At 46.5% G+C, this 144,179-nt stretch overlaps 1 long non-coding RNA gene across 2 annotated transcripts; it reads left to right on the top strand.

The window, feature by feature from the left end:
• Positions 1-30,258: 30,258 nt before the first annotated feature.
• Positions 30,259-117,093, top strand: LOC138249207 (uncharacterized). 2 transcript variants are annotated; one of them, XR_011194784.1, is made up of 7 exons: positions 30,259-30,349; positions 30,480-30,538; positions 30,654-30,711; positions 41,902-41,962; positions 67,578-67,653; positions 70,503-70,586; positions 116,922-117,093. It is a non-coding gene; the product is annotated as an uncharacterized lncRNA (long non-coding RNA). The 2 variants fall into 2 exon arrangements; XR_011194783.1 differs by lacking the exon at positions 30,654-30,711.
• Positions 117,094-144,179: the final 27,086 nt, after the last annotated feature.

Genomic DNA, 144,179 nt, shown 5'->3' with positions numbered 1-144,179 from the left:
TTAAACATTAACGTTTAAAAAAAAAACTAGAAATTCACTGAAAAAACAAAGGTTACAGGGATGTTATAGTTAGGAAATAGAATTTTAAAAATATCTTAGAAATTCACTAAAAAAACAAAGGTTACAAGAACATTAAAGTTAGGTTCAGATTTTACACACCCAAAACCATAGAATTCAGCAGTTATATTAATACTTATCTCAAAGTAATTATAACTTGTGCCCTCGCCATGCACTGCTAATTACCCCACATATTACATCACTGATGACATCTCCTATAAAATACTCAATAATATCACTGCAACTTTTGCTGTACAATTATTGATGAGAAAATGGTGCATGGTGGGGGCACAAGTTCTTTTGTGAATTTCTAAGGCTTTTTTAAAATTCTCTTTCCCAACTCTAGCATCTCTGTAATCTTTGTTTTTTTTTGTGAAGAAAACAAAGGTTACACGAATATTATTGTTAGGTTCTGAATTCACTGGTACAAAACCATAGAAATTTAGCAGTTATAGTTAGAGTTATTTCAAGTAACTATAACTTCCCCTAAGGTAACTATAACTCAGCCATTGCCATGCACAGTTTTCTTATCAATAATGTTATTGCAAACGTTGCAGTGATAGCAAAGATTTCATACAAGATCTCATCAATAGGATAATATGTGGAGTAATTGGCTGTGTATGGCAAAGGCGCAAGTTATAGTTACCTTAGGGAGAGAGTTATAGTCACTTGAAAGAACTCTAACTATAACTGCTGAATTTCTGTGGTTTCGTACAAGTAAATTCAGAACCTAACTATAACGTCCCTGTAGCCTTTGGTACTTTAAGTGAATTTCTATGGTTTTTAATGTAAAATAATTGTAATTACTATACATTATTCCAACCCCCACCACAGGGGTTGGTCACAAGGCCTGGCCTTGGAGCCAGGCCTTACAGTCAAGCCCTTATAACCACCTAACACTACGCCACGCATGGCCTTTCGCAGTGCACAGAGCAGATTGGCCTCAGGGCCTGTCTCTGTCAGTGGATGTGAGAGTGGGTGCGTGAGTAGCTGAAAGTGAGTGTGTAAGTCTGAGTGGATCTGAGTGGCTGCATGAGTGTCTGAGTGGGTGTGTGAGTGGGCACCTGAGCTTCTGAGAGCATGTATGAGTGAATGAATTAGTGTATGAATGAGTGTAGTTTTTCTTTCGAATTTTTCCATAATCGCGAAAACTGCGAAAAATCAGACTTTTCGTGAATATCACACGCTGCGACACAAAATTATATTAAACCTATAATTTGCCCCTAAAACACACCTATATCACACTCCTGGGGTCAGGGAACTTTCACCCTAACCCCTTATGCACTTTCAATTTGAATCTTCACCCTCGGGAACCGTGTCCTGTGAAATAAAATGGCTGTCACAATTTTCTAGACAAGTTGCGAGCAGCCATTTGCAATGATTCTTTTCGCATGCATATTTGTGAAAATTTGTGAATTTCGCAAAATATTTGTAGCCAGAGATATGCACATTTATTTGCCATTAAATATCTCGTAAACTACCGAACAGATTTACACCAAATAACAAAAAGCACACTCTGCTTACCATCAGCTAGCTTTCTGCCAAATTTGGTGTAATTCTTTCCAGTGGTTTGGGCTGTATGGGAATTAACATGGGAAACACAATGTTTTTGAGCCCCCTTCTTCTCAGCCTTCGCTTGACGGATCACCCCGAAACTTCCTGTGCATGACAAAAATCACTGGGCCACTTTTTTTGGAAAATTTCGTGAAGATTCGTCAAACTGTCCAAAAGATATAGGGAAGTCAAAAAAAGGCTTTTTCTATGGAAACAAGGGCCTAATTATATCTGCATACTGGCAACCGCCGGTCAGCTTTACAGTTAGGAAAACGTATTTTCCCTTTATTTTCCATAAACAAATCAAGCTGAAACTAAAAATGTTATAGTTACAACTTGTATTTACGATTTATTCACCACCTTCAAATTATTAAAAGTAGCAGACTTTGTTACTCACTCTTTTCAGCTTGCTAACCAGTAAGTGATGTAGTATGCAAGGGTATAAACAGTGCATGGAAAAGGCATGAGTTATAGTTAATGTAGTGTGGCGAGTGAGATGACAAGCCTATGTTCGGAGGTGCTCAATTTGTAGTAATATGTGAGTGATGCGTAAATTATAAATTGAATTTATAATCATAACTTTACAATGGTTAATGTTTGTGTATTTTAAGTTGGGTTAGTATAGAAAATATACATAGGGAGTTTATAACTATAAATCTGATAGAGACTTCTAGCTGCAGATTCCTTACCTTAGCATTTCCCCCAGGTGTCAGACTGGATCTGGAGATTTTTCTTCGAGCAATAGCCTTGCGCGTCGGTAGGTGGCGTCGGTTGACTCCGCAAACGTAGTTGCTGTCGTAGTCACCGTGATGATGTCAGAAGTAGCATATAGACGCCACCTTCCCGCAGTGATGTCAGTTCTTTTCTTTCCGCACCATGTGCTGATCCGGAGAAGAGCTACTCTGGTCTCTTTTTGACCGATTTCGACTGTTTTGTCGAGTTTTTGTGAGAATCTTTGGTGTTTCGAAGATGTCCCCGAAGACCGGTTTCAAGCCGTGCGAGGACTGTCACCGCACGAAGTAGGTGACGGATCCTCATCGGGTTTGTCTGTGGTGTCTTGAGCGCGACCACGACCCAAAGTCGTGCTCTGAGTGCCGGGCCATGCACCCGAAGGCTTTAAGGGAGCGGTCCCTAAAGCTAATGGCAGCCTGGCACTCAACTCCGCATAAGTCCTGTTCTCGATCGAGAGGAACGTCTCAAGACTGTTCGTGGAGCCATCACCACTCGTCTTACTCTAAATCTTCGGGTGCAAGTAAGAAGTCGTTGTCGAATAGGTCCCATCGCTCTCCGACTTCGCCCCATCGCTCAGCCGATGCAACGCGGGAAGAGCATCAATGCTCAAGGCCTCTGTCCTCGGAGCCTACGTCTGGGTCTGCACCGTACTTCCCTGAGTTTCCCAGAGCCATGGCGACCCCCGCCCAGCTTAAAGAGTTCTATGGGGCCATGTGCCTCATCTTTGGGCAGACCGACCCCGTTACGGGCTGCACCGGTGGCTTCGGCTCTGGACACCGAGGTCACCTCTGGATCCGCTTGTGGATCCCCTCTGGTGCCGGTCGCACCCTTGAGACCTTCCCCGGCTCTGGGTGATTGTCGACGCTCCCAACATCGGTAGTGCCCACTATCGACATCTACCTGATCCTTATCCCCGACGACTCGGACTTGTAGCGGCATCGGCTGCCACCGCCTTTGTCTTTGATGGGGCCTATTTGCCCCAGGCCGGATTCGGACCCTTTTTCCTATAGGCACAAATTCGGGGAGGGATTGGAGGGGTCCCTAGACCCTTATGAATACCAGGATGACCCATCTTTGGACTGGGCTCAGGAATTGGGCGACGCCAGTCATCTGGATACTTCTCCTGATGCTGGCATGCGGTCTCCTCCTACCATGGCTACAGCGGAGGGAGCAACTTATGTTATGGTGGTCAGTAGGGCAGCTGAGGACCTTGGCCTTGAGCGTTCTACTGTATAGGTCAGGTCTAATCTGAAGGAGGTGCTTCAGCCTGGGGCTTCCACTTCAGAACCCCTTTTGCCATTCAATGAAGCCCTCACCAATGTCCTTTTGGGTGCTTGGTCCAAACCCAACATAGGGGCTCCAGTGACTAGGACTATTGCACGCCACCATCCGCCCGCTCCGAACGACCCTAAACGAGTCTTGTCATCCAGGCTTCCTCGTCTTCAGGCGCATTCACTTCCGCACCCCCGGACAGGGAATCAAAAAGGCTGGAACAGTTTAGTAAGAAGTTGTTTTCTTCCTCCAGTCTTGGGCTGCGGTCTGTGAACACTGCATGCCTTTTGGGCTGCTAGACCCACTCGTGAGATATGGTTGCCCAAGTCCTGCCGCAGATACCGGAGGAGGCCTGTGCTGTTGTGTCCCAAGGTGTGAATGATGGGAGAGATGCGGCAAAGTTCACAATCCGTGTGGACTGGACATGACCGACCCTCTGGGCAGATCGGTTGCTACGACGGTGGCCTTGAGACGCCATGCCTGGTTGCGTACTTGTGGTTTTTCTGGGGATGTTCAACAGTCACTCATGGACATGCCTTTTGATGGCTCCCGTCTCTTTGGAGACAAAGCGGACTCGGCCTTGGAGAGATTCAAGGATTCCCAGGCTATGGCTCGGTCACTTGGTCTTTCTTCTGCCCCTCGCAGTCTGCTTTTTGCCCCTTTCGTGGCCACAGATGGGGCTCCCCATCGCGTCCTCCACCCAGCCACCGTGCCACCCATGCTGTCCAGCCTCTGCGTGGCTGGGGAAGTGGAATCCCACGTGGGCCTGAGACAGGGAACCAGAGGTCTGCCCAGTCCACCTCTGCCCCCACTGCAGCCTCCAAACCCTCCTAGTCCGTCCCCTCACTCCCATCCAGTTGGTGGCAGGATTCGCCATCACCAGCCCCACTGGGAATCCATCACTACGGACAGGTGGGTTTTGCAGCTCATTCAAAAGGGCTGCTTCCTCCCTTTTGAATCTGCTCCATCAGCCATGAGTCCATCCTTCAGTCACCTTCCAGAGGATCATTTGGCACTTCGCCAGGAAGTCGCAGCTCTCTTGGTCAAGGGAGCTATAGAAAAGGTCCTTGTGCCCGAAGTAGGTCGTGGTTGTTATTACCGCTATTTTCTGGTGCTGAAAAAGGACAAAGGCTTACGTCCTATCCTAGACCTTCGGGACCTGAACTACTGCCTCAAGAAGTTCAGAATGCTCCCCCTGGCTCAGGTTCTGTCTGCCTTGGACCCAGGAGGCTGGATGGTAGCGTTGGACTTGCAGGATGCTTATTTCCAAATCCCCAGCCTGCCTGTCCACAGACATTACCTACGATTTGTGGTAGGTCACGAGCACTTTCAGTTTACCATGCTCCACTTCAGCCTTACCAGCGCCCCTTGGGTGGTCACGAAAGTGATGGCGATGGTTGCAGCTCATCTGCGCAGGTTAGGGTGTCAGTTTTCCCCTACCTCGACGACTAGCTGTTGAAGGCGGACTCGCCCCAGGAAGTCATCTCCTACCTTCAGACTACGGCAATCCTCCTGCACACACTGGGGTTCACTATAAACGTGTCGAAGTCACACCTGACTCCCTCTCATGCGCTCCCCTTCATCGGAGCTGTTCTGGACACAGTGCAGTTTCGGGGTTATCCTAACGAAAAGCGAGTTCAAGACATTGAGGCTTTGATTCCGATCTTTCGACCTCTGTCTTGAGTTTCGGTGAGACTGACTCTGAGGCTGCTGGGCCTCATGGCCTCCTGCATCCTGCTAGTAAAAACATGACAGATGGCATATGCGGGCTCAGCAGTGGAACTTGAAGTTCCAGTGGGCGCAGCATCAGGGTAATCAATCCTACATGGTCCAGATCTCAGAGGGGACTGCCAAAGACCTGCCGTGGTGGCTTTCGAATCCACATTGGGTACACAGCAGATCCCTCTCCCTTCCCCAACCAGATTTATCTATAGTGACAGATGCGTCACTTGTGGTTCGGGCAGCCACATGGGAGAGGCAAAGATTAGAGGCCTCTGGTCTCTGGCGGACTCTTGACTCCACATCAGTCTTCTGGAGCTCCGGGCGATCAGGCTTGCGTTGAAAGCATTTCTTCCCTCTCTCAAAGGGAAAGTAGTGCAGGTGTTCACAGACAATACTACCACCATGTGGTACTGCAACAAACAGGAAGGAGTAGGGTCCTGGACCCTTTGTCAGGAGGCACTATGCCTCTGGACATGGCTGGAACATCAGGGTATTACTCTGGTGGTTCAACATCTGGCGGGTTCTCTCAACGCCAGAGCGGACAAACTCAGCCGATCATGCATTGTGTCACTATCCAGAGGTGGTGCGAGGTCTCTTTCAACAGTGGGGAGAGCCTTGGTTAGATCTGTTCGCCTCCGCCGAGAATGCACACTGTCAGTTGTTTTGCGCGTTGGAGTTTCCAATGCGGCACTCGCTCGCAGACGCTTTTCGTCTTGAGTGGAACTCTGGCCTCCTTTACGCCTGTCTGCTTATACCACTTCTGCCCAGAGATCTGAAGAAGATCAGGAACAACCAGGCCCAATTCATCTTGGTGGCTCCGGACTGGGCATGGAGAGTCTGGTATCAAGAGCCATTGTGCATGTCCATCGATTCTTCACTCAGACTGCCTCTTTGGGTGTATCTTCTGTCACAGCAACAGGGGACGATTCTTCACCCGAACCTGTCCAACCTCCACCTTCATGCGTGAAGATTGAGTGGCGACAGTTGACGACTTTTGATTTTTCACCCCAAGTCTATGATGTTATCTTGGCAGCCAGGCGTCCCTCAACCAAAACAGTATAAGCCTGTTGTTCCCTTGCGGCTCCTCACCTTCAAAACTGTTTTTCTTTTTTTTGTTGCCATTATTTCTGCTCGCAGGGTGAGTGAGCTTCAAGCCCTTTTGTCTAAACCTCAATACTTGTCTGTGCACCCTGACAAAGTGGTGTTGCAAGGTAAGGCTTCCTTCCTTCCAAAGGTGGTTATGCCTTTTCATGTAGGCCAGTCCATCACCCTGCCTACTTTCTACTCACCCCCACATCCTTCTCATGAGAGCGTTGGTGTTCTATCTTAATCGTAGTAAAGATTTATGGGTGGATGATCAACTCCTTATCGGGTATGTGGGTGCAAAAAAAGGGAAGGCGGTGCAAAGCGTGACATCTCTCGATTGATGCTTCTTTGCATCAAAATGTGCTACGCTTTGGCCAAGAAGCAACCCCCTAAGGGCTTGCGTGCTCATTCCACCAGAGCAACTGTTGCTTCCACTGTGTTAGCACGCGGAGTTCCTGTCCTGGATATCTGCCAGGCAGCTAAACGGGCATCCTTGCACACGTTTGCTAAACACTACTGCCTGGACAGTCAGGTTCGTCAGGATGGCTACTTTGGTTGTTCGGTCCTGCAGGACTTCCTAGTATGATCTTGGTTCGCAGCCCAGCTCTGAGGATGGCATTGCTTGGGTATCTATTCTAAGGTATGGAATCTGCAACTAGAAGTCTCTATCAGATGTACAAGTTACTTACCTTTGGTAACAAAATATCTGGTAGAGGCATATTCTAGTTGCAGATTCCTTTCTGCCCACCCATCCTCCCCACTTGTGAACTGATTTCTGGGGACAGGGATTCCCCTTTCAGGTCCTTAGCTCTAGCGCACCAATCTCAGTGTTCTTAGCGGCTCTGCTCTTTGGCATGGAAAGTCGTTAAAAGAAACTGATGTCACTGCATGAAGACGGCGTCTATATACTACTCCCGACGTCATCACGGCGACTACGATGCCAACAACTCTTGCGGCATCGACAACGCCACCTATCGACGCGCAAGGGTATTGCTTGAAGAAAAATCTCCAGATCCATTCTGACGCCTGGGGGAAATTCTAAGGTAAGGAATCTGACACTAGAATATGTCTCTACCAGATATTTTGTTACCGATGGTAAGTAACTTGTACTTTATCCTTATTTTTCATTGTATGTTAAATGGTTTTTATTTTTTAATAAAGATGTGTTTCAAATCGCAGTGTGGAGTGTCATTGATTGGAGTGGAGTAAAGTGGAGTGTAGTACAGTATACTGAAGGAGAGTTTCATAGAGTCTAGTGTCGTAGAGGGGACTATTGTAGAATGGAATAGAGTGGAGTTGAGTGGGATGACATAGCTTACAGTGGAGTAAAGTGTTGTACAAGGGGGTGGCATGATGTGTCGTATCGTGGAGCTATCATAGAGTGGATCGGCGTGCTATACAGTGTAGTGATGTGTCAAACAGTAGAGCTGAGTGTTGTACATTGGAGTGTCATTGACTGGAGTGTCATGAAATGGAGGGTGGAGTGGAGTGGAGTGTCATTGTGTAGAGTGGCATGAAATGTAGCAGAGTGGAGTTCAGTGAAGTAGAGTGTTGTATAGCTCAGTGTTGTTGAGGGTAGTGTCATGCAGTAGAGTGTAACGTTGTACAGTGAAGTATCATTATTTGTGAGTGCATGATAGAGTGATGAGTTACAGTTAGTGTTGTGTGGTTAGCAAGCTGAAAAGAGTGTGTAAAAATGTCCGCTACTTAGAATAATTTGTAGGTGGTAGATACATTGTAAATAAAAGTTATAACTCTAACTTTAGAGTTTTGAATGTTTGTGTAGTTTATGCTTGATTTGTAGAGGGAAATATGTTCTCCTAGCTATAACTAAGCTTTAACTTGTGCTTCTTTCATTGAATTTCAATGTTCTTAAAAATGTTTAATAAAAATGTGTTTCAAATCCAAGAGTCCAGTGTTGCAAGTGGAGACTTCTATGTGGAGTTGCATGCAGTACAGTGGAGGAGAGTGCTATACAGTCCATTGTCATAGACTGGAGTATTGTAGATAGGAATTGAGTGGAGTACAGTGTAGTAGCGAATCGTACAGTGTAATGAAGTATTATATAGTGTAGTGGCTTGGTGTCTCATATAGTGGAGTCCAGTATCGTAGTCTGGAGTAGCGAGTGTGGCATGCCGAGTGTCATACAATTTAGTACAGGGGCATAGAGTGGATTGGCATGGAATGGAGTAGAGTGTCATGGAGTGGTATAGAATATAGTACAGTGTTCTAGAGTGGAACTGCATAGACTGGAGTAGAGTGTCGGACAGCAAAGCGGCATAGAGCAGAGTATAGTACAGTGTAGTAGAGTGGAGTATAGTACAGTGGAGTACACTGGAGTTGGGTGGTGTATAGTGCATACGAAAGTTGTGTACAGTGTCATATAGTGCACTGGAATCAAGTGTCGGAGTTGCGTGGCATATCATAGACTATATTGCCATACAGAAGTTTGCGTACAGTGTCATATTGCACTAGAGTATTGTGGAGTAGAGTGTTGTACAGTGGCATACAGTGTAGTAAATTGTCTTACAGTGGAGTGAAGTTCTATAGACAGGAGTAAAGTGTTGGAGAGTGGCATACAGTGTTGGCGGAGTGTTATTGAGTGAAGTTCTGTAGAATACAGTAATGTGTGAAACAGTGGAGCTGCGTAGAGTGGGTTGTATAGTAGCATAGATTGAGGTAAAGTATACTGTGGAGCAGAGTCGAGTGGAGAGGTGTAATGTACTGTGGAGTAATGTACAATAGGGTGTATTGTCGAATCGTAGTTGGACAGTGGAGTATACAGGGATAGAGTGGAGCAGAATGTCGTAGAGTGCTATGAAGTGTGGTAGACTTTTATAGAGTGGAGGAAAGTGCCATACAATGGAGTGACGTAGAGTGGAGTAGCACACACTACAGTGGCGTGTAGTGGATTATTGTAAAGTGAAGCAGCATCCACTGGAACACTGTACAGTGGAGTGTAGAAGAGTTGAGTGGCACAGAGAGGAATAGCGTAGACTGTAGTGGTGTACAGTGGAGTGAGATAGAGTGAAGTACAGTGAATTAGTATAGAGTTTGGTGGCATACATTAAAGTGGTTTATCACAGAGTTGAAGAAACATAAATTGGAGTGGTATCGCATACAGTGAATGCAGTGCTGTGTCGAACAGTATTGGACACTGTCAAAAGTGGAGTAGAATGTTGTACAATAGAGTGTACAAGCATAGAGTTGAGTCCAAATTTGGAAAGTGGAGTGTACGGGATAGAGCAGAGTCGAGTCTAGTAGAGTAGCATAGGGTGTAGTAGAGTTTTGCAAAGTGGATTTAGATAGAGTGAAGGAGAGTACATGGGAGCTGCATAGAGTGGACTAGCGTACAGTGGAGTGGCATAAAATGGATTAGCATAGAGTGGAGTGGTGTAGATTGTAATAGCGTAGAGTATAATGCCGTACAATTTAGTAGCATAAAGTGTATGGTGAAGTAGTAAACACTGGAGTGGTGTACCGTGAAGTGGTTTAGACTGCAGTGGTGAATTGTGGGGTGGGGTAAAGTGTAATAACATACAGTGGAGTTGTTTACAGTGTACTAGCGTATAATGGAGTGGCATACAGTGGAAAAGAGTACAGTGAACTGGTGTAGAGTGGTGTAGACTGGAGTAGCGTACAGTGGAGTGCGGTATAGTGAAATAGCATATAGTGGAGTGGTGTCCAATGGACTAGCGTAGAATGGCATAGAGTTGAGTGGTGTACACTGGAGTGGCTTAGAGTTGACTAGTGTTTAATGGAGTGGCATAGCATACAGAGGAGTGGTGTACAGTAGAGTGGCGCAGACTGGAATAGCGTACAGTGCAGTGGCATACAGTGAAGTGTGGACTGGAGTGGCATATACTGGACTGTGTTAGAGTGTAATAGCATACAGTGGAGGGGCGTATATTGGAGTGTGGCGTCCAATGGAATAGCGAAGAATGGCGAGGGGTATAGTGGAGTAGCATACGTGGAGTGGCGTACAGTGGGATAGCCTAGAGTGGAGAGGCATAGAGTGGAATGTCCTAGAGTGGAATAGCACATACCGGAGTAGCAAAGAGCGGAATGGCATACAGTGAAGTGGCATACACAGAGGAGACCTAGAGGGGAGCTGTATACAGTATAATAGCTTAGAGTGGACTGGCATAGGGTGGAGTCATGTACAGTCTAATAGCGTAGAGTGGAGTGGCTTAGAGCGGAGTGTCAGACAGTGGAGTGGTAATAGTGTATAGTGTAGAGCGTACTGTGGAGCGGCATATAATGGAGTGGTGTAAACTGGAATGGCATGCAGTGGCTTGGGGTAGAGTGTAACAGCATACAGTGGAGTGGTGTTCATTGCAGTGGGGTCCAATGGAATAGCGCAGATTGAAGTGTGGTAGAGTGGAGTAGCGTACAGTGGACTAGTGTACAGTAGATTGTTGTAGAGTGGTGGGATACAGTGGAATAGAGTAGAGTGGAGTGGTTTGCGGCAGAATTGTGTAGAATGGAATGGCATATAGTGGAGTAGCGTCCAGTGGAGTGGTTATAGTGGAGTGGCATAGACTGGAGTGGCGCACAGTGTTATAGCATAGAGTGGAGTCTCATACAGCAGAGATGCTTAGAGTGGAGTGGCATAGAGTGGAATAGCGTACAGTGAAGTGGCTACAGTGGTGTGGCATAAGGATGTATGTGAAATTTAGCTGCAATGTAGATTATGGTGTTCAGAGTAACACAAAATGGCGAATTGTGGTGCCTTGCGTTTCTCCAGATTTATCAATCAATGCAGGGCCACTCATGGTGGCCTTGTGTTCATTTGTAAATCTGACTTAATTATTGCATTGCCCATGCTTTACCATGAGTAATGCAAAGGTACCACAATCCAATTATACCTGTATAGCTAAGTGGTAGTTATATTTTGAGCCATAGTATACTGTGATAACTTTGCAGTATACTGGGGTACATCGTGATGACAAGACAGTATTTAATTGAGCAATGACTGCTTTTTGAGCATAAGGCAGCTATATTGTTTTACTATACTTTGGCTGTGTTCAGTGTTAGACCTTTAGATATAAGTAAGTACTAGGCCCCTACCTATTACTATTTTAGTAAAGTGGGATTAAGTAGAGAAATGTATTTATATTTTCATATATATTTTTAAATACGTTTACAGCCAAGTACTGCAATAGTGTCACACAAGTTTGTGAAATTCCATGAAAGTACTGCAGTGACAGATGTCACTAAATTTAAATGCCTAATAACTTAAAAAATACTACTTAACCACAGCACCCAAAAAGCATATCTGCACCATAATGTTTGATCCTGCCAAATTTCATTCAAATCCATTTAGCTGTTTTGCGCCACGTCAAGTATAATAGTATATGGAAAATACACTGGTGGAAAAACACATTTTGGGACCCCTTTTTATCTTTGCACCCCCTTAACGATTCACCACAAAAATGTATATTGTCTTAAAATGTAGAAAAGGCTTTAAGTCTGGAAGGTTTTGTGGTGATTTGTCAAATATGTGCAGAGTGATTACGAAGGTAATATCCAAGGAATTTGTAGATTTTGGGGTGCTAACTATACCTACAGAATGGCAATCAGATTTATGTGATTTCTTTCTTCTTAACTATTGTATTTGTTATGTATTTGTTTATTGGTTTACATAATCATGTGCCCATAAATGTGTCTTTTAATCTTCATGTAGTAATTCTAAAATGTTATATATGCATTCTAGTTTTTTTGAGGGGCGTCCTTGTTTCTTTAAGTAGGATTGTGCTACTTATTAAGGCCAATGTGAATGAAAGACAATCTTTGTTGTTATAAATATTAAGATAATTGTTTTTAGCTGATTATCATGTCCTCCGTATAGTAGTTTGTGTAGCTCTCTGATAGGTCACTCTTCATTTTGTTGCATAAGAGTGCAAATAAAAGATGTTTTTTGTTTGGCTTGCTGGGCCAATTTTATTTTATGAGCCAAAGAGCTTGCAAAGAAAACTTACATAGATTAAGATTTATTTTATTTGTTGTGTATTTGTTTATAGGTTTAACATGTGACCATAAATGAGTCGTCTATTTGTTCATGTAGTAACTCTGAAACTTTACAAATGCAGTCTAATTTATTTTTTGGGCTTCCTTCATACTTGCATTAATATTATGCTACAAGATATCACTATGTTGAAAAACCTTACAATTTAACATTTACTTGCATTACTTACCTGCACTACCCCCACAGAATCCTCTGCGCCCTCTAATATGTAATACTGGCAAAAGTCATAAAAATACAGATGATGTTACTTGCGCTATGCTGTAGTGAATCCTATCGTGTTTTAATGGGAAAGAGGAGTAAGCTTAGCCTTCTGGCTTGCGGACCTTTGCCCCATCACCTAGTGACTTTTACCCTACTTAGCTTGCTCTGTTTTAGCGCAATTATTTAATTGTATGTTTCCAAGATGGCTGCATTGTTTCTAGTTAGGCCAATGTTTTAGTTTCATGTTCAGTGCCACCGCTCGAAGGCTTCAATATCAAGTGACTAAAATAAACAAACTGTAAGTATTCACATTAGGTACTTTCCCTCTTCATGCCCTCGAGGGACTTGTTTACATAAATTGCCGTCCCAAGCCTGTCTTGTTATCTATTGTTTGGGAACAGACCTACGTCAGGGGTCCGAGCAGATCTGTATAAATGCACTTAACTTAGACAGATAGAGGGATTCCGACTAGATGCCATCACTGCTATTGATGCTGCACGTCGCCTTGACGCTGACCCAGTTTTCTTGTCCCCACGGAGTCTGAGCTAGAGACCTCATTCCAAGGTAATGAGAGTCGGGGGCTCTTCTTATGGACATGGCGTTGGCAGATTAGGTTTAACAGAACTAGCTCTCTTTTAGTTTAGAGATTAGGTACATCATATTAGGGTATTAGGACATATTTCACATCTCATGTCATTCTATGTCATTGCAAAATGGTGGGGGTCTTTGTATTAATGACTCTCGTGTTCACTATTCTGTTTCTTGCATTATTCATTATCATTGCAGCCCATGCAACTTATCGCAGATTGCAGTATTATTAATAAAACCTATTGAAAACTTTACTGCATCGCCTTTATCGCTTGCATGTGATTGAGACATGTAGGTCATGTGAGAAAGGGGTAATCTCCGTTTAACCACAACACTCCCTGAGATGTCACACTCTTGAGTCCATGCGTAAAGGCTGCCATTAATCACCTTTTACTGTTTGGGTTTTTGGTGAGGTTCTGCTTGTGAGCCAGAAGGGTTGGGACGACAGTTGCTACTTGTTGTAGGACTGGCATAGTCACCTACAAACATAAGTACTGTCATCCTTAAACCAGCAGTCTTGCCTAGAGCAAGAGTCAAACTACAACGCCAAATACAGAATTCTATAGAATATGCATTATTTTTGAAGCCCGTTTGGGCCCACCCTTTTTTCTTTGCACCCCCTTGACCAAACACCACAAAACATTCAGTCCTCCCAAAATGAAGGAGAGGCAGCAGGTCTGCAAAGTTTCATATGCATTTGTTAAACAGGTGTCAATTTCTGAAAAACTAATTTCTCTGGTCTCCTCAACTATAACTACAGAGTGGCTACAGCCACTCTGAAATAATAAATGTATTTATATATATATATATACATATGTATATATAGTCGAAGGTGTCTTGCTGAAACACATCAGTCGTCATTATTGCCTTTTGACCCTTGTTTTACTTTACTTGAATTTAGCAATGAAGAATTCTCTGGCACTACACATCGATTGTCTTCTTGCTACGCTGTCTGTGCCATGTAGCCATTGAGGAGGACAGCTTGCAGCATATATATATATATATATATATATATATATATATATATATATATGTATTCTTCCAATGAAAGCGTTCTCCTTCACAGGAAGAGGGCTCATTTTGCAAAGTGCTCCATATTTTATTTCGGCAACCACTGCCACCCAATGCGTTTCGGGATACTTCCCCTTGTACGTGGGTCAAGTATCTCAAACATACAATTCTTAGTGATTATAAAGTGACGTGCAATATGTAAACATGGAAAACGAACATTCAATCACAAGTGCTGGCCAGCATGTTGTTATAGAATCGCCATCTTGGACTGGTATTCAGCATATCAAGTGGGCCAATTAGTTCATTGAGGTCAATATAACATAAAATCAATACCCGGAGTGTCTAAATTGTAATTGCTGTTAGTGGATCAATAATCATTTCTAAACAGTGACCCCAAGTGGGCTGACATTTAAGGCATTATTGCACATATTACATAATGGACCCAATCCATACTATAGAAAATCTTTGTTTAATAGTACAGTTCCTTCATGAATATAATCTGTAATTAAATACAGATGAACTTGTTTGGGAGAATGACTCAAACTGGTTTCTTCCCATGTAATGGGCCACAAAGCTTGGCTGAAACCCTCATGTTATTCCAAGTATAATTATTCATGTACCAATAACATAATAAAAAAGAGATTCAAATAATCAGTATTATAACAAATCAAATATGCATGATTTTGCCCCAGTGGGCTGGCATTACCAATTCAGTGTTATTCAGGGTATATTTTGTGCCTCAAATCATACATATTTCACCCCAAATCTGTTTATGTAACAAATCATGCTTGAAAACAACTTAGCTTATTCTATATCCAGACCCCTGCATTCTCAGCACCTGTGAGAAAGAGATTAAAATCACTGTTAATAAAAAGCATTCAACCAAAACCAAGCTCTATATTATTACTTTGCATGCAGCCTAGAATTATTCCAGCCGAAAGCATTATAAAATACCTAACCCAGGTGTACTGCCAGTTCCTCCTCATAATTTAAGCCAACCGGTGTCTTAGTATTACATTTAATTATATATCTCTACTCCAATGGTCTCAAGTTCAGGACCCTCTCACCTTCATATTTGGCGCTATCCTATCCACTGCCATCATTTGTAACTTGGAGACATCACTCGCATGAAACATTTAAAATGTCTAGTCACAGGGTATTGCATGTCATTATTTATGAGTGTGCTCATGTGTTATTTTCCCTGACTGAAGACGCGGACACGACCAAAAGGAACTCAGGAATGGAAGCCGTCACCACCTGGATGAGAGAAAGCTGCCTCAAACTCAACTCTGATAAGACTGAGCTCATCATCTTCGGAAACGCCACCTCAGCTTGGGATGACTCCTGGTGGCCCACATCCCTCAGTGCCCCCCTGCAGTGAATGAGCACAGCCACAACCTAGGCATCATCCTCGACCCCTCCCTATCCATGACCCGCCAGGTAAACTCAGTCGCCTCCTCCTGCTGGCATACACTTCGGAAGATCTTCATATGGATCCCAGCAGACTGTCACAGGACAGTCACCTACACCTAAGTCATAAGCAAGCTCGACTATGGCAACACTCAACGCTGGCACCTCAACTAGAAACATCAAAAACTACATCTCATTCAGAACACCGCCGCCAGACTCATCTTGGACCTCCCACACCAAGAACACATCTCCCAACATCTGAGGACCCTCCACTGGCTTCTGGTCGAGAAATGAATCACCTTCAAGCTACTCACTCACATGTACAAGGCCATACACAACACAGGACCAGCCTACCTGAACCACTGCATCTCCTTCCACACCCCCGCCAGATCCCTCCGCTCTGCCCAGATAGCCCTGGCCACCATCCCTGCCATTTGTAAAACCACTGCCGGAGGACAATCCTTCACCTACATTGCAGCAAAGAGCTGGAACAACATCACACTGCACCTCCGACAAAGCCCATCGCTCACCATCTTTAGGAAGAACCTCAAGACGTGGCTCTTCGGATAAGGCCCCTCACCTCCCCCGCGCCTTGAGACCCTCACAGGTGAGTATCTGCGTTTTACAAAAACTGATTGATTGATTGATTCTAGTAACCTCTTTTTAGACTTATGGATTGTGCTTGCTATGTAGAGCTTATTGAAATCCTTGGTTAAAGTGGAATCTCTAACATAAGTGAGATCAGGTTAAACAGTGAGTAGGGCTCCAGATAAAAGCATTACTTTTCTGAAATATTTATTAGATCATAGAGGGGCATTGTAGCTTGTTAGGCACCCTATCTGCCAGTCGTTTTGTAATTAGTCTGCCTATCTTAAATCATTCATATGATGAAATATAAGCATCAGTTGACTGGCTCATGTCCTCTTGCACGTCATACAAGTTTGGCCAGTTTTCGTATGCTAAGGATATGAACACTGGCATTGTTATGTCCTTTAGTCAAGGTGGGTTGCTAGGGTCCAATGAATGGGTTGACTCCCTATCCCACCTTTGCAAACATTATATCAGCCATGGTTTGTTATTTTTAATCTTAGATAGGATTTTATGCTACTATTTATTGCTTAATTTGCATTTTTGCACATCACACTGGTAGGCGACTCTCTTGTATATTAGATATGAAGACACCTGCACTTTAGCGCAATTAATTGCACGTTGTATAGATCTGGCGACTGTTTTGTTTTTCAGATGATTATTTTTATATGATTGTGTTTTTAGCAATGGGTATGGTTTTAATTGACTAATAAACAATACTTTATTCTATATAGAACGTATTGCAACTGCACTTAAGAGTATAGATGCAAATATCGGAGTTAAAGGAAAGATGTTTCTGTATGACGAATGACTTGTCAGTTTCAGGAAATCATATTTCCTTTATGTTACCACTGTATTTACATGGTTTGTGTCATGGCTTTAAATAAAACCTCTAGGCAAGGTAATTTTTCCCTGTTCTTTAGTTGTAATCATGTTTGCGCACAGCATATCTTTCAAAGAATTGCATTTTCTGAATGTTAATCGTGGTTGTGCAGTCAAGTGTTTGGACAGAACATATTCTGTCCGTAAAGGGTGCCAGTGCCTTTTGAACACCTGTCTTATTTTCGGGGCTCTCCTGTTTTAGGTTGTTGTGAATCTGATAATATTAGGATCATCACTCCTCTTTTTATTCTGAGTACCTTTTCTCTTTATGCCTTCCACCCCTTTCACTGCTTTCTGAATTGTACTCCGGGCATAGCTCCTCTGCAAGAACCTCTTAATCATGGTATTTTTTCCATGCTGAAATGCAGCTTCAGTGCTGCAATTGCATTTCGCATCCAATAGTTCCCCAAAGGGGATACTTTCTATCTATGATGACTGTGCATGAAGGAGGCTATTGCCTGCTGTTCATTTCTAAATAGCTTCATAGTGAGGGTGTTGCTTACTGTCTCAATTTCTATATCCAGGAAAGTTAAAGATTGGTTACTGATGTGACTGGTAAGGGCTAAGTTCAATTCAGTGTCATTGAGCGTATTCTCAAAGTCATCTGCCTCCTCCTTTGTGCCCTTGCATATGACAGTGTTTTTGTCAATGTACCTCACCCAGAGAACTGTGTGGTCATTAAACTGATGGATGTTGTGTATTACTTGTTCCTCCCACCAGCCCATATATAAACAAGTGTTGCTGGGGGCGAAACCTTATTTGGTGTGGTTTTTACGATATTAAAGGGAAAACAAGTTTGTATATCTCTGGCCGCAATGACTTTGCAAAGATTAAGAGCTTGTTCACAGCAAATGCACAGCTCTGAATGGCTTCCAACACTTCAAACCAGGAAGTGTTGGCAGCTATCTTGGGACTGGGCTTGAGCGAAGATTCCAATAGAAAAAAGTAAAAAAAAAAAAACATGGGGCCAGTCACCCTGACCCCGCCAGAGCAAAAAAGCATTTTTTTAAATATATTTCCAGCAAATTCGCAACAACGTCACAAATTAACAGAAAAACATTATAAAAAAAACAAGGAAGGTCTTGCGCACTTGTTTTTTAATAAGTCCCCGGGTGGGCCATGTCCAGGGGCATTTTATTTTTTTTAGATGGGAGGTATCCTTCAACCTCAGGGACCACCACCTCCCTGGAGCTATTGTTAAAACTATGGAGGGCCCACAGCACCCCCGCAGCCCTGGTGATCCCCACCTCTTTGGAACTATCATTTAAATCTATGCAGGTGGCAGTGCGCTCCCCCGCCGTAGCCCTGTGGACCACCATCTCCCCGGGGCAAACATAAATACTATGCTGTGGGCCACATGGCCCGCCTGCAGCACCAGGGACCACCACCTCCCCAGGGCACAGCATAAATACTATGCGGGGGCTGCGTGGCCCCCCTTCCATCCCGGGGACCACCACCTCCCCGGGGCAAACATAAATACTATGCGGGGGCTACATGACACCACCCCCCCGCAGCTCAAGGGACCACCACCTCCCTGGGGCATTTCTTTAATGATAAGCCGGGGGCCATCCCACCTCCCTGGGGCAAAGTGTAAAAAGTAGAAAGGTGGTCCGTTTTGGACCCCTTCCAGCCCCGGGGCTATGCACGTTGGAGGGAGCCACGCGGCCCTTCTCGAGGTGCCACTTATGGCCCTGGGGACCGCCACTGCCTAAGGCCGGCTCCTGCTATGTCCCAAGGTACCCACCCCTGGGACATAGCTATTTGCCGTGGCTTGGAGTGAGCCTTGACAGCTGGTGGCAAGTCACAGCAAACACTCCGATCCAATGAAGGGAGAGCTGTCAACAGTGGATGTTTCCTCTGTCTCTTTGCCTGCAAAGATGCAAGCAAGGAGAAAAAGGAAACAATTGCTCCCATAGAGAAGGAGCTGCCTTAGTAGCTCCCTCTCTGTGACTCCAATGCTGGCTCACACAGGAGGTAGGGAGCCAGCTGGGACCATGGGGGCCTTCAGGCGCCCGCCACGGTCTTCAGCATTGTGACTTTGTGCCACATGGCCAGGCCCCAGGGAATGGGGTCCCCTGGGCAGTGATCAGCCCTTGGGAGGGGGGCCTTACAGCCCCCTCCACCCAAAAAATGTATAGGCCAGGGTTTGGGGTCCCGGGGGCTGAGATCAGCTTGGGGAAGGGGCATGTGTGGCCCCCCTCACCAGAAAAAAAAAATATGAGGCAGAGATTGAGCTAGGGGGCCGTGCAGCCCAGCCTCACAAAAAAAATTGATATTTAGGTTGGGCCCTGACCAAAGGGGTCCCTGGGTCGTGATCAGTCTGGGTAGAGGGGGCATGCGGTGTTGGGTTGTTATAGGGGTTGGCTGCAGTGACTGGGCGCAGGCCAGACCCCCTGCACAACCCCTACTGCGCATGGTCGGGTGGTTATAGGGGTTGGCTGCAGGGCCTGACCACAGGCCAGGCGCCTTGGCCAGCTGCTGCCGTGTGGTAGTTGGGTTAACGTATAGTAATAAAAACTACTTTACATCAAACCGTAGAAATTCACCAAAAAAAACAGAGGTTACTTTATAGTTAGGAAATACAATTTAAAAAATCTTAGAAATTCACTGACAAAACCAAAGGTTACAGGGAATTTACTCGTACAAAACCATAGAAATTCAGCAGCTATAGTTAGAGTTCTTTCAAGTGACTATATCTCTCACCCTAAAGTAATTATAACTCGCGTCTTTGCCTTACACAGCTAATTACTCCACATATTATGTCATTGATGAGATCTTGTTTGGAATCTTTGATATCATAGTTTTCATGCACTGCTAATTACCTCCTATATTACAGAACTCATGACAACTGCTATAACGTCATTAAAAATATAAATGAAACATTATCACTCAAATTATTGATGAAAAAACTGTGCATGGCGTGGGCGCAGAAGAGAAGGTAGCATGCCTTTGGCCCTCATGCTCAGTGTGTGGTGAGGACTTTGCTCCTGCTTAACCCACTGATTGCATCAGTATGGGGAGTTGTCCTCTGGCACAAATTCTCCAGTGAGCAGTGCCTAGCACCATAGTGGGAATTGGCCGGTAGAGTGCAAGAGCATGAAAGACAGGCAGGACGTTAAATTGAAGGTTACTCTTATGCCTGCTGTGTAACAACTTCTCCTGAAGGAGGTGTGGCTAGTTTTAAATCTGTTCTCCAAAACTGTCACATTTCCATTGTTTGTTTTCTGAGTTTCCCAATCTATTATGGTGTCAGCCTTTCTTCCTGTAATGTCCTTTTACACTATTTATAGAGAAGGTTACTGTAAGGAAATGCCTCCTTGGCATGGTTGCCCCCTGACTTTTTGCCTTTGCTGATGCTATGTTTACAATTGAAAGTGTGCTGAGGCCTGCTAACCAGGCCCCAGCACCAGTGTTCTTTCCCTAACCTGTACTTTTGTATCCACAATTGGCAGACCCTGGCATCCAGATAAGTCCCTTGTAACTGGTACTTCTAGTACCAAGGGCCCTGATGCCAAGGAAGGTCTCTAAGGGCTGCAGCATGTCTTATGCCACCCTGGAGACCTCTCACTCAGCACAGACACCCTGCTTGCCAGCTTGTGTGTGCTAGTGAAGACAAAACGAGTAAGTCGACATGGCACTCCCCTCAGGGTGCCATGCCAGCCTCTCACTGCCTATGCAGTATAGGTAAGACACCCCTCTAGCAGGCCTTACAGCCCTAAGGCAGGGTGCACTATACCATAGGTGAGGGTACCAGTGCATGAGCCTGGTACCCCTACAGTGTCTAAGCAAAACCTTAGACATTGTAAGTGCAGGGTAGCCATAAGAGTATATGGTCTGGGAGTCTGTCAAACACGAACTCCACAGCACCATAATGGCTACACTGAAAACTGGGAAGTTTGGTATCAAACTTCTCAGCACAATAAATGCACACTGATGCCAGTGTACATTTTATTGTAAAATACACCACAGAGGGCACCTTAGAGGTGCCCCCTGAAACTTAACCGACTATCTGTGTAGGCTGACTAGTTTTAGCAGCCTGCCACAAACCGAGACATGTTGCTGGCCCCATGGGGAGAGTGCCTTTGTCACTCTGAGGCCAGTAACAAAGCCTGCACTGGGTGGAGATGCTAACACCTCTCCCAGGCAGGAATTGTCACACCTGGCGGTGAGCCTCAAAGGCTCACCTCCTTTGTGCCAACCCAGCAGGACACTCCAGCTAGTGGAGTTGCCCGCCCCCTCCGGCCAGGCCCCACTTTTGGCGGCAAGGCCGGAGAAAATAATGAGAATAACAAGGAGGAGTCACTGGCCAGTCAGGACAGCCCCTAAGGTGTCCTGAGCTGAGGTGACTCTAACTTTTAGAAATCCTCCATCTTGCAGATGGAGGATTCCCCCAATAGGGTTAGGATTGTGACCCCCTCCCCTTGGGAGGAGGCACAAAGAGGGTGTACCCACCCTCAGGGCTAGTAGCCATTGGCTACTAACCCCCCAGACCTAAACACGCCCTTGAATTTAGTATTTAAGGGCTACCCTGAACCCTAGAAAATTAGATTCCTGCAACTACAAGAAGAAGGACTGCCCAGCTGAAAACCCCTGCAGCGGAAGACCAGAAGACGACAACTGCCTTGGCTCCAGAAACTCACCGGCCTGTCTCCTGCCTTCCAAAGATCCTGCTCCAGCGACGCCTTCCAAAGGGACCAGCGACCTCGACATCCTCTGAGGACTGCCCCTGCTTCGAAAAGACAAGAAACTCCCGAGGACAGCGGACCTGCTCCAAGAAAAGCTGCAACTTTGTTTCCAGCAACTTTAAAGAACCCTGCAAGCTCCCCGCAAGAAGCGTGAGACTTGCAACACTGCACCCGGCGACCCCGACTCGGCTGGTGGCGATCCAACACCTCAGGAGGGACCCCAGGACTACTCTGATACTGTGAGTACCAAAACCTGTCCCCCCTGAACCCCCACAGCGCCGCCTGCAGAGGGAATCCCGAGGCTTCCCCTGACCGCGACTCTTTGAACCTAAAGTCCCGACGCCTGGGAGAGACCCTGCACCCGCAGCCCCCAGGACCTGAAGGACCGGACTTTCACTGGAGAAGTGACCCCCAGGAGTCCCTCTCCCTTGCCCAAGTGGAGGTTTCCCCGAGGAATCCCCCCCTTGCCTGCCTGCAGCGCTGAAGAGATCCCGAGATCTCTCATAGACTAACATTGAAAACCCGACGCTTGTTTCTACACTGCACCCGGCCGCCCCCGCGCTGCTGAGGGTGAAATTTCTGTGTGGACTTGTGTCCCCCCCGGTGCCCTACAAAACCCCTCTGGTCTGCCCTCCGAAGACGCGGGTACTTACCTGCACGCAGACCGGAACCGGGGCACCCCCTTCTCTCCATTCTAGCCTATGTGTTTTGGGCACCACTTTGAACTCTGCACCTGACCGGCCCTGAGCTGCTGGTGTGGTGACTTTGGGGTTGCTCTGAACCCCCAACGGTGGGCTACCTTGGACCAAGAACTAAGCCCTGTAAGTGTCTTACTTACCTGGTAAAACTAACAAAAACTTACCTCCCCCAGGAACTGTGAAAATTGCACTAAGTGTCCACTTTTAAAACAGCTATTTGCCAATAACTTGTAAAGTATACATGCAATTTTTATGATTTGAAGTTCCTAAAGTACTTACCTGCAATACCTTTCGAATGAGATATTACATGTAGAATTTGAACCTGTGGTTCTTAAAATAAACTAAGAAAAGATATTTTTCTATAACAAAACCTATTGGCTGGATTTGTCTCTGAGTGTGTGTACCTCATTTATTGTCTATGTGTATGTACAACAAATGCTTAACACTACTCCTTGGATAAGCCTACTGCTCGACCACACTACCACAAAATAGAGCATTAGTATTATCTATTTTTACCACTATTTTACCTCTAAGGGGAACCCCTGGACTCTGTGCATGCTATTCCTTACTTTGAAATAGCACATACAGAGCCAACTTCCTACAGTTACATTGCGATGTTTTCATACCTCTATTTGCATAGCATTCATTGCCCGCTTAGATACGTTTCAGTTTGGCCCCTGATTTGCGGGCCTCTCTTCTGCTGCTGTTTTCCTACCTGGATTTCTTCATTTGGAAAACCTATATGCTGAGTTCTTCCTTTCTTTAAATATATTTTATTGATTTTAAAGAAACCAAAGTGAAAGCTGACACTATACAATAAACTTGAATATAGACATGATTACAATGGGTTTTATGCCCCCTTCAAATATCCCTTTGCTGAGCTCTTTTTAACGTGCCTCAAGGTAGTTTTGGTGCCTTAACTTTTGTAAGTCATTTTTAATCTTTAATCAAGTATTGGTGAGGAGGTTGTTTCTATCCTTTTTGGCCTTTTCCTCCTTAATGGGACCCTCGTAAATAGACTCTTGAACCCTTTTATGTGTTAAAGTGCATAATTGCACTGTCTGGGAAGAGCTACCCTTTCCTTGGGTAATCAATAACTTTACTAACTAATGCCTGACTTTTAGGGCAATCTAACAGTATGCCATACCCACCCTGTTCCGTTTTCACCACCTGAGGCACATACTCGGTTGTAGTAAGTTTTGAAGACTTCACAATATAAAAGAATACACTTTGTTCAAGGTCATTGAATTAAAGTCAATCAAGTGTGGGAATTAATTTTATCTACATATATGTTTTTTGGACATAATGGCCCTCATTATGACATAGGCGGTAAATCCCGCTTACCGCCATGCTGACTGCCGCCAACATAACTCCGCGGCGGCAGATAACCACCAAGCATATTATGACACACACATACCAATCCGTCACTATACAGCCACACACACGAGTCCACAGCCCAAAGGTCAGTGATAAACTGGCGGTAGCAAAACCCACACCGTTATGCCAACAGAAATACTCCCAGAGCATTATGACCCACGAATCACCCCATTCAATGGCGGTAAACCATTAGGGGTACATACCGCCGCGCTCGAAATACACACAAACAAAACTACACTACATTGGACAATTCAAACTACACACACCTGACACCCATACACATACCACACCCACACCACAATAAAACACACACCCACATTACCCCCAACCCTTTACCATTACAAACAATTGCCAACAGAGAGAGACAGCATGAGCACTCACACAACCAGAGCCACATACCACCATTACCTATACACCACACACGCACCTTACAGCACACACCCCAACACATCACCCTACACACCCTTACCCACACCACTCACACTACACCCATGGCATCACAATGACACCCCAGATTCTCTGAGGAGGAGCTAAGCGTCATGGTGGAGGAAATCATCCGGGTAGAGCCACAGCTATTTGGATCACAGGTGCAGCAGACATCCATTGCTAGGAAGATGGAGCTATGGCGGAGAATCGTGGACAGGGTCAACACCGTGGGACAGCACCAAAGAACAAGGGATGACATCAGGAAGCAGTGAAATGACCTACGGGGGAGGTGCGTTCCACAGCAGCAAGACACCAACAAGCTGTACAGAGGACTGGTGGTGGACACCCACCTCCTCCCCCACAACTAACAACATGGGAGGAGCAAGTCTTGGCAATCATGCATCCTGAGGGCCTGGCCAGAGTAGGAGGAGGACTGGACTCTGGTAAGTCAATTCTCTATTACTATCACCCCCCCACCTGCAAGCCATCACAAACCCCCACCCGACCCTCACTCCCATCACTTCACCACCTCCCACATACCCCACCATCACAACCCACTCATCCCAATACCAAGCCCTGCATGTAACACCAATGCATGGACACCCCTCACAGACCTGCATGGACACCTATCACCACCGCATGCACACTGGAGAGAATCACCTAGCCCACCAAATAACTCATACAAAGGCAAATCTGCCAGGGCAACAACAACCATAGAGGGCAACACACCCATGCACATGATGTCACACGCAGAAATAATAACACTGCATTTACATCCCCACAGGTCCCCCAGCCAATGTCACTGGTGAAAAGGTGCCAGCAACATCCAGTCTCCCCCGAGAAGAGGCCCACAGTGATGACAGCAGCTCTGCTCACATGGATCTGGATGACCAACCTGGCCCATCAGTGATTTCCGGACAGTCGGTTACCCAGGCACACTCTCACACCACCACAGAGCCTCTCCCCTCAGGAAACACCACCACAGCACCCACCCAGCGGGCCCATACCTCTGTCCCCAGGATGTGTCAATCAGCAGTGTGTCCACCACTTCAGGGACCCCAGGCCACCCTACATACACAGGACGATCAGGGACCTGAGGTCAGTGGCAGTGGGCACACGGTTCAGGGGACAGAGGCAAAGGACAACAGGGAAGCTGGGAGGACCGCTGTGCAATAGCGGGAGGACAGGCCCAGGGAACTGACTCTCCAGGAGGCACTCACCGCGATCCTGGGAGCATACCAACATTCCCAGGATACGCTGGGTCCAGATACTGGAGAAGTTGCAGGAAAACATATGGCTTCAGGAGGGACAGTACCTGGGGATCAGCGAGGACTTAAAGGACATCAACACCAGCCTGTCCTCCATTGCAGGGGTGCTGGCAGACATGGCCAACACTATGAGGGAGGCAGTGGCACCCCACCGGGCCTCTGCCACCAACCAAACTGATGAACAGCCATCCACCTCCGCTGCCGCTAGTGGACAGGAGGCCCCGCCGTAAGACCAACAGGCCACCAGCACCCCTTCCCCTGCAGAGGGAGAACCACCCCGCAAAGGTTCCCTGCGATCCACGCAGAAGCCAGAGACTATTGCCAAGACCCCCTCAAGGGAATAAGACTCTCCTGATTGTCACCCTTGTGTCCCACTCTGTCACCCTGTCCACCTTGAAATGCCATTGCTCCCCTTCCTATGCCCCCTTGGACAATGCACCTGTGATACAAATAGACTGGACTCTAACCTGGACTTTCCTGCACCATCACCCCAGCTCATTGCACATCCCACTCTACTTCTTAGCACTTAAATAAACACCCTCTGTAAAAATTCAAGTAAGGAGTATGTCAAATGATTTAAGTATGTATTTGTTTAACAAGGTTTAAACATTAAAAATCAACTGTACAGGAATGTATTCATAGGAATGACCTGTAGTTGGTTGCAGTCAACACACCAGAGGCGATAGTGGGGCACAAATATCTGCAAATAGAGATGCCAAAGGGTACAGTGAGTGGCCATAGAAGTGGGAAACCAGCCTGCCAGTGACAATGTCAAACACAAAACTGTCAATTAAATGTTAAGTTACACTGTCTTACCTGTGTGTCATTGGAAGTATTGACGAATTATTGCACTTCTGTTGTCCTCATCCTCATCCTCTGCCTCCTCACCTTCACTGTCCAGAGGGTCCACTGCGGCCACAGGGCCATCTCCAGCCTCATCCTCTTGCAGAAAAGGCACCTGGTGACGTAAGGCAAGGCTGTGCAACATACAGCATGCCACGATGATCTGGCAGACCTTATTGGGTGAGTAGTACAGGGATCCACCTGTTAGATGGAGGCAACAAAACCTGGCCGTTAGGAGGCCAAAGTTCCTCTCTATAACTCTTCTTGTTCACCCATGTGCCTCATTGTAACATTCCTTTGCCATTGTCCTGGGATTCCTCACAGGGTCAGTAGCCATGAGAGGTTGGGGTAACCAGAGTCACCTGCAAATATCGAGGGACAACTGTTAGCCCCACACCAACCCCATACACCAACATATACTGGGTGGGAACCAGGGCTCACCTATTAGCCACACCCTGTGCCTCTGGAGTTGAGCCATCACATATGGGATGCTGCTATTCCTTAGGATAAAGGCATCATGCACAGACCCAGGATATTGTGCATTGACGTGGGAGTTGTACTGGTCCGCCAGGCACACCATCTGCACATTCATGGAGTGAAAGCTCTTTCGATTTCTGAACACCTGTTCATTTTGCCGGGGGTGGACAAATGCAATATGTCTACCATCAATTGCCCCAATGATGTTGGGGATATGTCCCATTGCATAGAAATCAGCTTTCACTGTGGCCAAATCCTTCACCTCTGGGAAAACGATGTAGCTGTGCATGTGTTTAATCAGGGCAGACAACACTCTGGTCAGAACTATTGAGAATATTGGCTGAGACGTTCCTGCTGCCAAGCCCACTGTCACTTGGAAGGAGCCAGTTGCCAGGAAATGGGGCACTGATAGCTCTTGCACAAGGGGGGGATCCCGGTGGGGTGACGGATAGCAGAGATTATGTCAGGCTCCAATTGGGCACACAGCTCTGTAATTGTGGCCCTGTCCAGTCTATGGGTGAGGATAATGTGACTGTCCTCCATTGTTGCCAAGTCCACCAGGGTTCTGTACACGGAGGGATGTCTCCATCTCCTATTCATCCGCAGTGGTTGCAATCTATGGGGCAAAATGGTGAGCAGCGGGTCAGTATCTCTTATTTCCAACCACTACACTTCAATGCATGTTGTGATTGTAACAGTATTTTGTTAGAGAGGTCCAAATGGTGCATATGTGTACTGTGACGCAGTTAGGAGCCATGGCCTGCAACCCCCGGTAATTCCGCTGACATGCGCCGTTGCGGGAGGCAGTCGAAAACCGCAGTGCAACTCCTCTTTGGTTAACATTGGGCACTATAGGGTACAGTGGCCAATGGTGATGTGTGCCGGCGGTGACGGTATGCACCACTGCGGACGTCACCGCCATTTTCTGTCTGTTAACTCACTTGCTACGTGACCTTCAACAGGAGGGGATCTACACTGCATGTGCTTCTGTGACCTGTGTCTAGAACTGACCATGGCTCGTGTCACTGGGGAAAGGGCCCCTGCCTTCACCTCAGCAGAGTTGGAGAGACTGGTGGATGGGGTCCTACCCCAGTACCGAATGCTGTATTGGCCTCCAGACCAACAGGTGAGTACACCGTGAGTACGATGCATGGGGCGTGAATGCATGCAGTGCTGTGTGTGAAGGCCTCATGTTGGGGGTGTGTGGTGGATGGGCCCTGGGCAGGGTGCAGCATGTATGGTGGGCCATGTCTGTGCTAATGGGGATGGGGAGGGGCATGGTGGGCCATGAGTGTAACAGTCAGGACAGTCGGACTAATACCTTTCCCTGTGTCCATTTCCCTGCAGGTCAGCGCCCATCAGAAAAAGGGTATATGGCGTGCCATCACCAAGGACGTGAGGACCCTGGGGGTCTACAGCAGGTGGAGCACCCACTGTTGCAAACGATGGGAGGACCTGAGACGCGGGGCACAGAAGACGGCGGAGGCCCAGCTGGGGATGGCCTCCCAACAAGGAAGGGGTGCCCGTCGAAACCTGACCTCCCCTGATGGCCCGCATACTGGGGGTGGCCTATCCGGAGCTGGATGAGTGCTTGGGGGCATCACAGTGCCCCAATAAACAACTTGTGTCTAGTGGGGTGGTATTCAGGTATGCGATGTGGGCCTGTGGGTGCCCCTAGGCCAGGCCTGACATTGCAGAGTAGGTCCAATGTTGGGCAGGGTTCTGATGTAAAATACCTCCAACCAAGCTAGTAGGCATCCATTACTTGGCAGGGGTCTGTGGGTCTCAGTTAGTCTACAATTGGCGTTAGGTGTCCCTATCCTATCCTAATAAACATATGTTATTCAGCGCCAAGAGGCCGACGGGTGAACGTGCGCTTTACAAATACACATGTTATGTTATGTTATCCATGGCCTGGTGACTAGCATTGTGACTGTTAGTGCATTGCCTAGTGCGTAGGGCTGTTCCCTATGTGTGTGTGTCATGTATACCAACAGTGGTGTTGTTGGTGCCATTGGCCAAGTGTATCCTTTGTCTCTTCCCCCCACCCCTTTTTTGTTTTGTCATCCTGCATAAGCATCATCTGGCGGAGGAGCAGAGGCACCGGCGACGGAGGGAGCTGCATCCCACAGGACCCAGGAGGCCGAATCCACCGACGGTGAGGGCACCACTGGGACGGAGGGCGAGGGGAGCACGACGGCGGAGACAGGAGGGGACAGTTCGGACACGGATTCCTCCTCTGATGGAAGCTCCCTGGTGGTGGCAGACACCTCTGTGCCGACCCCAGCTAGAGGTACAGCCGCCACCCCGTACCAGCACCACCCTCCCAGCAGCTACTCAGCTTGTTTCCCGTCCCCGCTCAACCAGGAGGGTGGGCATCTCCTTCGCCCCAGGCACTTCAGGCCCTGCCCCAGTTAGATTATATGATTACTTGCAAATGTGATCTTTACTATGTAGGCAGTACCATTAGGTCACTTAGGGTAAGGGCGGGTGAACACTTTAGGGCCTTAAGACAAGATGATGAACGATACCCTATAGTGAGTCACATGAGACAATGCTCTAAACAGGGTCACATACGTGGTTTTGAATTCTTCGGATTTGATCACATTGTTAAGGATCCCAGAGGGGGCAATAGAGAGCTAGCCCTCAGGAAAAAGGAATGCTACTGGATCCTAAAACTTAGAGCGGTTGAGGAGGGTCTCAATACTAATTTTGAAATGGAATATTATTTACGGGACTAATGTGACATTTGTGTCATTCTTTTAACATGAGACGTTATAGATGTATGGAGTCAATCAATTTGTGCTTCATAGGGTGCTTATATAAGTATCTGTTCAAATATGAGAATATGTGTTACAATATACCAATTTGGTTTTACGTATTTTGATATATGGGTTTTGCCTACAGACTTTGACCTTAGATGTATGTGTTATTATGCCTTGATGTTTCACATTTGTATAATTTTCGTTTCGCTGTATGTAAATTTTGTCTTTGTACATTACATCGAATTTGAGATTTATGCCCATGTAGGTCGGGAGATGATCATGGCATGAGTGTAGCGTGTCCTCTTTTTTTTAACTATAGTTTTAATGTAGAATTCGGTTTGTTTTTGTTTCTATGTTTATGTTTTTTCGGTTCACTATTCTATTGTCATTCTTATCTAGTTTTAAATTTCACATGATTAGGACTGGCAAGCATGACTGTTTGTAGCCCGTGAATGGGCATAGTTTATAGTTTCCTTATAGCTTGTTAATGTACAGTTTAAAGATGGCTCCCGGGTGGGTGCGTTAGTCCTTTTTCACTTTCATTTTGAGTAGCGTCCGAGAGGACGCTATAAGTAGAGTTCCCCCCGGGTTGCCGGTTTCGCTTTGACAAACTTGATACAGAAGCGCTGCGTGATGATTTGAACGCGGTCCACTGAGGATGTTATTTCTTAATTGATAGGTGAGTGTTTGTTCTTGTGTATTGGTTAATGGCATTAGCCTTTAACATAGTGAAAAGCATTCTGTTATTGAGCTGAGCATTTAGTGTGCAGCATGATACTTAATTAACATCACTTTATTTACTTTTTCAGTTGCTTTTCACGCTACGGTTTTTGAGCATTCAGCATACGTTTGATATGGCAAAATAAGGGTATGTTGGGCCGTATGGCTTTACAATTTTTCAAAGATTAGTCACTGCTTACTGACATTCACAGTCTGTTGTGTCAATAAATTAGGTTTTTAAGTGGGACATTATTATTTTTTAGATTCCCAGATTAAGTCTGATGATTTGGATTTACAAGTTCTTTGAAATTTTTGTGAAAGGTATGTAATGTGTTATTTCAGGTCAGTTTTTTAAGGCACTGTGTTTTCGATTGGCACTCACGGTTTTATTGGCATTACTATGTGTGTTTTCATTTTTCAGTTTAGATCACTTGGGACGCAATTTTCGTTTTCAAATTTGTGAGGACATGCACACTTATGTCATGACTATCTTTCGATAACGTGTCACCCTTTCTGTTAATTTGGATTACATGGTATCTTAGAGACATTTGATTCATGTTATGGATTTAAGCTTTTATAATGGTGGCCTTCTGTCATTTTCTATGTCCTTTCTATGTGTTAATTTTATGTCACATAAAGTCACAAATTGTAATAGCCATGTTTTCACAAAAATCACGGTGACAAGGGTTGAATTTTACAATGGGATGAGTGCATATTATAATTGTAGTTACTGTTTACATTTCTTACAGCCCTGATGAAGTCTTTGAGAGTAATTATCTCATAGGACGAAACACGTGTTGGCTGTTGTTGCATTATGGATATTGGTTCCAAGGACGGCTATTGTTGCTCTGATGGACTTCCTATTTCAAGATTAAATGGAGTTTTTTTGCTCACGAATCCCGGTCTGATTGATATTTTGATGCTATTTGCACGTAACAATAAGCTTGGACTAAAAACATACATGAAGGATTGAGTTTCGATTCATGAGTGCCCTGACATCTGTTTATCCCTGCCCCAGTTAGACCTGCTGCCCTGAGTGAGGAGGCTATTGACCTCCTGAGATTCATCTCCGTTGGGAAGTCAACCATTGTGAATGCCATCCAGGGGCTGGCAGCCCAAATGCAACAGACAAATGCATTCCTGGAGGGCATTCACACTGGCTTGGCGGCCCAACATAGATCAATCCAGGCTCTGGCCTCCTCTCTGATGGCAGCCATTGTCCCTGTTTCTAGCCTCCCACTGTAGGAAAGTACCATCTTGCCTGGCATGTTAACCCCATTTTTCACTGTATATATGTTGTTTTAGTTGTATGTGTCACTGGGACCCTGCTAGTCAGGGCCCCAGTGCTCATAAGTGTGCCTGAATGTGTTACCTGTGTAGTGACTAACTGTCTCACTGAGGCTCTGCTAACCAGAACCTCAGTGGTTATGCTCTCTCATTACTTTCAAATTGTCACTAACAGGCTAGTGACCAATTTTAACATTTTACATTGGCTTACTGGAACACCCTTATAATTCCCTAGTATATGGTACTGAGGTACCCAGGTTATTGGGGTTCCAGGAGATCCCTATGGGCTGCAGCATTTCTTTTGCCACCCATAGGGAGCTCTGACAATTCTTACACAGGCCTGCCACTGCAGCCTGAGTGAAATAACGTCCACGTTATTTCACAGCCATTTTACACTGCACTTAAGTAACTTATAAGTCACCTATATGTCTAACCTTTACCTGGTAAAGGTTGGGTGCTAAGTTACTTAGTGTGTGGGCACCCTGGCACTAGCCAAGGTGCCCCCACATTGTTTAGGGCCAATTCCCCGGACTTTGTGAGTGCGGGGACACCATTACACGCGTGCACTACATATAGGTCACTACCTATATGTAGCTTCACAATGGTAACTCCGAATATGGCCATGTAATATGTCTATGATCATGGGATTGCCCCCTCTATACCATCCTGGCATAGTTGGCACAATCCCATGATCCCAGTGGTCTGTAGCACAGACCCTGGTACTGCCAAACTGCCTTTCCCGGGGTTTCACTGCAGCTGCTGCTGCTGCCAACCCCTCAGACAGGCATCTGCCCTCCTGGGGTCCAGCCAGGCCTGGCCCAGGATGGCAGAACAAAGGACTTCCTCTGAGAGAGGGTGTTACACCCTCTCCCTTTGGAAAATGGTGTGAAGGCAGGGGAGGAGTAGCCTCCCCCAGCCTCTGGAAATGCTTTCATGGGCACATTTGGTGCCCATTTCTGCATAAGCCAGTCTACACCGGTTCAGGGACCCCTTAGCCCTGCTCTGGCGCGAAACTGGACAAAGGAAAGGGGAGTGACCACTCCCCTGACCTGTACCTCCCCTGGGAGGTGCCCAGAGCTCCTCCAGTGTGCTCCAGACCTCTGCCATCCTGGAAACAGAGGTGCTGCTGGCACACTGGACTGCTCTGAGTGGCCAGTGCCACCAGGTGACGTCAGAGACTCCTTCTGATAGGCTCCTTCAGGTGTTGCTAGCCTATCCTCTCTCCTAGGTAGCCAAACCCTCTTTTCTGGCTATTTAGGGTCTCTGTCTCTTGGGATTCCTTAGATAACGAATGCAAGAGCTCATCCGAGTTCCTCTGCATCTCTCTCTTCACCTTCTGCCAAGGAATCGACTGCTGACCGCGCTGGAAGCCTGCAAAACTGCAACATAGTAGCAAAGACGACTACTGCAACTCTGTAACGCTGATCCTGCCGCCTTCTCGACTGTTTTCCTGGTGGTGCATGCTGTGGGGGTAGTCTGCCTCCTCTCTGCACTAGAAGCTCTGAAGAAATCACCAGTGGGTCGACGGAATCGTCCCCCTGCAACCGCAGGCACCAAAGAACTGCATCACCAGTACCTTGGGTCTCCTCTCAGCATGACGAGCGAGGTCCCTTGAATCCAGCAACTCTGTCCAAGTGACTCCCACAGTCCAGTGACTCTTCAGTCCAAGTTTGGTGGAGGTAAGTCCTTGCCTCCCCACGCCAGACTGCATTGTTGGAAACCGCGACTTTTGCAGCTACTCCGGCCTCCGTGCACTTCCGGTGGAAATTTTTTGTGCACAGTCCAGCCTGGGTCCACGGCACTCTAACCTGCATTGCACGACCTCCTAAGTTGTTCTCCGGCGACGTGGGACTCCTTTGTACGACTTCGGGTGAGCACCGTTTCATGCATCCTTGTAGTGCCTGTTTCTGGCACTTCTCCGGGTGCTACCTGCTGCTGAGAGGGCTCCTTGTCTTGCTCGATGTCCCCTCTCTCTCCTGACGCAATTTGCGACATCCTGGTCCCTCCTGGGCCACAGCAGCATCCAAAAACGCTTACCGCATGATTTGCAGCTAGCAAGGCTTGTTGGCGGTCTTTTGACGGGAAAACACTTCTGCACGACTCTCCACGGCGTGAGGGATCCATCCTCCAAGGGGAAGTCTCTAGCCCTTGTCGTTCCTGCAGAAACCTAAGCTTCTACAGTCCAGTAGCAGCTTCTTTGCACCCGCAGCTGGCATTTCCTGGGCATCTGCCCATCTCCGACTTGCTTGTGACTTTTGGACTGGGTCCCCTTGTTCCACAGGTACCCTCGACTGGAAATCCATCGTTGTTGCATTGCTGGTTTGTGTCTTTCCTGCAGAATTCCCCTATCACGACTTCTATGTCCTTTGGGGAACTTTAGTGCACTTTGCACTCAGTTTTCAGGGTCTTGGGGTGGGCTATTTTTCTAACCCTTACTATTTTCTAATAGTCCCAGCGACCCTCTACAAGGTCACATAGGTTTGGAGTCCATTCGTGGTTCGCATTCCACTTTTGGAGTTTATGGTTTGTGTTGCCCCTATCCCTATGTGTCTCCATTGCATCCTATTGTAACTATACATTGTTTGCACTGTTTTCTAATACTATTACTGCATATTTTGGCATTGTGTATATATATCTTGTGTATATTTCCTATCCTCTCACTGAGGGTACACTCTGAGATACTTTGGCATATTGTCATAAAAATAAAGTACCTTTATTTTTAGTATAACTGTGTATTGTGTTTTCTTATGATATTGTGCATATGACACTAAGTGGTACTGTAGGAGCTTCACTCGTCTCCTAGTTCAGCCTAAACTGCTCTGCTAAGCTACCATTATCTATCAGTATATGCTGCTAGACACCCTATACACTTATAAGGGATAACTGGGCCTGGTGCAAGGTGCAAGTACCCCTGGGTACTCACTACAAGCCAGTCCAGCCTCCTACACCCACCTCCAACTTCCTCTACCCAATCCCATTCCCCTCAATCCCAACCTATCCCAATCACACAGGCAGACGAGCATGCACCCAGGATAACACACAAGAGTGGACATGGCAAACAAAAGCACCACACTTCATCCCACAGCCACTCACACAAACACCATCCAGATGCAGACATACCAACATCCACTGTCTCCGCTGTGGCCCCTTCCTCCTCGTCCTACACCTCCCTCCCAGTTGTGTCTACACTCACACCTGCATGCACTACATCCTCATCCACTACCCCTATCACCAGCACACCTAACAGCACACGCCCCTCACTGGCAGTCACCACCCCCACTTCCATGCACACGTCCCCTGTGTCCTCTTCCACTGTGTCTGTGCCCCCTCCCCCCAAAGTACACAAACGCAAGCACTCAGACACCCAACAGCCATCCACCTCACAACAGCATCCAGCCCATGCACCTGCACCCAAACACAGCAGACTGACACCTCCTACAACCACTCCCTCTTCCTCCACTCCCAAACCATCTCCCTCTTCCCTCACTCCCAAACCATCTCCCTCTTCCTGCCCCAACGTCCCTAAGAAGCTTATCCTCACCAACATTGACCTCCTCCCTAGCCCTCCCCCCGTCCCTCACTTCAGGCCAGGGTGGTCAAAACTCAGGCAAGCACCTCAGCCACCCAGTTCAGGGGCACAGTAGTGTCCCAAGCTACACCAGGTGGGAGAGGATCCTGGGCACCAGGCAGCCCCACTGATAGGGTGCCTGCACCAAGTGCTGTAGGGAAGGGCAAGGAGGCACCCCCAGCTTCAAAAAGGAAGGGCAAGGAGCAATCCCCGCTGCTGAGAGGAAGGGCAAGGAGCAGTCCCCAGCTGCTGCCAAAAGGAGCAAGGAGCCATCCCCAGATGCTGGCAGGAAGGGCAAGGGGCCTGTACCAGCAGGCAAAAAGGACAAGAGGCCTGGTGCTGGGACTCAGTCTGAGCCCCCACCGCCAACCATGGTGGTTCAGCCGTCCGAGGCTGCAGGGGAAGGGCTGGAGCCTCCCCCCACCACTGCTAGCACTGCCACCAGCACCGCCACCAGCACCACCGCCAGCAGCAGCAGCCCCAGTGGGCAGCCGTCCGAGGCTGCAGGGGAAGGGCTGGAGTCTCCCCCAACCACTGCTAGCACCGCCACCAGCACCACTGCCAGCAGCAGCCCCAGTGGGCAGCTGTCCGAAGCTGCAGGGGAAGGGCTGGAGCCTCCCACCACCAGTGCTAGCACCGCCACTGCCAGCAGCAGCCCCAGTGGGCAGCAGTCCGAGGCTGCAGGGGAAGGGCTGGAGTCTCCCCCCACCACTGCTAGCACCGCCACCAGCACCACTGCCAGCAGCAGCCCCAGTGGGCAGCTGTCCGAGGCTGCAGGGGAAGGGCTGGAGCCTCCCACCACCACTGCTAGCACCGCCACCACCGCCACTGCCAGAAGCAGCAGCAGCCCCAGTGGGCAGCAGTCCGAGGCTGCAGGGGAAGGGCTGGAGACCCCCACCACCACTGCTAGCACCGCCACCAGCACCATTGCCAGCAGCCCCAGTGGGCAGCTGCCTGAGGCTGCAGGGGTAGGTCTGGAGCCTCCCCCCACCACTGCCAGCACCGCCATGCCACCACTGAGCAGCCGTCACCGCCGGTGGACAGTGTGTAGTCCTGCGTCCATGGGCTGTAGTGCGGCCTGGCCCCAGAAAGTCCTGTGGGTCTGACACCCAGGTGAGAGACTGTGACCTTGCACTCTCCAAGATCTGCATCACAGGGCATGTTGCCCCCTCCAGAACTAGTGGAGAAGCCATCCACTCATCCCATCCTTCCCAGGATGAAGCTCACTGGGCACAATGCCCCCTCCAGAACCAGTGGAGAATCCGTCCAATCACCCCACCCTTCCCAGGATGAAGCTCACTGGGCACAATGCCCCCTCCAGAACCAGTGGAGAAGCCATCCACTCACCCCATCCTCCACAGGGTGAAGCTCACTGGGCACAATGCCCCCTACAGAACCAGTGGAGAATCCGTCCACTCACCCAATCCTTCCCAGGATGAAGCTCACTGTGCACAATGCCCCCTCCAGAACCAGTGGAGAAGCCATCCACTCACCCCATCCTCCACAGGATGAAGCTCACTGGGCACAATGCCCCCTCCAGAACCAGTGGGCAAATCACCCACTTGAGAGACTGTGGCCTGGCACTCCCCAGGACCAAGCAGTGGGCAAATCACCCACTTGAGAGACTGTGGCCTTGCACTCCCCTGGACCAAGCAGTGGGCAAATCACCCACTTGAGAGACTGTGGCCTTGCACTCCCCAGGACCAAGCACAGGGCATGTTGCCCCCTCCAGAGCCAGTGGGCAAGTCACCCACTTGAGAGACTGTGGCCTTGCACTCCCCAGGACAGAGCACAGGGCATGTTGCCCCCTCCAGGACCAGTGGCGTTGTACCATCTTCCGGCTGAGGTGCCCCCTAATTCCCCGTCCCCCTGAGGTGCCAGTCTATTTTCGACCTGATGCCCCTGCAGTGTTCGCGCCGTGTTGTTGCAGGTGTGAGGTTGTGCCGTGGACTTTGTGATATGGCCCTGTGGCCCACGGACATTGAGGACTGGGCAGTGTCCCTTGCATTGTAAATATGTATATACTTTTTGATTTGGATGCACGTATTTCACCTATATTTATCTTATTACAGCCTTTTTACACTATAGTAGTTGTCCTTGCATTATTCCTGAGGGATACGGGGTGTATATGTTATGTTACTGCATCTGGTTGTGTGTGTGGTGTTGGGGGTGGGGGTGTTGCATGTGTGTGTCACTCTCTTTTTCTTCCCACCCTCCCCTGTGTGCTAGGCAGCAGTACTCACTGTGGTCGTCTTTGCCGGCGTTGGTGTTCGTAATGGAGCAGAAGGTAGATGAGCATGGGGAACACATGCAGCTTGGGCTCCATGGTGGCGTGGTTCTTCCCTGAGTGTCCAGGTGCTGTGCACGTGGCCTCCTTCAAGCAGTCTAAATCTGTCTGGTACGCCTCTGTCCAGATCACCAAATGTGGCTGCTTCCTGGAACTCTGCACTGCCAAGGCTGCAATAATGGTGTCATACCCTTAACAAATCTCCTGTAGTAGCCCGTGAGAGCCAAGAAGGCTCTCGCCTCTACCTGGGTCTTGGGTGTCTCCCAAGCCAGAATTGTTTAAATTTTGGCCCGGAAAGGCAGCACCTTGCCTCCTTTTCTTGGTGACCCAAGTACATCACTGACCACTGAGCCTTGTCCTATCTGGCACTTACTGGCCTTGATAGTCAGAACTGAAGCACTTCCTTGAGGTGGCACAGATGGTCCTCACAGCTAGCACTGAAGAACTCAATGTTGTGCAGATAGATGCCACTGAAGTTCTCCAACCCAACCAGGACCTGGTTGACTAACCTCTGAAAGGTGGTAAGGGCATTCTTCAACCCATGACCCAGAACTTGAAGTCCCCTTCTAGTGTGGAGAATGCAGCCCTCCCTTTGGCCCCCTCAATTAAAGCAATCTGCCAGCACATCAAATGTGATGGGAAACTGGGCATCTCCTATCCCAGGTGTCTCCAACGAGTGGATCGCGAGCTAGCAGTTGCTCCCAGACACCTTCAGAGTACTTCGCAACCTTGAGTACATTTTTAAGTGAGCACAGGTTCACAGTTTTATTTCAAAGTTAAGGGAAGGTTGTGTTTACTTTACATTATAGTCATCAAACTGCAGATAGCAGAGCCTGATAATGAACAGTGCTCAGTCAGATTTGTTGGCCAGACTGGTGCACAGAAGTGAAGAACTGAAGTATTCATCTCTTAAATAGAAGTCCTTTTCCACACAATATTTGAGCAGGAGAACAAAATGATGTTTCTGAGTGCTTTTAAATGGGAGAAAAGTAAAATAAAAAGTTACCTTAAAGATTAACTCTTCATTTTGGTTTCCTCCCATTTCAGATTGTCACATTTACAAGCAGCAGACCTTTTGCTCCCAGTGGCCATTAGACACTGTGCCCTATTTATAGCTGAAAAATTGTCATTTTTCTTAAATGAGGAGAATTTAAATTGAAGAAAATATTTTCTATGAAACATTAAGTCTTATTGTCCTTCTCCAATTTCAATTAAGCCCATTATGTCCTAATGATTTATGAAGCATGTTTCTTCTCTGACAGTTCTTATTTTATAAAAATGGCACCATGTATACAGGCCAAAGGGAGCAAGATGCCTGGTGTTTGTAAATGTGACATGGAATTTTGAGAAAATTTAAATGATGAGTTTTATGGAATCCATATAAACAAAGTTAACTCTTACGTTTTAATTTCTCTACATAGTGCGATACTGTTAAGTGAAACATACAGCCATTATTTTAAGGTGGAAAAATTATAAGTGCAGAAAAGTGTTCCATATTCTCAACATTTATGCTGAATATTTTTCTGCACTTTAAATTTCTCCCTTTAAAAAAAATGGTTGTATGTTCATGTTATACATCTAACAGTTCCACATATGGCGAAAGGTAGGCCTTGTGCCACAAGTACATATGACACAGGATCTCAGTTGTGTCGTAGTGCCCCTAGTCAAAGACGTTTGTTCAAACCGTAATACCTGGCTCTATGGACATTAGGTTTAAGGACAATAAAGCTGAGCTTGGGGACTTGTGGAAACTGCACAAGTTGCTTAGCCTTCAGTAGCTTTCACTGCTCAAAAATAGCTCTCACTACAAAAAAAGGTTGGAGGCCCCAATCTGAGCCGGTCTATGAGCTTATCAGCTCAAAGGATGGAGTGCACATGAGTTTTGGTGGCTGCTTTGAACCCGCAGTTGTCCACACAGAACCAAATGTCCCTTGGAGACCAACACCACTGGGATGGACCTAACTCCAGCATTTTAAAAACCTCATCTTTTATGATGGACACCACCTTGTCAGACAACCTGTAGATTTTACTCTTCAAGGGTAGGCTGACCCAAGTATTCCCAGCAACTGGTGGCAGTCCCTCTGTTGTTCTAGGGTCAATGCAGAGGTTGACACCCTCCCACTGACCCATCCTGCTCCTTGGAAGAGGAGACTGGGGAGAGGTTCACTCTCTTCTTCCATTCCATCATCCATAACTAGGAGGAGGTTAACTCAGACCCATCAAAGTGGGGCTTGAGGTGATTGACATGCAAGACCCTTAAAGGGTTCCTAGGAGTTTTGAGGTCCACCAGGTAGGTGACCTCACTCTTGTGTTCATTTATCTCATAAGGCCCAGACCAGAAGTTTTGCATGGCCCTGGGTGAATGAGCTTTATCTGCCACACTTTTAGACCAGGCTGAAACTCAACCAGGTTGGTGTTATGGTCATACCACCATTTCATGTCCTCCTGGCTGGCTTCCAGATTCTCCTGACCTGCTTGCTTCTGTAAGCGTCTAGTTGCAGAGTGACAGCAAGTACCTGACCAAGTCCTGGGGGGTTTCTCGGAAGCTTTCTCCCATCTCTCCTTCGCCAGACTAAGAGGCCCTCTCACAGGGTGCCCTTACAGAAGTCCAAAAGGGCTGAAGCCAACCCCCTTCTGCGGTACCTCCTTGTATGCAAACAAAAGACATGGCAGGAGGTTGCACAATTTATGCCTCGTGGGTTCTGACAGACCCATTATCATGCCTTTTAGTGTAATGTTGAATCTTTCAACAAGGCTATTGGTTGGTAAGGAGTGGAGAGCTTATAGGTTACCCCATACTCCTCCCACATGGCTTTCCTGTTCCTGACAGGAGGTTGGTACCCCAGTTGGAAACCATCTCCTTGGGGAAGATCCTCATTAGTACCCTGCCTGCAGTGGGATTGCCTCCAGGTACTGGGTTTTGTGGTCCACGAAGACAGGATAAACCTGTTGCCTATGGCTATCTTAGGGTTAGTAGGCCCAATAATGTTGATGCCTAACTTCTCAAAGGGAGTGCCAATGATGGGAAAAGGTTGCATGGGAGCATTGCTCTTCTTCCCTATCTTGCCACTGGCCTGGCAGGTACAACAGGACCTGCAGAATGCATCTGAGGCCTTCCTCATTTGGGGCATCAAAGTGGGTGACCAGCCTGTCAAAGCTCTTTTTCTGTCCTAAATGACCTGCCTGAGGCACATCATGAGCCAGTTCTAGTAGAAAGGCCCTGCAGCACTGGGGAACCACCAGCACATGGGTTGCACCAGGGTCTGGCACCATAGGCTTGCTGTACAGGAGTTTATTCTCCCAGATGCCTGGGCCTCAACCTGTTGCAGTAGGCCCACAAGGGTAGAGCACTTCTTCTATGCGGCACAGTACTCTCCCCTGGTGGTACCCTCTTCCTGTTGCCATTTAGACTGCTCAGATAGGTTTTCCAGGTCATCAACCTCCTCTCCTGTAGGTTCTGGGGTGTCCACCTCAGGGCCTGCCTCCTCCCAGATCGTGGGAGTTTCAGGAGTGGTTTCCCTGCGCTCCGTGCCCTTCATCTTCTTGACAGGCACCTGGGCCATTCTTCCAGGCTCCAGGTCCTCCTGACAACCCTCTCTGGCTGCCATGGACAATTTGGTCAGGCAAATCAACCTAGGCAACCCTAATACCTCCAAGTGGGTCCTGAGCTCCACCTGCTTCCAGATGGTGTGCTCCAGTTCATTGCCAAGCAAGCTCTCCACTCCACAGACATGGACAGACTCACAGCTACCCTTAAGGAACCTGGGACCCTTCCCAATATAACTTGGTGGAATACATCAGGGACTAACTACTCTGAGGACACCAGATGACACCTGGCAGTTGTAATGCTGGCTCTAGTATCTCTCAGATCCTCCATCCTCTGCCCATTGATGGTGACCCACTTCCAAGGCATGAGGGTCCTCTTAATCATCTGTTTGTCACGCTGGGACACTAGGACATCCTCAACTCCCCAAAACTACCTGGGACAATATCCTTCCCAAGCGCTACACTAGCCACCACTGGTGACTGCCCACCAGCGGGGGTCTTTGCTTGCTTGGGATATTTAGCATCCCCATTGTAGTGCCCTTCCTTTTGGCACTCATAACAGGCTTATTGTCAGGGAACCATCTTATCTTCTTCTCAGTAGGGGGATAGGAGTCCTGATTCGTGGAACTAGTTTGGGCCCTGTGACAGGGTCCCGGTCGGGCCTCAGAAAAATGGCAGCTATGTAGGTTTCAGTAGGCCAGAACCAGACCATTCCTCAATTGCTTTGTGTTTGTCTTATTTGTTCCATACAACAAATACTAGGTGGGAGGGGTGTTGTTCCACACTGGTCTTGAATGTCCTTTCGTTTTTCCTTCCTCTTTAGTTTCTGGGCCTTCAGGACCACCTCGTCGAACATGCACATCAAGGAAAAGAGAAAAACTCAGGTAGGTGTTTTGACTTGTGCTTGTGAGGAAAAGGGATAACAGCCGGTGCACAGGTTTTTCTTTTCCAAGTGCTTCCATCACCAAGTGTACTTAAGTTATTGCTAGTCGGGTTCAGATAAGGTCTCCCAGGGTCTCGTTCTCTGTCACTAGACTATTTTTGTATCCCACCAGTCACTGATATAGCCTGCCTATTTGCACAGGCCTGAGTTCAACCCCTTTCTTTCCTTGCGCCATCCCCAGCTACCCTGTGTCTCTGATTCCTCCTCCCATCCTCCTGCATTGCCCACATATTCGAGCCCCTGCCTGAGCCAGCCACATTCCTCCAGGAACATCGCGGGGTGCCTCGCGGAGACGGTGGCCTCCTGCTGGTCTGTTTTCTCTGTTGTCCCTTCCTTGTCCTGGGTTCCTTCCGATGCCGCCTTCTTCGAATTCTCCCTCGCAGCATCCTTCTCTTTCGGCATTTCTTTCTCGGTGTTCTCCTCCTACAGATGCTCCTTGCGTGCCTCCAAGACCAGGGTTCCCGGGAAAGGTGCTTCCTGTCTCCTCCACGGATGTGTATTCACTTCCTGGTACCACCACGGACATTCAGCCACCGGCCCCTTTAGAGGACTCCTTGCTTTTATGTTTGTTCCCCACTCCCTGCCCTCCTTCTTCTGATAGGGACTCTGCCCACCCTTGTGGTGATCTCCCCCAGATACCTTGTTATGGAACCTGGTGCTAACCCAGCCGCCTGCCTCCTTAGCAAGGTCCCTGGAGTCACACAGCTTACTATTAATCAAGTGTTGGCATAGATCTGCAAAACAAAGACTGAATATATGTTCTTTTGCAATCAGATTGTACAGCTCATGATTATCACTTCACTGCCCTTCACCCAACTGTACAATGCCTTGCAAAGGGAATACACACAATCCACCCAGGTCTGTAGGGACAGTTTCCGGCTGTCCCTTAATTTCTGTCAGCAATTCTTTTGGGTCACACCATACATTTTCACAAGGGTTTCTTTAACGGGGGCATACCTCATCCTGTCTCCTGTATTTAGGGTCAGTAGGGTGGCCAGTAGGGATATTCCTCCATATTTTAGCCCCCCCAATCACCCTCACCCCCAATCATCTGTAAGGCAATCTCAAGCCTCAAACCACTTGTCTACGTAATTACCAACCACAAATTCAGGCACTAAATCTTTGGGTATATTGACCCTCTTGTACCCAGAGGGCACTGAGGGAATACTGCCACTATCACTGCTGGCCTTAATGTTCAGCACCTTCAGACTCAGTTCATGAGCCAACATTAGTTTCCTTTCCTATATAGACAATTTCTTCTCCTCCGAGGCTTGTCCTCTCCTCATCTTCCATTTTTAATTTTGCCATCTGTATTTTGAACTCCCTCTCTTCCCTCCTGTCAGGTATCTCCTCTAGAGAGAGACCACAGGAAGGGACACTGCTCTGTGCTCTGTGAGGGAACTCCAGTTCAGGGGTCACTTCTTCTCCCTCCACTACAGGTGTTTTTTAAGAAGGGACACCCTCAGGATCACCCAACTCCCCATCCTCTCCTGGTGTTACCTACAAAGTGGCAGGAGTTTCTGCCCAGGCCAGTGCCTTTTGCAGCTCCATCTTCCTGGTGATGCACTTCACAGGAAGCCCAAATCCCTTGCAGAATTCTTTGAGCTGGACCACAGTATAAACCTTGAGTTGGCCAGCTCAAATTCCATTTTTGCAAGCGCAGTTGTAGATTCTCCAGTTGGAGACATGATTTAGAAAATAATGAATATGACAATTAGGAAGAATTAAAAATAATTCAAATTGGTCTGTATGGATACTAGTGTGCAATAATTACTGTATGGCACTGCACAAACAAAAGTCCTATCCTCACTACTGTTGGAAATTGGGTTACTGGTTGACTGGGGTCTGAGCCCTGGTCAAGCAGCAACCACGATCCTAGTCAGGGTAAGTCACATACACACCCAAAATTAACCTATGCTCACCCTCTGGTAGCTTGGCACAGAGCTGTTAGGCTTTACTTAAGAGGCAATGTGTAAAGTATTAGTGCAACACTTTAAACAGTGAAAACACCACATAAAAGATACCACACCTGGGTAGAACAATAGAACATAATTTAGTAAATAAAACAAGGCCAAAATTCCAAAGGGAAGTGATCTGAATTTACATTAATTTTTAAAGAATAAACTGTAAAATAGCACATAGAAATAGGGAGCTGTAATCAGGGATATCTGGTCATGCCAGACCGGGACAAAGTCAAATATTCAGACCAACCACGATGGAGCACGGGTAGGCTACAGGGACCCTGTTGGGACCACTGAACAAAACTACCTTAATCCTGGTTGCGTCGATATTGAGGATGCGGGGAGCAGGCTGAAGCGCTAGGTCAGTGTCGATCCCTGCAGTGGAGGTGATGCAGTGATCTTTCCCAGGCAGTAATGAAGATGTGTTGATTTTCTTCACACAACAGCAGCAATGTATTGGGTCCGAGATGCTGCTGTTCTAAAGTTGAAGCAGCAAGGTTGATCCACGCTGGACAGGCGATGCATCGATTCCGATAAACACAATGGGGCTGATGCACCTGTTCTAATCCATGCAACAAGGGGTAATGCACTGGTTCTGATCCGCATAGTGACAGCATTGCATTGTTTCAGTTGTAGCAAATACCTTGAGCCACTTCCAAGGATCCAGGACTGGGGTGGCAACACTTGGCGGGCAGACTAACAGACGGCAGAGTATAGGTGTAGATATAGGTTGGTTGAAAGTCTTTAATGTCACTGACACTTCAAACAGGAGACCTTGCCCTAGGAGTCACACTGAGGTCTGAGTTGTAGAGATAAAGGTACAGTCCTTATCACTCCCAGGCAAGAGGGCAGCCAGCAGCAAGTCAGCAAGTCAGCAAAGCAAAGCAAGAATCCTGCAAAGTGGCAGTCCTTGTTGCAGCACAGGAGCTCTTATTCCTGGAGAGTATCTACAGGTCTAGAAGTGTACTGAGGTGGTGGCATCAGAGGTCCAGTACTTATACCCATTTGTGGCTTTAAAGTGCACAGAATCCCTGCCATTCCTGTCCTTAGTCCTGGGCTCACTACAGGTGCGATGCAGGCCTTTATGTGTAGACAGGACACAGCCTATTCAGGTGTAAGTGAGCCTGTGTCCAGTTCCTCCCTCCCTTCCTGCCCAGGATAGTCCACCAGGACATAGATCAAGTCACCCTAAGCTCTCATTGTGTGTGGCTATCTATGGGGAATAAACAAAGCCCAGCTGTCATCCACCCCAGACATGTGATCAGAGACATGCAGTAAGCACAAAATGGCTATGCAAGAAAATGCCATCTTTCTAAAAGTGGCATTTACAGAATTGCAATTTAAAATTCAACTTCACCACAAATTGTGATTTTAAGTTGTGATTCCAGAGACACCAAACTTGAAAAGTTTATCACTTCCAGACTGTGAATTACACTTTGTGTATATGAATGAGGATTACAAATATTACTAACATCTCAATAAGATGAAGTTTCAGTGCTTGAATGCCTCACATCATCTTGGGAACCTTGCTGTACCACTTCTTGTGCTTTTACTGCCCGTGATAGGTGACTTGTACATTGGAGTGATGTGTAGTTTTATACTCATCACACAAGGCTGTAGGCTGAGGGCAGTCAGACTTTTATTTTCTTGCTGATGTCAGGAATATTAATAACTGTTTCAAAGACAAATTATCTTTTTCAAGACACACAAGAGTAAATGATAACATGCTATTTGTTTGATAGAGTTCTTGACAAAGTACTCTTAGAACGTGAATGGCCTCGGTCATAAACTAAAAGGAGCAATAGTGCTACAGTTACTAAGCAGACCTAAACAAGATGTGGGAATGCTCCAGGAAACATATCAATAAGGCGTTAAATATGCCATTTTTGAGTAGTAGCAAATATATCCCCTTAGCCAATTCTGGGTTTACAATCAAATATAGAGGTGTTGTGATTCTTCTTAAAAGATCACTGATGTTCAAACTAAAAGAGAGTTAGCTTGTGGCGTGACCCTTTTGGTTGTATGCAGTAGCTGCAGGTGAATGGAATGGCAAGTTTAAGAAAATAATGCTACTGTTATTCTAGTTGCCACTTAGGCTGCAGCCGTTAATGCTGAAAAGTGTTGAATGACCACAAAGTCTATGTTGATATTGGAGAAAATGTTATTCTGATGATGGCTGGCCAGTTTTAATTAATGTAGTAGCATTTTCCCTTGTAGGATGTGTATTCCTTCTTCCTTCACCACTTTCACATGTCGAAAGACCTTTTCTTTCTGTATCCCATTTCCTTAACTTTTTTGTTCTTTTTACTTCAGTTTATTAAACCAATAATCTGAAAATCATTTCAATGTTTATTCATTCATCCACTATAATCTGATTAATTAAAAACATGCCCATCGAAGTTGATAAACCTCCACAACAATATTGACTTTTAACTTGCTGATTCCCAATTCCTTTTGGGCCACAGGTGAAGCCCCTCATCAGCAGCTCATTGCCTCAACTCCATAACCAATGAGAAATACAATATTTCAGCATATTTCTCATTAGTAGTATGAGGATGAATTTTCTCCATTTAAACCATTTGAGTGCAGATGTAAAAAACACACACAAAATAATCACACATTTCAATAAACAAGTAGATTCCTAAAATAACTTTTCACTAATTCCAACAGTTATGGCCCAGGATTTTTCCCTTGCTGATTACTTTACAACCACTGCTTTTTGTGTAGTCTCTTGTCAAAATATAATTGATGTTTTTCGTACCTTAGTATGCAAACAGTGGTTTTGAACAGTGGCGATCCGTAAAGTTAGGTTAAATTTGAAGTGGATCTTAACATTATAATATTTTTTCTTGATTTTCTTATTACTGGTTGGAAATTTGGGCACAAATGCCAGTTTTCTGTTGTTTTTATGTATTTTTATACGTTCATTCACATTTTGGTTTCCACTCTTTCTGAAGCTTCTTCTAAATCCTATCGATACCCTCTATCTAAGAATTTCTGATACATCACTTCTCTTTTTTTATTTCACACTTTTCAGAATTGAAAACTGCATTTTGTTCTTAGAAGCTGAGAGTAAGGTAACTTTTTTAGAGTATTTTAAAAATATATATTTTTATTGATTTTATTGGTAACAAGTACAGGTATAAACAACAACCTGTCTGATCATCCCCTCACTTGATTCCCTCCCCCCACGTCAGCTCCCTATCTACAGGTGTCCGCTCTGCTTCTGACACTGTCTATCCTGACAACAAATTAGAGCAGTGTCCAGGTCCAGTACCAGTTTGTTGGTTGTGGTCTTCGTCACTGTCTGTTTCATCAGCTGATTGGGCCTGGTACACTATTTCTTCATTCGGATCCTTAATGCAATCAAGCAAGAGGTCCCATTATCGTGCTGTTTCTACTGGTCTGCAACCCCTTGCTGCCTCCTGGTGCAACACCCTCCCCTCTACACCAAACCATTTTATTAATGCGTCCTGCCATTTCTGTAGGTGTTGCCCCCCTGGGTCTTTCCAGTGTAGTGAAATCTCCCTTTTAGCTAGTAACCATGCCAAATCTATATACTTGTTAGTAGTTGTTTTGGCGAGGAAATTCCCCTATCAATGCCACCAATGAAGATATCGGAAGCCTTCTGTCTGTGACTGCATTTATACTCTTAAACACCCCTTCCCAGTAAAGCCCAAGCCCTGTGCAGCTCCACAGCATAAGGACGAGGTCTGCGCCTGGTTCCGAGCAGCGGGGTCACTCACCACGCTCAACTTTAAACATTTTTGCTATCTTATAGGGGGTAAAGTATGCCCTGTGGAATACATAGAGATTGATTAATTTGAAACGGGCGTTCCTAGACATTGTGTGTGTATGCACTGTGATTCTTGCCCATTGCTGCTCATCTATAGGGATCCCTGTGTTCCACTGCAATGCCATTCTCAGCTTGTCCAGTGGGAGAAGTGGATCTTTTTGTAATGCTTTATAGAGGATGAACACCACCTTTCCCTCCCCTCCTATGGTACAGATAGCTTGACATCCAGTATGAGTGGGCGGTTCGTTCAATCCCAGCTTACAGTGTCGTTGTATGAGTGTTTGTAGGAAGTTGGCTCTGTATATACTATCTCAAAGTGAGAGATAGTGTGCACAGAGTCCAAGGGTTTCCCTTAGAGGTAAGATAGTGGCAAAATTAGATAATTCTAATGCTCTATTTTGTGGTAGTGTGGTCGAGCAGTAGGCTTATCAGAGGGTAGTGTTAACTATTTGTTGTACAAACACAGGCAATGAATGAGGAACATACACTAAAAGACTTACTCCAGGCCAATAGGTTTTTATATAGAAAAATATCTTTTAAGTCTCAGTTCTAGGGGATAGGCAGCCCACCACTGGGGTTCAAGGCAACCCCAAAGTTACCACACAAGCAGCTGAGGGCCGGACAGGTGCAGAGGTCAAAGAGGTGCCCAAAACACATAGGCGCTTATGGAGAACAGGGGTGCTCCGGTTCCAGTCTGCCAGCGGGTAAGTACCCGCGTCCTCGGGGGCAGATCAGAGGGGTTTTGTAGAGCACTGGGGCGGACACAAGTAGGCACACAAAACACACCCTCAGCGACACAGGGGCAGCCGGGTGCAGTGTGCAAAGCAGGCGTCGGGTTTCAGATAGGAATCAATGGAGGGACCCGGGGGTCACTCTAGCTTTGCAGGCAGGCACGGGGGCTTCTCGGGACAGCAGAGGGTCGTCTGGGGGTCACTCCTGGCTGAGGTTCGGTTCCTTCAGGTCCTGGGGGCTGCGGGTGCAGTGCTGGTTCCAGGCATCGGGTCCCTTGTTACAGGCAGTCGCCGTCAGGGGGAGCCTCTGGATTCTCTCTGCAGGCGTCGCTGTGGGGGATCAGGAGGGTCGTCTCAGGCTACTCACGGGCTCGCAGTTGCCAGAGAGTCCTCCCTGTGGTGTTTGTTCTCTGGATCTCGAGCCGGGGGCGTCGGGTGCAGAGTGTGAATTCTCACGCTTCCAAAGTCTTTGAAAGTTGCTTCTTTGTTGCAAAGAAGTTGCAGGTGTAGAGCAGAGCCGCTGCTCACAGGAGTTTCTTGGTCCTTTAGTCCAGGGTAGTCCTCTGAGGCTTCAGAGGTCGCTGGTCCATGTCGGATGCGTTGCAGGTTTTCTAATCAGGAGACAAGCCGGTAGGGCTGGGGCCAAAGCAGTTGTCATCTTCAGTCTTCTCTGCAGGCTTGTAGGTCAGCAGTCCTTCTTGTTTCTTCAGGTTGCAGGAATCTGATTTCGTGGGTTCTGGGGTGCCCCTAAATACTAGATTTAGGGGTGTGTTTAGGTCTGGGAGGGCAGTAACCAGTGGCTACTGTCCTTGAGGGTGGCTACACCCTCCTTGTGCCTCCTCCCTGAGGGGAGGGGGGCGCATCCCTATTCCTATTGGGGGAATCCTCCAAAATCAAGATGGAGGATTTCTAAAGGCAGGGGTCACCTCAGCTCAGGACACCTTGGGGGCTGTCTTGACTGGTGGGTGTCTCCTCCTTGGTTTTCTCATTATCTCCCCTGGACTTGCTGCCAAACGTGGGGGCTGTGTCAAGGGGGTGGGCATCTCCACTAGCTGGAGTGCCCTGGGGCATTGTAACATGAAGCCTGAGCCTTTGAGGCTCACTGCTAGGTGTTACAGTTCCCACAGGGGGAAGGGGTGAAGCACCTCCTGTAGGAGGCTGCCCTGGCTTATAGTGTGTACCCTGTGGTACTTACACCCTGTGCCAGGTCCAGTTATCTCTTATTAGTAGAATAGAGGTGTTTCTAGCAGCTTAGGCTGATAGAAGGTAGCTATGGCAAAGCAGCTTAGGCTGAACTAGGAGACATGCAAAGGTACTTTATTTTTATGACAATATGCCACAAGTATCTCGGTGAGTACCCTCAGTAAGAAGGTAAGTAATATACACAAGTTGTATGTACACAAACCCAAAACAGGTAAGTAAGAGTCAGAAAAGTAATGCAAACAGTGTAGAATTACAATAGGTTGAAATAGGCAGACATGGGTCTAGGGGCAACACAAACCATATACTCCAAAAGTGGAATGTGAATCACGAATGGACCCCAGACCTATGGGAGCTTGTAGAGGGTTGCTGGGACTGTAAGAAAACAGTCAGGGTGTCCAAGATACCCCACCCCAAGACCCTGAAAAGTAGGAGTAAAGTACACCTACTACCCCAAAAGAGCACAATAGTCGTGATAGGGGGATTCTGCAAGAACAACAAACACCAGCAAGGCACTGAAGGTGGATTCCTGGACCTGAGGACCTGCAGGGCAAGGAGACCAAGTCCAAGAGTCGCGATAGTGTCCAGGGGGGGCAGGAGCCCAGAAAACCCCAGATGAAGGTGTAAGGAAGCTGCCTCTGGGTGGAAGAAGCTTGGAGTTCTGCAACAACAAAGAGGACTAGGAACTTCTCCTTTGGATGGAATATGTCCCACGTCACGATGAAGGTTGCAGAAGTGTTCCCACGTAGAAATACTGCAAACAAGCCTTGCTAGTTGCAAGGGTTGCAGTAGAGGTTTTTGGGTGCTGCTGGGGACCAGGAAGGATCAGGATGTTGCCCCTTGGAAGAGGAGACAGAGGGGGCACTCAGCAATTCAGGGAGCCCCACAGAAGCAGGCAGCACCCACATAAGTACCCAAACAGGCACTTAGAAGATTTGTGAACCGGAGCTGGCTCAGAGTCACAAAGGAGGGTCCCACGACGCCGGAGGCCAACTCAGAGGGTTGAGCACTGCAGGACGGAGTGCTGGGCACCCAGGCTAGGATGTGCACAAAGGAAATCCTGGAAGAGTGCACAGGAGCCGGAGCAGCTGCAAATAATGCAGTACACAGGTTTGCAGTCTAGCGTGGGGAGGCAAGGACTTACCTCCACCAAACTTGGACTGAAGGATCACTGGACTGTGGGTGTCACTTGGATAGAGTTCCTGTGTTCCAGGGACCACGCTCGTCAGGATGAGAGGGGACCCAGAGGACTGGTGATGCAGTCTTTTGGTGCCTGCGTTAGCAGGGGGAAGATTCCGTCGACCCACGGGAGATTTCTTCTTGGCTTCCAGTGCAGGGTGAAGGCAGGTGACCCCCAGAGCATGCACCACTGGGAAGCAGTAGAGAAAGCCGGCAGGAGGAGGCGCTACAATGTTGCTGGTAGTCGTCTTGCTACTTTGTTGCGGTTTTGCAGGCGTCCTGGAACAGTCAGCGGTTGATCCTTGGTAGAAGTCGAAGAGGGAGATGCAGAGGAACTCTGGTGAGCTGTTACATTCGTTATCTGAAGAATTCCCCAGAGGAGAGACCCTAAATAGCCAGAAAAGGAGGTTTGGCTACCAAGAAAAGAGGATTGGCTACCAAGAGAGGTAAGAGCCTATCCGAGGGGGTCTCTGACGTCACCTGCTGGCGCTGGCCACTCAGAGCAGTCCAGTGTGCCCCCAACACCTCTGTTTCCAAGATGGCAGAGGTCTGGGACACACTGGAGGAGCTCTGGGGACCTCCCTTGGGAGGTACTTGTCTGGGGAGTGGTCACTCCCCTTTCCTTTGTCTAGTTTCGCGCCAGAGCAGGGCTGGGGGATCCCTGAACCAGTGTAGACTGGCTTATGCAGAGATGGGCACCATCTGTGCCCATCAGAGCATTTCCAGAGGCTGGGGGAGGCTACTCCTCCCCAGCCCTTCACACCTATTTCCAAAAGGAGAGGGTGTAACACCCTCTCTCAGAGGAAATCCTTTGTTCTGCCTTCCTGGGCCAGGGCTGCCTGGACCCCAGGAGGGCAGAATCCTGTCTGAGGGGTTGGCAGCAGCAGCAGCTGCAGTGGAAACCCCGGAAAGGCAGTTTGGCAGTACCCGGGTTCTGTGCTAGTGACCCGGATGATCATGGAATTGTCCCCCCAATACCAGAATGGTATTGGGGTGACAATTCCATGATCTTAGACATGTTACATGGTCATGTTCTGAGTTACCATTGTGACGCCACACATAGGTAATGACCTATGTATAGTGCACGTGTGTAATGGTGTCCCCGCACTCACAAAGTCCGAGGAATTTGCCCTGAACGATGTGGGGGCACCTTGGCTAGTGCCAGGGTGCCCACACACTAAGGGACAGATGTAGGAAGGATTCCTATTGCGAGTTGCAAATTGCGAGTCCCAGCGACTCGCAATTTGCAACTCACAAAAGGAAATGCAGAAAGGTGTCTCAGACACCTTCTGCAACTCGCTATGGGGTCGCAAAGACCCACCTCATAAATATTTATGAGGTGGGTCGCAGTTTGCGACCCCATAGCGAGTCTAGGCACTCACGGGGATGGTGGCCTGCTGGAGACAGCAGACCACCATGTCCGTGACTGCTTTTGAATAAAGCAGTTTTTTTTTTTCTTTTTGCAGCCCGTTTTCCTTAAAGGAAAACGAGCTGCAAATAGAAAAACTACTGAAACCTTTTTGTTTCGTTTTTTTTCAGAGTAGGCAGTGGTCCATAGGACCACTGCCTGCTCTGAAAAAATAATTTTGTTTGCATTCACAAAGGGGAAGGGGTCCCGAGTTACCATCCACTTCATGTGGATGGTAACTGCGGGTTGATTTGCGACCGCTTTCGCGGTCACAAATCAACTCTACACGCGATGCGGTCGCAAATAGGAAGGGCACACCCCTTCCTATTTGCGAGTCGGTACCGACTTGCAAAATGTGTTTCTGCATCACGTGAGGCCTTTTGCGCCTCGCAAACGGCGTTTTTCGCCGTTTGCGCGGCGCAAAAGGCTACCTACATCTGGCCCCTAGTAACTTTGGCACCCAACCTTCACCAGGTGAAGGTTAGACATATAGGTGACTTATAAGTTACTTATGTGCAGTGAAAAATGTCTGTGAAATAACGTGGATGTTATTTCACTCAGGCTGCAGTGGCAGGCCTGTGTAAGAATTGTCTGAGCTCCCTATGGGTGGCAAAAGAAATGCTATAGCCCATAGGGATCTCGTGGAACCCCAATACCCTGGGTACCTAAGTACCATATACAAGGGAATTATATGGGTGTACCAATGCGCAATGAGAATTGGTAAATTTAGTCACTAGCCTGCATTGACAAATTTAGAAAGCAGAGAGAGCATAAACACTGAGGTTCTGGTTAGCAGAGCCTCAGTGATACAGTTAGGCACCACACAGGGAACACATACAGGGCACATACTATGAGCACTGGGGTCCTGCCTGGCAGGATCCCAGTGCCACAAGAGCTAAAACAACATACATACAGTGAAGTATGAGGGTAACATGCCAGGCAAGATGGTACTTTCCTACACAACCCCCCCCCCCCCCCCAAACGAAGGACAATAAGACTAGCCATGACCTGATGAGTCTTCATTGTCTAAGTGGAAATATCTGGAGAGTCCATCTGCATTGGAGTGGGTACTCCCAGGTCTATGTTCCACTGTATAGTCCATTCCCTGTAGAGATATGGACCACCACAACAATTTAGGGTTTTCACCTTTCATTTGTTTTAGCCAAAGTAGAGGTTTTTGGTCTGTCTGAACAATAAAGTGAGTGCCAAACAGGTATGGCCTCAACTTTTTCAGTGCCCAGACCCCAGCAAAGGCCTCCCTCTCTATGGCAGACCAACGCTTTTCTCTAGGGGTCAACCTTCTGCTAATAAAAGCAACTGGTTGATCCTGGCCCTCAGAATTCAGTTGTGATATGACTGCCCCTACCCCTAATTCAGATGCATCAGTTTGAACAATGAATTCCTTGGAGTAACATGGGCTTTTTAGGACAGGTGCGGAGCACATGACCTGTTTGAGCTCCTCAAAAGCTTTCTGACAGCTAGCTGTCCATAACACCTTCTTAGGCATTTTCTTGCTTGTGAGATCATTAAGAGGGGCTGCTATGGAGCCATAATTCTTGATGAATCTCCTGTAATACCCTGTGAGGCCTAAAAAGGCTCTCACCTGGGTCTGAGTTGTAGGGGAACCCGATCCATGATTATCTTTATTTTCCCCTATAGTGGTGCAATCTGTTCTCCACCTACCAGGTGGCCCAGATAAACCACTTTCCCCTGCCCTATCTGGCACTTTGAGGCCTTGATAGTGAGGCCTGCCTTTTGCAGGGCCTCCAAAACTTTCCAAAGGTGGACCAGGTGCGCATCCCAGGTTGAGCTAAAGACAGCAATATCATCAAGATATGCTGCACTGAAAGCCACCAACCCTTGCAGGACTGTGTTCACCAACCTCTGAAAAGTGGCAGGTGCATTTTTCAAACCAAAGGGCATTACTGTGAATTGGTAGTGCCCTCCTATAGTAGAAAATGCAGTCTTTGTTTAGCATCTTCTGCCAATCTGATCTGCCAATACCCTGCAGTCAGATCAAAAGTGCTAAGATACTTGGCAGAAGCCATTGTATCAATGAGCTCATCTGCCCTGGGTATAGGGTGAGCATCCGTTTTTGTTACCTGATTGAGCCCTCTGTAATCTACACAGAACCTCATCTCTCTCTTTCCATCTTTGGTGTGAGGTTTTGGTACAAGCACCACTGGGCTAGCCCATGGGCTTTCAGAAGGTTCAATCACCCCTAAATCCAACATTTTCTGCACCTCCTGTTTAATGCAGTCTCTGACATGGTCAGGCTGCCTATAAATTTTACTTTTGACAGGCAGGCTGTCTCCAGTGTCAATTGTGTGTTCACAGCAGGATGTTGTAACTGGTACAAAGAGGTCTGAAAATTGTCTTAGGAGATTGATGCAGTTGTCTTTCTGTTCTGCAGTCAGACAATCTGCTAAAACTACTCCTTCCACTAAGGCATCTGCTTCAGTGGTGGAGAAGAGATCAGGGAGAAGGTCACTCTCTTCTTCCTGTCCCTCATCTGTTGCCATGAGCAGGGTGAGATCAGCCCTGTCATAGTAGATTTTTAGGCGGTTGACATGAATCACCCTAAGGGGACTCTTCGCAGTGCCCAGGCCTACCAAATAGGTAACCTCACCCTTTTTCTCAACAATTAGATGGGGTCCACTCCATTTGTCTTGGAGTGCTCTTGGGGCCACAGGCTCCAGTACCCACACCTTCTGTCCTGGTTGGTACTGGATCAGAACAGCCTTCTGGTCATGCCATTGCTTTTGCAGCTCCTGGCTGGCCTGAAGGTTTTTACTGGCCTTTTTCATGTACTCAGCCATTATGGATCTTAGGCCAAGTACATAATCCACTATGTCCTGTTTAGGAGCTTTTAAAGGTTGTTCCCAACCCTCCTTTACAAGAGTAAGTGGACCTCTTACAGGGTGTCCAAATAGGTGTTCAAAGGGGCTGAAGCCCACTCCTTTTTGGGGTACCTCCATGTAAGCAAAAAGGAGGCAAGGTAACAGGACATCCCATCTCCTCCTGAGTTTTTTTAGGGAGTCCCATTATCATTCCTTTGAGAGTTTTTTATTAAACCTCTCAACCAGACCATTTGTTTGTGGATGGTAAGGGGTGGTGAACTTGTAGGTAACACCACACTCCTTCCACATTGCTTTCAAGTATGCAGACATGAAGTTGCTACCTCTGTCTGATACTGCCTCTTTAGGAAAACACACCCTGGAAAAGATTCCCAGGAGGGCCTTTGCCACTGCAGGGGCTGTAGTGGTCCTTAAAGGTATGGCTTCAGGATATCTTGTGGCATGGTCCACTACCACCAAGATAAATCTATTGCCTGAAGCAGTAGGAGGGTCAAGGGGGCCAACTATGTCAACCCCTACCCTTTCAAAGGGTACCCCAACCACTGGAAGTGGAATTAGAGGGGCCTTTGGAGTGCCACCAGTCTTGCCACTGGCTTGGCAGGTCACACAAGACTTGCAAAAATCTTTGGTGTCCTCTGACATATGAGGTCAATGAAACAAGGGGACACGTCTTTCCCAAGTTTTCGTCTGGCCCAAATGCCCAGCCAAAGGAATGTCATGTGCTAGAGTGAGAAGAAACTCTCTGTACTGCAGGGGAATGACCAATATCCTGGCTGCTCCAGGTTTTGGGTCTCTTGACTCTGTGTACAAGAGGTTATCTTCCCAGTATACTCTATGGCTGTCACTGACATCCCCATTTTGCTGTTTGACAGCTTGCTGTCTGAGACCCTCTAATGTGGGACAGGTTTGCTGTGCCACACTCAGCTCTTCCGTGGCAGGCCCCCCTCCACCCAAAAGCTCAGCAGTGTCTGCATCCAGCTCCTCTGGTGTAGGTTCTGCACAAGTAGGAAATTCCTTTTCCTCAGAAGGGGAATCATCTGTAGAGGGAGGGATAGTGGGTAGGGATTTACCCTTGCTACCCCTAGCTTTAGGGAGCACTTGGTCCATTGTTCCAGGATCCAAGTTACCCTGTCCTTTTTGCTTTTTGGCCTGAGCCCTGGTTAAAGCAAAAATATGCCCAGGAATGCCCAGCATTGCTGCATGAGCCTCCATCTCCACTTCTGCCCAAGCTGATGTCTCTAAATCATTCCCTAGTAGACAGTCTACAGGTAAATCTGAGGCAACCACAACTTTCTTTGGACCAGTAAACCCCCCCCCCCCAGTTGAGATTCACAACAGCCATGGGGTGGCTAAGAGTGTTGTTATGAGCGTCTGTCACTTGGTACTGCTGACCAAGTAGGTGTTGTTCAGGGTGGACCAGTTTTTCTATCACCATAGTTACACTGGCTCCTGTGTCCCTGTAGGCCTGAACCTCAACACCATTTATTAGGGGGAGTTGCTTGTACTTATCCATATTAAGGGGACAAGTAACTAAGGTGGCTAAATCAATGCCACCATCAGAGACTAAAATAGCCTCTGTGGTCTCCCTAACAAGACCAACCCCAACTACACTGCCAACAGTGAGCCCAGCTACACCCTTGGATTGGCTATTAGTAGTAGATTTCCCACCACCACTGCTATTACTAGGGACACTAGAATGTGCAGCAGGGGTTGTGGTGGTGGGAGGTTTGGTTTTTTTCTTTGGACAACTGGAATCAGTTGCCCAATGGCCTTTGACTTTACACAAATAACACCAAGGCTTTTTAGGTTGATTATTAGAAGAGGATTTGGACCCACCGCCCCCAGAGGATTTTTGTGGGCCTGATGAAGACTCAGAATGTTTACTTTTGTCCCCACCCTTCTCAGAAGACTTACCATCCTTCTTCTTGCCATCCTTGTCACTCCCTGTATGAACTTTTCTGTTCACCCTTGTTCTGACCCACTTGTCTGCCTTCTTTCCCAATTCTTGGGGAGAGGTCAGATCCGATTCCACTAGGTATTGGTGCAACAAGTCAGACACACAGTTGTTCAGAATATGCTCTCTCAGAATAAGATTGTACAGGCTTTCATAGTCAGATACCTTACTGCCATGTAACCACCCTTCCAAGGCCTTCACTGAACAGTCCACAAAATCTGTCCAGTCTTGAGAAGACTCTTTTCTGGTGTCTCTGAACTTAATCCTGTATTGTTCAGTGGTTAAGCCAAATCCATCCAAGAGTGCATCTTTCAAAACGTTGTAGTTGTTGGCTTCACTTTCTCTAACAGTAAGGAGCCTATCCCTACCCTTTCCAGTGAAAGATAGCCACAAAATAGCAGCCCACTGCCTTTGAGGCACCAACTGTACCATACAGGCCCTCTCAAGTGCAGCAAACAACTTATTAATGTCATCCCCCTCCTTGTAAGGGGGGACTATCTTGTGCAGATTCCTGGAATCTTGCTCTCTAACAGGATTACTATCAGGAATACTGCTGCTGCCACCATGGGAAACTAACCCCAACCTCTGTCTTTCCCTCTCAATGTCTTGGGATTCCCTATCTAAGGCCAGCTGCTGCTGTTTAAGCTTCAGTCTGGTCTCTTCAACCCTCAACTTTTTGAGTTCCCTTTCTAACAAGTTATCCTCAGGGTGGGTGGGTTGGGAATGCTTTGACACAGATGAAATCTGGGAAGTTACAGAGGGGGACCTGTCCCTAACTGTCTGGACCCTGGTAACCTGGCCTCTAGGGAAAAAGGATGCAATGCTGTGATGGGAACCTTTCTCACTACCAGCATCACTAGATGCCCTGCTAGGGGGCAGACCCTTGTCAGAACCCTCCCCAGCTTCTTCAGGGGGTTCCTCTGAATCAGACTGGGAAGCTTCTCCCTTTTCTAATCTCTCATTTGATGGTCCAGACTGGTTCTGGTCATCCACAACAAGCATATTAAAGAGAAACTCTTTTGTGGGGTTCTTTCCTATACATAAACCTCTGTCCAGCCAGAGACCCCTTAAACTTTTGTAGTTCAAACTCTCATATTTTGCATTGACAGTCTTGAGAGTGGAATCTACAACAGACATGATAGTAAAGGTTTAAGGATAGTGAGAAGAGAGAAAATGTTTTAGAACTTTTGAAAGCACAGAGAAAAAAACTTTTTCTAACTTTTAGAAAACTTTTCAGAACTTTGTAAAAAGTTTTAGGATAGAAAAGCACACTTTTTGGGTTAAGTGTACATACACTGAACTGTTTGGTATATGATTCTCTTATGAAAAGTACAAAATGACAAAGTGGTAAAGCAGTTGCAAGTACTTATCCCACCGCTGCACCACCAATGTAGGAGGCTGGCCTGGCCTATAGTGGGTACCCTGTGGTACTTACACCCTGAACCAGGCCCAGCTACCCCTTATTAGTAGAATAGAGGTGTTTCTAGCAGCTTAGGCTGATAGAAGGTAGCTATGGCAAAGCAGCTTAGGCTGAACTAGGAGACATGCAAAGCTCCTACTATACCACTTATATGATATGCACAATATCATAAGAAAACACAATACTCAGAGTTACTAAAAATAACGTTTTTTGACAATATGCCACAAGTATCTCAGTGAGTACCCTCAGTAAGAAGGTAAGTAATATACACAAGTTGTATGTACACAAACCCAAAACAGGTAAGTAAGAGTCAGAAAAGTAATGCAAACAGTGTAGAATTACAATAGGTTGCAATAGGCAGACATAGGAGAAGTTGTAAGGAAGCTGCCTCTGGGTGGAAGAAGCTTAGAGTTCTGCAACAACGAAGAGGACTAGGAACTTCTCTTTTGGATGGAAGATGTCCCACGTCGTGATGAAGGTTGAAGAAGTGTTGCCATGCAGAAATACCGCAAACAAGCCTTTCTAGCTGCAAGGGTCGTGGTATAGGTTTCTGGGTGCTGCTGGGGACCAGGAAGGACCAGGATTTCGCCCCTTGGAAGAGGAGACAGAGGGGGCGCTCAGCAACTCAGAGAGCCCCCACAGAAGCAGGCAGCACCCGCAGAAGTACCCGAACAGGCACTTAGAAGATTTGTGAACCGGAGCTGGCTCAGAGTCACAAAGGAGTGTACCACTACGCCGGAGGCACACTCAGAGGGTTGAACACTACAGGACGGAGTGCTGGGGACCCAGGCTAGGCTGTGCACAAAGGAAATCCTGGAAGAGTGCACAGGAGCCGGAGCAGCTGCAAATCACACAGCACACAGGTTTGCAGTCTAGCGTGGGGAGGCAAGGACTTACCTCCACCAAACTTGGACTGAAGGATCACTGGACTGTGGGAGTCACTTGGATAGAGTTCGTGTGATCCAGGGACCACGCTCGTCAGGATGAGAGGGGACCCAGAGGACCAGTGATACAGTCTTTTGGTGCCTGCGTTAGCAGGGGGAAGATTCCGTCGACCCACGGGAGATTTCTTCTTGGCTTCCAGTGCAGGGTGAAGGCAGGTGACCCCCAGAGCATGCACCACCAGGAAACAGTTGAGAAAGCCGGTAGGATGAGGCGCTACAATGTTGCTGGTAGTCGTCTTGCTACTTGGTTGCTGTTTTGCAGGCGTCCTGGAGCAGTCAGCGGTCGATCCTTGGTAGAAGTCGAAGAGGGAGATGCAGAGGAACTCTGGTGAGCTCTTGCATTCATTATCTGAAGAATTCCCCAGAGGAGAGACCCTAAATAGCCAGAAAAGGAGGTTTGGCTACCAAGAAAGGAGGATTGGCTACCAAGACAGGTAAGAGCCTATCAGAGGGGGTCTCTGACGTCACCTGCTAGCACTGGCCACTCAGAGCAGTCCAGTGTGCCCCCAACACCTCTGTTTCCAAGATGGCAGAGGTCTGGGACACACTGGAGGAGCTCTGGGCACCTCCCCTGGGAGGTACTGGTCAGGGGAGTGGTCACTCCCCTTTCCTTTGTCCAGATTTGCGCCAGAGCAGGGGTGGGGGATCCCTGAACCGGTGTAGACTGGTTTATGCAGAGATGTGCACCATCTGTGGCCATCAAAACATTTCCAGAGGCTGGGGGAGGCTACTCCTCCCCAGCCCTTCACACCTATTTCCAAATGGAGAGGGTGTAACACCCTCTCTCAGAGGAAATCCTTTGTTCTGCCTTCCTGGGCTAGGGCTGCCTGGACCCCAGGAGGGCAGAATCCTGTCTGAGGGGTTGGCAGCAGCAGCAGCTGCAGTGGAAACCCCGGAAAGGCAGTTTGGCAGTACCCGGGTTCTGTGCTAGAGACCCGGGGGATCATGGAATTGTCCCCCCAATACCTGAATGGTATTGGGGGGACAATTCCATGATCTTAGACATGTTACATGGCCATGTTCGGAGTTACCATTGTGACGCTATACATAGGTAGTGACCTATGTATAGTGCACGTGTGTAATGGTGTCCCCGCACTCACAAAGTCCGGGGAATTTGCCCTGAACGATGTGGGGGCACCTTGGCTAGTACCAGGGTGCCCACACACTATGTAACTTGGCACCCAACCTTCACCAGGTGAAGGTTAGACATATAGGTGACTTATAAGTTACTTATGTGCAGTGAAAAATGGCTGTGAAATAACGTGGATGTTATTTCACTCAGGCTGCAGTGGCAGGCCTGTGTAAGAATTGTCTGAGCTCCCTATGGGTGGCAAAAGAAATGCTACAGCCCATAGGGATCTCATGGAACCCCAATACCCTGGGTACCTAAGTACCATATACAAGGGAATTATATGGGTGTACCAGTGCGCAATGAGAATTGGTAAATTTAGTCACTAGCCTGCAGTGAGAAATTTAGAAAGCAGAGAGAGCATAAACACTGAGGTTATGGTTAGCAGAGCCTCAGTGATACAGTTAGGCACCACACAGGGAACACATACAGGGCACATACTATGAGCACTGGGGTCCTGCCTGGCATGATCCCAGTGCCACAAGGGCTAAAACAACATACATACAGTGAAATATGGGGGTAACATGCCAGGGAAGATGGTACTTTCCTACACCTCCACCCAGAGCAGGCTTTGTTTCTGGCCTCAAGGGGCACAAAGGCCCTCACTCCATGGGGTCAGAAACTCATCTCTCAGCAGCAGGTTGGCACAGACCAGTCAGTCCTACACTGAAGAATTGGGTAAAATACAGGGGGCTTCTCTAGGTTGCCCTCTGTGTGCATTTGTTTTATAAATCCAACACTGACATCAGTGTGGGTTTATTATTCTGAGAAGTTTGATACGAAACATCCCAGTATTCAGTGTAGCCATTATAGAGCTGTGGAGTTCGTTTTTGACAAACTCCCAGACCATATACTTAATATGGCCACACTGTACTTACAATGTCTAAGAATGGACTTAGACACTGTAGCGACATATTGCTCATGCAGCTATGCCCTCATCTGTGGTATAGTGCACCCGGCCTTAGGGCTGTAAGGCCTGCTAGAGGGGTGACTTACCTATGCCACAGGCAGTATTTCGTGTGCATGGCATCCTGAGGGGGATGCCATGTCAACTTTGCCTTTTTCTCCCCACCAACCCACACAATCTGCAGTGGCAGTGTGCATGTGTTGGTGAAGGATCCCTAAGGGTGGCACAACACATGCTGCAGCCCTTAGAGACCTTCCCTGGTCACAGAGCCCTTGCTACCACTGGTACCTTTTACAAGGGACTTATCTGTGTGCCAGGGGTGTGCCAATTGTGGAAACAATGGTACATGTTTAGTGAAAGAACATTGGTGCTGGGGCCTGGTTAGCAGGGTCCCAGCACACTTTTCAGTCAAGTCAGCATCAATATCAGGCAAAAAGTGGGGGGTAACTGCAACAGGGAGCCATTTTCCTACAGTGTTATCAATGAGCTATATAGTAGAAACAACCCCAGGGGAACATCGAATTGCACCCTCAAAGCATTGAAGGTCATTAGTTCTCCTTTACTAAACAGATCCCCCAGTGTTGTAATGTAATGTGCAACTAGTCTCGAAATGCCTGTCAGGGCTTGCCCCCCCTGGTAGTTTGGTCAGGCCACTTATCGGTATGTCCGGTGCATATGGTAATTTGGTTTGAGTGCACTGTAAGCTACGATTCCAGCAGATGCACAGGGTGTGTAGTTCAGGCAGGTGTTGTGTATGTCGCCCTCTGGGATTCATTAATATTTCTAGGAGGACTGTGATTGGGTGCCCTATGTGATGTCCCGTGACCGACTCCTCTCGTTCGGTGTGCATTGCTTTCGCTAACCATTGCAACTGGCATGCCAGATAGTAGATTTCCACATCTGGTGCTGCCAGTCCTTCCTCTGTTGTGGGTCTTTGGAAGTGCTAGTCTATGTCTGCCTCTCCCCAGATGAAACCAGTCAGAGTGGAGTTAATATCATGGAATAATGAGCGAGGAACAAGTAACGGCAGTGTCGAAAAATAGTACATCAGTCTGGGCAGAGCTACCATTTTTACTAGTGCTATTCTCCCTGCCACTGATAGTGGAAGTGTTTTCCAAAACAGGATATCTGATTGCAGCCTCTGAATTGCCCGGTGCACGTTCCCCTCTAATAGGTCTTCAGGCTTGTGATAGATGTGGATAGGTGGATGAGGTCCATTCAAGCCCTCGTGTATTTCCCACCTCTTGTGTTCCTTCCCTCAATGGAAATATGTGAGACTTCCTCCAGTTGATGCATAGTCCTGACGTGTCTCCAAACCTTTCTAGTAGGGCCATTGTTCCCGGCAGTTCTGTTCCTGCATCATCTAGAAAGAGTAGCATATCATCTGCATAAAGCGCAATTTGGTGATTTTGACCCTCAATATATAGCCCTTTGTAGTAGTTGCCTGATCTTGCCGCTTGTGCGAGCGGCTCCATCGCTATTGCAAATAGCAGAGGCGACAGAGGGCAGCCCTGTCTTGTTCCCCTGCCAACTAGATATGTCTCTGATATGGTTTGGACCGTACGCACACGCGCTGTGGGTTTTGTGTATAGCAGTTTTGTCCACCGGAAAAAGCCCTGCCCCAATCCCATTCGCATCATCACCTGTTCTAGAAAATCCCACCAGAGACTATCAAAGGCTTTCTCGATGTCCACCGCTATAATTGCTGCGTTTTGCAGATTCTGGGAGTTAGTCTGTAGGATCGAAACCAGTTGTCTAATACGTTGAGGGTAAACCCAGTTTGGTCTAAGTGAATCAGTGTTGGCATGTGAGGTAGAAGCCTGGTAGCTAGAATCCGGCTAAGTATCTTATAGTCCATATTTACCATGGATAAAGGATGGTAGGAGCACACATCCGTTGTGGGTCGGCCAGGTTTTAAGAGTGGTATCACTGTGGCTTCGTTCGTGGATGGGGGCAATGCTCCGTGTTCCAATGCCTTTGAGTAGAGTGTGCCGAGTTGCAGGGCCAGTAGGTCCAGGTATGTCCTATAAAACTCCAGAGGGAGTCCATCTGCTCCCGGGACCTTTCCCCTAGCCATCGCTCCCACTGCCACAGCAATGTCCGCGTGGGACACTGGTTCTGCCAGGATCCACTGAGCCGCCTCCCCCAGCTTAGGGAGCAGAAGGTTGTCTAGACCCTGCAGTTGTGCCGGGGGTTGAGCCTCCGTCGGGGAGGCATATAACAGGGAGTAGTAGCTAGTGAATCTGTCATTAATATACCCCTACTTGAAAAGCCTCCTTCCCATGGGGTCCTCAATCTCCATCACAAAAGACTGTAGCTGCGGAGGGGCCGCGAGCCAGGCCAGCAACGCTCCTGTCCTATCCCCCTCCGCATGCTGTCTGACCATGTAGTTTTTATAGTCAAAGCATAGCAATTTCTCTACTGCCACAGCAGCTCTTTCTCTGGTTTCAGTAATGAGGGGGGACAATTCCGGGGTGTCAGGCCTCCTTCGTTCTATATCTCTAAGTTCTCCCTTGTGTTTCCCGATTACCTCCTCCAGGGCTATCCTGACCCCCACCACCTCCGCCATGTATTTGCCCCTGATAACTGTTTTAAAAGCCTCTCATTCTAGTGCGGGGATGACGCGGTTCCTGTATTATGTTCAAAATACTCACTCATTGCGATCCTAATTGACTGCCTAAAGGCGCTATCTTCAAGTGACTCCACTCTGAGTCGCCAGTCCGGTATTTGCAGTCGTTCCCTTTTCCAGTCCAAAATAAGTAATAAGGGGTTGTGGTCCGAGACTGTGTGGCATAGGTATTCATCCGCTATTGCTACACTATTTACTTTAGGGGACGCCACAAACACATCCAACCGGACATGAAGGTCATGTAGATGAGAGTAAAAGGAGTAGTCTCGCTCCGTAGGGTGGAGGTGCCTCCAACAGTCTGCGAAGCCCCAGAGTTGTTGCCAGTTGGTGAATGTTTTGGCTAGCCTGTTTGTGGGGGAACGCTGCAGGGGAGGATGGGATCTGTCCAGCTCTGGCTCAGTGATGCAATTAAAATCGCCGCCTGTGATGGTTGTCTGGGTGAGATGTGATCCCCGAGTATGAGAATCATTGTGAGGAAGGTGCCCTGTTCCTGATTTAGCACGTAAATTCCCCCGAGTGTGATATCTCTGCCCTCCGGTCTCCCAGTCACCAGGACATAATGCCCCTCTTGATCTATAATTTCATTTGTTTTTTTAAATGGCTCTCCCGGTCAGATCCACAAGAGGACCCCCCTGGCAAATGCTGAGTAGCTCGTGGTGTAGAATTTACCTTGCTATCTTTTAGTATAGCCTTAACCTCCTGTTCCATCAAGTGTGTCTCCTGAATAATTGCTATGTGGACCCCTCTTCTTTTGAGTTGACTATAGATTTTGTATCTTTTACTTATGCTGTTCAGACCCCTGACATTCCAGGTAAGAAATGTATAGGTTAGGGGGTTGTCCATAGTGAGTGTTAAGTGAGGTGTGTTTTTCTCTTTCCCCCCGCACCCAGTGCCTGTGAGCTGGTGGGAATATGCTGTTATGAATGATAGGTGTGGTGGAGCTGATATGTCTGGAAGTGACAAAACAGTAATAAACTAAACAGTTTCCCCAAAACCCAAACTCCCTCTCCCCAGGACCGGCATCTAAAACTATCCCCGTACACACTTTCAACAGCTTTGCTAACATTGTATGCTTAGGGGCGTGGTACAAAAGGTCAAGAGCAGGCTTCACCGGCGTGCCCTCTGGAACCCAGATTTCCCGGATTGTTCTCCGTTTCTTTGCCACCATGCAAATAGTACTAGTGCACTGCAGTTATAGGTCAAGTTGGGCCCCAGTGGTATGTGTGGTGCAGTCTTATCATGTTGTTCAGTTTAGGGCGGGTTCCGTCCGAAACATGATGCGGACCCACGGCCCACCGAGCGTCGCCCAGTTTGGCGAAGTAGGGTTATTCATTTCCCTTCCGTAGATGAAGTGACAGTTTGTAATCTCATAGTTCAGAGTTCATTACAGTATTTTGTCTGAGGTTCCCGGGGTCACTTTTGGTAGGATGTCAAAGGCATTGTGGGACGAAAAGGAAGCGCTGCCAAATGTAGATTTGTGGTCAGACAAGACCTCAGAGAGGTGAGATGATTTATGGCTTTCTCCGTTCAAGGATGCTGTGATGTCCACTGCGTCTTGCATTTCCTGTAGTGCTTGGTGGCACGGAGGTGCCGCAGCAGTCTGCAGTTTCCCGGGTCTCCCAAGCGGTCTGGTACTTGGGCGATTTATACCTGCTGATGGTTCTGCAGAGGCTGGGTCAAGTGATTCCAGCCATTCCCACACTAGTTGAGGCGTAGTGAAGAAAAGAACCTTGTTGTTGGTGGTTATCTTTAGTTTAGCTGGGAACAGCATGGCATACTGGATTCCCTGTTTTCTGAGATTTTGCTTTACCTGAGTAAAAGATGTACAGGGCAAGTTGTTCAAGGAATTTTTCATTTGTTACAACTCTATCCGTCAGGCGGCGATGATCGTCTCTGAGCAGGACCAGATCCACAGTTAGAGTGTCAATCTTTAATTACAGGACCTCTTGGGATGCTTCAATCGCTTGAAGTATGGTGTCAAGGGTGGTCTCTTGGGACAAATTGCGATTTATGGCCGTTTGTTCGGTGACTCCCCCCTCTGGAAGTCACCCCGCTGGTTCTCTGTCTGGACCCTCTCGTCTTTTCAGCTTGCCCATTGTTTCGCCTGCTGTTCTCACTCCCATTGTGGGAGCAGGCCGCTGGCATTAGGTTGCGGTATCTAGGAGCCACAACCACCACCCTGTCGGACAAAAGAGAGCGGATCCTTGATCACCCCAAGTGTGGGTCCCATGATCCGGCTATTCGCCACGGGGGTACACTCAGTCCAGGGGTCCATCGCCCAAGCCTGTGGCCTTCAGGACCTAGCCCGGCCCCTCACGGTGCAGTTCCTGGGCGTCCAACGAAGTTTGGTGCAATCCTTGCTTGTCCCAGTTCCCCACCGGCGAGGCGTGCCAACTTGTTCTGCCAGTCCAGTCAGCGTGTCCCTGATCTTGGCTCATGGCAGTGCTCCTTAGGGCCACACAGGATCCCAGCTGTGATCGGTGCGGTGAGTAGCGCGGGCCTCCCCGCCCTAGCGTGCAATTTCCTCAGATGGTCACCGATATGGGGGGGGCAAACGTCACCTTTCCCCCCACTCCGTCGCCCCTGCACGCTGTAGGGATGGAGGAAAGACGGGGGCATCTACGAATCCCTTGGGTGTTCGGCGCACCAGCAATGGAGCTGCGCCTGCCCCACCCGTCGTTGGCCACCAACGGCCATTACTCACCCCAGATGCTGGCCTCTTCAGGGTCGCTGTCGGGGGTGGCCCCCACTCCGCCCTCGACTCCTTCAGATTCGGATTCGCGGGGGCTCCCCTCGATAAATTCTCTGCTCCGCTCCCAGAGTTCAGGGCAGTGCCCCCGGGTCTCAGTTCCACCGCGGCAGCCCTGCTCGTCTCTGGAGCGTGGCCGCTAACTTGTTTTACGAGAGCCTATTTCGGATCACTCTCTTTTGATCACTAGAGCCTCTTGGGTCCTCTGGTGAGGTCTTTTCCTGTGCACTGGGTGCTCGTTGTTACTCGGTGCGCCCCGGTCCTACACCCTGGTCGGCCGGTAATGCAGGATAAGTTCAGGCCCACGGAGGGCCGCCGGGAGCTCCGCCTCAAGCGTGCTGCTCCATCGGCCTCAGGCCACGCCCCCTGTTTTTTTAGAGTACTTGATGGGCACTGTTATAATGGAGCATATTATCGCAATCTGATAGTTTGCTGTAAATATGTGTCCATTATGCCATTTTCCTTGTTTTCATCACATCTAAGTATGCTATTCTCTCTAAAGCCTATTCTTTTGTCAGTCTTACTGAACTGTTCTATTTAATTTTGCAGTGATGTGCTATTGCCTTCCCAAATTAAAGATGCGTTTCTCATTGATGTTCTATTTAATTGGAAGTAAAATCTACCTTTCTGTTTATAATAACTCTGATACAGCATGAAGTAGATATCTTTTTGTAACTTCTTTATTTCCTAGATTGTCATGTAGGATCTGAACCAAGAAGGTGCACAGGACAAAAAATCATCATGAAAATTCCCCACTCCACAGTCAGGTAATTTAATTTATGAATGTTAGTAATCTGACACATCCTGCTGAGATGTACAAACTAGTGAAGTTCATTTAGGAATCTTATTGTACAAAGTTAATTGAAATGTGTTAAGAACACTGATATTGTGTCATATGCTATGTCTGCACTTAAAATGTTTATTGGGGGCAGACCGACAAAGGAGTGTCACCCTGGGATTATTGCGGTAGAGGTGCTGGCCTGCTCACCCCCACGCAGCAGCACCATGAACACTGAGGTATGGGGCAGGGCCATTTGAGAGATAGATTAGCAGTCCCCAGAGCACCACGGGGAACGTGCAGGGCTGTGCGGAGGCCCCTACTTGATTTTATGCTGGGCCCGTGGAGTGGGGCTGTAACATAGGGTTACCAACATCAGGGCTCTGGGGGATTCATTAATTGACAGTGGTGGCGGCCACACGCAGGCCAGGGTTATCCCAGGGCAGGCCCAGTGGGGCAAACAGCACAAACACCAAAGGTGCAGTGGCGGCCTTGAAGGCCATGAGTGTGGCAGAAGCCACATGGCTGCTCGGAGGGGTGGGGCTAATTTTTAGTGAGACATGGGTAGTGGTTGAAAGTCCCAGAGTTGGGAGTACACCTATCACAGGATCAGGATCGAAACAGGGACATGGGAAGATGACCTCATGGGCCATGGGACCTGATGAGGCCCAGGAGGAACGAGGCCCCCTGCTCCAGCCACAGGGGGGCTTCAGGGGACAACAAACAAGGGCTTTGGAGTATAGGGCAAATATGGGGGCAAAAAGAAGGCTCCTGACCTGGGGGAGTCTGGAGTAGCCACAAGTGAGGCGGAATGGCCCATTAAATGGCCTACTGCAATGTGGGACCTCAATGGACCCCAAAGCATGCAGTGGGACATCCTCCCCATCGCTCCACCCTAGCCATTCCGCCAACAAGGTGGACGCTGGGTCACGCACCATTCCTGCTGATACTCCTCCTTGTGCTGCTCTGGGGTGCCCGTTGCGGGCAAGGGGTCTTACTCTGTGCTCTGGCCCTCAAACTCTCCTTGTTCACAAACCTACCTGCCTCAAAATAACCGAAGCCCTTGCAGAGCCCTGTTCAACCACCCATCGAGGTCCCACATTGCAGTAGGCCATTTAATGGGCCATTCCGCCTCACTTGTGGCTACTCCAGACTCCCCCAGGTCAGGAGCCTTCCTTTTGGTAAGGGTTATTTTGGGCCTACGGCACATAAAGTGATGGTCTCCACAGGTGATACCCAAATACGGGGGACTGGCCTATAAAAAGAATGTTTGTATGAAACACAGACGTAGGTATAGAGGAACAGGAGGCAGGGAGCATGGCGACAGGCACAGGTGGGTCTAGCGGTCATTTGTAGGTGTCATCTGGGGATAATGGGCCAGCAAGCAGCAAAGAGAGTGCAGAGGCAGGGCTGGCAAGGTCATAGGGGCAGACATGGTGGGAGTAAGGAGATTAAAATTAAAATGTTGCCCTATATGGGGTTCATGAAACCCCTAGGGTCACCCTTAATGATGCCAACTAAAGAAAAGATATGGAAAGCGGAGTTTTAAACTCCTGTACAGGGAGCTGAGAGTGAAGGAAGAGTCCAAGAAGGAAAAATATGAATTGCCAAAGAAGCTTGAAGTGCCGATGATAATTGAGAACTGGATGGTGGCCTTTTTGGTCTTTGCTAGTGTATACTGAAGTTCCTGGAAAAATCTGTGGCCTTACATAAATATATGGACGTGATTCAGAAGGCACAGATAATGCCAGGGGTATGCCTGCACTCAGTATGATGATGAGTTCCGGTTCTGTTTGGCCCTTGACTCTGAGGTGAAATGGTGGGAGACTGATACTGATTTGTGGTAGTACACAATGGGGCCAGCGAAATTGGGCAAGACAGTCTTTATGTTGAGTGGCCTCCCTATTGTATACCACCCCTTTCAAGGGCACCCCCTTGAGGAGGGGTGGAGACTACAACCAAATAACAGGGTGGGGCCCTTAGGGCCTGCTGGGATTTTAACAAGGGTCTCTGTACCAGGGAATATTGCAAGTTCAGGCATGAGTGCTTGAAGTGTGCCAGCCGGCATGCCTTTTTGTACTGCTATGAGACAGCAGGGAATCCCAAGGGCAACAGTCAGGCTGGTGGACATAACAGCAGAAGTATGGTGGTGCGCACCAAGTTGGCCAGAATGCAGGATTCCAGAGGGCTAGGGGGACACACATACTGATGGGGAAAGGCTCATACGACAATTAAACAGGATCGTCATGATTTCTGGTCGGAGTGGTATCCTCACAGAGAGGATGTGTGGCTTTTGAGTGAAGGCTTTTGATGGGGTTTCAGGCTGGGATATACCAGACCGAGATTGAGGAGGTGGGCTGAGAATCTAAAACCTGCCAAGATACACACCAGTGGTTCATGACAAACTCCAGAGGAAAATTCTTGAGGGTAGGATGACGGTCCCCTTTGAGGATTGGCCTATGGCAGATTTGATTGTCTCGTCTATTAGTGTTGTCCCTAAACAGGAGGATGGTGAGTTTCAGCTAATATAGCATTTTTATGGTCAGAGGAGAACTCAGTCAACGACTTCTTAGCAGAAGGCATCACATTGGTATCTTATTAATCAGTGGATGTCGCTATGTCACTGGTAGAGCAGGCAGGAAAGGGGGCACTTACGGCAAAGAGTGATATAAAGTCTGCCTTTAGGCTGCTGCCAGTACACCCCGATGATTTTCAGCTTTTGGGCATTCAATTTGATGGTTACTGATACATGGACAAGGCCATGGGTTGCTCTATCTCATGTGCTTTGTTTGAGCATTTTAGCTCTTTTTTTACAGGGGTTGTTTACTTATTTTACAGGGCACAAGACAGTACCACATTATACTGTATAGATGACTTCTTTTTCTGGACCAACCCGGTTCTACAGACTGCCAACAGCAGTTGGTAAGTATCCAAAAGCTCATAGGTGACCTAGGGGTGCCTTTGGTGCCAGAGAAAATTATGGGACCCAGCACGGTTATCTCATTCTTGGGAATTGAACTTGACTCTATGGCCATGGAGACCCACTTACCACTGGACAACAAAGTGACTATAGGTTTGCACAGTGCTGTACAAAAATAAAGTGACCACGAAGGAGGTACTAGTGTTGTTGTGGCACCTGAACTTTGCGTGCAGAGTGGTTCATATAAACAGGACTTTTTGTAGATGCCTGGGGCTATCCCTGATGGATATGTTACACCCACATCATCATAAGAGATAAACTGCAGGGGCACGTGAGAACTTGCGGATGTGGTGCATATTTCTGGAGGAATTTAACAGTATACCATTGATGGCACCGAGAGAGTATGATTAGAATGCTCAAAACATTTCTAGTACAATGGGCGATAGGATTTGGTCTGTACTGGAATGGGAGGTGGTGCATGGAGGAATGGCCTGCAAGATTGAAGAACGGGGCGGAGTAGTGCCTTCCTGGAACTTTTCCCACTGGTGATGGAATTCTCCCTGTGGGGGCCAAACTAAGCACATAAGATGGTGTTGTTCAGAGTTGACAACAAGGAGTCAGCCAGGGATGCGCAGGTATGGTGGCATTTGCAGGTGTTTATGATGTGTTGCTCGCATCATGATGTCATTTTCAGAGCACGCCGTGCCAAGAGTGGATAATGACATTATGGATGTTTTGTCTCATCAGCAGCGGAGAAGTTCCATGGGCTGATCATGGAGGTGGACAGGGTCAAGCCGGCGATGCCGATGAGCTGTGGAGTTTAGAAGACACGGGATGCTGCATCTGGTAGTGGGGTCATTGGCTGCCTCCACCAGGCACTCTTGCCTGCAGGCATGGGAGGAGTTCTTATGGGATGGGGCTCATTTAAGGCCCGTGGGTAGGTCCAGGTCAGAAGATGTGGTGCAGTTCTTATTGGCTTTTATTGAGAGAAGTTTGTTTTGAGTGACGATGACTGGAAAGTTGGCAGGGATTGCATTTATGGGGAAACGTCTATGGGTTTACGCTCTGTCAGCAGGGGAGTTGGGCAAGCAGATGCTTGAAGGTGAGGCGAGAGAGCCTGGTGACGAACTTAGGCGGAGGACGCTGCTGCCAAGGCATATGTTGGGCAAGGTCTTGAAGGCTTTGCCTGGCATATGCAATGGAGTGAGTAAAGCTACTTTGTTTTTCACACTGTGGATGTTTCTGGAGCCTTTCAGGTGTCAGAGTTGCTGGGGAGCATAGTAGGAAAGGGGTAGCCTTGGAGGATGTAATGAAGGTTGACCAGAGTTTGGAGATACATCTGAGGAATTCCAAGACGGGTCATAGGGTGCAGTGCAAAACCGTAGTGTTGCAGGCATACCGGGCACAGCGCTTGTGTCCTGTTCAGGGGGGTGAGAAGCTGCGGGTCATGAATGGGGATGCGAGTGGGGAGGTATTTTGGCATACTAATAGATTTAGAGTGACATCATTTCAGCTTTTGGCAGTGTTGCGTAAGGCTTTAGTGTTGTTGGGTGAGGAGCCGAGGGCTTATGAAGGTCACTCATTCAGGATTGAGGTGGCCACTGAGGTGGCCCGACAGGGCTGGAACAGGATCATGGGGTTGAGTAGGTGGTTGTCTGACTGCTTCAAGAGATATGTGCGGTTGAATGGGGGAATTGTTTATAAATATGTTAGTTGCTGTGTTGCTTATTCTTGTTATCTTTGCATGCACAGGAGCAGGCCCAGAGGTCACAGCGGTTTCCATCTGGATTGTGGACCACTCTTTCATAAAATGGGTTGAGATGCATGAGGTCCAGAAATGCCATTGTTCTAACTTGGGTTTCAGCAAATCTTTCTGTAAAATCTCTTGGTATGGTAAAGGAGGTTGCACTGTAGGGAATTGTTGCACTGCCATTGACACCTGTATGTGTTGGAACTGTATTTGGGGGAGAATGACTTGGTGCTTTCCAAAAGGATTGGTATAGTTGAAGGAGATGAAGCGGGATTTGAGAGGAAGAAAGCACATGTGGGCAGGGTGCCACATCATATGGACAGAATTTGTTCCGAAAAGGTAATGGAGAATGCCCGCTGCTATTGATAAAGCAAGGAGGAAGGTCAACATGAAGATGAGGGATTTTTTGCAGGGACAAAGGCATGGGCAGGCTGGAACATCTGGAATTGCGATACGAGAACGCAGAGTTCTTTTGTAGCGATTGGGTGCATTTGTCTCGCTTAAGGGTGTAATTGTACTTGTTGCCGATTAAGGGGTGCTAGCTAGAACTCTGAATTTGGATAGCGGAAGTGTTGGCCCTAGTGGGGGGAGGACAGAAAAAGTGGAAGGATAGGCACTTTTTCTGAGTGGCAGTTAGCCTATGAGTCGCATGTTTGTTTGAGATAAAGTTATTGTTGCTGCCATAGGCAAATCAGGAAAAATGAGAGGGTGTTGAGGAAGGACACCTGGACAAAGCAGGAAAGTTAAAGTGATGTTGTAGGTTGAGGTTACTAGATGTTGGTTAAAAGAAGGGGAGGTTAAAGGTCAATGTTTCTATTGGGCAGCAAGGTAGGAGTTAGATAGAGGTAGGTGGTTGTGGGGGAGGGGACATTAGGGGTGTTTTTGTAATGTGCATCTGTCTTCAATAAAGCAGCCTTTTTCACACCAAAATAGGTGCCGTTTCCCTCTCACCCAATGAGAATATTTATGAACTCTGATGACACATTGCTTTTCTCATTGGTTAGAGGTGAGACATTAACCCTCTGACAAAGGGTGTGTGATCAGCCTGAAATGCATTGGGGATTACGGAGTTAAAAGACAACATTATTATGGGGGTTTATCAACTCGTGTTAAAATGTTTCAATAATCTGATATAAATCAATAATCTGATTTATATATTGGAATAATACAAACCGTATAAAAAAAGGGAAACAGAAATACAAGTTTTTTTTTCATTTTACATTGATGCATAAAGAGGGACAACACTCATCCTATAAATGAAAGTGCTACTACAATACATGAATGGAAACAGTGACCAGTAGGACTGAATCTTAAATTCACTGCTCATGAGGGGTGTGTTGTGATGGGCATGCTGGACGTAGTGGATGAGGATGTAGAACATGCAGGTGTGAGTGGAGACGATATTGGGAGGGGGGTGGACGAGGAGGAGGAGGGGGACACAGTGGAGCTAGTGGATGTTGGTGTGTCTGCATGGGGATGGTGCTTGTGTGAGTGCCTGTGGGATGAAGTGTGGTGCTTGTGTTTGCCTGAGCCACTTCTGTTTGTTGATTTGGGTGATTGTTGGTCTGAAGGTGTGTTTGGGATAGGCTGGGGTTGAGGGGATTGGGACTGGGTAGAGGTAGTTGGAGGGGGGAGGCTAGACACAGGGACAATGGCTGCCATCAGTGCTGAGGCCAGAGCCTGAAATGCTCACTGTTGGGCCGCTACGCCAGAGTGAATGCCCTCTAGGTATGCATTTGTTTGTTGCAAATGCCTCTCGACACCCTGGATGGCATTCAGAATGGTTGACTGCCCAACAGTGAGGGATCTCAGGAGGTCAATAGCCTCCTCACTGAGGGCAGCAGGGCTGACTGGGGCAGGGCCTGAGGTGCCTGGGGCGAAGGAGATGCCCACCCTCCTGGGTGAGCGGGCACGGGAAGTGCGCTGAGGGGCTGCTGGGAAGGGGGTGGCACTTGTACCTGTTGTTGGAGTGGACACATAGGTGTCCGCCACCGCCAGGGAGCTTCTATCGGAGGAGGAGTCACTGTCACTGGTTTCCCCTCGTGTCCCCGTCGTGGTGCTCCCATCGCCATCCGTCCCACTGGTGCCTTCACCCTCTGTGGATTCGCCCTCATGGGCCATATGGGATGCAGCTCCCTCCGTCGCCGGTGCCTCTGCTCCTCCGCCAGATGATGCTAATGCACACAAGGACACAGTGACAAAACAAAAGCGGGGGAGAGACAGAGGATACACTTGGTCAATGCCAGCAACAACATTACCGTTGGCGTATACAACACACAGGGAGCTGCCCTATGCAATAGGCCATGCCCAACCAGTCACTAAGGTAGTCACAAGCCCATGGGGTACAATGGCTAATGCCAGCATCTGCACACCTGACACCCACAGGACCCTGCCCAGTAGTATATTCCCACTTACACCATTGGGTTTGGAGTGCTTCAGAGCCTGCACACAAGGGACCTACCCTGCCATGATCGCCCTGGCCTAGGGGCACCCACAGCCCACATACCCCACCCAGCTACCTTTTAAAACGTGCAAAGTCAGGATTCAGAATCTGTACTCACCCCCTTGTGGCTGCTGTGATGCCCTCAAGCGCCCATCCAACTCCGGATAGGCTACCGCCAGGATGCAGAACATCAGGGGGGTCATGGTGCGACGGGCACCCCTTCCATGTTGGGAGGCCAGGTCCAGCTGGGCCTCTGCCATTTTCTTCATCCAGCGGCGCAGGTCCTCCCATCTCTTGCGGCAGTGGGGGCTCCACCTGTGACCCCCATGGTCCGCACCTCCTTGGCGATGGCACACCAAATACCCTTTTTCTGGTGGCCGCTGACCCGTATGGAAAAGACAGGAGGAAAGGAAATTACTCACCCGTCCGGACCGGCATACTCATTGCCCCCCAGTTCCCACCCATGCCCTGACGCACATACACTGACCACCTCTCATGCAGCACTCAGGCAAGGATGCCTCAGCACCCCCAACATGTGGCTTACATCCACACCACTCCAAGCATGCATTGCCCACACATCATGCTCTCAGTGTACTCACCTGTTTGTCTGGAGGACCGTAGAGTAACGAGTAATGGGGTAGGACCCCATCCACCAGTTTCTCCAACTCCTCCGCAGTGCGGGCAGGGGCCCTTTCTCCAGACACTGTAGCCATTGTCGCTTCCAGACTCAGGTCACAGCAGCAGTGTAGGTCCTCTCCTGTTGACGGTCAGGTAGCAAGTGAGTGAGTAGTTAGAAAATGGCGGTCACGTTCGCGGTGGTGCGCACCGTCACCACCGGTGTACATCGCCATTGGCTCCTGGATCCCATAGGGCCCAATGATAACCAATGCGAAGTTGCGCGGCGGTCATCGACCGCCTACCGCGACGGCACACAACGCCAGCGCACTTACCTCATTTCCACTTGTCCCTCCCCACAGGTCAGGCAGCCGCCATTTCAGGGGGGCACATGGCATGGCACCTAACTGCATCACAGCAGACATTGGCCCATCAACTGACTCTCGATTTCACATACTGCTTCTGTGACCTAAATTCACCAAATACATATACATTGCAATGCTTTGATGATGTTGTACTAATACAATTATCGATTCATGACACTGACTCCAATATGGTATTTGTTTCAAGGGTGTTTATTTTTGTTCCAATAAGTATGGGGGTATGTGCAAGGGGCTGGGGTGATGGTGGAGGAATGTCCAGTTAGAGTCCAGTCTATTGGTATCACAGGTGCATTGTCGAAGGCAACATAGGAAGTGGAGCAATGTCAGTTCAAGGTGAAGAGGGTGACATGGTGGGACAGAAGGGTGACAATCAGGAGGGTCTTATTTCCTGGCGGGGGTCTTGGCAATGTTCTCTGTCTTCTGCCTGGATCGCAGGGACAGTTTGCGGGGTGGTTCTCCTTCTGTAGGGGGTGGGGTGTGGTGGCCTGTTGGTCCTGTGGCGGGGCCTCCTGTACACTAGCGCCAGCAGAGGTGGAAGGCTGTTCCTCGGTTTGGCTAGTGTCAGGTGCCTGTTGTTGTGCCACTGCCTCCCTCATGGTCTTGCCCATGTCAGCCAGCACCCCTGTAATGGTGACCAGGATGGTGTATATTTTTGTTAGGTCCTCCCTGATCCCCAGGTACTGTCCCTCTTGCAGCCGCTGGGTCTCCCGTAACTTGGCCAGTAGCTGGCCCATGGTCTCCTGGGAATGGTGGTACGCTCCCATGATGTTTGAGAGTGCCTCGTGGAGGGTCGGTTCCCTGGGCCTGTCCTCCCCCTGTCGCACAGCAGTCGTCCCATCTTCTCTGTTGTCCTGTGCCTCTTTCCCCTGAACCATGTGCCCACTGCCACTGACCCCAGGTCCCTGATCGTCCTGTGTTTGTGGGGTTGCCTTAGGTCCCTGTAGTGTGGACGCACTGCTGATTGACGTGTCCTGGGGACAGAGGGATGGGCCTGCTGGGTGGGTGGTGTGCTGGTGTTTCCTGAGGGGGGAGGCTCAGTGGTGGTTTGGGACTGTGGCAGGGTAACTGACTGTCCGGAGGTCCCAGATGGGCCAGGTTGGGCATCGTGATCCAGGCATGCAGAGCTGCTGTCATCACTGTGGGCCGCTTCTGGGTGGGGGCTGGATGTGGCTGGCACCTCCTCTCCGGTGACGTTGGGTAGGGGTCCTGTTGTGGGAAAATGCATTGTCAATGTACCTGTGTGTGCCATCTTGTGCATGGCTGTGTTTCCCTCTATGAATGTGATTTCCCTGTCGTCTTGGAATTGTGTGAGTGGTGATTTTGTGGGCTGGGTGAGTCTCTCTATTGGGCATGCTGGGGTGATGGGTGGCCATGCAGGTCTGTGATGGGTGTCCATGCATTGGGGGTGCCTGCAGTGCTTGGTATTGGGATGGGTGGATTGTGTTAGTGGGGTATATGTGAGTTGGTGGAGTGACGGGGTTGGGGGTAGGAGTTTGTGATGGCATGCAGGTAGGGGAGGATAACGGTGTAAAGATTTGACTTACCAGAGTCCAGTCCTCCTGCTACTCCTGCGAGGCCCTCAGGATGCATGATCGCCAAGACTTGCTCCTCCCATGTTGTTAGTTGTGGGGGAGGAGGTGGGGGCCCACGGCCAGTCCTCTGTACAGCAATCTGGTATCTTGAGAACACAGAACGCACCTTCCCCTGTAGATCGTTCCACCTCTTCCTGATGTCATCCCTTGTTCTTGGATGCTGTCCCACGGCATTGACCCTGTCCATGATTCTCCGCCATAGCTCCATCTTCCTTGCAATGGATGTCTGCTGCACCTGTGATCCGAATAGCTGTGGCTCTACCTGGATGATTTCCTTCATCATGACCCTTAGCTCCTCCTCAGAAAACCTGGGGTGTCTTTGGGGTGCCATGGATGTGGTGTGACTGATATGTGTGAGGATGTATGGGGTGAGGTGTGGAGTGCTGTGTTGTGGTGTGTGCTGTGAGTTGCGTGTATGGTGTATGGGTGCTGGTGTTCTGTGGCTCAGATTGAGTGGGTGCTCCTGACTTGTGTCTCTCTCTGGTCACAATTTTTATTTTGGTTGTAGAGGGTTGTGGGTAATGTGGGTCTGTGTTTTATAGGGTTGTGGGTGTGTGGGTGTGGTGGGTGTATGTGTGTCACATGTGTGTAGTTTGAATTGTCCAATGTGGTGTAGTTTTGTAAGTGTGTGTGTATTTTAAGCGCGGCAGTGTGTATCACCAATGGTTTACTGCAGTTGAAAGACCGCCGCGTTGATTCGTGGGTAGTGATACTGTGGGCGTATTCCTGTTGGTGTAATGGTGTGGGTTTTGCCATTGGCAGTTTATCACTTACCTTTGGTTTGGCGGACTTGTGTGGGTGTCTGTATGGTGGCGAATTTCAATGTGTGGGTCATAATACCCGTGGCGGATTACCGCCGCGGTCACGGTATGTTGGCGGCTGTCAGCACGGCGGTAAGCGTCTTTTACTGCCAGGGTTGTAATGAGGGCCATGGTGTTGATCTAATTTAGATGGATTTGCCATGGCCCTGTGTTTAAGGAATATATGAAAGGAATGACACCCTAATCAAGCCCAGCTCTTCTTCTCTGGAGTGACTAAATCATTTTTAAGACTGGATTTATTTTTCATCCTAATGGCACATTGCTGTAGATTTAGAGCTGTAGCCTAAATGGGAAGGGGCATATCAGAACATTTCCCATTGGTGGTGACTAGTAGTCAGTTTACCCTGGAAGTTACATGACTGGAGACTAAATATCTGGTTTCCACCTACTGACTGTTATTTTCTCATGGACGTAGAGTCTGTTCAATCAGTAGTGTCATGGTCATAGGCCTACAAGACAGTCCTATGGGGACAGGCTGTATCCACATTTTAATTAAGGAACAAGGCTAGAATTAGTGTGGTTCTGTGCATGAGGACCTTATAGACCGAGATGAAAAATGAGTGGAAAGTACTTCAATGAGGTTACAGCATCAGACTGTGATTAACAACTGTTGTTAGACCTGATATCCTTAGTGTTGTTTTCCACCCAAACCTTTTTGCTTCATTCCTCCTGTTTTGCTGGGTTTGGTTTTACTGGCTATAGGACTCTGTACACTTTACCAGTGCTAACGTACTTATGCTCACTCCTGCAAACATGGTAAAATTGGCTTACTCTCAAATGTCATATTTAATTTAATGGTAGGTCAGTAGTAAAGTGGTATACCATATTCCCAGGGTTGGAAAATGTAATGCTATTTATGGGCCTGCTGCACTTATTATGCCACCCACTTAAGTAGTCTGTCTCATGCCTGCCATTGTATTGCATTGCTGCCTGTGTGTTCAGTTTTAAAGTGTCATTTCAACCTCATAAATTAAACCTTTTACCAGGCCTAAACCTTCCCTTTGAATGCACATAGGTCACCCCTAGGGTAGGTCCTAAAAAGCCCATGGTGTGGCTTCTAAATTTGTAAATTTGTAAATTCTGCAAGCCCTACCTCTCCGATAGGGTAACATTGGGTTACGTTATTGCATTTATTAGTTGATTGATTGTGAACAAGTAGGAGAGTAATGTCTGGTGTCGGCAGATTTGTAATTTAAAATCATCTTTAAGGCTAAAGTCAAATTTTGAGTCACCATTCTGAAAATACCACTTCTAGAAAGTTTGCATTTTCATGTCCTATCCATTTGATGCCTGTTCCTGAGTCATGTGACTAGGTGTAGTTGGCAATTGGTCATTGTATATTCCTCCCAGACAGCTACAGAATAGAGCATCTGGATGTTGACAATATGGGACATCCTGACTAGATGAGGAGGCGGAGCTGTCACTCTTACACTTTAAAGACCCTGCCTCCCCTCAGACACAAAGGACTTCACAGTAGCCTATTGTGCCTGCAGACAGACTGGGACCAGGACAAGGAGGCAGGAAATTCCAGACTGTTCTGGAGGGAAAAGACTCCAGAGTTTTTTCCACTTCAAAGTGGGCAATAGGTAAAAAAATGGGACCCTCAAACCCTTTCTTCAGTACACTGAACTGTCCGGCTCCCAGAGGACTGCCCTGCTGTTTGCGGCCTGTCCTGCTGTCTGAGAAGGGAGACTGGTCCTGCAACCATCAACCCAGGCTTAAGTGACTCCAAGGGTCAGCTGACTTTCCTCCTGTTCTCTGGCTCCTTGTGACCGGCCAGCTGACCAGGTGCATTGGACCTGCCTGTGAGTTATTGACTTCTGCTAGAGTGAGTTCCCCAAGAGGTGTCCCTCTAGTCTTCGACCTTTAGTGTTGCATCAGGTGAGCTTGTCCTAAAACAAAAGGAGAAATCCCCAAATTTTGGGCTCCTGGTGACTGCGGACGGGCCAGTTTGCGATAAGATCTTGCTGCTCATGCTGACCACCAGCGTGAAGCTCCTGTCAGCTTAGATTTTGATAAGGAGAGTGTTAGGAAAACACTTTGTGGTCTGGAAACAGTGCCGCATAATTTGATTTAACCCTTCATAACTGCATTCTATACTCAACTAACCTGTGAAATTCTTCAAAAAATGACTTAAAATTTGGTGGCTTTTGTCCTAGTCTCTGTGAAGATGATCTCAGCCGTGTGTCAATGTGCACTTTTCATCCACTTCAGTATGTGATTTTGTGACTAAACATTTTAAAATGGGCAATGTCCAAAATGTAAGGATGGAGAATTAATCGATAAATTCTCCTTAACTCATAACTTACCTAATAATACCTTCGCAACTGATGCTATCAATTAATTGAAGGAATCTTTACCACAATTAGAAAGAAGCCCCAGCTTATCTTCATTGCCTTATGTACTTACTGCAAGACTTCAACATTTTCCATTTGAAAATATAGTGAATGGCATTGATTGCAAACCTAATTTTTGCAAGTTAGATAATCCTACCTCTGACTGTTGTCATGATTGTAATGGTGGCCTTTGACTGGAAGCTGTAACACTCAATTATGTTTGTGTAATTTATATTTTCACAGTTTATATGTTTGACATGGTTTCCTTGATGCTGCGGATGTGTTTAAGGGATGTTGGAAGTGTTACTTTCGATTAATCTGATTCAATTAGTACATACTTTTCTGCTTGATAGTATTAAAGCTAAACTGTATGTGATATGCAGTAAAATCTGTACCCCTGCTGGTGGATTGGCAAACATGTCTGAAAAAGCATTATATCAACATCAAGAGTTATTAAAATATCTTCCTGTTTGGAGCTATATGAGTCTTGCTGTCATATGTTAATAGTATGATATGGACACATAAAAGTTTGGCGATTACATAATAAGGCCCTTTATTAACGATTTAACAAAATGGGGTTAATAAAGTTACACAGGGTGTTGAAGTGCAAAAAATGGAGTCCTGGATCAGCAAAAGTGCTGTCCTCTATTTGACCTAATTTGCACTGAATTGCACATGGAGTCTCAGAACAGTATAGTGAGAGTAATAGATCTCAAGGTGTGTGGAAGATTTAAGGTGCTCTGCCTAATATGTATCAGGGTGGTAAATGAGTAATTGATTGTTCCCTAACTTTAACTAATGTGCTGGAGCAGACCTTCCAGTACATTTTCATGTCCTCAAGAAGGGTAAGGAAAGAATTAAGTCCCATATTTAGACTTTTTAGCACCACATTTGCGTAGTTTTTTATGCAAAATCGACGCTAACTTACAAAATACAATTGTATTTGGTAAGTTTGCGCTGCTTGTGTGTCAAAGAATTACGCAAATGTGGGGCTAAAAAAGTATAAATATGGGCCTAAGTTCTAAGTGTTTCAGAAATATTGGAAAATAATGCTAAATAATGTGCAAAAATAATGATGTTTAAAATGTGTGTTAAAATAGAAAAATTGTAGTAGGCAAACATACTTAAACATGCTGAGACACTGACATGTTATAGTTGTCTACACTAAAAGTATTATAGAAAAAGCACAAGGCTTGATCATTTGATAAACTTGTTTTCCACAATGAATTGTTGGGCAAAATGTTTTTCTTCTTGTTTATATAGATCATTCCACTTCTAAAAAGACTACTGTTAGCTAATGAATTGACTTGTTATTTAGAAAGCTAGATATGAAAGTTCATACATGGTAATGCAGTCTTGAATTGGAGGGGGATTCATGATACCTTAGATTAAATAGTTACATGATGTCATAGTTGTGGCCTTAGAAGTTGCTCTCTGAGGTTTATTCTGTTCCTATGTGAAGACGGGGAGTGAAAGTTCTCCCATGGGTGCATCAGAAGCTGATGATCAGTAGCAGAAAGAAGAAGCAACACAGATTTGAAACATTGATTTTGTCTGTCCACAATAGTGCATGTTCCTAAAGTAGGTTGCCATACACTCTTCCATTCCCCTTTCTATACTGTTAGTAGAAGACTTCTCAGAGACTCTATTGAGTTTCTTGAACCTCTCTTCATGAGAAGTTCTGAACATCTCTTTATGTTTTCATTGATTATTGAACTATTAAGCTTGCCTTTGATGCTGAAGCTTTATGCTTTATGATTTCTCTTGGATTTAGAACTCCTTATGGGTTTCTGATCTGACACTTTTTTCCTTCCTTTTGTTTTCCTCGTAATATGCCAGCAGAGGAATGTAGGGAAAAGAACACTAGTAACAATGAGTACGACAGGAAGACCAGGAGGGCCTTTCAACAGAATGCAAACAATTTCATAGTAACAGGCTGAGATATGTCCTGTTTATTGTGTTAATTTTCTCTTGATGGGTGGAAGCCTACCCAAAACTGAGAAATGACATTCTCACTGTAGTTAATTTACATTTTAGATGCAGGTTCAGGTTACCAGTTTTCCTGGAGTCCGATTGCAAGACCCATTTCAACAATGAAGTCCTTAGAATGCTATGTGTAGCTCTACAGGTGGTACAGAGGTCAATTGTAGCTCTCGACCAGAAGCCTCTGGAACTTTTGAACATCTAAATGGAACCATAAAATCATATTTGGCGAATGTTTGTGCCTCCACTTCACTGAAATGACCAGATGCTCTGCCTTTGGCATTAATGAGCTTCTGAAATACTCTTGACAGGAGAAAAGAATTATCGCCAAATGAGATCCTTATGGGGCGTGCAAAGAGACTGTCTGCTGTACCTGCGAATGCGCTTGTAAACATCACAGATGACATGATACTCGATTACTGCAAAGGATTAGCAGATATAGTATGTTCTGTCTCTCACCAGGTTGAAGCTGCTACCTCAAATCCTCATCAAATACAGTGCCATTACCTCAGTCCTGTTGACTGGGTGTTGATAAAGAAGAACATGCTTAAGTCTTGCTTGCTTGGAACCGGGATGGAAAGGGCCGTTCCAAGTCATCTTAGTAATGAATACTACTGTTAAGTGCATTGGGATACTGAATTGGGTGCATGTGTCACATAACCAGTGAGTGAGATAGTGGAGGATTGAAAAACCCACATTGTATTCAAATCTAAGATTCAATGAATCAAGGCCCAAAACAGAAGGTCATACAGGTTTGAGCAAAGAACCAAAAGCCAAAACGTGTTTCACCCCCTATGGTAAGTTTACCTGGGGCTTTTTCAAGGCTAGCAAGTGTCATCAGAGTAGTATCTTTCAACAGATCATGTACCGTCCTAAATCCCACAACCTTGTCGTGGGATTTAGCCCAGTACATGATCTGTTGAAAGATACTTTTGCGCTTCTAGACTGACTGTAAATATTGACCGGTTAATGCATGTTTTAAAAAAATGTATCTACTCTGATGACTCTTGCTTGCCTTGAAAAAGCCCCAGGTAAACTTACCATATGGGGCGAAACACGTGTCAGCTTTTGGTTCTTTGCTCAAACCTGTATGTCCTTCTGTTTTGAGCCTTGATTCATTGCTGAAACTTGTATGACTTCTGTTTGAATGGACATCAATAAATAACTTTGGACTCACCATCTCAACCCAACGTGTTTATTCTATACTGGAAATCATCATAAATCACAAATTTGGAATCTTATATTTGAATACAATGTGGGGTTTTCAATCCTCCACTGCTTCAAGATTTTGATTTGGGGGCAAATTGGTCCATACCTCATTTGATAACCCACAAACTGGAAAGGACATTTTTTTGGATGAGAGAGTTGGGCCATTGGAACCTTGCTTCTTGAATCACAGTGAGTGAGGTGTCCCTATGAAGGAATAGTGTACTATGAACCAGAACCAAGGGCACCTGTGGCCACACCATCCAGAGCAACACCATTACAAGGAGCAAAAAGAGGTGGAGAATCTCAGATTATCGTACAAATCCAAAATCCTGTAATATCACAGAGTGGAGTGAAAGTCCTGTAAGAAGAAATTAGATCTCAGTGAGAAATAACAGTAGAGACATCACCAGAACAAGTAGATGATCCAGGTGAAGGGACAAGTACCAGAACAAGAAGGCTCACACATGATGCTGAATGGTCACAAAGCTATGGTCAAAAGAAACTGTGATCAAATGTGTCAATTGAACACATATCACAGACTATCACTGAGGAGAAAGAGTCAAGCGGTGTAAGTGACACAAAAAAAAGAAGATAAATAGACTACAGAAAGGACAAAAAGAGTGAGAATGCATTGCCCAGGGTATTCTGCACTTGAATGGAACTACCACATGAATCAAATACTAAATGCATCGGTGAGGATTTCATTGACCTGAGATCTGAACTATTTGAGCTGCAATGACATCACACTAAAAAAGTACTGAGAAACGTTGCTGAAAAAGATTTCTGAAAGAAACAAAACAAAGTTGAGAGACCCTATTGAATTAAAAAGTACAAAAGACTGAAATAAAGACTACTAATAAAACTGAGAAAGTTGTTAAATAAAATGTATTAAGAAGATTTCCCTATGCCTAAGGCAGTAGAAAAGCAGGGATAACATATTTTGAAGAAGATTAGGAAGGGATAGGAAGGACTACATGAAGATTATTGTAAATAAAGCCGAAAGAACTAACTGTAAAAGAAAAATCCAAGAAGCTTCTTTGTTTAAAAATCTGAAAATCTGAAAGTAGACTAATGACTTCACCTGTTGCTATATTTCATTTAAAGATCTAACTGCAGACAAACATGTGTTTCCTATCAAGGCTAAATGCAAGATTATTATGGGTATTACATTTTTAGTAGTAGTCTTAGTAGTTATAGCAATGTTACTAGAAATGTATTTCACACTAGAGACAGATAAACCTATTTCTATACATGCTCCTATGACATCTACGCACACAATAGATGAGGCAAAATTGAAGGTGTCATTTTTGAATTACATGAAAGAAGATTACACAACCAATATTTATTCTAGGTTAGTTCAGGAAGATACACAAGCATTAGGCACAAAGGATTGGAACGTCTGTGCACACTTGCCTTCATCAGATTCAGGGGAGGTGACATTTCATCACATACCACTGTCAAATGCAATCATATGTATTATTTCAATTTGTTTAGTATACAGGCAGGAACACGTTGAATATTATTATTCCAATTATGACATGATTTTTACAAAAGTTCTTTCACAGAGAAGTATGAATCTTCATCCATAGGTGAAAGAAATGGACACAGCTTGGTATTATTTTAGACCATTTTCACCCATAGATACAGTTAGGGCATGTGAAAAGAAAATGACTCGTTTAATGAGACTATTAGAGAAGACATTTATCATGGAATTAGAAGAAAGAAGGGCACACATTTCCCAAAGTAAAAACAGAGGGGAAAACATTTTGAAAAACATTTGGAAGAAAGAAGCAGATGAATATAGAAAAAAAATGATCTATCGAAAACTGAAATTAGACAGATGACAACAGGGAATTTCATCTGTTAACAAAAGAAGAAGCCATTTAGAAAAAGACCCATAAGTAGTAGTAGTTGTGAACACACATTCGAAATTATGAGAGGTTCATGGCAAATTTTACGAGAAGAGGCAGTCATTCCAGGAGATTATTTTGTTTGTGGACAGGGTGCATGTTTTCAATTACCAGCAGATTGGGAGGGTATTTGCTGTCTAACTTTGCTGTTTCCTAAGATGTACCATGCAAATCATATCACTGCTTTGCCAATGACACCATCGCATAGAGATATACGTAGTATAAGTGATGGAACACAATTAATTAGAGACGTTTTTGGAGCAATCTTTCCACCAGTGGGATTTTTATTAAAAGGACATGAAAATCAGAAATCTTTCAACAGTATTGGAACAATTACTAATACTTCTGGAGCTTTATTAGTTTTTAACACAGAATAAGTGGCTATTAGATCAATGGTTTTACAAACTCAATTAGCTTTAAATAGTTGCTTGCAGAAAAGGGTGGAGCCTGCAAGATACTGAAATCTCAGCATTGCTGTTCATATATACCTGTAAAGTAAACAGAATTAGAATTCACAAAGAAAAGAACATTTCTGACTTAAACCTGAGTTAGACTCATTAGGACCAACATTAGTGTTTAGGCAAAGGAGTTTCTGTAATTTCCAAAGCAGTTTGCAACCACTGGAGCTGGAATTTTCAGAGCTATATTTGTGCTAGTACTAATAGTTGGGTTATGCCTATTAACTTTTTTTGCTTTCTATAGAGGTCGTAGATGTTATTTTGATAAGAGCAAGAACAGAGAAAGAAACAACAAGGTTATAAAAGAATTAGAAGAAGCCAAAAATAAAGACTATAAAAGATTGAAAGGATCTGCGAAAAATTGTAATAGGCAACCATACTTAAATGTGTTAGGCCTGAAATGCTAAGACACTGACATGTTATTGAAACTAAAAGAATTGTTGAAAAAGCACAAGGCTTGAGCTTGACCTTTTGAAAGACTTGTTTTTCATAATGGATTATTGTTGCTCAAAATGTTTTTCTTGTTTATAAAGATATTTCTACTTCTAAGAAGACTACTATAAGCTAATCAATAGACTTGATATTTTGAAAGTTAGATATGAAAATTCACACAAGAGAATACAGTCTTGAATGGGAGGATAATTCATGAGTTCTAGTTACACAATAAGACATAGTTGTGGCCTTAGAAGTTGCTGTCTGAGGTTTATTGTGTTCTTGTGGGAAGGCATTCCCATGGATGCATCAGCAGCAGATTGGTCAGCTGAGGGCAGAAGAAGCAGCATGGACCTGAAACATTGATTTTGTCGGTCTTTAGTAGTATATCATAATTCTTCCATTCCCCATTCCATGTTCTTTTTAACACATTGTTCAGAGACTGTGCCAAGCGTTTTGAACCTGCCTTCATAAAAGGTTCTGCTTTGATCCATTATTGAATTATTAAGCTGACCTTCAATGCTGAAGATTTATGCTTTGTTTTCTCTCGAATTCAGAACTCATTATGGATTTCTGGATTGACACCTTTTTCCTTCTCATTCTTAGAATAGGGATTATTTCCTTTATGGAACCCGCTTAATGAATTTTATCGTGATTTATTGATTACTTACTCAATTATTGATTTCCAACAAAACTATAATGATTAAGGTTAATTAATTTTATTCTGTGACCTTAATAAAGATGAGCTATAAAAAGGTTTGATTAATAAAACCCTTTAACTCATACCACTCTCTCATTATTGACTGAAACAGACTAGAATGTGTTATGATAACCTAGTGTGATGTATAGCTCCTGATAAATCTCCATCAGTGCCAAAGATCCATTGACTTGGGAGGAGTAGGCAGCAGGGGTTAGTCTGATGACGGTAAACAGAGACTTTAACAGAAGAATCCCAAGCCACCACTATCAAATTAGATCACGCTGCTCCAGATATATAGCAGTATTTAGTAACTTTCTAAATTATGTTAGGTTCCTTTATTGAATTATATTAAAATAACTAAAGTTAATCTATGTTCAACAGCTAAGGAAAAGTTGCTGCATGAGGGGCCTGGAGTTGCCCTTTCCAGAAATGATTGATCTGCTTATGTGTAAATGTTGTTCTGTTTTGACTTGCCACTCTGTTATTGTGCCTGTACAATACACTTCAGTGATTTTAAAAGCTGTAAAGAACATAGATCTGTTTTAAAAAATCAGAATTGAAGGGATCTACATTTTATGAACCTATTCTGGTGGTATTTGATAGTTGCTCTATGTTAGATGAATGCTTTCCCCAAGAGAAAAATCCCTTCATTGGTACTACCCCCTGTACTTTGCCGTCTAAATTGTCCTCAGAGATGGCAACTGAATTTAACAATTTTTATAGTAAGATGTGCAATCCAGCTAGGATTAACGGTGTTGATGTTGGAGGTGACAGGTTGTGGGATAGGCCAACCGATTGATGATTTTATGAGCTTTGAACAGCTAGTAACTGATACACAGGAGGTCCACCTCCCAGGAGCCCTAGGCACAATATTTTCAAATTTGTAAGTAAAAACTGCATATATATTAAATAAAATACGATTGAAAACTGGTATGTTTATTTAATTTTCCCCTCAGATAATAAAATGTGTTTACCTGTTAATGCCTATATTCAACCAGGTGCTTACTCTGAACAAGTCAGTGTGAGAGTGCTCCAATATGACCTCATGTGATAAGAGAATCCATTTGAGGTTCCATTTTAGTAATTCTCATTTAAAGATAAATCCTACCAAATATGAAGACATTTTACCTGACCAATTGAGTAGCTTGTACACAAATAACCATCTCAAGTTAGCTCAGCAAGGGGGATCTCCTTTAGCACAACAAAATGTAATTTGCATGAATGGCCATATCTTTAAACACAGTGCAGCAGACCCCATCATTTGTTTTGGTTCAGGAAGAGTTCTCATTGACTGTTCATTTGTGTCCCTTCAGCACTTCTGGTCTTTCTTTGTTTTTAAGGTTAAAAATGTAAGAAACCATTTCGCACTAAGAAGGATGATTTTCAAACAACAGTGGTACTCCTGTACTCTAGTTATAAGCTATTGTCTAAGAGTTTGTACATGTTTACCAGAGGTGCCCTTGTGTAATTTTAGCAACTTTCTGCTAAAATTCTGTTGAGAGTTCATTGTTTTAGCATGAAAGGTTAGTGTCTATGGTTGTAAAATGTATTTATGTTTGTCTTCATTCAGCTCTGTGGGACTCAGCCAGTGACCGATGAAGACTATGGCGGTCATACCAACCTCGGCGGTAAAAGGCGCTTACCACCAGACAGAAGACCGCCATAACACCGCCGCGGTCATTCTGACCCACAACAGGCAAACCGCCAAAATACCGACATCCACAAAAGTCCGCCACACCAAAGGTCAGCAATAAACTGGCGATGACCAAACCTCCACCGTCACGCCAACAGAAATACGGCCATGCCATTACGACCCACGAATCCACGCGGCGGTCTTTCAACCGCGGTATTCTATTGGCGGTACACACCGCCGCGGTCGAAATACACATACTCGTACAAAACACTACCACATTGGCCAATTCGAAATACACACACCTGATACACATACACACACCACTCCCACACACCCAATACAATATAAAACATACACCCACATCACCCACAAACCCCTACGACCAGAAATTCTGAGAGAAGGCCAGAGAGAGACACCACAGTCAACTACCAAGCATCCACAGGCACACAATACCAATACCCACAGAACTTCCACGCACCTCACACAACACACCACTAAATAGCACCCCACCTATCACTACACACTCCACCCCACACATCATCCACACCACCCCATGGCACCTCAAAGACACCCTAGGTTCTCAGATGCTGAACTTAGGGTCATGGTGGAGGAAATCGTACGAGTAGAGCCCCAGCTGTTCGGGACACAGGTGCAGCACACCACCATTGCCAGGTAGATGGAGCTATGGAGCAGAATAGTCGACAGGGTCAACGCTGTGGGACAGCACCCAAGAAATAGGGACAACATCAGGAAGCGGTGGAACGACCTACGGGGAAGGTGCATTCCATGGTATCAAGGCACAACATCGCGGTACAGCGGACTGGCGGCGGACCCCCACCTTCTCCCCCAGAATTTACAACATGGGAGGAGCAAGTCTTGAACATCCTGCATCCTGAGGGCCTCGCAGGAGTCGGTGGAGGAATGGACTCTGGTAAGTCTCATCTTCACTACTTCATTCCCCCCACCCCACCTGCATGCCAACTCATACCCCCACCCTCACCCCCATCACAACTACCCATTGCAAATGTCTCACCGTCACAACCCACCCATCCCAAAACTTAGCCCTGCATGCGGCCCCAAAGCATGGACACCCATCACCAAAGCATGCCCAATGCACATACCCATCACCCCCCCCCCCCCAAAACACCATCACAACAGCCCCCACAAAGGAATGCCAGCACTGGGGTACACGGGCACCCACCCATTGCACGCCATTGGCACACACAGAAGCAATAACCATACTTTTATACCCCTGCAGGACCCGAACGCCAGGTCACCGCGCAGGAGGGTCCACAAATGTCCACTCCACCCCCAGAAGATGCCCACAGTGATGACAGCAGCTCTGTCTCCCTGGATCTAGAAGACTAGCCCGGTCCATCGGGGACCTCAGGACAGTCGGTTCCCCTCAGACAGCCACAGGCCACAGCAGACCTTCCCCCCTCTGGGAACACCAGCACAGCACCCACCCAGCGGGCCCATACCTCTGTCCCCAGGACACGTCAATCAGCGGTGTGTCCACCACTACAGGGAACCCAGGCTAACCCACCACCCCAACAACAACAGGGACCTGGGGGCAGTGGTAGTGGGCACACGGTCCAGGGGACGGAAGCCCAGGGAAACAGGGGAACTGGGAGGGCTGCTGTGCGACAGGGGGGGGACAGGCCAAGGGAACCCACTCTCCACGAGGCCCTCTCCTCCATCATGGGAGCATACCACCGCTCCCAGGAGACGATGGCGACGGTCCTGGCCAGGTTTCAGGAAATCCAGCTTCTGCAGGAGCAACAGTATATGGGGTTCAGGGAGGAACTAAGAAACATCAGTTCCGCCATGGGTACCATCGTAGTGGCCCTGATTGAGTTAATCACCACATTGCGGACCACTGTGGCACCTCAAAGGTCCCCTGACACTATCATGGACCAAGAACTGGCTACCACCTCCGCCGGCGCTAGTGGACAGGAGGCCCCGACACAAGAGCAACAGGCCACCAGAACCCCACCCCCTGCAGAAGGAGAACCACCCCGCAAGCGTGCCCTGATATCCAGGAAGAAGACAGAGTAACATGTCAAGACCCCCGCCAGCAAAGGATACCGCCCTGATTGTCATCCCACTGTCCCACATTGTCACCCTGTCCAACCTTAAACTGCCCCTGCTCCACTTCCCACAGGCATTTGGACAATGCACCTGTGATACTGATAGTCTGGACTCTGCCATGGACAATCCTCCACCATCACCCCTCACCGATTTGCAACCACCCATCCAAATTAGAGCACTTGAATAAACACACTTATTGCACATAAACAATCTGGAGTCTGTCTGTGATTTTAACAAATGTATTAGACATGACCGTGCCAAAATTGTTATTCACATTGTGATGCCAACTAACCGCTGTCACACAGCTGTAGTCCATGGGGAAACAAAGCAGATGTCACGCAGTGGGGCCCACAGCTCAGAAAACGGAAGGGAAAGTCACAACACAGTTACCATACACTGGGGGAAAAAGTCAGACAGTAGAGAGGTAGGAGTCTTTAAGTAAATGTAATATGCCGGTGTGTACTCTTACCTGTGTGTCACTGAAAATATTGCTCTATTACTGTGTTCCTGTTGTCTATGTCGTCCTCTTCGGCTTCCTCTTCTTCACTCTCCACAGGCTCCACAGCTGCTACAACACCACCATCTGGACCATCCTCCTGCAGAAAAGGCACCTGGCGGCGCAAAGCCAGGTGTTGAAGCATACAGCAGGCCACGATGATCTGGCACACCTTCTTTGGTGAGTACATTAGGGATCCACCTGTCATATGGAGGCACCTGAACCTGGCCTTCAGGAGGCCAAAGGTGCGTTCGATCACCCTCCTAGTCCGCCCATGGGCCTCATTGTAGCGTTCCTCTGCCCTGGTCCTGGGATTCCTCACTGTGGTCAGTAGCCAGGACAGGTTGGGGTAACCAGAGTCCCCTAATAGCCACACCCGGTGCCTCTGGAGTTGACCCATCACGTAAGGGATGCTGCTATTCCGCATGATGTACGCGTCATGCACTGACCCAGGGAACTTGGCATTAACATGGGAGATGTACTGGTCTGCCAAACAGACCATCTGTACATTAATCGAAAGATAACTTTTCCTGTTCCTGTACACCTGTTCACTCCTGCTGGGGGGGACCAAAGCAACATGTGTCCCATCAATGGCACCAATGATGTTGGGGATATGTCCAAGGGCATAGAAATCACCCTTCACTGTAGGCAAATCCCCCACCTCAGGGAAAACGATGTAGCTCTGCATGTGTTTCAGCAGGGCAGACAACACTCTGGACAACACCTTGCAAAACATAGGTTGAGACATCCCTGATGATATTGCCACTGTTGTTTGAAATGACCCACTTGCTAAGAAATGGAGTACTGACAGCACCTGCACTAGAGGGGGGATCCCTGTGGGTTGGCGGATGGGTGACATCAGGTCTGCCTCCAGCTGGGCACACAGTTCATGTATAGTGGCTCGGTCAAGCCTGTATGTCAGAATGACATGTCGTTCCTCCATTGTCGACAGGTCCACCAGCGGTCTGTACACGGGAAGATTTCTCCATCTCCTCGCATTGCCCAGCGGACGGTGCCTAGGAAGGACAACAGCGAGCACAGAGTCAATCAACCCACAGGTACGTTCCCACAGCTTGCACACAACATGATTCACTATGCATTGAATGGTTTGTATGAGTGTTGAGGAAAGGCCTAGGTATGTGTGACGCAGTAGAAATTAAGCCATGTGGGCCCTTGAAATGGCGGCTGCCTGACCTGTGAAGTGTGACAATGGGATGTGAGGTCAATGCGCTGGCGTGGCACACCGTGGCGGTAGGCGGTCGAAGACCGCGGCGCAAAGCCGCATTGGTTAACATAGAACCCTATGTGTTTCACAAGCCAATGACGATGTGCGCCGGCGGTCGCGGTACGCACCGCCGCGGGCGTGACCGCCATTTTCTATCTACTTAATCACTCGATACCTGATCTTCCACAGGAGAGGACCTACACTGCAAGTGCTGTAGTGACCTCGGTCTGGAAGAGACAATGGCTGCTGCGACTGGAGAAAGGGCCCCTGCCTTCACTTCTGAAGAATTGGAGAAACTCGTGGATGGGGTCCTCCCCCAGTATGCGCTACTCTACGGTCCTCCAGACCAACAGGTAAGTACACTGGGACCATACTTTGTGGGCAATGCCTGGGTTGAGTCGGGTGGATGAAAGATGGTGGGGAGGGGAGCGATTGAGGCATGCATCAGACGACAGATGAGAGCATTGGCCACATGGCAAGGGTGGGGATATGGGACCACTCACATCAAGCATGCAGAAGGTGATGATTTTTTTTCTCCCCCTGTACATGTCACATAGGTCAGCGCCCACCAGAAAATCGCTATTTGGCGTGCCATCGCCAAGGACGTCCGGACCCTGGGGGTCCACAACAGACGGGGCACCCACTGCCGGAAGAGGTGGGAGGACATCCGACGCGGGAGCAGGAAGACGGCGGAGGCTCTGCTGGGGATGGCCTCCCAACGTAGGAGGGGTGCCAGTCGTCAATTGACCCCCCTGATGTCCCGGATCCTGGCGGTGGCCTACCCCGAGTTGGATGGGCGCGTGAGGACATCACAGCAGACACAAGGGGGTGAGTACACTCTCATTCTGGTGACTTTGCGCGCAGTGGAGGTGTCTGGGTGGGGGAGGTGGGCTGTGGGTATCTCTAGGCCAGGGCGATTTCTGTAGGCTAGGCCCCTCCGTAAGGCATGGCCCTGTGCCCCCACCCCCCACCTCTGTAGGGTGCCAAGTACAGCTATTCATGGCCCTGTGTCATCTATGTGTGCAGTTGTCGTCCATAGGCTTGATTGAGTAGTGGACCCCAAGTGCGCAGCATAGTGCAGGGGGCTTCTGTGTCTGTCCTCTCCGCCAAAGGTAGCGGTAATCCATGCACTCAACATGTCTTTCTTTCTCCCCCCCCTTTTTTGTGGTCTTCCTGTTCATGTGTGCATTAGCATCATCAGGCGGAGGAGAAGTGGCATCGGAGCACGAGGGAGCTGCATCCCACATGGCCCTGGAGGGCCATGCAACGGACTCTGAGTACACCAGTGGGACGGAGGGCGAGGGGAGCTCCACAGCAGGGACTCGTGCTGATGTCAGTGGCAGCGACTCGTCCTCTGAAGGGAGCTCCCTTGTGGTGGCGGCAACATCCGTGCCCCCCGCAACAACAGGTACAGCCGCCACCCAGCGCACCAGCACCGCCCTCCCAGCAGCCCCTCAGCTTTTTCCCCGTGCCCGCTCACCCAGGAAGGGAGGCATCTCCTTCGCCCCAGGCACCTCAGGTCCTGCCCCTGTCACCCCTGCTGCCCTCAGTGAGGAGGTCATTGACCTCCTGAGGACCATCATTGTTGGGCAGTCTACCCTTTTGAATGCCATCCAGGGTGTAGAAAGGGAGGTGCACTGGAGTAATGCATACCTGGATGGCATTCATTTGGGTCAGGCTGCCCATCAGCGATCGTTCAACGCTCTGGCCTCAGCACTGACGGCAGCAATTGTCCCTGTCTCTAGCCTCCCCCCTCCAACTTCCTCCACCCAGACCCAATCCCCTGTACCTCTGCCTATCCCAGACACACCTACAGACCAGCCTGCACACACCTCAACACCCAAGGGAAGCTCATCCAGACATAAGCACCACACATCACACAAGCATTCACACAAGCAACATCCACATGCAGACACACCAACACCCACTGCCTCCACTGTGTCCCCCTCCTCCTCGTCTCCCTCCTCCCTCCCTGTGACGTCTCCACTCACACTTGCATGCACAACATCTTCAGCCACTACGTCCATCACCAGCACACCCACCAGAACACTCCGCACACGTGCAGTCACCACCCCCACTACCATTTACACGTCCCCTGTGTCCTCTCCCAGTGTGTCTGTCACCCCCTCTTCCAAACCACACAAACGCAGGCAGCCACCCACCCAACAGCCATCCACCTCACGACAGCCTCCAGCCCAAGCACCTGCACCCAAAGACACCAGACTTCACACTCCTACAATCACATCCTCTTCCTCCACTCCCATACCCACTACACCTAGCCGTCCCTCTCTTTCCAAATTGATTTTCCTTTCCAAACTTGACCTCTTTCCAACAACTCCCCCACCCCGTCCATCTCATAAGACTGCAATCAGCACCTCAGCCACCACCAAACCAGGACCTATCAAGACTGTTGTCCAAGGACTGTAAAGTCCCCCACCCTCAAGGGCAGCTAGTTCTGCTAGGAGCCAAGGCACGGCCAGCCCACCCCCGGAAAAACACCCAAAGATTACCAGTGCCCGGCGCGAGAGGCCAAGGACACCAGGGACCAAAATCCCTACCCTGGCTCCGGCTGGAAGTGGGGTGCCACCTGGCACACCGCCAAAGGTGGGAAAGGGCCACAGACGACCAGGGAAGGGCAGCACGCCCGACAATTCCGGTAGCAGGCCAGCTGCCCAGGAGGGCCCCACCAGCCCCATCCCAGGTGTGCAGGAGGACACCCAGAGGCCCAGTACGGCAGCCCAGGAGGGCCCCGCCAGCCACAGCCCAGCTGCCCAGGAGGGCCCCGCCAGCCACAGCCCAGCTGCCCAGGAGGGCCCCACCAGCCACAGCCCAGCTGCCCAGGAGGGCCCCGCCAGCCACAGCCCAGCTGGGCAATGAAGGAGCGCCAGCCACAGCCCAGCTGGGCAATGAAGGAGCGCCAACTCAAGCACCGCTGAACATGGCAAGGACTGCCAAGGCAAGCACCGCTGAACAGGGCAAGCACCGCTGAACAGGGCAAGGACCGCTGAACAGGGCAAGGACCGCCAAGGCAAGCACCGCTGAACAGGGCAAGCACCGCTGAACATGGCAAGGACCGCCAAGGCAAGCACCGCTGAACAGGGCAAGGACCGCCAAGGCAAGCACCGCTGAACATGGCAAGGACCGCCATGGCAAGCACCGCTGAACAGGGCAAGGACCGCCAAGGCAAGCACCGCTGAACAGGGCAAGCACCGCTGAACAAGGCAAGCACCGCTGAACATGGCAAGGACCACCAAGGCAAGCACCGCTGAACAGGGCAAGCACCGCTGAACAGGGCAAGCACCGCTGAACAGGGCAAGCACCGCTGAACATGGCAAGGACCGCTGAACAGGGCAAGGACCGCCAAGGCAAGCATCGCTGAACAGGGCAAGCACCGCTGAACAGGGCAAGCACCGCTGAACATGGCAAGGACCGCCAAGGCAAGCCCCGCTGAACAGGGCAAGGACCGCCAAGGCAAGCACCGCTGAACAGGGCAAGCACCACTGAACATGGCAAGGACCGCCAAGGCAAGCACTGCTGAACAGGGCAAGGACCGCCAAGGCAAGCACCGCTGAACAGGGCAAGCACCGCTGAACATGGCAAGGACCGCTAAGGCAAGCACCGCTGAACAGGGCAAGGACCGCCAAGGCAAGCACCGCTGAACAGGGCAAGCACCGCTGAACATGGCAAGCACCGCTGAACATGGCAAGCACCGCTGAACATGGCAAGGACCGCCAAGGCAAGCACCGCTGAACAGGGCAAGGACCGCTGAACAGGGCAAGGACCGCTGAACAGGGCAAGGACCGCTGAACAGGGCAAGGACCGCCAAGGCAAGCACCGCTGAACAGGGCAAGGACCGCCAAGGCAAGCACCGCTGAACAGGGCAAGCACCGCTGAACATGGCAAGGACCGCCAAGGCAAGCACCGCTGAACAGGGCAAGGACCGCCAAGGCAAGCACCGCTGAACAGGGCAAGCACCGCTGAACATGGCAAGGACCGCCAAGGCAAGCACCGCTGAACAGGGCAAGGACCGCCAAGGCACGCACCGCTGAACAGGGCAAGCACCGCTGAACAGGGCAAGCACCGCTGAACAGGGCAAGGACCGCTGAACAGGGCAAGCACCGCTGAACAGGGCAAGGACCGCTGAACAGGGCAAGGACCGCCAAGGCAAGCACCGCTGAACAGGGCAAGCACCGCTGAACAGGGCAAGCACCGCTGAACATGGCAAGGACCGCCAAGGCAAGCCCCGCTGAACAGGGCAAGGACCGCCAAGGCAAGCACCGCTGAACAGGGCAAGCACCGCTGAACATGGCAAGGACCGCCAAGGCAAGCACCGCTGAACAGGGCAAGGACCGCCAAGGCAAGCACCGCTGAACAGGGCAAGCACCGCTGAACATGGCAAGGACCGCCAAGGCAAGCACCGCTGAACAGGGCAAGCACCGCTGAACTGGGCCCTTCATCTCAAGCACCGCTCTGCTGGGCACCGCCGTCTCATGCACCGCTGAACAGGGCCCTTCATCTCAAGCACCGCTGCACTGGGCCCTTCATCTCAAGCACCGCTGCACTGGGCCCTTCATCTCAAGCACCGCTCCGCTGGGCACCGCCATCTCATGCACCGCTGAACAGGGCACCGCCGTCTCAAGCACCGCTCCGCTGGGCACCGCCGTCTCAAGCACCGCTGCACTGGGCCCTTCATCTCAAGCACCGCTCCGCTGGGCACCGCCGTCTCAAGCACCGCTGAACAGGGCACCGCCGTCTCAAGCACCGCTCCGCTGGGCACCACCGTCTCAAGCACTGCTGAACTGGGCCCTTCATCTCAAGCACCGCTGCACTGGGCCCTTCATCTCAATCACCGCTGCACTGGGCCCTTCATCTCAAGCACCGCTCCGCTGGGCCCTTCATCTCAAGCACCGCTCCGCTGGGCACCGCCATCTCATGCACCGCTGAACTGGGCCCTTCATCTCAAGCACCGCTCCGCTGGGCACCGCCGTCTCAAGCACCGCTGCACTGGGCCCTTCATCTCAAGCACCGCTCTGCTGGGCACCGCCGTCTCATGCACCGCTAAACAGGGCACCGCCGTTTCAAGCACAGCTGCACTGGGCCCTTCATCTCAAGCACCGCTCCGCTGGGCACTGCCGTCTCAAGCACCGCTGAACTGGGCCCTTCATCTCAAGCACCGCTGGCCCATTGGCGGAAGGGGCAGTGCCGCATCTGTGTCGGGCAGGGCTGCACGAAGCACTCTGGGCACCAGTCCCCCTCCAGAACCAGTGGACACTGTCATCCACTTGAGAGACTGTGGCTTTGCACTCCCCAGGATGTAACAGTGGGAAAACCACCCACTGTAGAGACTTGAGAGACTGTGGCTTTGCACTCCCCAGGATGGTACAGTGGGCAAGCCACCCACTGTATGGACTTGAGAGACTGTGGCTTCGGACTCCCCAGGATGGTACAGTGGGCAAGCCACCCACTGTATGGACTTGAGAGACTGTGGCTTTGCACTCCCCAGGATACAGCAGTGGGCAAGCCCCCCACTGTATGGACTTGAGAGACTGTGGCTTTGCACTCCCCAGGATGGTACAGTGGGCAAGCCACCCACTGTATGGACTTGAGAGACTGTGGCTTTGCACTCCCCAGGATACAGCAGTGGGCAAGCCACCCACTGTATGGACTTGAGAGACTGTGGCTTTGCACTCCCCAGGATGGGACAGTGGCCATGGAGGCCCCTCGTGGATCTGGCGACGTGTACTCATGTGGCTGAGGTGCCCCCCCTTCCCTTCCCCCTGAGGTGCCTGTAGTTTTTCTATCTGATGCCCCTGCAGTGTTCTCTCCATTGGTGTCAGGTATCCTGTGTGGGCCTTGCCCATGTGATTTGGGCCCAGTGGTCCACGGACAATGACTGCTAAAATTATCGGACTTTTAATATTTATGTATATATTAGTTTTAAATGTGTGATATTTTTATATGCCGATAATACAATATATTCGACTGTTTATGATCATTTCATTTTGTCTTTGCATTCTTCTGGGTGGTTTGGGGGTTGTAACAGTGATGTATTGCTATGCATTGATGTGTGTGTTGTAGTGGGTGAGGGTAGTGGTGGGTGTGTAGCGTATGTGTGCCCGTAATATTTTCTCCTCCCCCCTCCCCTGTGTCGTAGGTGCAGTACTCACCGTAGTCTTCTGCGCCGGCGTTCGTGCTCCTGGTAGAGGAGCAGGAATACAATAGCTGGTAGGATGTGCAGTTCGGGTTCCATGCTGTCCAGATTCCTCGTGGGGTGTATGGAGGTGAGCGTTTTCCATTTGAAATGTCTGTTTCCGCTGTGTTTTTATCGGCGAGGCTACCGCCCCGGAAAAGGTGGCGGATTGGTGGGTTGTGATAGGGTGGGTGGTACATTGACTCCCGCCTGTCTGTTGGCGGTGACCGCAGCGCTGTTTGTTTGTCCCGCCGTGGCGGTCGGAGTGTTAATGTGGCGGTCTCTATTGACGGTTTCCGACAGGGTCAGAATTCCATTTTTTAAACCGCCAGCCTGTTGGCGGGTTAGCCGCCGCTTTAACACTGACCGCCAGGGTTGGAATGACCCCCTATGTGTCATGGTTTAGCAGTAAATGCTTCCTTATGAAAAAAAGCACTGGGAACTGCTTAATAAAGAAGAATTATTAGCTGACAAAATGTCAATTTTCGAGGTACTTATTTACTTTATTTAATGGGACCCTTTAAACCCTTCATAAAAGCCTGACTCCAAGTTCCTTATCACCAGTGAGTGAGTTGTTGTAGCTCCTGATTGTGGGTGCATTTTTCTGTTAGGCTGACTTGGGAAGACAGCTGTATCGGCAGGTTCCCGTGGGACAAGAGATCACCGTAGGCATTCAGGGAAAGACCTTGCTGGGTATGCCAACTCACCCGCAATCTTTGGAGTTTTGGCCTACTGTTTCCTGGGTTCAGGATAGAAGCTATTACCGGAAGACTTCCTTTGCAGCTCGGCCTCTCTGAGTGGTGCAGGGTGGTGAGGCCAGTACTCATTAACTTCTTCATGGCCTCCCTAAGAGGAGGGCTATCACTTGTCTAAGGGCCTTTGGGAGTCTAATAAGGAAGAGAAGATCTGTACTGATCTTCTCTTTACTTCCTTCTAGTTTCAAAATGGAGATGCTCTTTTTTTGCTATTTATTTTTCCCAGTCTCTAATGGATCATGTCATGTGGTTTTTATGTCATTTTCTTTCCATGTCTGTACGCTATTAAATTAAGCCCTTCATTCATTTTCACTGTGTCACAATGCAGCTGGTGTATTGTTTGACAAATTCTATGACCCTTTATCCTATTATATGTCCCAAATATCTTCTTGGAGAATTGGACTATCTTTAGCCTGTTTTTTGTCCTGCAGCCAACTCTTTCATTTTCTTCAGGGATGGCATTCTCCAGCCCTCCTACTTTCTGGAGGTTATTGTTGTTCTGGCTTTTCCTCCTGTTTGTGATCCTTCTTCTGGAAATGTGCCTTTTGCACATTACTCATCATATGGAACAGCACTGTGACTTAAAAAAAGAATCACTTTTGGTTCGGTCAGACCAAGGCCCAGAACTGCAACCTATGCCAGTGTCCAGACCTTGACAGTTGCAATATTTCTAGTCACCTGTTTCAAAGAAATTATGTAGCTGCTTAAAGCAAATACTGCTGAACTCTTAACTAAGAAAACAGGAAATAGCTTTTCCCTTCTTCTGATCTGGTTCTCTAAAAAGAAAAAGTTATCAGCATATAGGAGATATGCATGGCAACATGTTTGTTTTTTCTTTGCTGTAGGTTATTGCAGGAAAAATATTTCCATGTTTCTACACAATATGAAACACAGCATTTTCTTCACCTGACTTACATATAACTGATTTTAATAACATTTTGCAGAACTACTAACTGCTTTAAGGTGTGTTTATTTTCTTAGTACAGATTCTGTTTTTCTTTTTTGTCTGCAACGAACATGAAAGAGCAAGGAACCAAGGATTTTAGGGCAAGACATGCATATGTTTAGATTAGCGATTTCCAAATAGCGATTATTTCTGAATCACTATTTGTGAAACACTATTGTTAATGTATGAAAGTGAACTTTTGTCAATCTGCAAATTGGTATGCTTTGGAATCTCTACTTTGCAATTTCCTCACACAGCATCAGAAAATTGCTAAATCCGTATTAGGATATCACATATTGTGAAAGTCGCATTTCGGTGCAGCTTGAGGAAGTGCTTAAATTCATGTTTTTGTCAGTATTCTGTAACACAGAGGAAGTGAGGGATTGCTTGGAGAGCACAATTGGAGGCTGTGTTTCATATTTAAATTTAAAAAGAGTAATGATGTCCAGAGAAGCTGCAGAGAAGTATGTGGGTGCAAGAAGACATAACACTACATATAGTGAAAAGGATCAGGAGGTTCTGACCAAAGAGTGTGTTGCTCACAATAAAGAGGTATTTGGGAAGAGCTTTTTCAGTGTTCCAGAATCTCAGAAAACAAAATCTGGATCGATATTTTGGAAAAAATAAATTCCATTGAAATTCCACAGTGCACCACCCCAGAAATGTGCAAAATATGATACAATTTGCACTTTGGACAAGTTTTCTTTACATAGTTTGTTTTTTACTTACCTTAAAAAATATGTGATGTAATACCTGCACAATGTGATCTGCCCTCAGCAGCACTAGAAGCATCCTGTGGGATTTGTGGCTGCGAGCTTTCATCCTTTGGATTGGATTCAGATTCTAATTCCACATGGGGAGACCACTCTTTATAGCTATGTTATGTTGCATCACACATGTAGCAGTGAAGTTACAGCAGATGTTAGGCAAGTGCAAGAGAGCTCCATAACTCTTCTGCAGACACCAGATTCATCCTTTGAAGAAGCCGTAGGTTCTCTCTGGTACTGACCGTGTGGCCTTGTGAGCTCAGTTGTAATGTGCTCACTTCTGATACTCGGGTTAAATAGGATGTCAGGATCCAAGGATGTAATTCATAAGTGCGGTCACCTACAAAGTAACACAAACTTACATTACCATAATTAAGTTGGTTGTTCAGGATATATGTGTGTTTCGAATATAAAAAATGCTTAATCATCTCCAAACTCACCTTGAGACCGCTGATTATATATCCCACTGTGATGCAACATATAAGAGTCAAGTATGCTGCCTACAAAATGGGAAAGAAGGACAGTTATGACACAGGAGGATATTGAGAGAATAAATATTTATGTTTGCAAAAACAAATTCATTGGTGGAGGATGGTTATATTGCATTATGAATTCCATCCACACATCATACAACATTAGGAAATCGTGCAATTAGATCAAAAATATGTTTGGTATATTTTAAGTCCTTTTGAGATGCTGGAAGAATAATATTGTCAGTAAGTCTGTGTTAGAAATTGAGTTTTTGGTTGGCAATCAGGTTACCCTCTGTCCAAGCAAGAACATAGAAGGTAATGTGTAAAGCATTTGTGCAATAAATCATACAATAACATAAAATAGCACCACAAAAATACACCACACAGTGTTTAGAAAAATATATAATATTTATCTGGGTATTTGCAGGTCAAAACGATCAAAGATGCAATATGAATTTGTAAAGATATCACTAAAAAGTGATATGAAGTGTCTTAAGTCTTTAAAAAGTAAACAAAGTCTCTTTCAAGCACAAAGTACCTGGTTTGGAGTGGAAAATCTCCACAGAGGGCTGCAGAAGAGGAGATGCGTGGAAAAATGGTGTGTGCGTCGGTTACGCCCCTTCACACACGGACTTGCGTAGTTATTTTTCACGCGGGGAGACGTGCGTCATTCTACGGGAGGAAAAATGGTGTGTGCGTCGGTTGCGCCCCTTCACACATGGACGTGCGTCATTTTCCGGCACGTGGACTGCCTCCTTCAATGGATCGCGGGATTACCAGATGTCCCAGGGTCTGTGCGTGGATTCTTCGGCTTGTTTTCCGGCTGCGTGTCGTTCCGGGAGGCTGTGCGTGGAATTTTCTTTCTCACGGCAGGCGTCGCGTCGATTTCCCCTCTGGAAGTCGGGCGGCGCTGTCCATGTGAGGCCGTGTGTCGAAGTTCCGGTCGCCCCGTAGGCGTTGCATCGAGCAGCGTCGGCATGCAGCGATTTTCTCACCGCGGAGCAAGCTCTGCGTCGAAATTTTCGGCGCACAAAGAGTCCAAATGAAAAAGAGAAGTCTTTTTGGTCCTGAGACTTCAGGGAACAGGAGGCAAGCTCTATCCAAGCCCTTGGAGGGCACTTTTACAGCCAGACAAGAGTTCAGCAAGGGAGCAGGCCAACATCAAGGCAACAGTCCTTTGTAGAAAGCAGACAGGTGAGTCCTTTGAGCAGACAGGCAGTTCTTCTTGGCAGGATGTAGTTTCTGGTTCAGGTTTCTTCTCCAGCAAGTGTCTGATGAGGTAGGGCAGAGGCCCTGTTTTATACTAAAGTGTGCCTTTGAAGTGGGGGTGACTTCAAAGAGTGGCTAAGAAATGCACCAGGTCCCCTTTCAGTTCAATCCTGTCTGCCAGGGTCCCAGCAGGGGGTGTGGCAGTCCTTTGTGTGAGGGCAGGCCCTCCACCCTCCCAGCCCAGGAAGACCCACTCAAAATGCAGATGTATGCAAGTGAGGCTGAGTACCCTGTGTTTGGGGTGTGTCTGAGTGAATGCACAAGGAGCTGTCAACTAAACCTAGCCAGACGTGGATTGTAAGGCACAGAAAGATTTAAGTGCAAAGAAATGCTCACTTTCTAAAAGTGCCATTTCTAGAATAGTCATATTAAATCCGACTTAACCAGTCAGCAGGACTTTGTATTACCATTCTGGCCATACTAAATATGACCTTCCTGCTCCTTTCAGATCAGCAGCTGCCACTTCAACAATGTATGAGGGCAGCCCCAATGTTAGCCTATGAAGGGAGCAGGCCTCACAGTAGTGTAAAAACGAATTTAGGAGTTTTACACTACCAGGACATATAAACTACACAGGTACATGTCCTGCCTTTTACCCACACAGCACCCGGCTCTAGGGGTGACTTATATGTAGAAAAAGGGGAGTTTTAGGCTTGGCAAGTACTTTTAAATGCCAAGTCGAAGTGGCAGTGAAACTGCACACACAGGCCTTGCAATGGCAGGCCTGAGACAAGGTTAAGGGGCTACTGAAGTGGGTGGTACAACCAGTGCTGCAGGCCCACTAGTAGCATTTAATCTACAGGCCCTAGGCACATATAGTGCACTCTACTAGGGACTTACAAGTAAATTAAATAGCCAATCATGGATAAACCAATCAATAGTACAATTTACACAGAGAGCATATGCACTTTAGCACTGGTTAGCAGTGGTAAAGTGCGCAGAGTTCAAAAGCCAACAACAACAGGTCAGAAGAAAATAGGAGGAAGGAAGCAAAAAGTTTGGGGATGACCCTGTCAAAAAGCCAGGTCCAACAGTCTGGAAACATAACATTAAGAAATCTTCTAAAATATATTAAAAAACACTTTGTGACACCTCACCTTCTACTGTAATTACTCTTATAACTTCCTGAGGCTACAAGGTGTAGGGAACAGAGTACTTATACATGCAGTGGAATAGCATTGCAACTGGTTGTTGATGTTTGTAGCAGTGCATGTAAAGCTGCAATTAAATCAAACATAACCTGACTACTGAGTCTATACTTGTCATAGCTCTCCTCCTGTCTCTAAGGGTATCTTCATCTGCATACCAGACAAAATTATTATCCTCCTTACGAAGCGACTATTGTGAAAGAACTTATGCATTTTGGGGAAATCTGTCTAGGTTCCAACTGATTACCACCTGATTTGAGATGGTGATGAATTGCACATGCACAAATTCCATTTTGTGACTAGTCGCAAGTTGTGAACGGTTCATACATACTAATACCAATTAACTATTAGCAAATTCCTAAATATTGAATCAATATTTGGAGTGGCAAAAATAGCAGTTCCCTAATCATTTGGATGGCAAAATGATCCATTCCGTTATGAATGCCTTTTGTACATAAATGGACTTTTTGCATTCGCAAACAGCTCAAAACGGTGATTCTGACAATTAGTGAATGCATCATAAGATCGATGGTGTGACCATGTGTTTTAAAGAATAAAATCCCCTTGTCCATAGATATTGTGTGTCACTTTGAAGCTCCATGACCTTATAAAGAACTTGGCCTTTGGCCTCATTCCTCTATAAGAGTGATACTCAAAGTAATGCCAAGGGCGCTTGCAGCCCTCTTGACCTTTACCTGCGGGCCGGTGAACAGCAGCATCGTCTGCTATTTACTTGCTGAGCACTGATATTCAGAAAAAAATATTAAATAAACAGGCAAGCATTTATTTGCAGCTCAACTGAAGTTATGAAGTGACTAAGGTGGTGTCCTGCACCACTTAACTATAGGAACACCTTTATTTCCAAAGACATCTTGGATCAAACGTGTAAAAACAGGATTACTCTTCCTCAAAATTCAAACAAGTGTATTTCATTAACATGTGTTACTAAATCACTGACTTTAAAGGTATTTTTAAGTGATAATTCACAAACATGAATATATAAACATTCATTCTTCCACATCCCACCCTGACAAAAATCACAATAGTGATTTAAAAGCAAAATCAGTTGTGATGCACCCTCTGGGCGGCCAGGTTTGCTAATATATGTGGACAAAATTATAATAAAAAACAGGAGAAGGTTTTGTACTTACGTATATCGAGGTCCGCTTATATGCCATAATAAAGAAAAAGGAGGCACAGTGAAAAAAACTGCCTAGGATCACACAGTTTGGTCAAAGGGAAAGCTGGGATTGATCCCAGGTTTTCTGGTTTCACATTGTGCAATTTAACCACTAGATGTACATGCTTTGCTTACCCTACAACCACCTTATACAACCACTGACCCTCCAAGACCCTCTACTCCCACCCTGCTGGCATCAGTGCGGACCTTGGTCACACCACAGACCATACATTGTGGTCCCTGGGCAAATGTTTGCGAGTACCTATGCCCTATAATATAATGAAAAGCCTCAGTGACTCTCAATATCCCTATAATGTATGGCAGGGAGTGCTCAGTCCTATATATATATATATATATATATATATATATATATATATATATATATATATATATATAAATAGGGATGTGTATTTCTTCCTTTAATTTTATTAATAATTGAATAATGGTGGAACTGAGACGCACAGTTCTAGGTAAGAGTTTGACAAGTCAAGTGGCCTGAACTAACCACACACAGTTCGCCTCGAGTGTCACATAGTACAAGTTCTTACTTTATCATACAATGGCATCATCTCAAGCAACTGATGATAAACAACTATAAGTGCCTCAGTGAAATATTTTTTTTAGAGTAAATATGCTGTCCAACACACAGCTTTCACAACTCTCTTGCGTTTCCACAAGGCAGTCACCTATTGAATTCACAGTGGAGGACTCATTTTATTTACTTTAACTCTTTCACACATGGTAGATGACAAAGACTTGAATTAGTGATGGAGCCAATCTACACCACCTCAGACTACCCACACTCACGCAACCACCAGGTGCAAAAAAACTGGAAGTAAAGGAAGATGTGACCTTTTAAAATATCATGCAATGTTTCCATAGACAGAAAAATACACATTAAAGTAATAATGAAAACTAAAACACAGAAACTCGAGAAAAGGCTTCATTTGCTACATCAGTGATGCAGGTATAGACCGCAATGCTCAAGGCACCAGAGTGCACCTCAAACAACATTCGAGTACACAGCAAAACAAATGCTGCTGACCTGCAGTTTTGGTAACATAGGGATGGTGAGTAAATAAATGCAAGACCTGGGAGTGCGAGAGCAGCTACAAGGGAAAAAGTGTTCACAAGTTGATGAAAACGTCTTTGCCTGTAATTGCTTACCATTTCCACTTGACTTCAAGGAGGGACTGGTCTCTCATTTCTGTCACTGAAATGGCTTACCTTTTAGACACATGTGGAGAAGCAAAAGGCTGTCGCTCACAGTGAAGAGAGCCAATGCCTAAAGTGGGCTGAGATATTGACCAATGCTGAATGCTGCACTTGGTAGAAGAAAAATGTGAAGAAAAATGCAACAGTCATTGGGTAGAGAGTGCTGACTAAAGCCCCCATATTAATGTGTGTATTTACTTGCCTTTGGTGAGATTGTTTGTGGGAAAAAACAAAAGGTCTTGGCTAATGCTAGACCTAAAAACATTAATGGCAACTTAACTTACCATAGCAGAGGAAGTGAGAGGGCAGCATACAATTTTATTACAAGAGAGGAAATGTAAATATTATCATGCAAGTTGAGAGACAAATATTAATGCAGTTCCCAAAAGAGATCTTTTATTAGAAAAGTACCACAGATACACATAAAAATGTACAGGACTCAGAATAATGCATCCTAATTAAATAAAAATGGGAAATCATTATAGCCTATGCTTCATACTTTAAACAATAAAACTGAAAAATAAATTGAAATCAATAGACTAAAACAGATAATTGTCTGTTCATAGGGTATAACCAGGAGCAATTAAGACCAAACAAACCATCATTGAATTACAAATTCTTCAGCACTCCCACTGTGGAAGTCCAGTTTGAATGACAAATTTCCAGATCTCAAAGGCATATTCCTGCCACCAACACCAACCGTTATTATTTGGTGGGTCCTATTGAAGCCAGGCGCGTGTGATTTTAAGTCTAACAATGGTGGTAGCAAAAAAGCAAATATGTAGTTTAGAGGAAACAATCTCAGCTGAGTGACGAACTATTAGCATTTTATAATCCCAGAGCCTATGTATCTTTTGTAATTGGTTAAGAAAGATAAAATCCCTATGACCAGTAAAATGTAAAACTAGGGCATGAAGCAAACATATGGATTGTGTCTGCCTTGATGGAATTACAGCAAAAACAGCTAAAGGTGTCTTGGAGTCCCCATTCATGTAATAAATATGAAGTGAACTAAGTATTTTAAAATGGTGAACTTTAAAACAGAAACATTAAGAATTGCTTGTGTTAACTTGTTATAAACTTTGAGGTCTTCAGGTACAATGAAGACATTTATTTTTGTGTTCATTGACTTCCTTATGATCAACATTGTGGGGCAAATGTATTACTTTTTGGTGCAGGGCAGTGCAGCAAGCTACTTTGATGCGCTGCCCTGTGTCAAAGCGAAAGGGCAGGAATATGCCATAGTTATCCAATGTGGTGCATTCCTTTTCTTTCCGGACAGCGCTGGTGCTGTTTTGGCTGCCTAGTGCCAACACAGGCACCCTTGCACTATGAAAAATTAGAATTCCTGAAATCATGTTCCATGGAATCAGCCACAGAGGTAATAATGGTGGCAAGTCGATTAGACAAAATCATTTTGGAATCAGAATTAACAAGCCAATTTAGCCCATATGAACCACTATATAAACATTCTTGTTCTTTTAAAAAAAAGACCACTATAAACGTTTTACCCAATGAATTAACTACCACCTCCTGAAAAGCTATAGATTAAAAAAGGTCAAGCAGCGTCCATGTCTAGATTATAGAAAAAGCCTTGTAAAATTCTATAGTGATTAAAATGAGACTAGTCACTTTACTAAAGGTGAGCTGCGAGATGGCCTTCTCACCCTGCATGATCTGGGAAGCCAAGACCCTGAGTTGTCGCTCAGTCAGCTTTTGTAGTTGAACAGTGTCCAAATAACTAACAATTTCCTCTTCGGAAGCTCTTCAATGCTCTGTACAGACGTTAGGGTAATACTGATGTAAAGCTGCTAATGTGTCCAGTTTGTACATCACCAACAGCATCCCTAATGTTCAAAATCACATTCCTAATCTTTCTGTCCTTGACTTGAAATGCCAACAGAAAAGAGATTCTAAAGAAATTACGTTTGTTAAACCAATGGAAATGTTAGGGTTTCTCCACTTTTGAATATGTTATTCTAGATTTGTCTTGATCCATCTATATTAACATTTTTATTAAGGTAATGGCTAGGACTATCTTGTAAGGAGAAAACTTGTTATACACCTGACTCTTAATTTATAGGTTGAATAAAGAAAGAAGTAGTAGTTGCTATTATTGTTTCTTTAAATCCTTCAAGAGCCAGTGGGCAAGATTATTATACCTTTGGTTGGTCATTGTAATGCTTTATGGTTCACTGATGTCCTTTTGTCAAATGGATTACCTAAATGGGTTTAATTCCTGCTTCTTGGAAAGGAAGGAGTGTTAATCAAGCTTATTTATAAGAAAGGCAATAGAAATGAATTATTGTCTCATCTCCTTGCTTGACTCAATAGTGAAAATGGTTCCAGATTAGTACTTAATCCCGGACTGTATGGCTTCTAATACTTTCTGTTCAAAATTGTGGAGTTGTAATTCGAGCTGTAATATCCCAGCTGAATTATTTTGTTTCAAACATTTATTTTTGCATTTTTAAAGAACAAAACGTGATCAAAACGTGCATGGACATGGCATATTCATATGGTATACATTTTTGCATGCAATCATCAGTATGCCAGATACCATAGACAATACAGAGACCTAGACAGGAACTGCACATTAATTGACATTTATTCAGTGGATTCTCGCTCAGTAATAGTATCTCCCTCTGGCCTAAGGGGGTGTTATGCTCCCAGTTCCTGAGCCCCCTGTATCTGTCTGTGTCTGTATCCTCATGCATGTTAAAACTGTCCAACATTCTGCCCCATGCCATGAGGTCTCCCTCAACCTTATTGTCTGTGCGAGAGAGTTGTATGTGTTGTTCCTCGTGACCGTCTATTCCGGGACATCCTTTATCCATAGGGCCTTGCTAGGCGTCTGTGCTCCCATCCATCCCATCACTATTGTATGTTTCACAAGAAGCAATGCCATTTGTAGAAATCTATATGCAATCTTGTGTCTCCTGGGTCTTTGGATTCCACCCAGTAAGCATGCACAGGCGTCTGTGGGATACCGATCCTCAATGTTTCAGCAATGCAGCTTATAATTGTTGCCCAGAATTCAAAAACCCCCTCACATGACCTCGCCAGATTGATGAAAGTGACTCCCTCCACACAGCAATGGGCACACCTTGCCTTCCTCTTGGAGTTAATCTGGTTAATTTTAACTGGTGTTATACATGTGCAATGTAGGAAGTTAACGTGGAGTAATTTGAATCTGTTGTTGCAGTAGACTGATTTCACTAATCCACAGGCAGGCATCCAGTCTGAGTCTGCAAAGGGTTTGCCAATGTCCAGCTCCCAAGCCGCCCTCGCTCAGTATACCTGCTTTGTCTGATTCTCTCAGAGAGCCCCATACAACAAGGAAATCAGGTGTCTACCCTCCACCAATGTAACAATCCCCCCAGTGTCTGTGAAGTTTTGGGGGGGGGGGGGGTCTTGCTGTGTGCACTAGAGTTCTTTCACAATGTTTTCCGATTTGACGTAGTGTAAAAAATTACCATAGCCCACCACAAATATGTCTTGTGCTTCTTGGAATGTAATGAAGGTTTCTCCTGGATATAGGCCCCGCAAGAAGGCAGCCACCCTCTCTCCAGTGCTCCATGGACATGGTCCGCTCAATGGAGTGGAACGCCTCCAGCTCCCAGAGTGGCAGTTCTCTGTCAAATGGGGCTTTACGTGCTACGGTCTTAACCACTACTTCCCATAACTGCGGAAAGTGTGTAATCAAATATGAAATTGACGTGGCTGCTCGACCGCCCCTCATTAGTAGATGTGGTAATGGGTCTCCTCCTGTGGACCCTTGTAGAAGTCTTTTCTCCCAATTATCCCTATTGTAAGTAACCTGGCTGCATGTTGTAGATGTGCTGCATAATAATACAATATCTAGAAGAACTATGCATCTTTCCTATATGTCCCATTTCAGAACTTTTAAGGAGACCGTACTGTGCTTTCCTGCCGATATTAAGGCTGTAAGTAAACTGTCCATTGCCTTAAATTACTGCTCTCGTAGTGGAAACAGTGTTTTTTGAATGGGGTAAAGGCACCTGGGCAGAAACACCATCTTGGCCACCGCTGCCTGACCAATGATCAATAGGGGGAGAGTATTCCAGATGGTGATCGAGTAAGTGCCCGTATTAATTGCTCAACATTTACCTGTTGATGTTCCTCCTACGTCCTAGTGACCATAATGCCTTGATATCGGAAGTTCTCCCACTCCCACCCAATCCCAAATGGAAGTAAGTGTTCGCGGGGCACTCCTGCTAATCTACCCATGGGAAATAATATCTTTCGTAAATTAATCTGTAACCCTGATACCCGGCCAAAGGTCTCAAGGTGCTGTATCAATATAGGCACTACCTCTGTAGGGGATTGAACGTATACCAAGGCATTATCAAAGCGTATAGTGAGATGATGTGAGTAGTCCCATGTATCTTGTATGCCCCAATCCTCTAGTTCCCTGTGCAACATGATGGCCATAGGTTCCACCGCTAATGAGAACAGCAGAGGTGATAGAGGACACCCAGACGATTGTACCGGTCCACCGACCAAGCCGCGTACACATCACCTCCCACCTTAGGTTCTGTATATAAGAGGCAGACCCAATTTTGAAAAACTGGGCCAACCCGCATCTTCTTAAGGACCCTCATGAGATAAGCCCACCTCACTGTATTGAACGTTTTTTTTTATATCTAAGGACGACAGGGCCAGATCTTGTTCTGAGTTTTCTGTCTCAAGCAAAATATGAATTAGGTGCCTCAGATTAAATGCTATGCTACGGGAGGGCATGAACCCACACTGATCCTTATGGACCAAGCTAAGGATTACTCCTCGCAACTGTACCACCAGCAGTTTGCAAAGGATTTTTACATCGGTGTTAATCATGGCTTTAGGACTATAAGAGGAGGGATCTTCCGGGTCTCCCCTGGGTTTCAGCAGAAGGTTAATAATGCCTTCATGCATAGTCGGTGATAGGACACCAAGGGTTCCCACCTCTGTGAAGACCTGTACCAGTTTTTCTCCCAGAACCCCGTGTACCTTTGATAGAATTAGGCGGTAAACCCGTCACCTCTGAGTGCCTTTACCCTATTGAGGCCTGGGATTGCTGTTTGCAACTCATCCGGTGTAAGAGCTATGTCAAGGGCCCAGACTTCGTCTGGTGTGAGACATAGCAAAGTCATTCTTATAATGTACTTTCCAACTCATTAGGGTCCGTCTCCCCACTCTCTCTATCCAGAAAGAGACGAAAGTGGGTCTCCAGGGCTTTCAATATGTCAGCCTTGCTGGATTATTGAGTATTCTTCAGAGGCTACACTCATGCAGATGGGGTCAGGTGAATGTGATGCTGACTGTTATTTTAACTCTCATATCACCCGAAATAACGGCCTAAAATGATTGTTTCCTGGCCCCTTCACTTTTCAGATTACTCTCACCCGATCTCTCCAAAACATTGGCAGAAATTCACTCTTTTTGCCCCCTGTAGGAAAGTACCATCTTTTTTGGCATGTTACCCCCAATTTTACATGTATGTCAGGATGCTTTTGCCTGTCTCACTGGGATCCTGCTAGCCAGGACCCCGGTGCTCATAGTTTGTGGCCTAAATGTGTCTGCCTGTGTAGTGCATAACTGTGTCACAGAGGCTCTGACAACCAGAACCTCAGCTCTCATGCTCTCTCTGGCTTTAAATTTGTCACTATAGGCTAGTGACTACATTTACCAATTTCAATTGGCATACTGGACCCCCCTTATAAGTCCCCAGTATATGGTACCTAGGTACCCAGGGCACTGGGCACTGGGGTTCCAGGAGATCCATATGGGCTGTAGCATTTCTTTTGTCACCCATAGGGAGATCAGACAAACCCTTACACAGGACTGCCATTGCAACCTGCGTGAAATAACGCACATGTTATTTCACAGCCATTTTTACTGCACTTAAGTAACTTATAAGTCACCTATATGTCTAACCTTCACTTGCTGAAGGTTGGGTGCAAAATTACTAAGTGTGAGGGTACGCTTGCACTAGCAAAGGTGCCCCCACATAGTTCAGGGCCATTTCCCCAGACTTTGTGAGTGTGGGGACACCATTACACGTGTACACTACATATAGGTCAATACCTATATGTAGCTTCACAATGGTAACTCCGAATATGGCCATGTAACATGTCTAAGATCATTGAATTGTTCCCCATTCTAGATCTGGTATTGGGGAGCCAATACCATGCATCCTGGGGGCTCCACTATGGACCCCCAGTACTGCCAAACCAGCTCTCTGGGGTTTTCTCTGCAGCTACAGTTGCTGCCACCCCACAGACAAGGTTCTGCCCTCCTAGGGTCTGAGCAGCTCAGTCCCAGGAAGTGAGAACAATGGATTTCCTTTGGGAACAGGGTGTTACACCCTCTGGAAATGCTTTGAAGGGCACAGATGGTGCCCTCCTTGCATAAGCCAGTCTACACCGGTTTAGGGAACCCCAGCCCTGCTCTGACGTGAAACTGGACAAAGGAAGGGAGTGACCACTCCCCTGTCCATCACCACCCCACGAGTGGTTCCCAGAGCTCCTCCAGTGTGTTTCAGACCTCTGCCATCTTGTTTTGAGAGGTGTGGGGACACTCTGGAGGCCTCTGAGTGGCCAGTGCCAACAGGTGACGTCAGAGACCCCTCCTGATAGGTGCATACCTGCCTAGGTAGCCAGTCCGCCTCTGAGGGCTATTTAGGGTCTCTCCGCTGGGCTTGTCATCAGATTATGACTTGGAAGAATCTAGCAGGACTCCTCTGCACTTCTCTCTTCGACTTCTGCCAAGGATCGACCGCTGACTGCTCCACGATGCCTGCAAAACTGCAACAAAGTAGCCGGAAGACTACCAGCAACATTGTAGCGCCTAAACCTGCTGGCTTTCTCAACTGTTTCCTGGTGGTGCATGCTCTGGGGCTGCCTGCCTTCACCCTGCACTGGAAGCCATGAAGAAATCTCCTGTGGGCTGACGGAATCTTCCCCCTGCTCCAGCAGGCACCAAACTTCAGCTTCACCGGTACTCTGGGTCCCCTCTCATCCTGATGAGCATGGTCCCTGGAACACAGGTGATGGACCCAAATGACCCAGACTGTCCAGAGGTCCAACTGTCTGAATTTGGAGGAGGTAAGTCCTTGCCTCCCCTCCCCAGAAAGAAATCTTGTGCACCATGTAATCTGCAGTTACAAGGGCTTCTGTGCATATTTCCAAGAAATCCTGCATGCATAGCCAAGCCTAGGTCCCCAGGACTCCGTCCTGCGATGCTCAGCTCCCTGAGTTGACCTCCGGTGTCGTGAGACCTCTCTTTGCAGTGTTGAGACGACCGCTGTGTTCAATCTTCTTGAACCCATGTTCAAGGACTCCTGCGGGTGTTTCCCTCCTTCCAGTGGGCTCTCTACGTTGCTGTGGCGCCCCTCTATCTCCTCTCCTGAGTGGCGACATCCTGGTCCTTCCTGGGCCTGGGCAGCACCCTTTTTCTCCAACCGCAACAAAGCAGAACCTCCTACCTCCTTTTGCTGGTGCAAAACCAGCATCTTCTTCCAACCGGTGGTAGCCATTTTGCACCTTCATCCGGAGTTTAGTGGGCCCCTTGCCCCCCCCCCCGGACACTTTAGCGACTCTTGGACTTGGTCCCCTTCGTTTACAGGTTTTCAGGTCCAGGAATCCGTCTTCATTGCTTTGCAGTCAGTTGTGGTCCTTGCGAAATCCTTTATCAAGACTTAAATGTGTTTTGGGGGAAATAGTAGTACTTTACTCCTACTTTCCTGGGTCCTGGGGTGGGGTCTCCTTTACACCCTTAGTGTTTTCTCACACTCCCAGCGACCCTCTACACACTACACTTGCCTAGGGGTGCATTCGTGGTTCGCATTCCACTTACTTAGTATATGGTTTGTGTTGCCCCTTGGCCTATTGCATCCTATTGTGTTTTACAGTGTTTGCATTACTTTCTGACTGTTTTACTTACCTGATTTCGTTATTTGTGTATATTTTGTGTATGTTACTTACCTTCTGAGGAAGTATATCCACTGAGATATTTTTGGCACATTGTCACTAAAATAAAGTACCTTTATTTTTAGTAACTATGAATATTGTCTTTCTTATGATATAGTACCTATATGATATAAGTGGTATTGCATGAGCTTTGCATGTCTCCTAGTTCAGCCTTGGCTGCTCTGCGATAGCTACCTCTATCAGCCTAAGCTGCTAGAACACTACTACACTCTACTAATAATGGATAACTGGACTCGGTATAAGGTGTAAGTACCATTGGTACCCACTACAAGCCAGGCCAGCCTCCTACACCCCCAAAGATGGAGAATTGACACATATCTTTCTCACTTTATGCTGATGATCTTTTCATTATGAACTACTGACCAGTGGAGCATGAAAGGAAACTGACAGCCCTCAACTGGTACTGTAGAACTATTAAGCTCACAATCAACATGGACCATACCAGAGGTTGGACTTTGCAATAAGATCCTATAGTTTTATGGTGGTTGTTGAATATAAAATTGCAGTAGGTTTCATCCTTTAAAAAATTGGGACTGATATTTTCATCAAACGGAATGTGCATCTTGCCACTGTTGGAACTAGAGCATTCAGTAGAGTAAATGATTTGTGTCCACGATTTCACTTGTCAAAAGTATTGCCTGCAAAGTAATACCCCAATCTCCTTATAGTACCAAACTTTGAAGCCTTAGATCCTAAAGATAATTGGCTACATCCAATTCAGCAACCCACCAGTCCTATCGGCCAAGACTGGAGCTTAATGTCATGGTCTGGGTGCTGATTGCTCAATCTAGTTGTTTAAGATTTAAATATTGTTTTCCACAAGTCAGATTATCCAATGAACGCTAGAATACATTAGTGCTTTGTTTAAGAAAAAAAAAAAAAGAAATATCATCATTGGTAAAAGAAAATCATTATTTTGCTGTGTTTAAATCAAAGTTAAGATGCCGGGCTTGCAAATATTTTAAGGAATGTGACCTAGCCTAGTTGTTTAGCAATTCCTCTTATTTCTCCATTTCTGGCTGGGTCACTGTGAGAGGTTTCCCTATTTAAAGAGCTTATCCGACAGGGGAATGCACATTCAGATTATTCCCTGAAGGTTTGGGCTGAATCAAACGCGGTAAATGAATAGTTTGTTGTCAGCAATACTAGTGTTTTAAATGATTTTTGTGTGTAATTTGAACTTTACGTTTGATGTTAGACATCTTTTGCTTGACTATAACTTGTTTATACTGCAATGTCAATGTACATTACGTACTGTGTTTCAGAAACATAATATCCAGCGATACATGTTGGTGTCTGAGATACCTTCCACAGATATAATTGTTGCGATTGCTTTATTTGTTAAATCTATCTGAAATTTGTTTTTAATTCAGTGTATCAATTGTATTAAATGTTTGGTTTATCCCATTTATGAATTGCTTTCATAAGTCTATATCTTGGCAAACAAATACACAAACACAACCTGACAAATCCCTTGAGGAATATGCATGTTATACGTCCTTACTCTTCTGAATGTGAAAACCAAACTACTTTAAAATTCCTACCCAACCGTCTCTACACTGAGAATTCCCAATTCATCCTGATCAATCAGGATTTATGAGCAGCGCCCAGCTAGGTGCAACCACAGATGCCTTTATGGCCGCCCACATATGCTAGAAATCTTGCAGAGCAACAGTGGTCCTATGGCTGGATTGCAAGAAGACATTTGACTCAGTTGAATGCCCGTTTGTGTTGGGGATACTGAGACGGATGGATTGTCGTCTGAAATTTCTTTGGTGGATATTGTAATTGTATACATGGCCCATGCCAACGGTGAAGGTTAATGGAATTTTAATGCTACCCTTCTTCTACAGCACTGGTACAAGACATGGAAGTCTTCTCTTCTCTCTGGTCTCTTTTCTGAACATGTGGTGTGCTGTATTTGAAAGAACTCTCTGATAAGAGGCCTAAAATAGGACAATGACTCAGTATGTTATCTCCCTGTACACCAATGATTTACCCCTGTATTTGGCTGACCCCATTACTTCTTTCGGTGGAACTGTTGGAAATAAAAGAAATCTACAGCAGGTATGCCGACCTCTGCATTAATTTGGCTAAATCAGCACTCTTGCCCACCATCTCTTGGGCAACTTTTAAGGTGCCATAATACTGCACCCAGCGCTACTTACACTGATGGCATTACCGCACTTGTACCGGGAGATCCTGATTTTCCACTTCTAGAATGGGAAATAACATGGGTAAAGTGGTATTACTGCACAGTTTTCATCAAGTCTTTCCTGTATCCTAGTATGTTAACTGATTTATTTTCACCTCCTTTTTGCAGGTGGACGTGTGCCTGGAATACTGCGGCTCTTGTAATCTCCTTTCATCGGAAACTGGGATTATGACCTGTAGGACTGAATTCCAAAATTAGGCCTTAAAAGCCATGGTGGCGCATTGGACCTTTGCATCAGCTTTCAAGCACAGTAAATTGTCTAAATTGCCACCATACTACAATAAACTATATCCTTTTATCAATTGATTTACCTCTCTGGTTCTTTCAGATGTAGCTATTTCCTGATAGACTGGGTTCGTTTGCGCGGTCAGACATTCTTTACATGCCTGCTTTAGTTTATTGACGGTTGAAGTTGAATTCATAATCTTTTAATCAGGATGCTAACATTCAGATGTCCTGTCCTGAGGCTTCTCGGGCTGACAGCGCGCTGAATGACAGAGCTAATGTCAGTTGACAGTTTGCCAGAAGCCTTTAATTTAAAAACGCTCCGTATTGTTTCAGGGCTTGTTAGTTTTGTTTATTGCCTTAAAGGTAAGGTGAAGATTCACAACAGAGAAACTTTAATTTAGAAAGACGAGAAATGTACTATTAACTACTTTCGATAGTAAATATTTAGTCCTGAAAAACACACACAAGATGGGTGTCAGCTAAAATAAGTAGCACTTACTGCGAACTGCATCAGAGTTCAAATATCTTAGCTTTACTGACCTCTGAAGATTGACAGGCTGAGTCTGCCAGAGGGCGTTGGACCCACAGTCTCTCGTGTTACACAATCCCTGCAGCATGTATATTCTATAAGAGGCCGTTTTTTACATATTGCTTTTACGTGACAGTTTGAAAGGTGTCATGTTTGAGGTAAAAATTAACAAAATACAGGACGTTGCATTAAAAACCACAGATTGAATAGAAAAAGCTTTAGTCAATGAGTTGTTAAGATATATAAATTCACCTTTAAAAACCTGAAATGTTCTCCAGTTAAAGCTGGATGCAAATGCCAAGATAAATTAAAATGTTAGGACTCTTTTGGATGATGCGCTTTCAGCTGCCTCCAATGCTTTGATTGGTGTGCTAATTGCTGTGATTATTGCGAATTGACCGTATCATATGACTTCTACCAGACGAACCCTCTGTCAGACATGAAAGATATAGGCCTTGTAGTGTTGTGTGAGTTATTAACGATAGAACCATTTTGGCTCCTGATGGACTCCGTGACGAAGTGAATGCAGGTTTAGAATGTTGAGTTCCTGTTTACACGCAGACAAATAAAGATGTGTAATTCCCAGCTCAGTGTGTTGCGCAGTCATTGACAGGTACCCAGGCTGGGGTAGATGCTACAACTAATAACCCAAAGATCGACAGTGCTCTCCCAGAGACCTCAGCAGCAGGTGAAAAGACCTAAGAAGAAGCATGGGGGTTGTACTTACTGAGCTGTTCAATGCCTAAAGTGCCATACCACCAAAGCTGCGGGGTGGCTGATTGTCAGGAATAAGGACAGGCGCAGTCCAGGTCTCACCCAAAATTCCACTGCGCAACTCTGCTGCGCTTTATGCGCACCACTGGTCATCCCTGCTTGTTCCAAGAATGGCCATCAGCGTCGTTTGCCCTGTGGTAAAGCTCACATAGCTGCAGGTTCAGGGCATTGGTGGTCAAGATGCACTTATCAGTGTTATCCTATGAAAGGACTACATTTCCTATGTTTTTAGAGGCAGCGGCCATCTTGGAGTGTGGCAGGCCTATAAAGCCCAGCAACACCCAAGCACGTTGCTCACTATTTTGAAGACTTCAATGCATCCAGACCTCATGGAGGTTTCTCTGGAAAAGTCCAGAGTTTCTGAATGGCAGAGTATCGTATAACCAGAGTCCATGGTGCATCCAAAAATGAGTAGGTCATACTCGTAGCGGTAAGGCCTTGCTAAATCCAAGTTTGGAGGAAGTTAATACTTCCAAGAGGTAATGCGCTTTGTGCGCACGTGATTCATGGTTCTTCCGTTCACAGATGTAAAGCGCTCCTTTGGGTCAGTGAATTCAAAGCGATTCAGTTCACAGAGATAACGCGCTTAGTGCACATGTAATTCATAGTGTTTCCGTTCACAGATATAAAGCGCTCTTTTGGCTCAGTGATTCAAAGCGATTCAGTTCACAGAGATAACGTGCTTAGTGCACATGTAGTTCATCGCGTTTCCGTTCACAGATGTAAAGTGCTCTTTTGGTTCAGTGATTCAAAACGATTCAGTTCACAGAGATAACGCGCTTAATGCACATGTAATTCATGGCGTTTCCGTTTACAGATGTAAATCGCTCTTTTGGCTCAGTGATTCAAAGCGATTCAGTTCACAGAGATAACGCACTTGATGCACATGTAATTCATGGTGCTTCCGTTCACAGGTGTAAAACGCTTTTTTGGCTCAGTGATTCAAAGCGTTTCAGATCACAGAGATAATGCACTTAGGGCCAGATGTATCAAGTTTTTTTTGCATTCGCAAACTGTGCGAATGCCCGTTTGCGAATGCAAAAAGCCAGTTCAGAATGTATGAAAGACATTCTGAACACAATTTTAAGGAATCGCAAAAATAGCGATTCCTTAAAATTGCAACCCTGTTTAGAGAGTCGCAAATTGCGACTCTCTAAATAAGAAATCACAAATAAGGATTCCTTATTTGCGATTTCTTAGCACATGTATGAAGCTATTCCTAAATGCGATTTGGGCATTTAGGAATCGCTATTTACCACCAGGTTGAACCTGGTGGTAACCATGTGCAAAATTTAAAAATGCATTTAAAATGCATTTTTAAAATGTACATGTAAAGCACACATGCCATTTTGGCATGGGTGCACCTTACATGTCCCCAACATTTTTTTTGGGGTGCAGCAGAGGGTGCCTTAGGCCCCCAGCACCCTGGGGTTTTGCATTTCCAAAATTGCGATTTCTGGTTAACAATTCGCAATTTTGGAAATGCAAAAAATTTGCAGATATGGGCCAACAGGCCCATAGGTGCGAATGGGGACAGATTCTCTATTTGCGATTCGGTAATAGCATTTGCGATTTTTAAGAAATCGCTAATACCGAATCGCAAAAATCATACATACCTTTTTGCATTTCTGAAATAGCGATTTCTTAAAAATCGCTATTTGAGAATCGCAAATCGGTTGTATATATATATGTATATATATATATATATATATGTATATATATCTGGCCCTTAGTGCACATGTAATTCATGGTGCTTCCCGTTCACAGATGTAAAACGCTCTTTTGGCTTGGTAATTCAAAGTGTTTCAATTCACAGAGAAAACGCGTTATGTGCACAAGTAATTCAAGGTGCTTCAGTTCCCAGATATACTGGTGTTATTAAGTAAGGCGCTTTAGGGTTTTTGATTAGTAAAACCTTTTGTCAGTTATTATTGTGCATGTGAAAGTATTTTGGAGATAAAACTAATCAAAGTTTTCATTGATCTTTAAATAACTTTAGATATGAAAAAACATTTAAGTCTTTGAGATTTTCTAAGTCATGATCAAAGGTTTATGATATGAATACATAAATGTTACAGGATTGATATTCTGAGTAAAATCATAGTTAAACGTTTTTGCCATCTCTTCAATCTGAGGTCGTGTTATCACAAGGGGCTTTGCCTCCATTTTAGAAGCAGTCTCCACCTGGTATCTTGGAGACAAATTTTAGTCAAGAGTCTATAAACGATTTATGTTTTTCTATGAATGAGTAAATGCATATTGTTCTAAGCTTTCCTTTTCAGATCTCTCTCCCTGCTGTTCCCTTCCCTAAATCCCCTTCACCGACTGGCTTCTCCATAACTCTGTGCTATAATAGCTTTCGGAGTTGGTGACGCCGGGAGGTGGACTTTTGTTCAGCAACGTGCAGATCCCAAGGAAAGGACCCCGTGACACTGATCAGGACAACTCCAGAGCTCTCCAGAAAAGTGAAGAGCTCTATTGGAGACCAAAAAAGAGGTCACTGTTCCACAGAGTGTCCAAGGTGACCCAGAGGCCAGCACATCACAGGGCCTTAGAGATGGCACTGAGGAAGCAGGTCATAGGGGACAGTAGACGTTATCGGAGAGAACTCTGTTCTCAGTGACAGCCAATCCCATGAACAGTTATAATGCCGCCACTTTTCTGAAACCACCACCACCATTCATTATCACCAAAAAGCTGAATATTGGCAAGAGATGCACTGCTAGGATAGAGACATTTGATGATTTCATTTATACACTAGAAGAAGCAGATAACAAAAAGGTGATCAAATACCTAAAAAATCTTGCTAGTGAGGGTGTAAAAGAAGTCATAGAGAAAATGTGGTGAGCTGCTGAAGTTACATACCATCAGTCAAAGAAGCCTTAAATCTCAAATTCAATCCAATGTCGAGATGTAGATCACAAAAGCTACATTTTCAGTCAAGAATAACAGAGACTGGTGAAATCATAGACAAATCTGTTGAGAGACTGGATACGCTCATCAAACAATGTAAGTTCAATTAAGTGAATGATGAGAAAGCAATACTTCTCAGAAATATAGATGGATGCCTGTCAAACTCATTCAGACAACAAATGATGAAAGAAACTCTTAGACTGGAATGAGTTATCATTGCTGCCAGAGCTGAAGAACAAGCTGATTGACAAATTGCTGACATGGAGGCCGAAGGTTCCCAAAGTTAGTCAGTCATGAACATGAAATGTAAGCAGAAGCACATGGCTGAAGGACACTACGTGATGTCTCCACAGAAAAAGGAGGAGTGTTTCAGGGAGTGAATTTTCGTTTCCACACAAAGTTAAATGTGCTGCCATTTGACAGATATGCAAAGGTTGTGGGAAGGAGAACCATTTTGTAACAGTTTGCAAGACGAAGAGAAAAGTAGGTGCATCACGGCGAGAAGGCAAAATGGCCGTTCGAACATTCTAGAAGCGACGTTCAACGCATGTCCACAAGGCTAAGCGACAGCGCCAATTGAGACAAATCAATACCAAACAGAGTTGATCTCATCTAAATCATCGTCAAAAAGTTCTTCAGAATCAATATCAAGTGAAAGTAAAGAAGAAGGTTGTTCAATGTGGATGTTTACCTCACAAAAATGTGCTCATGTTGGACTGGCCGCATGTGAAGAAAAATATGGGTCAAAGAAAAGTCAACATGAAAAAGCACCAAAGTCATTCAACCATTGTCCAAAAATTACACTGAAAGTAAAAGGTTGTTCAATACCTTTCATTATTGACAGTGGTGCATCGATAAACATTATACCTGACAAGATATATAGTGAACTATCTCCATTTGCACAACTGACGCCATCAAAATCTAAAGTGTATACCGGGATTGCATTGATGCCATTGAATAGTCACGGTCCATTCGTAGCGACGATGAAAAACTAGAAAACAAAAGTGCAAGCACCCATGCATGTGCTGCAAGGTACAGCATCAAGAGCCTAATTACTCAGTTTCAGCACAGCTGCTGATATGGGACTGATCTCAGTAAACTGCAACATGAATGCACATCGGAAATAGTAAGTCAGTTTCCTTTGTTGTTTCGTGGGTTAGGAAATCTTAAGACTATGAAAGTACAATTGCATATTAATGAGGACGTCAGACCTGTTGCTCACCTACACATTAAATTACATTTCATTTACAGGAGCAGTTGAAAAGAAACTCAAATTATTGGTTAAATATGACATCATTGAGCGTTCTACCGGTCCAGCCCCATGGATTTCTCCCATAGTGGTAGTAGCCAAAAAGGACAGTGAAGGAGCTGTATGCATCTGTGTAGATATGCATCAAGCAAACAAGGCAATTGAAAAACATCCAGGTCCACACATTGCTGACATAATAACACAATTGAATTGTGAAGTTTTTCTCTTGCCTTGATTTAAATAAAGGATATCATCAGTAGGAACTCGAGGAGAATTGCAAGTACATTACAACCTTTTCTACACATACTGGTCTATTTCAATATAAAAGACTAAGTTTCAGTGTGCCATCAGCTGCAGAGCTTTTGCAAGATGTCATTCGACGCATCATAAACCTCTTCATGAATGCTTCCAACTATGGTGATGCCACATTAATTTCCAGAGTGTGATGCTATTAATTGTGTTTGACCAATGACTTTGTGTTTCACCATTGCACATATTAGTTGCTCAGTGTTCACCAGTAGCACATTATGGGGCATATTTATACTCCGTTTGCGCCGATTGTGCGTCAAAAAATTTGAACCATATTTAAACTCTGACGCCCGAGCCCACGGACGACAAAATTCCGCCATGTGCGTCATTTCTTGGATGCAGCAACCCGCCCTGCGTTAATGATATGCAGGGTAGGCGTTCCCGTCCAAAAAACTACGCAAGCGGCCGTGCGTCGTATTTATGCTTCTGGGCAAAAATGACGCTCGGCCAGGAGGCGGAGCCAAAAAATGACGCACAGCCCGATGTGCGTCAAAATTTAATGCCTGGGTCAGGGCAGGCGTTAAAATGGGGCAAACACACCTGTATTTAATCAGAACACACAGAACAAACAGCAGAGCAGCAGAGCAGCAGAGCAGCAACAGGGAGACATGGAGGTGATTCTTATCCAGCGTGCACGCAGACGCAGAGCCCAGCAGCAACAACAGCAGCTACAATAACACCAGCAGGGACCCCAAAGGCAGCGCAGAAGGCAGGAGAGGATATTCCGCCCAAGAACAACCCTTCAGGGCCTCAGGGAACATGACATCATCCAGAGGTACCGGTTGAACTGGCAGGCCATCCAGCAGCTGCTGTGAAACATTGAACAGCAGTCGGCCCCCACTTTGGTCACACCCCGCACCATACCAACAGAAACAAAGCTGCTTGCCTTACTTCATATGCTGGCAAGTGGCTAATTTCAAACAACTGGTGCCCTGGTTGGCGGAATATCACAACCATCATTCTCTGCATTTCTGCCAAAAGTACTGGATGCCATCATTCAACTGACACCCCGCCACATCTGCTTCCCTAACACACTGCAGAAGCAGCAGGAAACAAAACAGGGGTTCTACGCAATCAGTGGCTTCCCACACATCCTTGGTGCAATCGACTGCACACACGTACGCCTTGTGCCACCTGCTGCAACTGAACACCTCGACCGCAACAGGAAGCACACACATTCCATCAACGTGCAGGCCATAGTCGATCACCAGGGATTGATCACCAACATCGTGGCTAAATATCCTGGGAGTGTACATGACTCATTCATCTTCCGTCACTGTACCATCAACCAACACTTCCAGGATGGACGGTATGGCAATGGACTACTTGTCGGTAAGTACAAAAACCTACTTATATATACACTGCCCAGCAACCCTCTAGGACACACAACACATACACCACAACAGCAACATGTCAACAGGAACACACTGAGGTCCTGACATCACTAGCCATGTTTCCTAACTCACCATTGAACCTGTCACACATCGGAAATTACTGTACAGCCTAATGTGAAGACGTCAATGAGTGTGGTTGCCTAAATGTCACCTTGCAAATTGTAAGTCTCACAATGACCTTTACATTAATACATTGCATAAGTCTAAAGGTATGGGATGTCCAGGGTACTTTGATATGAACGTGTTAACAACACTTTCAATATTAACTGTGCATGGAACTATCATCTCACCCCCAGTGAAGACACACGGACACCTGTATCACAAGTCACAATGTTAGGGAGGGCACACTGCACTGAAAATCACCAAACATACTGATGACAAACGGTTAGCAGACAAACACGTGCTCAGCCAAGGTAAAAACACAATGCAGATGGTATAGCCTACAAGTATAGGATGTCACATCAGTACACAAAAGAGTCACAGACAACACAAGACAACTACTGCCATGGACGGTCTTTCCATTAATGCAAGCTACGTCAACATGATCCCATTCTGTTTTTTTCTTTCAGCTGATCAGGGGTATGGCATCCAGCCATGGCTAATGACACCATTTGGGAACCCGAGTACTGCTGCAGAGTGGGCATACAACGACGCCCATAAGAGGACACGCAGCATTGTCGAGTGGACCTTCGGGATCCTCAAGTCAAGGTTCCGCTGCCTCGACATCACTGGTGGTAGCCTACTATATTCCCCGGAGATGGTCTGTAGGATCATACTCACATGTGCAATATTGCACAACATTTGTTTAAAAAGGAACATTCCCCTCCTCGAACCAGACCCATACATGCCTGAAGACGAAGAAGAGGAGGATGCTGGCCTGCAACAGGAGGGGAACAACCAAACACGGCTGCTGGAGTGCGTAGGCGCCAACAGATTGTAAATAATTTATTTTCATAATTATCACCATCACCACTTAATGCACTATTGTAAATAAACACTGATAACAAACACCACATTATGGTTTGGCCTATTAATTTCTGCCCACCTTTAGCTTGAAATATCTGAAGAAGAATGTCGTCTCATTGAGCAATAATGATATAACAATCAGGACACAAAAAAATACACTACAAATGTAATGGCCACCATACAATGGTCACATACACACACAATGTAAATGACAGACATCCTGTACAGTTCACCTTTGAAGGGCAATAGCTGAGGACCACACATATGACACACATACATGTAGTAAACATGGATCATCGCAGCAGATGGCACACAACTAAAACACCATCACTCAACTAGGGGAAAACAGGCCTCATACATCAGGCAGTTCACATGCTAATGCTTCACGAACAGGAATGTAGTACTAGACTCTTGGCAACAGTATTTCCACTACTTACTATCTTTGCAATGACTATCTGTCACTAGAGTTACACATAAGCAGAACAAACACAGCACAAGTGCTACACCTATGACAAGCATCCAGCACATTACATCCCATCTACATGTCAGCCCTTTTCTAAAAACATTACACACACCTGCGGCTGGTCACACCCCACCTGTCTGAAGAGGTCCCTGGAATTCTGATTTGTGTACACTGAGATTCTCTCATCTACACACACACACTCACAAGAGTCATCCAGTGTGCCACACCCTTTCCTATGCCTACCATTGTCATAGTACCATCTCACTGCATGGAACTCAGCTCATATAATACACTGGCTTGGAGTTTTTAAGGCCTGGAATCACCTGTAGATTGAATCTCTTGTGAAAGGTACTGTAGTCTAATTTTCAGCAAATCTCATCTGACAGGACTAGTGAGACACTGATGGAGGCCACACCAGTGATCCCCTCCATGCACACCACCCAAATGTACATGCCCCATCCCTGCTGATGCCTCCTACAGCATAGATGTTGGAATTTGAGCAATTACATCATTAGGCATTGCTACTAATGTTGCCGTGTAACACTTTATCAGGGTTCATGTGTCACCTTCAAAACAACACAGGACATACACAGTGTGACATGTCAACTGTCTACTGCTCCCTCTGACCAGTCCTAGTCAGAACACTGATCATGTAATTACTGAAAGAACTTGCTCCTGATTGACCCAGCATCCTGTCAGCCTGACTGGCACCTGTCCGTGGGTCACCCTAAAGATACCTGGGGTCCACCTATGGACCACACGTGCTGTCCAAAACCTCTTGTACCTCAGACACTAATTTGTCATTAGCCTCATCAATGTATACTCAAATACATAGTATTGCATCATCTGACTGTTAATTGTATCATATTTGTGACAGTGTCCTTGAATAGCTAAATCATGGCCCTTCCGTTGTCTGGGCCTCATTAATGCCTAAACTACAAAGTGTGACAGTGGACCTGGACCATAGCGTTTGATGGTGTACGTGGCCTCCAGCCCAACCAGCAACCTCAGATAATGCCCATGAAAAGTCAACACATATGAGGACCCTGACAGTTCACACGCTGAGTTACATTGTTCAAATAATAAAGATGAGTCGTGTGTGCTGAATACCAGCCATTTACTTCTGCACAGAGGCTATGATGTTTCCTGATACATTACCATCCACAGAGGCCAACTGGAGTACAAATGTTGCAATGACACATGCCGGATCCAGACACCTGAGATATTCTCTCACTCAGCACACCAAGGTTGCCCAGTTGAAAGTCTCATTACACGTCTTCAGTGACAGGGTGGGACCATCCATGTGTAGGTGACCATGTCCTCAATGGCTTTTCTCAAATTTTGCTACAAACGATACCCATTAGATACACGATTAGCTGCCACTAACTCATGAGGAGACCTGGACGTTACAGTGACAACATACACCTTGACAGTTGATACTGGATCAATATTGGACCACACACATGTACATGTACCATCCAATCAACAAAATGGTTGCAAGCAGCCGATCACAGTAGTGTCCCAGTTGTAACCTAGCAGGAAGAATGAAACATGCCTCTAAACCAGGTAATGCATAAAGGGCCACATACATCAACAACCTATTTGCTATCATGACATAAGGAACGTTGAGATTTTGCCAAAAAATCAATGCAAAATGGTATGTCAGAATTCTCCAAAGAATCAATAGGGCAAACGTCAAATGGGCAAATGGGATTACAGAACAGCAAACAGTGAATCATACCCTATTTGCTTCCATGGGCCTGCTGCTGAAGGTTTAGCATTACTGAATTTGGGAAACCCTTGGATAAATTTGCAAGTCTGGAAGAGCAAACCCTAGGGTGCTGGGGGCCTAAGTCCACCTCTGCTGCCCCCCAAATATACATTTTTTATGCACATGTGAAGCACACACATGCATAAGGCGCATGTGTGCCCTACATGTCAAAAGTAAAACACATTTTAGATACATTAACTCATAAATAGGACATGGTTACCCCCCAAAAAAGTTTAGGCGACAATTGCACTACCTAATTGGCCATTATTTAATTTTGATTAGCTTGATAATTATGGACACATTTTTGCTAAGGAATACATCCTGGTATCCCATTCATATTTTGAAATTAGCAATCAGCAATTACCTACATATGTGTACAATTATGAGTAATATCCATTCTGGCCAATCATTACCATTGCACTGTGAATACCTTCTATACATCCTATAAGGGACATTTGCTTTAGCTAACCCCAAATGTGTATCACTTAGCACCGTTTGGTCATGACAAAATTCATTTCTCAATTTGACAAATGAAAGACATATTTGTCATAATGCGTCATATTTCCACGCATACAGCTTGTGCATCATAATTTTTGACGCACAGGAGTGCAGATAATGCAGAGTCAAAAATTAATTTCATAAATAGATATCATAATATCCTGCATAACATAGCCTCCATTTTTTTCCATTATGCGTCATATTTCCACGCATACAGCTTGTGCGTCATAATTTTTGACGCACATGAGTGCATATAATGCAGAGTCAAAAATATGTTTCATAATTAGATATCATATTTTCCAGCGGCTTCATTTTCAACTCTAGAACTGTAAAATATGCCTCAAACAAATATAATCTACCAATGATGATTTTTTTTTTTTACTCTGCATCATTTGCACTCCTATGCGTCAAAAAATATGACGCACAAGCTGTATGCGTGAAAAAATGACGCATAGCGGGAAAAAAAACGGCGGCCATTTTATGCAGGATGTGATGTAATAGGATATCCTGTTTACAGAATCTGTACAGTGGGTGTACTTTCACTTTCACTTTGCAGTCTCAGATTATTCTAGACTGTGTGGCTGTGTGCAAAGTGTTGTCCTGTGTATTAGTGCTTTTGTGTCCAGTGTACCATCTCAATTGTGCTTTTGTCATCATTGTCTTGTTGTAGAATACTGTCTGAGTCTGTGTTGTATTAATTTGTCAGGTCCAGTGTTGTATTTATTGTCTGTGGGAGTCTGTTGTGGGTACTGTAATATAGGGGATAGTTGGGCTCTTCTTCTTAAGTTTTCTTTGTATTTCCCCACTCTACCTTTCCCCATTTCCCCTTTTCCTTTTTCTACAACTTTTTCCCCTTTGTCAGTGCTGACATGTCTGGTAGGCCACGGCTTTCCAGGATGGGTGAGGAGGAATTGGGGGGGTTTATATGGCTTGTTTGCCATTTCCTCCCACTCATGCTGGAGGCTGGGGGTAGGGTGATACAGGGGTATCACACTGAGGCCCGTAAAGTCCGGTGGGGGAAGGTGCGCCATCACTTGGTGCGTCTATATGGTAGCCAAAGGAATGACCATCAATTGAAGCACCGCTGGGCTGATCTGATATCCAGGGAGCAAGATCTGCTGGACCACCTGGGAATCAGGATTGGTGGACATGTTGGTGAGTACAGATCAATTACATGTGCACAATTTAAAGCTGTGTGGTGACATGTGATGATTGTTACCCAATCTGCCAGATAAGTAGCTGACTGTATGTAATGCTAGGGAAACCTACTGGGTAATTGATGCACAATGTGAAGGTTGACAAATGCTAGCAGTCAGGTAGCTCATGTTTTCTACACATACCGGTTGCCTGTAGCAGAATGTAATGTAGTGCCGCCTTTGTGTCAGACAAGCCACACATTAATGACGCAATTAGGACTCTACAGGTCACAATAGCCAGTGAAAAATGGATGTTGAAACATCATACCTACATATGTAGACGCCATAGCTAGACTGACATTTGTAAACCCTACATGATGCGGAAAATGAGTGCTGCCTTCACGTCAATTGAAGTTAGCAATGTTGTCCACACATATGTCACATGTGTGTCTGGTTGGTGTGTAGGGAAAATGTTCTTGGAAGTGCCATGCCTTGTCGTGATAAATGTGCTCCTTCACATCTAATTGTTACATGCCTGATCTGAGCATGAACCATATTTGTTAAGGACTCAGGTGCCCTCAGCTAACATTTTAGACTGGTATTTATTGTCACTTGTGCCCAAATCAGAATAGGGATTGCAGTCAAAAGGTATGGACTAGGGTACAAACATCTATGTTTGGTGCCAATCACTATTGTTTGGACACATCAATGTATGAAACTGTAACAACATGAGGTATTGCCTAAGTACCTGGCCCTCTGTACCATGTACCTATCAGTCACATATGTGTCATGACCACATAGGCTGTTTGAGTTTGAGAGGTCAGGCAGTCCTCAAGTAACCAGCTTTTGGATGTCTCTCTTGGATGCACATGATGAGATGAATGCACACCTATATTGTTGCTGCATACTAATGGAGGTGCATCTTTGTCACCACATGACTTTCCGGGCCACTGCATGTGTGTAGTAGGGTGTGTAACTGTAGCAGGAGACTCATCCGATGTAAATGTTGCGCATGAATAATTCCATGCAGTATGAGCATGTGTGAAAGGGTTTCATTACTCATGTCATATTCTCACATTGTCTTTGTATTTGCAATTGTTCGTCAGTGCACGGATTCTGAGTACATTCTTCCTTCCATGCTTTACAGGTGGACCTGCACCATACACAGTGGGAGAGGTGGCTCATTTTGAGGACCCCGACACCTACAGTGAGTGTTGCATGTGTGGTATTTTTTATGTTTGCTGGTGATGCATGATGGACTACTGTGTGTTCAACAGATTGCAAGGTTTGATGCGCTGCCCATTCATTAGTATTGTTCCATTATTGGGATTTCAGTTATCACTTCATTTTGAGTTGAGCTATGCTTATCCATTTGTCAGATTTTGGGTCTGTAGGCCATTCCTGTAGGGCCCGCTTTGGGGAATGGGGTGAGTCATGTGGAATACACTAGTTAATGTAAGAGTTGCTCCTGGACTTGTCTCGGACTGAGTCTGCATTTCAGACTGACATTCTCGCAGATAGCTTCTGCAAATGGCTTGTCTGAAATCTGCTGCTTCCCTAGTAAACGATGTACTGAGTACACTGTAGGTTGGATCTTCCGGGGGCATGTACTTCCACAAGTTGTACTAGAAGTGTGTGGGACTACAGTGCAACAGCCTAGGTGTACATGCTATTCATGATCATGGGTGTTCTTGCTCCTCTGTGTCTGTAGAAAAATAATCCTCACTGGTAGTATGGCCTAAGTCAGTACATTTTGACATGTGTGGACCTTGGATGGGACAAGTTTTAGCTGACTCCGATTTGTTGCTAGCCCTTCACTGGTGGTGTGTGTGTGGAGGCAAAAACATGTTGAGCTTTCTATACACTCCTGGGTGTGCATTGATTATGGGATTGCTGGATGTTCTTCCCCCCCTCCCCCCCCCCCCCTCAAAGTCAGCCATGTGTTTGGGAATAGGGTACCTAGGACTGTAGCAACCAGTATGTTACACATACTTGTGACCATTTGAAACTTTGTTTTGAACCTAGTGTACACACTCGGTTATGGCACATGAGTTCTATACTAGCAAATCCAATTACAAATTGCAGATATTGAGGGTTGTGATTGTTATCACATACACTGACATATGGAGTCCAGGCAATAGGCGGAGGAGGTGCAGCCATAATGTAGGCTGCATTAGTAATTTTTATGATGAGAAGTTTAGGCTGATGTCACCCATCATGTATATAATTGTATATGCTATGTGTGAGATGCCCTTTGTATGCAGGCTTCCCATGTACTTCCTCTGAGAGTTTCAATGATCTATATGGTGATATGAGCTGTTACAACTACAGTAAAAGTAATTTCCAATTGACCCATTGTGCTATTCCACACAATGTATTTCCTAGGGTAAATAGTTGCCCTTTCTCTTCACAGCTGCAAACATGAGTGCCGCACAGAGGCATGAATTTGAGAGGCGGGCCATGAGGCACAGACACATCCTGCAGGTGCAGTCAGGGTTCCGACGGATGGCCCGAAAATACCAGGCGGATCGGGCCTCCGGAGCATGGTGGGCCTCACCACAGGGTGGCCCAACGTTGCCCACTACAGCCACCACAACCACCAGTTCTCCCCAAGTGGCCCCAGCAACGGCGGGGACAGTTGTCCCTGCCTCTGCAGCACGACCAGGACCCAGCAATATAAGAGCTGCAGGACAGTCCAGTGGGCTACAATCAACTCCCACACAGAGCACCTCTGCCGGCACACAGACAGCAGCAGCACCTCCAATTGACCCTGAGGCATTCCAGGCATTAGACCGCAAAATGGACAAGTTCATTAGGAAGGTGGACAAGCTGAGCCAGGATATGGCCTACATAAAGAAGCGGGTCAGGTCCATCAGGCGGACCCTATGGAGGGCCAACCTCTAGGACTGATATGGTCTATTTTAATTTATCCCTCCCCTCCCTCCTCTTTCCTTTTTATCATGATAAGTGGGTTTGGGGGATTAGTGTTAGGTTAGCATAGGTTGTTAGCTTAGTTAGTGTTAGGGAGGAGGGTGGGGGGTCCTTATTCTTTCTACTTTTCATTATTGAGTGTGTGGGTGGGTGGGTGGGGGTCAATGTTGGGGTTCCTGTCTGTTTAGAAAAAAAAAAAAAAATATATATGAAATAAAAATACAAAAAAATATATGATTGTTTAGGATAGTATAGTATTTGTGTAGGTTAGTATGTGTTGTCCTGCATGTGTCCTGTCTCATAATGGTGGGTGGGGGGTTGATGTTTAGATCGATTCGTTATATGTGTAGAGTAAGTTTAGCTTAGGTTAGTTAGGGACAGTTGTGGGTTAGGAGTAGTCAGGTTAGATTAGTGTAGGTATGACTTTTCCCTTAGTTGCCTCTGGTGTGAATACTTATGAATAAATATATAGATAACCCTTTGCATTATGTGTTAACTGCTACTTGATCATGGCCTTGCCATCAGTGTAGTGATTGTTGTTCTATGACATTTGTGTCCTATGCTACAAACCAAAGAAATAAGAGGTTTAAAATGGCGGCTACCCCTGTGCTAACTTGGTAAGTATCCACCATTTGATAGAACCACCATTTGGAGTTTACATGGATCTCAAAAGATTTGTGTTGATGAGTATGTTTTCAACATCACAAAGTATGCTTCCAGACTTGGTATTGTGGGGAATATTTTAGGTCGGACTGCAGTGTGATGTTCAGGGACATCTTTGTAGATGAGGTGTTGTTAACACTCTTGTCTTCTTGTCTTCATTACTGACATAGATCATGGGGGTTATTCTAACTTTGGAGGAGGTGTTAATCCGTCCCAAAAGTGACGGAAAAGTGACGGATTTACCACCAGCCGTATTACGAGTCCATTATATCCTATGGAACTCGTAATACGGCTGGTGGTATATCCGTCACTTTACCGTCACTTTTGGGACGGATTAACACTCCTCCAAAGTTAGAATAACCCCCCATGTGTACAAAAATTCAGCATGACTTCCCTTCTTGGAAGTTTACTCAGAAAGGTTGATTGATGCTGTGTTTAGTTGTGTTTGCTTAGATTAGATTGCATAATTTAATGTTTTAGTATTGCATGGTGACCACATTTATCAGCCACCATTAGTTGACTTTGATTTCTATTGATGGAGCATTATTCTGTCCAACACAGCATGATTGTGTGTAGTTTCTCCCTTCATCAGTTATTCTCCTCAGGATAGGCAGGCTATGATGCAATCCTGGCCACTGCACAGATGTATCAGACTACATGATGTCAGGACAGTTGTATTGAGAAGCTACATGGTTGTCACACAAGCACTTTTGTGTCCTCTACTGCACAGTTGATGTGTCAATTTACACAGAGACATATTAGGTGTGCAAGTGCTATTTATTGATAGGTGCTGTAGTGCAATACGTACATTGTCCAGGTTTGCTGAGTCCGTTCTAGTGCAATCTTACATGGTGATCCTACAGAAGGGGTGTGGATGATGCTCCGGACATGCTGGGGTGATGTTACCGACAGTGCAGAGGGACAGGATTTGCCAATTAGTAGGAGAGAGACATTCACTGGCAATGCTGACAAGTTATACAGTGGTTAGCAGAACAGTCATTGAGTATAGTTGTAGTGAGACTGGCAATTGACAAAACGTAGGACCTTGGTCAAAGTCGGCCATGGTGCAGGGACTAGTGCTTCCGGGTACTCTTCCGTGTGAATGTGATCTGTTCCATGTCTTCTTCTACTGATGTGTGTGTTGCCTGCTTTGTCTTTGTTGTTGTTGGTTGTGAAGGGGCAACACACACCTCAGTGTTAGAAGACATGGAGTCAGACATCCCGGTGACTGCTCCCTGTGAAGTTCTTAAGGGCAGTACTGCAGCAAAGAGGGCCTGCTGGTTTTTGAGAATAGCAGCTACATCACGATGGTAGGCAGCGAGGTCAGCCCTGAGGGAGTCATGATTGCATTTGTGCATGCAGTGGAAAGTTTGGGGTGCGAGGTGTTGTGGCAACTCCCTTACTGCAGTGGTGAATTCCTTGACAGTTTCTTGTAGTCCTTGCAGTATGGATGTTAGGGCTTGCATAGCTGCTGCCTGATCTGCAGATGACATCATGCACGAACGCACCCCCTCAAGGCTGGCTGCCATAGTTTGCATCCCCACCCACACCTCCTTGGCCAGCTCCCGCTGTACTCCAACTACAGTTCTTTCAAAGCTGGTTCCAGTGTCGTCAGAGTCCTCAGCTGTGTAGGAGCTGGCAGGTCTTGCAATTGGGGTGGTGGGTGGTTCTTCTGTGATGGCTGCTTGTTCTAAGCTCCTCCTTGTGACTGAAGGTGGGGTCTGGAGGGTTTCAAGGACCTTTTGAATGGTCTCCTGGGGAATGTTTATGGGCTCGTCATCCATGTCATCAGGGAAATCAGGGACAGGCATATCGGCAGGAGATCCATGTTCCTCTGCAATGAAACAGGGTACAATTAGTGTGTCTGTGTTGTGACAATTTTGACGTAACATGCCAGCCTTTTGATGAATTCACTTTGTGATCTTGTTTGGTATTGGTATCTGCTGTCCTTCATATGGGCATTGTTATAGGCCTATGGCCCACCTGTGTGTCACATGTATGATATTGAGTTATCAGACTTGTCTGCCTAATCGCCCCTAGGTGATGCTTTGTACCAAATAGAGAATAGCCAGCTTTTTGTCCTACTCAACCCTCCGTGTATATCCATTCTTATGGTGAGACCTTTCACTGGCTGTGGGTGTTCTGATGGTCCTGGCAGCACAGTTGCCTCTCAGGACCTGCCCCAATCCCTGATTGTTCACATTGACTTAAATGTAATTGACATGTGGCATATCCTATGCATGGCAATGTTATAATGTGATATGGATGTAGACATTGTTAATGTGTCCTGCTGATGTTGGGTAATATGTGTTACATTGGATTGCCCTGATTATCGTATCAATGTCCTATTTGGTCCTCTGACTGTGCAATGTATTTCAGTGACTTGTTCCATGTGTCCCCTCCTCAATGCTGTTGTCTGAGCAGTATGACATTTGTGATGTAGCCTTGTTAGACAGGCACGGGAAGGACCCTGACATATGCAGCATGGGTGTGTCCTTAGTGCTGTGTCGCTCCTATTGCTGTTTACTTTGGCTGATGTATGTGACAACTATGGGCATTGACATATGAGTGTACTGGGGCCTTTGTCTTGTTTCAGGAGGTTGTTGCAGATGTCATTACCCTGCATGTGCGTTGTCTCGTGGTAGTCTGCACTGTCCTGTCCTTGAATCCCTGTGACGATCTCCTCGGGGATGACGGCTGCAACCATCTCCTCCATGTGGTCCAGGGCCTCCTGGTGTGCTGGACTCCCACCTCCAGTCTGCAGTGCTGCCTTCCTGTTCCTGGCCATTTTTTCCTTTGTCCTACGTTTGCAGTCATGCCAGCGTTTCTTACACTCGGTGACTGTTCTGCGTACTTCAGCCACACTGTTGATCTTGTCAACAATTTGTTGCCATATGGCCTCTCTCCTACTGAATGGCAACTTAGAGGTGATGAACAGTTGGTGCTGGTGTTCCGTCACCTCTTTAACCAGAATTTCCTGCTCCTCACTGAAGCGACACTTTCTTTTTTTCTATATATGTCCTGGTTCTTGTATGGATCATCCTGGCTGGTTCCTGGTCTGCTGTCATCTTCCTGGGGTCTGTAGTGGCATCTGGGATCCATTTTGGCTCTCCTCTGCTGAAAGGGCAGTGTTCGTGGGTATTTTTGACGCTATTGCGTCAAAAAAAGGCGCATATCCGGGTTGCGGTGTCGTAAATCGACCCACAGTCATTTACGCCGCGTTAACGTCGTTTTCCTTTACGACTTGACGCCGCAATGTGTGTAAAAAAAAATTACTCCCACCTGTTGATTGCGCCGCCGTGCGTCAAAGTATAAATTTGACGCCCGCACGGCGCAACGAAATGGCGTTAGCCGGCGGTAAAATTTTTGACACAAAACTGCGGCAGCGCAGTTTTGCGTCAAAAATTATAAATATGGCCCTATATGTTTTGTTCAGTTTAGCTGCCTATTGGCTTTGATATGGCATTAGCCATTACATTCTGTATTCAGTTTAGCTGCCGATTGGCTTTGACATGACATTAGACATTACATTTGATATTTAGGTTAGCTGCCTATTGGCTTTAACGTGGGGTTAGACATTGCAGTTGAGACATTGCAGATGAGCTGTGTTTTTCCAAGCTGTGTTTTTCCACAAGATGGACCAAGCTGTTTTCTTCACACCAGACCTTAGCTGATAAGAGCACGTAGATTTTGTGTTTACCTCGCAATCCAGTCTGAGAGCGAGTGAGCTCGGGAGTATTGGCCACTCTCCAAGGTTCTTCGGCTCTCACACTGAGTTCGCTTTTAAGGATGACTCTGGGCTACAGCAGTAGTAGATTGAATCTGCTTGACTTCAGACAGGAACGGAGACGTCAGTTGCCTGTCTCCCGTTTGGGTAGAAAATCTCTTTCTCGCAGTTGACCGGAGTCATCAACTTGCAGACCCCAGAAAGATAAAGCTGAATATAGGCCCTACAGCCTTGCCCATACGGTGATGAATTTTGACTTTTATGCTTTGCTTTGAAGTTATGCTATAATATAATCACATGTATTTTGCTGTGTACATTGCAACTGAGAAGTACTTTGATATATTTTGCTTTCATTGCTGCGACTACTTTTGAACGTGTGCTTCCAATCTACTAATTTCGTCTCTCAAGAACCTCGTGGTGGAGAATTAATAACAATAAATGTCTTCTTTAAACTCAGAAGTGCATTCTAGAGAGGTTCTGTAAGCTCGGTTATGAGATAAGAGCAGGAAGGCAGAACACAGAGTTACACAGAAGGAGCATGATAAAGCTCTCAAGCAAGTGTGTTTACTTGATGATGCAGGTTTAACTTTGACTGCTGAGAAATGTGAATTTCAGAAGACAAAGCTAAGGTTCTTTGGCCATATCTTTTCTGATGGGCTTATGACACCTGATTTGGCTAAAGTGCAAGTGTTGTCAACTGCCAGTCCCTCACAAGATGTTTCCATGTTACTTTCATTCCTTGGCATGACCAGTTACTGTTCCAGATACAGGGGACACTTTGCCACCGTGAGTGCTCCATTGAGAGACATGATGAAAAAGAATGTTCCTTTTTATTGGTTACATGAATGCAAGCAAAGCTTTAAGGGAATCATACAAGCTATCAAAAATGCAACTGAAATGGCATGCTTTAATCCAAAACATCATACGGAAGTTGTAGTTGACACTAGCCCAGTCGGGTTAGGTGCAATCCTTGAACAGCAGATCGGACACCCAAATGCTCAAAGACATATTGTGGCATATGCAACAAAAGTTTGTCCCAAACTGAATGTGCTTATTCATAACCTGAGAAAGAAAGTTTAGCAGTGGTGTGGGCTTGTGAACATTTCCACGTTTCTTATACAGAAAGCCTTTTATGCATGTGACATATCAAAGATTGTTGAACATATTTGGCAATCCACAGGCCAAGATGCCTCCTTGCATTGAACATTGGAGTTCGACAATTACAAGAATACAATCACACAATTGTGCACCATCCAGGGAAAGATCAAAATCCTGCCAAGTACTTCTCCAGAGTGCCTCTACAGTGTCTTGGTACCCCTTCCAAGATAGCTGAAGACTACATAAATTTCATTGTGAAATCAAACACACCAGCTGCCATTTCATTGGACCAAAGTGTCACTGCCACGAGTCAAGAAAGTGACATGTTAAAACTGAAAGAGATTATTACAAATCAGTCTTCAAACCAGCACACTCAACCTCTAGCCGTGACAGAGAATACCAAAAGTTTAAAAATGTCAAAGATGAACTGTCTGTGACTCAAAAGGCATTATCCTGAGGGGTTTGAGAATTGTTATTCCAGAGTGTCTGCAACAACCGATAATTGAAGTGTCCCATGAAGTACATTCTGGAATTGTTGCCTCAAAACAAGAGCTTCGAGACCGAGTCTCGTTCCTCAACTCGATGAGAGAGTTGAAAGAGAGTTGAAGGCCTGTCATCTATACAACTGACTGTCATCGGAAACTAATCAACAAACCTTAAGCATGTCATAGTTGCCAAAGCATGAATGGGAAAGAATTTCTGTTGACATTTTCGGTGCTCTTGACAGTGGACATCACCTGATGCTGATTGTTGATGAATACTCCAGTTTTCCATTATCTGAAGTTCTCTCATCTATCACTGAAGAGACAGTCATTAAGAGATTGGATGGCTTCTTTGCGACATGGGGTGTTTCTGTAATCTTAAAATCTGACAATGACCTACCATTCAGCAGTCGAGAATTCAGAGACTTTTTCAGTCATCTCAATGTGAAGCATCAGAAGAGCACACCTTTTTGGCCACAGGCCAATGGCCTTGTCGAACGCTTCATTAGTACATTGAAGAAAGCTCTTCAGTGTGCTGTATTGGGAAAGCTCGACCTTAAAACTGTTTTGAACTCTAACCTGCAAGTTTACTGTCCAACCCCTTCCTGAACCACAGGTGAAAGCCCTGCAATTTTGATACGCAGAAGAGCCATGATGACCAAGTTATCTCAATAGGCCAACAGAAGATCAAGTGCTCCGGAAGAAACTCATACCCAAGACTTGGATCGTAAAAGGAAAATAAAGGCCTATGCAGACAAGTGACGATATGCAAAATACATTGTTTTCACTAGAGGAGATCATGTGCTTGTCCGTCAGTCGAGACAATGGAAGTCTGATGCTGCATTCGATGCTGAGCCATTCCATGTCATAACCAGCGAAGGACAACTACCCAACAAACGGGGAAGTCCATTATGCAAGATTCCGCGCATTTCCAACATGTAGCTCCCCACTCGTCAGATACTGATGTCAACATTGAGGCTGGATCTGGAGGGGCAATTGAATAACCTCTGAGTGCTGTTGCTCCTGCAATGCTAACACAGATCACAGAAACTTGTATTGCCGGTTCACAGTTACCGAAGACACGATCGGGACAAGTAATCAGAGTGCCACAAAGGCTCACCGAAGAACTATGATTGTGTATATATTTGAATTTTATTTTATTTTTTATTTAACAGAGGGGGAGATGTAGTGTTGTGTGAGTTCTTAATTACGGAACCATTTTGACTCCTGATGGACTCCGTAGAACTGTGGCATAAGTGTTAGTGGTGAAGTGATTGCAGGTTTAGAATGTTGAGATCACGGTTACACGCAGATGAATAAAGATGTGTCATACCCAGCTCCATGTGTGGTGTAGCCATTAACTGGTACCCAGGCTGGGAAAGACACTACAGGTCTAACTGTAAATGTTAACATTTCTATATGAAGTCAGCAAGAAGAGTATGGGACTTTATTAATAAATTATTCCAATATAGTAATTAATAAGGACCACATGAAAGTTACCACTAATTTGGTGAGGTAATTGTATGCCAGCAATTGGAAATACTTCTGGGTGTGGTAATTAGCAGATGTGCATTTACACCACCATTTCAAATTTGTGCTTGTGAGTGGGAGCTAGCACACTATGGCCCTCATTCTGACCTTGGCGGGCGGCGGAGGCCGCCCGCCAAAGTCCCGCCGTCAGGTTACCGTTTCGCGGTCGAAAGACCGCGGCGGTAATTCTGACTTTCCCGCTGGGCTGGCGGGCGGTCGCCTTCAGACCGCCAGCCAGCCCAGCGGGAAAGAGGCTTCCACGATGAAGCCGGCTCGGAATCGAGCCGGCGGAGTGGAAGCTGTGCGACGGGTGCAGTTGCACCCGTCGCGTATTTCACTGTCTGCACAGCAGACAGTGAAATACATGTAGGGGCCCTCTTACGGGGGCCCCTGCAATGCCCATGCCAGTGGCATGGGCACTGCAGGGGCCCCGCGACCCCCCCTACCGCCATCCGGATCTCGGCGGTCCGACCGCCGGGATCTGGATGGCGGTAGGGGGGGTCGGAATCCCCGCGGCGGTGCAGCAAGCTGCGCCGCCGCGGAGGATTCAATGGGGCCGCGGTACACTGGCGGGACCCCGCCAGTGGTGCCGGTCCGACCGCGGCTTTACCGCCGCGGTCGGAATCCCCATTGGAGCACCGCCGGCCTGTCGGCGGTGCTCCCGCGGTCCTCCGCCCTGGCGGTCAAAGACCGCCAGGGTCAGAATGACCACCTATGTGCGCGTATGTTGCCCAGTTCTGAGGTGTAAAACACAAAATGTGTGTTATTTGAAAGCACAATATGCACCAACCTATACCTGGTGAAAAGTGTATGAGCAACAGCTCTCCAGATGTGCAAGTTACAGCCAAGTTGAAATCCCAGTTCAGGGGCAAATGGAACCAGGTTCTGTTGTGTTTGCTGCCTCTCTCACCATGCCTGTCAGGTTACCCCAATTCCCAAACTCAAGCTGTGGTAGCTGGTAAGATAACTCCTGGCATAATATGTTCTGACTTTCTAGCAATGGTTTACAAGGTACATGGGAAGGCATGGCTGTACAAGTCTGTACTCATTCTGCGTGTCCTAATGAATGCCCTTAACTTCGCTTTTTGTTCATTGCAGTAAAGCTGTTCCATGCACACAAAGCCGCAGGGCATGGACATAATGGGGGGGTGAAAGGGAGGGAAGGGGAGGGAGAGTGGTGATACGCTGGAGCGAGAGAGAGAGAGGGAAGGCGAGAGGGAGAAAGAAAGAGAAAGGCAGACAGGGAGGGTTAGAAATGTTTTGCCTTGGTTGCTTTTGTTTCCCAATCCTGACGGGGCAAAATGCACAGACAGTATAAAAAGGTGCATATCATCCTAAGCAATGCTAATCTATATAGAGAGCGATATAAACTCTGATGAGTACCTTCAGTGAAAAGAAAGGATAAATTCATGAAGACGTGACGATCACATGATAGTTGTGATCCATGTCTTATCAGCAAAACAGCACTCAGTGATCTGATTGGTCAAGAATTCGCCTCACCTTGCTTGAAGACCATTGTGAAAGGAATGCAATTTCCATTTCTTATTCCTATTATGAGCGGTTGTTCTATAATAGCCATGTAGGCTTCTTTATTTACTATCTTAGCTTATTCCTGAGGTCTCTATTTCTCTGAGAATATGGGCGGGACACTTCTGGTTTGTAAATGCACTAGGCCCATGTAGCTGTAGCCCTCTATTCAGAGGTGTCCTCCCCTCACCTGGGAGCATGTGAATACCTTGATTCTCAAGGTATCAATAACTAGAGGGCTGAAAGTCCTACTGCTCCAGGAGTGTCAGTAAAATTTCAGGCCGAGATTTAAGAAAAGTTAGTGCTGCCTTTGCTACATTTATTTTAACGCAAAAGCAGCACAAACCAGTGCCATATTTAAATATTGTTGCTTGAGCAGTCTAGCGACAAATATCCATCATTTACATCATTTTTTAGGAGCGCCACCTCACCTTGCGTTGTTTGACGACAATGATATGCAAGGTACGCGTTCCCTCCCAAAAAATGACGTTAGCCTGCTAGTGCCATATCTACAAGCCGATGGAAAAAACGGCGCACACCTAGGACCTGGTCCAAAAAATGACACTGATTCCGATTAGCATCACATTTTTAACGCCTAGTCAGACCGAGCGTTAAAAAGAGGCCCAGTCACAACTACATTAGGAAAACACACAGAAGGAACTCTGGCAAGCAACTGGACAACATGGACCTGTTACTACCACAGCTTGGCACCCGGAGAAGATGACAGCAATGGCGTCAAATCCTACCAGCACCACCGCTGCAACCACAAGGGCAGCACAGAAGGAGGTAGAGAATAATTTGCCAGTGCGCATCCATCCTTGGCCTCAGGAAAGAAGAGGTAATCAGACTCCACCATCTGAAGCGGGAGCCAATTGTACGGCTGCTCCACCACATTGCCCCTGACATCACCACAAGAGTGGAAAGTCATACAACCATACCACCCATGACTCCTGGCAGTCCTCCACATGCTGGCATCTGGATCATTTCAGACCACTGCAGCACATGTGGGCGGGATAGCCCAACCATCCTTTTCTGCCTTCCTTCCTATGGTCCTGGACACCATCATCCTCCTCACCCACCACATCAGGTTCCTCAACACCTAGCAACTACAGCAGGAGAAGCAAGGATTCTATAAAATTGCTGGGTTCCCGCATGTGCTGGGTGCAATGGACTGCACCCATGTCCAACTTGTCCCTCCTGCTGCAACAAAACACCTCTTCAGGAACCTCGAACGTACACACTCAATCAATGTGAAGGTCATTGTGGACCATCATGGAATATTCACAAACACCCTTGCAAAATATCCCGGCAGCGTCCATAATGCCTACATCTTCAGATACTCAACAATCAATCAACGATTGCAGGATGGATAATATGACAATGGCCTACTCGTAGGTAAGCCAGCATACAATTCATAACACAGACAACACACTTGCGGGACAAACAATACATACACCACACTAAACACACCTGTACAGTGAAACCCAGACTTTAGACAACAACACATATGCCACATGCCTGACTATACCACATTCAATGCACATCACCCTCACATACGCCCATATGTACAAGTTATTAGCACCATCTGACTGACACTTCACATGATGGGCTGGTGGAGCAATGCCCTCTTGGCATACAAAAGCTGGGGTCAAACCACTACATGTGTCCACAGGTTTATTACAAAATACATATCCTTCACACATGACACTTAGTATGGCATAGCTCAGGTACGTGTTGCATTGGCCGTGCCACCGTCAAACAACTCACACATTGGCACTGCCCCACAATTACCATGCTGTAGAAACCTGAGGCAGCACATACAATTAATGCCACCCTAGTGGTGCCATCACCATCTACATATCACCAAATCATACCTGATATCCTCATTGTGTTCACCTTTCCCTTGTGTGGTGCATAGTGAAAGACACATTGAAATACAACATCGCCATCATTGATAGATCATGTGTAGGAATGGACTCCTCACAGCACACCAACAATCATACCTGTAAATCGACATCTCCTTACCATGATACAAGAGTGCCAACAGTGGACTGTGGCAACTGAAATACTTACAATGCACTGGTAGAGGCCAGAAGCTCATAATATGACATGGGACTTTGCAGGGTTGGACTGATGATGCAGGGTAGTGCAGAAAAGCACCTCATGTCATGTCCCACAGGTGTCTGCAAACTCTTTCATACATCACAATACATCCCATACAACTGTCCCACACTGTGCATATGAACCACATGCCCATCTGCATGCTAGTCAGCAATTGGCAACAACAACACTTTGTGCAAGGGGGGTATTTTAAGGCCAAATGGGTGGGATTCACATGCAACACACAGGACACAACACCAGTTGCATGGCACACAACACACAAAATAGGTACAACATTTTTCTAAGATCACTCTTCTGCAGGTCTAAAGTGAAGGGACTAAGGGCCAGGTTTAAGAAAAGGGGCACAGCATCCAATGCAGTGCCACTTTTCTTGCACCCCTTAGCGCCCCCTTACTGCCACCATGTGTGTGCCGTATTTATAATAAGGTGCTCCATGGCACAGAGTAGAGGCAATAGTGGCAGAATATTTGATGCTATTGATGTACTGTGTAGGATTAGTGCAAAAAAATGGGTGGTACTCCTGCACACTACATAGGAGCCCATTTAAAGCAATGTTGTGCCCCCTTTTAACACCTGATCTGTGCAGGCGTTAAGAGAAGCTGCTAAAAATGACACAGTGGAATCTCTGAGAATCCATTGCACCATTTTTGCAGTTCCCCTAAAAGGGGAATGCCCCCCTTGCATGTATGATGCAAGGCACAGGCATAATGTGGCGCAAGGGGATACAAAGTGCCCCAATGCATGCGTTGCACCACATTGTAAACATGGTGAATTTGGCTTTGTTGGGCCTCAATAGCGTGAAAATGCTAATGTGGTGCAAGGAGGTGCTAGCCCCTCATAAATTTGGGCCTCAGGGTCAAATATAGACAACACCACACATATTCTGCATGGGTGAACAGTCAGACCAGAAATTAATGAACAATCGTCAGGTCCCTGAGGCACAACCCATGATTGGAAAGTGCACCACCACACACCAATTCAACCATCCAGTTAACCAGGAACACATACAATACTAGATGCAAGTCTGAATCACCACTCAACAGAAAAAAAACATGTG

The sequence above is a fragment of the Pleurodeles waltl genome, chromosome 8 (genome assembly GCF_031143425.1).
Source record: "Pleurodeles waltl isolate 20211129_DDA chromosome 8, aPleWal1.hap1.20221129, whole genome shotgun sequence".
Lineage (NCBI taxonomy): Eukaryota > Metazoa > Chordata > Amphibia > Caudata > Salamandridae > Pleurodeles > Pleurodeles waltl.
This window is presented reverse-complemented; position numbering and strand designations above follow the sequence as displayed.